Source organism: Pogoniulus pusillus, chromosome 34, assembly GCF_015220805.1.
Source record: "Pogoniulus pusillus isolate bPogPus1 chromosome 34, bPogPus1.pri, whole genome shotgun sequence".
Classification (NCBI taxonomy): domain Eukaryota; kingdom Metazoa; phylum Chordata; class Aves; order Piciformes; family Lybiidae; genus Pogoniulus; species Pogoniulus pusillus.
The window spans coordinates 9781597-9910261 of NC_087297.1; the positions used below are offsets into that span (position 1 = coordinate 9781597).

Below are 128665 nucleotides of genomic sequence, written 5' to 3' on the forward strand. Positions count from 1 at the left end.
AGATTATATGGCTTAGCCTATGCGAAACATGGCCCTGGAGAAGCAGCTCAGCTGAAACCCTTATTCCTACTTACCAAAACCTCACACAGAGAAGCGAGTGGAATCATGAGTAACACCTATCACAAACAACTAAGTGGAACTGCAGGACAGTAAAATATTGTTACTTATCACTAAGAAAGTCTCCTCTAGCCTAACAGCCAGCAAGTTACTTTCTCCATTAGCTATAGCTCTTCCTTTCATGCTTTGCTCTCCCCAGATTTTTCAGGTTTTGCTCCTTCCAGAGCAGAACTGGAGCTTGTAGAGTCCCATGCTCCTCTTATGTTTGTTGCTTTTAAAAACAGAAGAGATGTGCACTCACAAACCCAAACTAGAACTTAGTGGAAAGAGAGGAAACAAACTACTCAGACTAACCCCTTCCTGCAAATGACTTTTTTGTGTGTGTCTGTCCTTGACACATGCAACTTTAAAAAGGCAGGCCCAGAGGGAGCCTGTCTAATGAAAAGACTAATCTCAAGGCAGACAGAAACAGGCGGTGAGAATTATCAGCTTTACATTAAGCACACTCAAAAACATCCTCCAGTCGGAGCTATCCACACAGCAACACTCCAGTGCTGCCTTCATGCTGCACAGCCTGCAGAGAAACATGTTAGAGCACTCAGAGCTCAGGCATATGGCCCTAGTCAGGATCATCTTCTGAAGGATAAAACATGAAGCAAACAAGAGGATTTCACTGCAGCTGTTACCTACTTTTACTGTTCATCAAACACACACATAGCATCTCAAACCTCCAAAACATATTTAACTACCCTGCTAACTGGATGTGCTTCAAGAAGAGAACCCTGAATTTTTTCAACTCTGAGTTTAAAATAAGCAAGGATCTAATCTTTTAAAATAGATTTAAGACAATACTTACACCAAAACAAAAGGTATGAGAATAATAGTTTTAATAGTTTGCTTTTTTCCTTCTCATTGCAGTAACCCACAGATTAACCACCCTGCTAACTGGATGTGCTTCAAGAAGAGAACCCTGAATTTTTTCAACTCTGAGTTTAAAATTAGCAGGGATCTAATCCTATGCCTTTTAAAATAGATTTAAGACAATACTTACATCAAAAAAAAAATAAAGGTGTGAGAATAAGTTTGCCTTTTTCCTTCTCACTGAAGTAACCCACAGATTTTATGCTATAAAAAGACTCCTGCATTCCTGGGACACACTTGAAATAGTAACAGCAAGCCCCATTTTAAGCCTTCAAAAGTTTAATAATAGACCTCCCCTGCACTGGAATTTAACCACTTTATTATTTTGTTAAATTTTATTTTACATCTAGAATGGGTTTCAAATTAAGCACTAAACCAAGTGCTGTGACTTCCATGCCATAACCACAGACTCGTTTAAAAAGGAGTAACTCAGGCATGCCAAAATGGAAGTGCTACAATTGCTCTGTCATTTACCTAATAACTCTGCTCATAGACTTAACAAAAATACTCTCTCTGAAAGAACCCAAAGAAGGTTATGCAAGAGACAGACATGGTCCTGTAGAAACCAGCTATTTTAAGAAGCTAAAAATGTGGAGACTTTCTGGAGATGTACTAAAGATTTCTAAATGCCACAACTGCAAGTGGTGGGGATTCTTTGGGTATTTGTGATTGGGAACAGTTGGAACTGACACAGCAATAAAGTGAAGCTTTGAGGAGGCTCATGAATCTCCAACCTCCTGCAGCATTGCACTTGGGAGCAAAGTGAAAACGCTTCAGGCAGCATTGCAGTTTGTTTCACAGAAGCAAAGCACGTTAGGGCTTGGAAGGGATCCTGAAAGATCAAGCCCAACTCCCTCTGCCAGAGCAGGATCACCTGGAGTAGGTCACACAGGAATGCACTCAGGTGGGTTTTCAAGGTCTCCAGAGGAGGAGACTCCATATCAGCTCTGGGCAGCCTGTTCCAGTGGTCTGCCACCCTTGCAGTGAAAGACTTTTCCATACCTTCTGGCAGAAGCTCCTACGCTCCAGCTTGCCAGCTGAGCTAAAACCAAGAGAAAGATCTGTTATCGTGGACCAGCCCCAAACCCAACCCAACAGTATGTACATGACCATGCTTTACCATCAGCACGGAAACTACAGCATACTGTTCCCGGTGGCCAGAAGCGTATTTAACTGCAGGCATCGCATCTTTGGCAAGTTATTTACGTTCAGAAACGTTCACTTACACACAGGAGCTACAAATAAGAAAACACACTGAGCATTACAAGGCCTAACATGAAAAGCCATGTCCCTCTCAGACTGTTCAAAGGCATCCAGCCTCCCACAAACGTGGGAAAAACAACTCCCTTCTAAATTGCCACATCCTTTCTGTGCAAAGTCTGCAGGGTAACATTTGCTTCCAATCAGCTTTCTCTGCCACTCGTGTTTCTTTTTGCACTACAACCACATAGATGCCTTTGTCTAAAGCCAGACTTACAGAACAGATATTAGCAGTAGCACAAGAGGCTTTTCTAGTAATCCCTAAGTTTCCAGCATGCAGTTGCACAGAGGAATTAAAAGAAATCTCAGATGAGTTTATCCTCCAGCTTCCCTCCCCACCCCGTGAATATGCTCCTCATCCAAATTATATAGCAATGGACAAAGTTTTATTGTGGAGCAGACTGAGGCACATAGGTGGTGCATACCAAGCATAGTTTCAAGCCCTAGTAAGGCTGTGACATACAAAAACTATGTAAACTACATTTTTTTCAATGACTGTTCAGAATCATTACTGAGTATGTTAGGAGTTTGTTTGACAGAACTTCCACTCTGAATACACATAAAGATTATAAAATGAAACACATGACAAATACTCCTAAAAACCAAACCCATTGCTAGTTATTTATACTTCACAAAAATATGATGTCATGTAACAATAACAGATATATCCTGCTGTTCTTTTAAGTGGCAGATATCAGCAAGGAAAAGACTTTTTCTTCCCTCACAGTTTGCATTACAGTACTTCATTTTAATCAGTTTATTTAGGTGCTTCCTAAGTTCACTTTCATATATTGCTCACGTGTTTGAGTTATATCAACGTCAGTCACACCTTTCTCTAGCTTACAAGTCAGGATGACTTTCAGAGCACCGTAAGTCATCAGTGCTACTGTCCACACAGGCTTAAATATATGCATTTTAATTTAGGCAAAATAAACTGAGACTAGAAAGCTCAGGGGTTTTGAATTCTTAGCATAGAATTCTATACTCAGCTCACCTCTGTGCTCAGGACACCATCCCAGAGTCTGCGACAAACTTCTCGGTACATCATCGCCACAGAGTAGCTGGACACACACGGGCCTGGGTGCTCAACGGGCTTGTAAGCCAAAAGCAGTGTTGCTTGTGGGTGCAGAGTCCTGTAGGGTCATCATCACGTCTGCAGTTTTATCCAGCTTGGAAGAAGATGGCAAACATCCTTTTCTCCACAAAGTTACAGGGGACTTTTTACTTCTCTTTGAAACAAACTATTCGTTAACAGAAGGGTGGGGTCTTACATTGTAGTGCACACTGATAAGAGCCATGGCTGCTACTCGAGGAGTGACTGTCCTCCCAGAAATGGAAGAATGCTGCCTCTTTGCAAAGCCTACTGGCTTTTGAGAGATATTTAGTCCCTTAAGGCCAAGTCATACAGCAGAAGGGTGATTATCTGAGGCTGGGCAAGTTTTGTCAGTGAGGTAGAAGGCATCGAGGCTCCTAAAAACTCAGCATTTTAGCAACAGATTGTGCTACCTGTGCACCTTGTTACACCACTTGGGGCTGAAGGACCCAGACTGCACCAAACCACAGACAGAATTGAATTCCCAGTTAGGTGAAGGTCAACAATACAACACCAAAGCAGTACTGCATCATGATGATTGTTTGCTTTACTTGAAACCTATTCTAAAGATCTACATCGCTGACATATTTGACACTGGGCAGTACTCAACTATTGTCACATGGTTCTCAAAGAACAAGCCACATCTCTTTGCTAAGTGACTTAAACAAAGTAAAGGCATCAACCAGCAAATGGAATCATCAGGTAAGAATGCAACTTGACAAAAGGACATTCTGCTTTCCAGAGAGCAACTGTCTTACATTTATTTCATCAAAGGTGTGATACAATTACAAGCCCATGCACGTCATAAAAATCTGAACTTAAAATTGTCATGGAACAAAGGATTAAATAAAGCATATACAGAAGTTTCTGGGCATCCAAGTGGACTGCTTAGCCTGGAGGAATATCACTTGCAACATATGGGCAGAAGCAGGAACAAATGCATGTGATCACTTCTTGACCTCTTTTCCTCCTCCACTCCACACCTTCTGAAGATAAACCACACAGCTGAGCAACTCTATGGATTAAACCTTAGACATAAGCACATAGTTGAGTCCAGAATTGTACTTCATATTGGCTACACAGCTATAGTACATCTTTTTATACCCCTATTAAAAAAATAAATTAGACTACATTTTTAAAATGTAGCCAAATATAACTGCTGTGAAAAATGTCATCTGTCCATTTAATATGCTGACAAATTAATTTCTGTCTTAATTTATTTAGGTTCTTTGTTTTGTGATAAGGTAATTCTTGGAATTCCTGAATGTTGTTGAGTAATAATGCCTCTTGCAGGAAATTTAAGATATTTCTATGTGATGAAACTTCTGGAGGAACCAGACAGAAGCTGCAACAGGTTCAAATGAAATAAATAGTACAGCTGGTATTTCAAAGGCACACAGATACTTCAAACACATACAGTTTCAAATCTTTATTGGTTTAAAATTCTACATGTCTTTTACAATTACAATAATTTGTTACTTAAATGACTCTGGTATGGTTAATGTACAATGAGTTGGTTTTGTTTTGTTTGTTTGTTTTTTTTTTCCTGAAACTCAACCATGAAATACAATTTCATCAATATGATTTTCCTAAATAATAGATTAACACAAGATTTCTGTTTGGTTGGGAAAGAACCAGTGCTTCACCTCGAACAAACGGCACAGCTGCCTTCCCCTCAGAATCTGTGTGATCAATCCATCGAAAGTGCTTTTGAAGATTGCAGATCTAACTGTGACTGATTCTCCAAATCAGCCTATCAAATGGCAAGGGTCTTTTGTTTTAACATTAAAGAGCATTTTCATGTCATGAAACAAGTTGCAGTAGTTATTTCTTTTATTCATCTACTGAGGCAAACTCATGTCGAAGAAAAATTATATGATTATCTGCATGCAATGAACACTCCTCTTTAAATAGTTGATGAATTTTACACATAGAAAGAATCTGTTAAAGAGTGCAAGTACTCTGATAATGATTTCACAAAAGGACATATGCTGGTAATAATGGTAGCTAACATTTAACACCTAAATACGAGCTAACGTATATTTAGCAGGCAATTGACATGGCTAACGAACCATGTTTCATGTGGTTGCCCTTTGAGAAAATGAACTCATTTGGTCCACACTCCTAAAGTTACCTGGGTAAAAAAATTGCAACAGTTAGGGCCAGAGTTTTTTGATGAAGTTCTCATATCTAAAATGTGACCTGTTAAAAAGTAAAAGCAGTACATCAATGACAGATCTTGTCGCACGACCTCGGTATAAAAAGATGGCCTGGTGTCTAGAGCGATGAACGAGCACTGAAGGACAATCAGAAAAGAATGGAGACAGTGAACTGAAGCTTTGCTGTGTTATACCTTCTTGTTCCATGGGACTGCTTTCACTCTGTAGAATTTTGTACCCAAAGGAACTTTAAATCTGTTTTGTGCCTACAAAACAAAAATCAAACCTCAAATTACACTAGAAATACGGGAGCGTTCCTCTGGTTTTGTATTTGTAAGCAGGAACTGATTCATGCTCCTCAGCAACCACAAGATCCTTCAGAGTCTGGCAAGGTTCTGCACATAACTACACAAGTCACCCATCACCTGCTCTTTAGTTCCCTTTCTCTTGCTACTCACTGCCTAGAAGGCAGAGCAGGAATAGCGGAATCCAGGACAATTTCCACTTCATTTATTATGCATTTTTCACAGTTGTTAGAAACATTAAATCTCATTTTCTTTTTTATTAATTTTATCAGATGATTTTTCCATTAGTATTCCCTTACCTTTTTTGCCTGGCAGTATTCCTTTTCCATCACTTTTCCTAGCACCCAAGGTCTCCTAGATGCACCTGAAGCTAAACAGACAAGATAGTTATTATTTTAGCTAATCAGCTACAGGTGACAGGCCATTATATTCAATATGGTTACAGATTTTTTGGTAAGGTGATTTCACTAAAAGCAGAAACTCCTTCAAACCCCCTTTTTTTTAAGTCAAGCAACTCCAGATGTCAAGAGAGGTCGCTGATGCTCTCAGAGAAGAAATCTGATTTTTCCATTTTAGTTTTCTTTTCCAAGTTTACATCAGAGGATGCAAAAAGAAACCAGATCTGAAATTCATTTAATGTTTCAAAATGATTCTTGTCAACCCAGCTTGGCTTATTGGTCTGATTTAAAGTGAGAATCTATTGAAGTATTCCAAAGGACAGAAAGTTGTCTGTAATCAGCTATTATGCTTGTCCTTACTGAAAAAAAGATGATTTTCTCTATTAATGATGGACATTCATCACTTGTAACTTTTAATTTTCATGCCCTAGAGATCTGCTAGCTTAGGCTGCAGCTTCAAAGGGCATCCAAATGCTGTTCAAAAAAGAGAAAAGTGGGAAACCTCAATCATAAACTGACAAGTCACAAGTGCAACAGTGGACTTACAAAGCTGCTCTGAAAGCTCGGTTAGCAAAAGCTACAAAGACAGCTGACAGCTCTCCATTTCTTGCTTCTCCTGTTTGTCACCTACTTACAATATCAATTACCCCCTTAGTAAGTTAGGAGTGTTAGTTGTAGGAGAAGATAATAATTGGAAGTAACTTTGACACTTACCACACTCACCTGGTTTGAGATCCAGTGCAGCAAGAGACTCCGAGTGCAAGAAATACAAGGTTGGACTAACGGTAAACAATACATAGTTGTCATGTCGCTCGTCCAAGATGATGAGAACCAAATCTCCAACCTGGAAACTGGGAAGGGGAGGGAATAAATTAAAAAATCCAAGTAACTTAAGTAAAAAAACCCCACAGAGCTGGATTGCCAAGTACTGCACAGACTGAGACTTCAGCTGAACCACAGCACAGAGGTCTCTACTTGTTAAGCCAGCTAACATATACACACACAGAGATATTTTCTGAAGGCAACAAAGCACTCCCCCTTGGTTTTCGAAATGTTCTTCATCAGCTAAAATTAGCTTTTTCAAAAGAACTCATGGTTTTGCTGCAAAATACTGGGGCTGTTCAGCCTGGAGAAAAGAAGCCTCTGGGAAGACCTTAGAGCAGCCTTTCAGTAGCTGAGGAGGGGGGGATACAAGAGAGCTGAACAGGGACTTTTTACAAGGGCTTGTGGTGATATGACAAGACAGAATGGGTTGAAGCTTAAGGAGTCTGGAGACTAGAAAGAAATTCTTTACAGTGAGGGCAATGAGACACTGGAAACAGGTTGTCCAGGGAGGTTGTGGATATCCCCTCCCTGGAGGTGTTCAAGGCCAGACTGGATGAAGCCTTGAACAAGGTGATCTAGTGGAAGCATTCCCTGGCCACAGCAGAGGGGTTGGAACTGTATGATCTTTAAGGTCTCTTCCAACATAAACCATTCTATGAATCTATAGAAACAGAATTACCTAACAAAATACTCACAACTCAATTTTATACTGTTTTTATCCACCAATACTTATGCTATTGATCACTGTTATCAGTGTGTCCAAAGACTCTATCAATGCTTTGAACTGAAGCAAACTGGAACGTAGTAGAATCCTGCAAAACATTCCTCTATCATAGGATGGTTTAGGTTGGAAGTGACCTCAGATTACAGGATGTTAGGGGTTGGAAGGGACCCAAGGAGATCATCGAGTTTAACTCCTCTGCCAAAGCAGGACAATACTATCTAACACAGGTCACAGAGGAGGGATGGCAGTTGGTAAGTGCTGGAGAAGGACAGTGTGCTGGGTTTCAGAGACTGCCTCACGAATCTTAGAGAGGGACAACTTCAGTGATAGCACTGAGGCCTTTGCTTAACTGTTCACAGAACTTTTCATCCTCAGGTCAGATCAGGAACAGCTCTAGGATCTTGATGTCATCGAAGTTGCTGGCAGTGCTCCATAAATCACTGCACATTTGACCCTTTTCTATGAATGCTCTGGGTCAGCAGGTGGAGGGGTTATGGTCTCCTTGTGTCTGTATGATGACTGATCTGGTGAAGCACTGCTTCATGAAATGCTTTTTGGGCACTTCCACAATCCAGATGACAGAAGGCTGGGTGGGGCACTCAGTGCCATGGTTTAGTTAATTAGAAGGGTTAGGTGATAGGTTGGACTGGACGATCCTAGAGGTCTTTACCAACCTGGTTAATTCTGTGATAGATACTCATTACTGGAGGCATAGCCATCTGTTTATATGCCAGTTCACAAGTACTTACTCTCTAATTGCTATTTTTTCTGAATGTCTTGAGGATACTGATGACATGCTCTGGGACATCTACAAAAAAAACAAAGAAGAAAGCTTTCAAGTACTGGCAAGCTGTGATGAAATGAACACCAAAGATTTTCACACTCTGCTTTTTCCAACTGGAACAAGTGTTAAATTGAAATGCAAACTAGCTTGACTTCTGTATTTAGCATTCATTTTTTGCCTTGGAGAAAACCAGAAACAAAAATGCAATGCTAAGAATATTCCCATTAGAACTTAGTAAAGGTTGTCTCATGAAGGAAGTTCTCTATACAAAGGTTCTCTTTCTCAGTAATTTACATAAATTACAACAAAAATCATCTTGTAATAACATTCTTGCTATTGAAAGGGACTTTTTAGTTTTTATTGCTTGCAGAGAGCAAAACATCACAAATTCTGCTGCAAAAGCAAGTGAGACTTGAGAAGCTTTTTCTTTTATGTAGTGAACTCCTTCTGGGTTGCTTATGTGGAGTAGCTTAATAGAAATAAGTGCTGATGTATGTTTCAGTTTTACAAGTGTATCAGGAAGGAGCTTGTGGTCCCCAAGCTTGGGTAGTCTATGTTTTTTGGGAAGATGTCTCTTATTCTGTATACTTCAAATCTTCCCCATAAGAACATTGCTAAGCTGAGACACCTCTGAAAATTTACCAGGCTACCTATTTGCCACTTGCCTTAACACTTAAAACATCTTAGAAGTTCTCAAACCCCACAGTTTTAGATTTTAATATTTACAAGCTTTTCCATTTTTTTGGGTAAGACTTAAAACATGCAATTCCCAAGTACCTACCAATCTTTGATTTAATCTCTTATTTTCCTCTTCTTTCAGCTGCAAAGTCTGAAAGAAAATCTTATCTGATTAACTAATTAATACACCTTACACAATATAAACAGGTTTAAAAAGCTTTCTGATATGACCAGAGGTGACTACTTATACAATAGATGTATTTAGCACAGCTTTCAATTTTATTTACTGTATCAAAACAACTTTAGAATTAAAGATATGCCCCAAAAATTTCAAGTCTACCAATTAACCACAGTGCTACAAAATCTACTACTAAGCTATGCTTACGTCCATACTCATCCCTCTAAGTAGGAAAAACATTTTACTGCTAAGAAATGCAATATATTATTACTCTACAGCCTCTACTCATGACAAATTCTTTGTAAGTAGATGGACAGAAAAAAGCATTTAAGTGCTTCTAGTCAGAGTCAGGAACTGCCACCATCCAGTGCTACAATCCAAAACCAGAAAACATTCAGGGGCCTTAACTGATTACAGACTTTAGTCTGAGTGATCCTAGAGAGCTGAAAGCTAAAGATGCTCTTTATTTTTCTATTAAGGTCAACTTTGAAAAGGCAATAAAAAGGCAACTGGAAGTGTGTCAGATATGCCTGGATAGTTAAAAATTACTGGAATCTGGAAGATCCCACTGTGACTGCTAAACGTTAATCTAGCCCTTAGTAACAGTAGCAACTTTCATTTCATCAAAAAGGTTCAATTACTCAGGGTACACTCAAAGCCATTCTCAAAATGTAAGTTATAACAGAGGCAGAAATTTAAGGTATGTATTTGGGAGCAGCAGGGAGGTGAGATACTGAAGCTCAGTTCTAAACTGTAGGAGTGTGACAATTACTTCAGAAACTCATCATATAAGTATAGATATAACAAGTGTTATTTTACTGTCTGCACAAGTAATTCTGTCAGGAGGAACCCCAGGTAGAATTAAGATTATCTAAGTAAGAGCAACCTAAGAGAAGAACTTGCTCATACCCAAGAGGAACAGGTAAACCAATCTTAGTTCCTGTCCAGCTACTTTGAATGCTTTGATATGAAAGAGTACATCAAAACTACTTTTTGCTAGATAAAATCCCTTGTCACTTCTAAGATGAAATATTACCTGTGAAGCCTACATAAACCAATGAACTTCAAGCTAGGCCAAGTGCAATATATTAATACCTACTTTTAATTACTTCAAAGAACTATAGTGATCTGAAACAAATGCAATGGAAAACTCATCCTCTGTAAAGATACTTATAAGCTTTGCAGATACTGTGCTGCATTGGAGCAGACAACTAACCACAGCACAACTTCACACAGGCTCATTGAGAGGTGCTTGGGTTGTAATGCATAACCTCACAAGCTATCTACTCACTCTTTCTAACAACATTATCCTCTGTTTTTCTTCAGACATACGGACGTTTTCACTACAAGACAAAAAAGAAAATGAAGAAGTTAAAAATGAAAACTCTTTTCACCACCCTTCTCCCAGTGTCACTCAGTGATGGGTGCCATGTGTCTGCTAGCAGAGAGGGAGCAGCAGAGAAAGTTACCTTAAGAATCAGTATCAACATTTCTGGTGGGTTTGGGGGGATGTTTATTTTATTTCCTTTTTGTTTTAAACCAAGGAGCTTCTTTGCTGCAACAAGCCAGGGAAACCTCAGTCACTGAATAGCCTATAAAAAGTTACATGGGTCCCCCTGTGAGGAGAAGTTGAAGGAGCTGGGGTTGTTTAGCCTGGAGAAGAGGAGGCTCAGGGCAGACCTCACTGCTATCTAGAACTACCTGAAGGGAAGCTGTAGCCAGGTGGGGGTCAGTCTCTGCTCCCAGGCAACCAGCAACAGAACAAAGGGACACGGTCTCAAGTTGTGCCAGGGGAGGTCTAGGCTGGATGTTAGGAGGAGGTTATTGGCATTGGAATGGGCTGCCCAGGGAGGTGGTGGAGTCATCATCCCTGGAGGTATTGAAGAAAAGCCTGGATGAGGCACTTAGTGCCATGGGCTGGTTGACTGGATAGGGCTGGGTGCTAGGTTGGGCTGGATGACCTTGGAGGTCTCTTCCAACCTGCTTGATTCTATGATTCTACCTGCATACTTTCAAAATATCAAGAGGAAAGATACAGCTCCCAGTGCTTTGGCACTTAACCCTTGATACTGCAGATCAGCTCTACAATGCTCTTTGAAGTTTAAAGGCTCTGGGACTCTGCGGTAGACACCGATGAACCCACCAAGTGTCTCCACTTACCATTATCTTGTCATGCTCTAGTATTCTGATAACATCCTAATAAGAAATTTTCTTCTAACTCAGAGAGCAATTCCTAACACAATCAAAAAATATTTTTAAAGGCAGGTCAATAGTGAAGAAAAAAATATTCTGTATTCCAAACTGCTTGGGAAAAGAAAATGGACAACATTTTGGATTCTGCTACAGCAGAAACTCACACTGCAGATGTTTTATTTCTACACTTATCCCTATTTTTTTATGTGGAGTTAAAAAGAAACAATTGGAATGTCTTGGACAAAACTTCTCACTCTTTTCCCCCTGAATTCTTTCCCAGAAATCCATCCTGAATGAATTATTACAATGTACTAAGTGATAATGGCTGAGTATCTTCTAGTAATGAGTTCTATTTTGATGCACATGTATCATCTGCTATTCATGTTGTCTTATTCTAGTCAAAGTCCATGGAGTAGAATGTGCTCATTTTATTACAAATTTTTTAAGCCTAACATTCTACATTTGTTGTGAGAAAATTACAAAGATTGTGAAGAAAATTGGGGGGAAAAAAGAAGAAAATAAAATGAAAAGGTGTTTTTTTTTCAGGTACCACCATAACCCAGTCTCAAGGGGCATCAGACAGTCTTTACCACTTAAATGTCCCTGAAATAATTTTGTAAATATTCAAAATACTAATCAAGGCTTTGAACTTGATGTGCTTTTTCAGGGAAGACAGTATTGAAAGAACAAAATCTATCTGTAGTTGAGTGGATTGCTGACCACAATCAAAAGAACTCCTTTGTACCAGTCACTAGTCAAGTACGAAGATCAGAGATCACAGGCCATTAGCTTAACATGTCCAATCAGCTGTACAAGTATAATCCATCAAGGACACTTAATGAGCCTGAATCCCATTATTATTTAGGAATCTTCAGGCTTCTGTGGATGTGTCCAGGAACATCACAAAGTTTGTTTTCTTGTAAAAGACATGCCAATACCTTGCAGCCGCCCAGCTCATTTATAGTCAGGTCTATTTCTTTGTGTCATAATTGTGAGGACAAGTTTCACCTTTAAGTCATCAGATCCACACGTTTCCCAAGGCAGTGACACCACAATTGTGTGCCTACTTTTAAAAGACTATTTTTAGTAAGAACATCAAAGCCAGAAGCAGTGTTAAACACCCTTGTCTGTACTTTGCAACACCCAATAGCACACGTTGAAAGAAGGAAGACATGCTTTGGGTATTTAGACTACAAAGCCCCATACTTACTGCACAGCCATCATGCTGGTTTCCATTGTGGAGTCCATTCTCTCTTCAGCTGCAATGTCTGAAACCAATCTGTCTGTGTCAGTGGGAGTATCAGCTGCACAGGCTCCACACGGTTCTGAAGCTGCTGCTGCCAAGTAGGTTGAAGGAGAAAAACTACTGCTTCTCAATTTATTAACTTCTTCCTCAAGTTTCTTCTTCTCTTCAAGTAAGCGAGCTCGATCTTCAGAAAGTGTTTCAATCAAATCTATCACACAAGGAAGTGAAAATAACTCTCAAAATCAGAAGCACTAAGGATCAAAACCCATCTGCAAGGAACAGAATTGTCCCACCAAAAAAGATGAGCCCTTCTTCAGAACTTTGCTTACCCTTATCTTTTTCTTGCTGTTGTGTAAGCATTTTTAATTTGTCACTGAGATCATTAATTATGTTTTCTTTTTTCATTTTTTTCTCTTGCCAGAACAGTATTAAAGTTGGTCTGAAAGCAGAAAGATTGTTGAAATAAGAGATGTAATGCAAAAACGTACTGCAATATCCATTACCAGAAGAGAAAAAGTATAGGAGCTGCCACACACATCAGTTTTCTACATGATAATTAAACAAGGAATTAAGCTTGTCTACATATTATTTTGGTGAAGAGATGATATATCTGCACATTTTATTTTGACCTTTCTCTGTAACCATTATTTTCATCCTTCTGCTTCCCCCAAGTCCAATATCCATATGTAGCATAAAGAAATCATTAAAACCAGTAAATTCTAAGGTGGAGCACTTGTAAATGTAATGCTTTCTATCCAGTTAATATATGCCACTTGCACATTTTATATTAAAATCCAGGTACTTTAAGGATTAAAGTGGTTATTAAGACAAAGCTGCAGTGCATCATCTCACAGGCAGTAAGAACAGTATCTTTATTAATAACCTAGAATATGAATTAAAAATACATTTCAAGTCAGTGAACACTAACTGAAGGCAGAAGTCATACAGGAAGCCTGGCTAACAGCTTGAATAACTGAACATAAAAGAAGCTAATAGATCTTCATCATCAGTCTCAAATCTTTCTGCTTCTTCAGTCCTACTACCCATTCTGCCCTCATCCCTTCTACTCTTAAGGTAGAGCTGAAAAGAGGGAGACAAACTATCAACAGCCATCTACTAGAAATATATTTTAGATTTCATTTTTTGGTGAATGTTAAGAGAGTCTTGACCTGTGGGTATTAAGTCAGTCTTAAAATACAAGGCTACACACCTTCCATTGTGCACAGCAACCTCAGGTATGTGTGCAACAGAACTACCACACACCAGAAGCACAAAGAATACCTCTAAGATAACTTTACTGAGAGAAACAAAAATGATAAAAGAGAGGTTAAACACCCAGAATATTCAGTGATCAGCAGAGGCAAGTCCAATAAGGATTCAGCACTGACTGATACACTGGTTTTACAGGTGGAGGGTTTTTGTTTGATTTGTTGTTGCTCTTAATAAATAGCTCCATCATGCCCTGAAAATTTGTTGTTATGCCTCCTCAGAAGCTTCCCTTCTGCTGTAGAGCTGATGAATATTGTTAGATCATGATGAAAGTGACATATTAAGGCTTATTCTGATGCAAAAAAAAGAATCTTCTGATTGCCAGTGTAATGTATGAAATGCTCCCATCAGATGTACTATGTAAGGCTCACTTCAGCATTCATGTTTGCAGTCTGAAAATTTCAGAGATATTCCCTTCTCTAGAACTGTCTGCAATTCTCTCCTCTCTGCATCAAGTGATTCATAGCATTCATTCACCAAGCTGGCTGATCACTACACTGTCTCTTTGTCCTTACTTGATCCTACCACAGCTAAATTAGAGGTGCTTAAAACAGAAAATCCTTTCTTAGTGTTTAAGTGCAAAGCTGTAGATAATAGCTGTTACTAACAGAGATTTAATTTAAGAACTGAGGACTCATCCACAAAATCTGAGAGTCAAGATGTTCTGAAACTAAAGACAAAGTGTGGATAGATATAAAATCATTAACCCAGCACAAAACAATTTTGTATCAAGGGGTGTAGTCGTGTTTCTAAGTTTAAGTAAAACACAACATTTGCTTTGAATCTCAAACTCCACTCGCTCAGGGTAATAAAGTTTAAAAGCCATTAAGCAGCACTCCAAATCAATTGGTATTTCAAATCGATTTTGTGATGTCCAGAAATTTGAGGTTTTTGAACTTAAATGACATTTAAGCAGGATCTTTCTGGAGTTTAAGAGACCTACAGATAAAACCTGACAGCACTGGTTTAACAAAAGATGCCACAAACCAACAAAAAACGGAATCTGTTCACAGATATTTAAGGTGTTGGTGCTTTTTTATCTTTTCTATTCTTTTTGTGTGTGTGTGTTTGTGATTTGCTTTTTTGGCTTATTATTTTAAAGCTTTAGTGTTGGATTTCACTAACACACCATAGCCTGGCTCCAGATGTGACTATTCAGAATGTGTTAAACCTCACATAGCACCAAGACTCTAACAACTCCCTAATATCAAAATAGGGGGGGAAAAAATCAACCACATAACTGTCATGGAAGCAAAAGTAATAGATAAGATACATCTTTACCTGCTGCTCAGCTGTGAGTGATGTTCTGATGTTCTGCATTTCTTCATTCTTTCTTTTCTCTTGCTCTTCAAGTTGTTCTAAAAACTTCATTTTTTCTTCCTGAAGCTTCTCTTGAAGTTCAGCAACCAAAGTGGATTCAGCAGATGATTCAATGGGAGGACTTAAAAGGAAATGGTTAGGTTTTACATTTGCAGCACATACAGTCCCAGAACACATGAAATAAGCAAATACACACACAGTGACAATTTATTTGTGAAACCTTTTTTTTCCCCCTGAAGTCTTTAATAAATGCTGGATTCCAATTAAGTCACTGCTAATCTTCAATTTGACTTTTTTAACCATAAGCATCTTATGAAATTCCTCTCTTGGGCATTCTGGCTTTTAATGTACTGTACTTCCTCTAATTCTGAAGTGTTGATGAGGGGGGGAGGTTTTTGGTTTTTCTTTTCTAACAGAAGATATGAAAAGAAGTAAAAAGAGGAGTAATGATGATCAATTCCCTGAAGATTCTTAGTATGTAAAAATGCCTTCAGCACTATCACCTGGGTCAAACAATTCAGGTAGTAAATGAGACACTAAGGAATCCAGACGTGAAACTCAAAACTTTGGGTGGCAGAACCTTGAGGACAGCAGTAATGAACCTAAAAGAAAATATCAGCAACAGAAGGAAGAAGAGTAACAACCTCGAATGGCTCTTGAAACAAGGAACAGTACAGGGCAAGTTATTTTGCCAGCACTGAAGCAAAAGCATTAAGTACACTCTTCTGTGCTCTGGCTTGAGTTACCAACACTGGGATGGAGGACTCCCTTGGCTGGGCAAAATTTGTGAAAAACTATTGTTTTAAATTTCTACTATTCCTCTAGACCAGAACCTTATTTAATAGAAAATCCCCCAAAGCTAACTCTCCATCTCCATACACATTGTCAATGGTTTTCTCTAAGGTCTCCTGATATTAGCTAGGCTGTGATGAACTTGTGTGCTGACATACTGACACTCACAAGAATGACTCCTAATCCTAAAAATGCTCCAAGAATTTCTCTTGCTTCTCTACTAAGACAAAGATAGAAGAGGCTGGACAATACCAAGGCTAGAAGACAAAGCAGTAATTTAGTTTTCAAAGCAGTCAGGATTCCTATTCTCTTTTAACATCCTTTACAACTTTATAAATCTTTTAACTGATCAGCAAACTACTTAACAACAGAAGTCACTATGCAAATTGTGGTTTTCAGTTAATCTTGGCCAGTACATAGTATGCATAGTGGAAAGATTAAATGGGAGAGCTACAAATAGGATATCAGGGAGTGACAGGACTAGGGAGGAATGAAACAAAGCTGGAGGTGGGGAGATTCAGACTGGATGTGAAAAGGAATTTCTTCAGCATAATGGTGAGAGCCTGGAATGGATTGCCCAGGGAGGTGGTTGAGACCCTATCCCTGCAGGTGTTTAAGGCCAAGTTGGATGAGGCTGTGGGCAGCCTGCTCTAGGGTAGGGTGTCCCTGCCCATGGCAGGGGGGTTGGAACTAGATCATCCTCCTTCCAATCCTGACTGATTCTATGATTCTAAATGCCTTGCAGGTTCATTATCTTACCTAATCATGACTTCAATTTCAGCCACATAGTAACCAAAGCACATTAATTTTCCTATCTGGGTAATGCATGGGTCACAAACATTTCTTTGTCACTTTGAAGTATTTTTGCTAGTTTTCTCTTAAGTTCAAGCTTGTCTTCTTGTTACATATTCTTCTAAGTTCAAAATCTAAAGTCCCAATACCAGTGCAACACTTGGATCAAATTAAACAAATGACCTTCCTGTCTGTGCCTTCTGGATTCTTAACATAACCTAGCTCTTGCACAAAAGCACATTTATCTGACAACCAAATGGGCACACACCAAGTAGAAGCTGGTTTCCACCATTACAAGTTGAGGGTTAAATAATGACTGGGTGAGAATAACAAATCAATTGGAATTGCTGACTTCACTTGAGGGTTTAGGAACTCAACACCCAAACAGCTAGACTGTAACTTAACATACATGTTTTCTGGCATGTCTTTATTCCTAGAGAAAAGAACAAAAAAAACTAAGAGCAGATTAAAGACACCAGGAAGAGGCTTAGGAGGCAATACCTATTTTAAGGTCACAGAGAAATTAATTTGACAGGACTCATAACAAACTACTTCTACCCGTTGAGTCAAGTTTTTAGAATGTCTACAGCACACTCATATATATATAAGAGGAACAGAACATAAACTTCATCTTTTTTAACTCCTCATTTCACCATACATCATTAAAAGAATAATTTGGTTTTATATTAAACGTATCCCAGTCACAACTAAAAATATCATTTTATCTTATGTATTTTTTGGTACACTGACAAAGAAACCACAGAGACTGACACAAACTCATTTAATAATGGATATGTTTGCATATCAGAGTCTTGAGGTAAAGGGACTGAAGCAGATAATTCAAGTGGATATTCAGATTTCCCCTGGAAACACTGAACTGTGCACATGTTGGACTCTGTGTAACCTTCTCTCTCCTTCCTTGTTTTTTTAAATAAATATTACACTGATATTCAAAAGGCAAATGCTAACAAGTCTGTATTCATGCTCTGCAGCACTATGCCACTTTTATTTGCATACTATCCATTTTATTGATCTTTTCCCATTTCACATGCTTGGTGTATCATAAAGTCTGGGAAAAAAATGCTCTCTTTGGGCATTATTCAAACAAGTGGAGGATGTCCATGCTTGCTGCAGACAGGTTGGACTAGAATCATAGAATCAACCAGGTTGGGAGAGACCTCCAAGCTCATCCAGTCCAACCTAGCACCCAGCCCTGTCCAATCAACTAGATCATGGCACTAAGTGCCTCATCCTGTCTTTTTCTGAACACCTCCAGGGATGGCTAGATGACCTTTGGAAGTCTCCCTCAACCCAAACCATTCTGTGATTCTATGTAAGAGGAGAGAGTTTGAGATCATCAAAATGGGAACTTCAAGAGACATGTTCCTGAGGAAGCTCTCCTTCGATGTAACAAATATGAATAAAAAGCACAAAATCTTCATTGCTGCCTGGAAATAAAACAGTTTATAGTATTTACAGTCTTTGAGATTAAGACAGGAAGATCACCACCTATAAAACTGATGCCACTTGAATATAGGAACCAACCCAGATAAACGCTGTTAGAAACATACACAAGTTTTTACCGTGTAGTGCAGCACATATATGCCATATTAATTACTTTACACATGTACCATATTAATTACTGTACAACACTAGGAAAACACAGTAACAATTCTTACAGTACCTCTGATTTACTTGCATCTCAAGTTGCTGTATTTTTTCCAAAAGCCCTTTTTCAGCAGCTTCCCTCTGTAATTCAAACTCTTTACAAGCAGTTTGCACTGCATCCTCTTTTTCAGAATTGAGCTTCTGAATGAGCAACTGCCTGTCCTGTTCTTGGTTAGATACTAGCAGTTCTTTCTCTTCCTTGAGCTTATGGATAATAGCTTCATATTTTTCCTGCTGCTCACAGAGAGAGAGTTTTTCTGTTTTTTCCTTTTCTAGGGCACTCGCTTCCAATTCTAACTTACTTTGCAGTTCAGTTATTTGCTCTGAAAGTCTTTTTTCTGCCTCAGAAGTTTTCTGATGAAGAAGTGTTACTTTGTTTAGTTCAGTTCTAAGCAAATTTGACTCTTCTTCATATCTATCTATTAGCTCAGAAATGCACTGGTCTTTCTCAATCGTCATCAGAGTCCTCAGTTCTGATAAGCCCAGTTCATACTCCTCACTGCTAATCTGTATTTTACTGTTTAATTTATCTATCTCCTTTTTTAAGCTTTCTGTTTCCTTGTCAATCTGAGATTTTAAGGTCTCTTGTTGCTGGTTTTTGCTTTCTTCCAAAAGAAGCTTCATTTCATCAGTTTCTGCCTCTTTCAAGGCAAGTTCAACTTCTAATTTGCACCTCAAATCGGACAGATCCGAAACCTTGAGCTGCAACTCTTCTACTTGCTGTTGTTTCTCTTGCACAACTACTGCATGAGATTCCTGCATTTGTTCAAGTCTGTGCTCATTCTCTGTTTTTATTTTATCTAAACAGTCCTTGTGCTCAGCTAACATCTTCTCAAATTCCTGCAAATGCCTGGCCTGGAGTTCATCTTCCAGCTCCTTCAAATGGCTTTGCTCTAAACTCTCGAGTTCTGCCCTTAGGAGTCGTAGCTTTTCATTGTTTTCAACATGAAGTTTTTTCATGTCTTCAAGAACTATTTCACGTGAATGTCTCAGTTCCTTAATTTCACAATTTTGTGTCTCCATTTGGCATTCCAATTCAAGTAATTTCTGCTCTTTCTCATTCTGAAGGCAAACTACAGCTTCCTTCTCGTTTTTCACCATTGCGAATTCATCGTTCTTATTCTGGAGAACTTCTTCAAGGCCTAATAAGTCACCTTTTAACTTCTGAATCTTGTTTTTGTTCTCTTCACCATCCTGCAATAATTTATTAATTTTAGTTTCATATTCACTTTTCAAGGACTGCAGCTCTTTTTGATGTTTATCTTTTAGTGTTTTCTCAAGGGACAGTTTGACGTTCTCAATAGTATTGACTATTTCTAAGGAAGTGCATTTTAAAGAATTAGAAAAGTCACACTGCTCTCTTTGTACAAGTGTTCTAAAGTGGCAAAGATCTTCTTTTATACCTCTCAAATGCACCTTGGAGTCCTGGGCAATAACCCTGCACTTCTCCATACATACACTGAGAGATGTGTTTTCTACTGTAACGTCCTTTACACAAGAAGTTGTATCTTGCATACGTCTGCTGTCGATTGCATTGATAACCGAAGAATAAAGAGACTCCACCATCATTTCTGGACTCTGTGGATCACTTATTACGTTAGGAGATACTGGATTTTCTTCTATTACAAATTCATTTACTGCTGACATAAAGTCAGACTCTGGACTTTCTGCTAACGAATCCAAGTCTAATGATCCTTGCTTAAGAGCTTGCTCCAAGTTCGGATGGCCAATAGTTTCAAAATCAAACGTGTGAGCATCGATGCTGTCTGGAGACAATTCCTCTAAAGGAGCTGGGGGACACACAGGAGGACACAGGGGACCCTGAAGACTGAGTGATGGAGGAGGAGTTCTTGAAGAGGTAGCAATTGCGGCGCCTGTTGCACTTTCCATCCTTGGTGTGGTAGCAGATTGTGGCGATGCTTGGCTATTGGAGGCCTACGAGTGAGAAAACATAAGACACTTAGCCAAATGATATGCAAAACTGTTAAAACACGTTTTAAACAGATCAAAAATCACAACTCAAGAACTTAAAAAGTCAGCCTTATTACCTGTCACACTCCAAATGGCTTGACTAAAATTTAAGCAAAAGTTACAGAAATTAAGAGAGATCTTCCAGTAAGTTTCAAAAAAACCACCCAACCACTACCTTGCTTTTTCACCCTTCACCCTCAAAGGCCTTGTCTGATCTTATCTACCTAAGAAAATATGACTATACAGAAAACAAAGTCTTCCCAAATAAACTCGTGGCAATATTTGCATAAAAAGCTCCCCTAAGACAACCATTCTCAAAGTGCTGGAGATGTTTCGGAATGGTTCTCTTCTCTAAAAAGCCAACACTGCCTTCAGCTGCTAATCTCACTCGTGCCCCTTTCCCAACAGTCTCCATGTATCTAAGCCATGTGCCTGATGTTCTTTAGTACTGAAGGAACTTTTGCTATTGAACTCAGCTAATTGACTGGAGACAGTGAAGCTGGGCAATAAATGGTCAGCAACAGAACTTCAAAAAAACCCCAGACAACAGTGAAGTGATATTGGTTGAACTGCTGATTATTTCACTAAGTCTACACACATGAAAAAAGGAACACAGGCAAAAGTTTAAAGAGAATTCCTAGATGATCCATGGACCAAAGCAACAGAAAGACCCAATAGGTCAAGAGTACCGTGCTGAGCAGGAAAAAATCTCTCTGCTTCAATTCCAAAAGAGAGTTTCAATGAATCACTGAAATTACACACAGAGATGGGCATTTTCAAGATGACATCATGAACAGCCCAGCTCTGACTGTGCAATGCAATTTACTCTAAGGAAGGAGACAATTATCCAAATCTGTCTAAGCACTTGACATTTCTGAGTCAGCCAAGAATCCAAACTGGTCAAAGCATGGCAAAAGAGAAGAACAGGAAGAGGAGATTCTTCTAATTTGGAAAACATCTTTTTTGTACAACCAGACACTGATAAAACATTCTTAAATAAGCACGCATGAACCAAAAATGGACAATCAGCAAGACTTAAACAAGACACCTTTCCTGTTCATTTTTCTACTGTTATGGATATTTTTATTTCAAGTTTACTCCTCCTCTGATTTATTTCACACATTTCTGACACTGCAAGCTTTAAAGACAATTTTTGTTAGAACACTTGTCACTATCCTAGTTTCTCACCAGGTAAATTTCAGGATGCTCCAAGCTGGAGGTGAACTTCTGCATTTCAGAGCATGGTCTGAGAGAAGAGCATATTTAGAGAACTCTCAAAATGTATAGCACTCCTAGCCATTCCATTGACTAATATTACAGTGCCCAGGCCCTTAATGGTTGTTCAAATCAAAACCAATCTTCAGAGAGTGAAAAGAGGTAAGAAATGATGAATTACAGCACAAAAAGCCCAGAAGTCACATTTTACATGAATTAAAGACTTCCAGCAAACCTCCTGTTCAAGTCCCAGAGGAATAAGATATAGAGGACTTCCTATCACCTAGTTTAAGCAGGAATCTGCCAATTCAAAAGTCAACATGCTCATAGCCTTGGCAGATTCCAGTCGAAGTGCAAACATGTGATAGGTAACATGGAGTCCAACAAAAATGACACTTTTCTCCTGCAGTGAAGCTGAAGAGAACTGAAATTTAAAGCAGCCAACTTCACATTTAAAAAAAAAAAGCATTGCTAAATCCAGCCAGAATTTCTGCTACAGTGAGAAGGTAAAAGGGCTGGGTTTGGTGTATTATGAAAGTTGGAGGCTGAGGGCACAGAAACAATCAAAAGTGACTGGCAGAAACAGTATTTCTAGGAGAAAACGTGCTTGAGGCAGAACAAATCTAGGGGAAGAGATCTTTTTGCCATCTGCTCTTTCTATATTCCAAGTAAGAGGCTGCATGTAATTCTTCCCTTCTCCAAAAAGCAGCAGTGCAACAAGGAGTAGGTGACACATCTATGTTGAAGTTAATGGGGACAGCTGAGCAAGGCCTTGAAATTTCCTTAACTTTTTATGCCAAAAGGACTTAAAGAAGCAATGCAAAAAATCTAGATGTAATGACAACTTCATTAAATGCAAATCAAAGTCCCAAATGCACACATTCAGCACACAGAAAACAGAAACATTAACAGTGTAATTCCACTTCAACAGTTTCTGTGGGAATGCTTCTGTTAATTGTTTAGAAGATACTGAGCATCATTTGACTATCCTCCAGATAGGTTCCCTTTACTCACTGTAGAGCTCAGTTTTCAGAGTATTTACTTGTATGTCATTAGAAAGGGAACTCCTATTCTGCAGTTATGAAACCAACTGATCTTTACATGTGGCAAAACCAGAAAGTTAATTTCTGTGATTGATAGAACAATAGTATACATTTCAATAGAGTGTTTTCTTTTCTTGGTAAATAAAAGCAAACAAATACCTTTTGTTCATTCAGCAGGTCTGTAATGGTTTGTGACATTTCATCCAAACTCTGTGCTGCCTTTACCAGGTTATGTAGACCATGTACGTGCTGGTGAAGAGGTTCAAAGTCACAAAGTATGGGAACCCTTAAAAACAGCAGAGGATTACATTTTTTTTCCCAATATTGTTAAACTAATATTCATCTATTAAATTATTATGTGTATACTCCCAACAAGACTAAGCTTCTCACTGCATAAGGTTTGCACTTGCATTTATTTTACATGGAAATCTACTAAAGCCATCTGGAATTTGTGTTTTAAATGAAGAAGTTGAGAGATTTTAAGGAGTAGCTAATAAACACAACAACAAGGAAGCACTATGTCAGTCTTTCCTTCGGAGGATAAGATTTGCCAGTGGTACCTAGAGTCAAAACAACAGTAACAGAAGAGAATTGACAGTGATTAGATCTGTAATTGAAGCACTCATGCTTGCAAATGACTTTGTTATTCTTTCCGGTTGGATTCTCTCCAATTCAGCTCTTTCTTTGAAGCCACTATTCATTCTCTACTATTTTATTTTAATAGGTAACCTAAATTAAAAGAATAATTAATGCATCATGATCTTAAATGTCTCTTCCAACTAGAGTGATGCATTGTGATGACAGAATCACAGAAAGTGCTGCAAGATAGAACAAGAGGACACAGCCTCAAGTTGTGCCAGGGCAGGTCTAGGCTGGATATTAGGAGGAAGTTCTTCACAGAGAGAGTGATTTGCCATAGGAATGGGCTGCCCAGGGAGGTGGTGGAGGCACCGTCCCTGGAGGTGTTCAAGACAAGCCTGGATGAGGCACTTAGTGCCACGGCCTACTTGACTGGATAGGGCTGGGTGCTAGGTTAGACTGGATGAGCTTGGAGGTCTCTTCCAACCTGGTTGATTCTATGATAAGCTTTTGATGCTAAGTTTTCCAAACCTCCGGAAAAGCAACATTTAATTTTAGCTGATAATCCATACAACTAGAATTTTACATCTGTTCAGGATTTGATCCAATGGAATCATGCAGCAGTAGGTCATTTGGAGTAACAATACAGTAACAGCAGATTATATTTCAATGTACTTTGCATTCTCCATTTTATATGTAAAACAAGTGATACCTAGAATTGTTTTTGTAGAATCAAGATTTAAATAATTGCTCAAACATTTCATTTCAGAAGACTCAAGCACTGTAAATAAACAGATTCATCATTTTAACTATGCAGCTCACAGGTTCAGTGCTGACAGAAAATGACCTCCTGTTGGGTCTCGGTTTGGCTATTTCTTGTTCTTCAGAAGTTAAACAAAAATACCAAAAGTACTGCTCTGAAGTGTCCTCTGAAGCTCAGTATCTACCAAGGTGAGACAGCTTTGCCCACTCAAGTTGCAGATCATCATCATCTATATTTCAACTGACTGTAATCCTGAGCGCAGAAACCGTGAGGAACATGACATAATCCCACCTCTATTGCCATCAAGTGGAAACCTAAGTCACTACAATTTGGACAAACTGAAAGACTTCAGTTAGCAACTGGTTTTCTGACAACAAACAAGGCAAAATTCCTCCTGCACTCTCCAAATTTCTGTGGAAGGTTGTAAAATCCTCACAACCTCAAAAAACAGGCAAACCTCAAAAAAATGACTTTATAGTTTGCACCTTTTTCTGCAGAAGCCTAAAAACCTAACAACAAATTAGAGTGTATCAGTTGAATCATACTATAGGATAAACCCATTGTCAAACAGACTAAACTAAAAGGTACTTACTGTTATTTCCAGGAGCAATACCATCGAGATGGCCAGAAATTCTGAATCAAAAGAAATGCCAGTAGAATATACAAGCAAAACCCAGTGAATTAAAAACAAATAAATTATCCTTGCCTGTTCCTTACAGAAAATGAACTGGAGATGGGAGGCTGAAAGAGGTAGGATGAGGGGTAGGCTATTTCCACAATACACAAAGCTAGAAAAGGTGCTTTACCTGAGTAATGGCTGTACTTCTGAAGGACAGAAAGACTGCAAAAACTGCAAGTCACTTAATGAGATATCTGGAAGCTCACTGTCAAATCGGCGAGGTTTTCGTGTCTGTGGGGAGAAGAAATTCATTTACACATTGTTGTTAAGGTAAATGACATCAAGATAAAGACATTAAAAAGAGATAAATAATAACAGACAAAAATTGAGTTCTCTCTCAAGATTTCAAACTTTTTTTTAAAGGGATCATGCCTGGCCCTAGCTCCCTAAAAATGGTAACTTCTGTTTACAGTCACTACTCACAGTGCCTTGGGCAGCCGTAGAATAGAGATTTCAGCTTACAGTCATCTAAGTTCAACTTCTTCCCTATCACCAAGCTTCAAAAACACTGATTTGTTTAAAGTTAAGAGAAGACACTGAAACTTTACTTAGTGTGCTGCTAAGTATAATTCAGTTCAGTATTTGAAACACTAAACTGAATAGCATTCTGATTTCCCAAGTACCCTTTAAAAACAGGCTGCAAAGGAGAACATGAAAAAGTTAAACGAGGCTAAGTGATGTGGTACATTAGAATTAAGGAGTTATCTTGCTTGAATTAACCAAGCTGTATGAAATCCAACTTAATAGGCAATAGTTGCTTACAGATATACCTTTTCACCCCTTCAGCCATGGATGCTTTCCCATCTACGCATCAATTACCTGCTTTTATCATCTGAATGACTTTATGGCTCCATTATTTAACAGTTAGACTCAATCTTTTCCAATCCAAACAATTTTATGATTCTGTTATGAAGACAGGATCAGGATAAACTTCCTGAATTCTTTTTTTCTGATCATTAAAAGCCCTTTTTTTTGGTGCAATACCACAAACTCCTTGTTCAAAAGGAGCACTGAGTTGGCGTTGTTAATGTAGGTCACTTGAAACAGCAAAGAACGCTAGCTCCCAGCTTTTTCATCTGTGACAGAGCAATGTGATAGGCATGTAGCTTGAAAAAATAAGCTTAGGTTTTTATCTTTTGAAAGTACTGTTCATAAAAACAAAATAACCCCCCAAAAGACACTGAGTACATACACAAAATGATGGAGGCCAGGAGTCAAGTCCTCTAAATAAACGATTCCTTAGAAAAGATTTCCCTGGGCAAAGGAAAAATGGTTATTGAAAAGGAAGAAATGCAACATACCAAAAAATGCCTCAAGAGAGAACAAGGAAGCTACTGCACTCTAACCAGCTGAAGTGAATTGGAAAGCATTACTAACTATGCCATTTCTTGGCAACATAAAAACTCCCAGTAACCCCAGAACTTCAAGCAAACCCCACCAATTCAAGCAGAATTTCTTGCTTCATTGAAGCCTTTTTGCTTAAAATTCACCCCTGCAGAAGCCCCATGTCCTTTTTTCACATTTTCCCTGCTAACTGCCAATTCTTTCTTGCTAATCTCCTTATCAAAACTTTGATAACCTTTTGCTCAATTTTCTTATTTTAGCAGCTGGTTCAGAAGGTGGTTTGCAGAATTTGCAAGGAAAAAAGACTAAATGATCAGACCTCTTTTAGCAGCAACTTGATGTTTAATTTTATCTTTTAACTTCTAGCCAAGCTCTTTAGATATGAATCTTCATTCCTGTTTTTTTCTGAAGTAGTACTCACAGCAAAACCATTCAAAATATTCAGTTTAAAAAATACTATTTAGAAGATGAGCAAAGCTTGCAGAGCATGTTCAAACAGTAACTGCATTCAGATGTCATACTTAGAAATCAAATCCTTTATGTAACTAAATCAAATGAAAGTAATAAAAGTTTCTGCAGCATTTTAGATAATCTAAAATAAAAACTTCACTCATTTAACAGAAAAAAAAAGAACATAAAAATACTGGGACCCTCTAGCACACAGCATGCATTTCCTATTGAAACAAGAGACATTAACACAGGTATTTCAACTACAACATAAAGCAGTCATTTTAACTCCAAAGACAAAAGGTAAGCTTAAGCACAACTCTGATTTCACAGCAGTACTTACTGAACAGTTTACCAAAAGATTCCCTTTTTGCCTTTTCAGCTTCATAAAGGTGTTTCCCGTCTTTTATCAAAGCACCTGCCCACTGTGAAGGGAAATTATGTCATTAGATGTCAATTTATATATTGACACAAAGATTTAGTCTTGAAGTTTTACTTACTTACCTCCCTGTAGTGTTTTATGAACATTTTTCTCCTCACAACCTCAACAACAGCTAGACAGTACATCTGAGGAACAGTACTGAGAGCTTCTACAACCTTGACCCTTTCTAGGAGCTCTGTTACAAGACGAAGCAATGCTTGTAGCTTCTCTCCATCTTGGTCAGCATGAAGCATTACAAAACAACACCACCTACAAGAGTAGGTTAGACTTTAGAAGACAGCAACTTAGTCATCTCTTCTGCATTTCCATTTCACTACAGCTAGTAACGTGTCTAGATGAACTGAACAAGGACATCATTCTACATGGTCACTGCCCCATCTGGATGTAGCAAGCAATTCCAAATTCAGTAGCTGCCTTGCAGTTGCCTTTTAACATCTCACAGAAAGATATTCACAGAGTGCTCAGAAAATGAAAACTTGCTACTTATCACAAGCTACTTAAAAAAGGTTCATCTAAGCTTTTACAAGAACTTGTAATGATAGGACAAGGGACAATAGCTTTAAGCTGGAAAAGAGGAAATTTGGAGTGGACATGAGTAAGAAATGCTTTACAGTGAGGGTGGTGAGACACCGGAACAGGTCCATCCAGGGATGTCACAGATTCCCCCTCGCTGGAGGGTGTTGAATGCCAGGTTGGATGAGGGTTTGAACAACCTGGGCTAGTGGAGAATGTCCCTGTCCATGGCAGGGAAGCTGGAATTGGATGATCAGTAAGGTCCCTTCCAACCCAAACTATTCTAGGATTCTATAGGTCTCATCCTTTGAAAACATCAGCAGAATTGCCAGCCAAATTTTAAACAAGGTACTGGTGGCTGCTGAGGTTGATGAAAGGAGAGGGGATTGTAGGTTCTTGCATATAATTTTATTGATGCAAAGACCATTTAAACTCTAAGAAAAGTTTCTCTTAATATTTTGTTTCACAGTGACAAAACCTCACAAACAAACTGAAGTGATCCAACTGTTATTTTCTTTCCTCCTAAGGAACACTTGATGCATTACCAATGACTTTCTTAAAACAGTTTTGATGCAAGTGAAAGCAATATGTCAACTGAAAACTTACTTCAGTCTGACTTGTAGATTATTTGCAAGCTCCTGTTTGGCAGTGGTACATTTCTGTTTAATATCTAACAGTTTTCTGTGATTAGTTAGCATAATCATCAGCTGATTTGCATGACTCAAACACAAATCAGGCAGCACAGAAGGATCTTTCAAGTTCTCAGCTCTCTTCTGATTAGCCAAAAATCCCTAGAGGAAAAAATAGACACATTTGTTATACAATCAAAAAGCATGAAGTGACCTGATCAATAAAAGTGAATTTGGATGTAACAAAATGTTTTGAAAAGTTAAGCTACTAATAGGGAAATCTAAAAAAAATGTTAAATAATAACCAGAAGAACAGATTCTGCTATTGGGCAGAGTCAGACTGTAAGATCAGAGAGGCTCCAAGTTTTCTACAAGCATACTCTTATTACATAATGCCACCTACTGACCACAATTCCATAGGCTGATGTTACAAATACTAGCTTCCACAGAAAGAAAACCCATTCAATTTAGCAAAGCTGCTTTCCATGTTCAACATCAGAGGCAAGAGATGAACTATTCAGCTACACAACTTAGGATATAATTTTTCACATAAATGCAATGTTCAGTTAATTGAAAAGGCTGACTGGAAGCAAAAAAACTCTTAAGGGAGGTCAAGGGACAAGCAATGATGTCTTCTAGCTGCAGATGACTTTGTTCTATTGAATAAGTTTGGTTTGAATTTCAATAACCCAACTGAGATGGGAGTAGAAAGGTAACTCAGATTCTGCATAGAACATCAGCTTTTTCTGGCCCAGGGAAAATAAGCCTCCAGCTTTTAATATAAATGCTGCCAAACATCCACTGACATGTTCCTTATGCTAGAAAATAGCTCCATTTTATTTCTTTATCTATGAAACAACTCCCTAGTGGGAAGGTGTGATTATCTATATGGTTGTTTTCTTCAGGTAAGACTTAATAGTTATCAAACAAATTGTGCTCGTTACCTTTAAAAATACACAAGACTGGTTGAACTGGGATTGAAATTAGAACCAAATTATAACCAAAAACCAAAAAACTGTGGGGTTGGAACTAAAGCTAAACCATTCTAGGATTCCATGTTTCTGTGAAATCCTCTAGCTGTAAAATATACAGCTTAACCATCCACTTGACAAGCTGCAGTGACCTACAATATATAAATGTCAAATTAATGTATGAACAGAACCTTTTTGAGGGCCCTCAGCATGCTATATTGAAAACTATCTTGCATTAAGACACTTCATTGTTGAATTATAATCCTTAACAACATACCACAACAAAGATCCACCATCTTTAAATGTTGTAAAGACAAATGGGTATTACCTGAGCAAGTTCTTTTTGTTCATTCACCAGTCTGCTGCAGCTTGCTATCATCTGGTCCAATGCATAGAGCCTGTCTTCAAGACCTTTAATAGCCTTCATGTTCTGATTATCTAGTTTGGCAATAGTTTGGCGACATTCTGCCAGAAAGGGATGGATAATCCTTGGATCAAGCTAAATAAAAAAGTGATAAAATAAAGAAGTTAGCTTATTTGCAGTTCACAGGATCACAAAATGTTAGAGGTTGCAAGGGACCTCCTCTGCCAAGGCAGGATCACCTAGGGCAGGTGAACGAACTAAATTAGTATTAATGTAGAAAGAATAACCTTAATACTATTCTAAGATGTGCCTACATCTGTCATCTGTTTCAGAATTCTGAGTTAAGGAGTCCACTAGATTTTATATCACAGCATGAATTGCAGAGAATGAATTATTCAAAGAGGACCATCAAGAGAAATCAGATCCTTACAAGAAGATGGGACATCAGTTAAGGTGACAAGGCAGGGTATGAGGGGAAAGAGGCAGTTTAAATCTATTAGACACAAGTCTAACCTGAAACAAAACACATAGAATCATAGAATCAGTCAGGGTTGAGAAGGGATCACAAGGATCATCTAATTCCAACTCGCCTGCCATGGGCAGGGACACCCTTCCCTAGAGCAGGCCTGCCCACAGCCTCAGCCAGTCTGGCCTTTAAACACCTCCAGCCATGGGGCCTCAACCACCTCCCTGGGCAACCCATTTCCAGCCTCTCACCACTCTCATGCTCAACAACTCTCCTCATGTCCAGTCTGCAACCTGCCCATCTCCAGCTTTGCTCCCATTCCCCCTAGTCCTGGACTCCCTGAAAAGTCCCTCCACCAGCTTTTTTGTAGGCCCCCCTTCAGATAGTTGAAGGCCACAAGAAGGTCACCCTGGGAGCCTTCCTCTTCTGAGACTGCACAGCCCAACTCTTTCAGTCCATTCTCATAGCAGAGGTGCTGTAGTCCTTCTGAGCATCCCAGTGGCCCTTCTCTGAACACGCTCCAGCACATCCACAGCCACAATCAAAACAAGTGATGTATGTGGCTCAGAAGAAAGTGTCGGTAGAATGGTGGTAGGAAAAAAGCCATTAGCCTTTTCCCACTAAATGAACATTTTGAGTGATTCTCTCAGAGAAAGCAGATCAAGCTCTAAGCAACTGGGAAATAAGCTATGAAAAACTAATACATTTGGAATACTTTTTGCTAATATTTTTTTACTAAAAATTACATTTTCTAAATTATTTTCTATTTACCTCACAGAGCCATTATCCAGAAATAAGTCCTCGAAACATTAAGAAGCTACCAATGTCCACAGTACTAAGGGTGTTTCCTTCAAGTTTCACTCGAAAAGCCAGTGAAATAAATTAGTCTTTGCTTCCTTAGTGCTAAAAAGATCATTGGGAATTGCAGTACTCTCTACCCGCTAGGCCAGAGTTTAGTGTAAATTTGGTATATATAACTAAGGAAATATAGTAGATTTAAGTGTTAGCAGGAATACTGAACAAGTTTGCTTCACATTTATCCAAAAATGGTTATGCTATGCCATCTGTGATATGAGAATCTCCTGAAAAGACTCCATACTGTGAGGTCATTGTAGCTGCCACAGTACTACACTTCTTTCATCTGCATCTAGGGTTTATGACACTTACAGACTACACAGATTAACCCTCAAAACCCCAACATTTGACTCAATATTAACATTAACTAAAAGGACCTTCCCTCCCCCAGTCTATTATTTAACTGTATAAAGCTTTTATCCAGCACTTTCCTTAATCTGCAAGCACCTATCAGGGCTATAGAGAGAAAGAATCTGAAAAGGAAAATAACAGACGAAGGAGCAACTACAAAGAATTAGTCTTTCATTCCTCCAAACTAACCAAAAACCTAACAAACAAAAAGACCACAAGGGAATGTACCAAAACCTGTTCACCTAGCCAAGAATTTTTCAGAATACATAATTAATGCTGTCTAGTTATGTGACAAAATATGCCCAAGCTCTCTCTGAAAACAGCAAGGCGAATTTTTCAGTAAGGTTATGAATGGTCTTGAATATTAGTTTCTCTCAAGTGACTTGTTCATGTTTAAGAATCTCAGCATTAAAAATAGTTCTTAGGATTAAACCAGATTGGTTTTAATAAGATCATCTTCATTGCCCATCCTATTCAGAATTACTCCCCATGTGGCCATCCTGAATGACTCCCCTGCAGCATCCAGGACAAGTTCTTAACAGACAAATGCTAAAGAATATCACGGTGTGGGCTTTTTTTTTTTCTTTTACCTTCATCAACTAATTGTGTTTTATCCTCTTTTTACAAAGAATGCCTACTCCTCACATTCCACCCTGCAATTTATCTCTTCCAACCATTCCTTTTCATCCCATCTTCCACGTGATCACTCCACAGCACTCAGATGTATTTTCACCCGGTAGAGAATGTTGCTGTTCTCCATCTTTAGAAGTCTTTTCCCTTTTCTAGCCTTCTATTTAAGTGATTACCAACATCACTTAACAGGAACAATCAGGTTAGCTCCCAACTTACTCATTGCTCTTTAGTGCAGTGGTTTCTGCCACTTAGAAGTGTCATTTTATACGAAACATCTAGAGACTAAAGAACCAGACACTGGCAGCACTGTGCAAAACATCAGTCGTGTCAGACTACCAGGGTCAAAAGTATGAAGCTTCATACTCCTGATGCTTCACATCTTTGTGCCATATCTTACCTGAATTTAGAGTTTTCCATAAGAAATGCAATTGCAAAACGATTTGTATGGTTCATATTTCCAAAAAGGAATGGCATAGAGAAAAAGCAGGGGAAAAAAATTAGTACCCATTTTTTTCTCCCCTTGCTATGTTTATGCTGTCCACTTCAAGTAAATAGTAAGAGACACAAATGTTGTAGCAAGATATTTATCTGGTGTTTTCTTTCCCTTTTCAGCCTCAAGCCAATTCTGCTTTCCAATTAACTGAAAATCAACAGTAGACAAAGACTCAACCTTTATCTGTGCTGCTATCAACCATAAAGCAATTTAATGTTTTCTTAGGGAAACTAGTGAGTATTAAAATCCTTAAAACGCTGTGTGTTTCTTGTGAACCCAAAACAACTCAAAATTGCACTCAAAGTTCTTTCTAGTGGTGGCCTAGGATAGTCTGACTGAAACTCTTTTTCTGACCTGCCAATTCTGCTCATGCAAGAAATAAAAAACCCTCAATTTTCCACAGATGCAATCAGACTTTTTTTCCTACAAAGAACACCTTAAGTTACAAAATAATTACAATATTTAGAACAAGGATTTCTGAGTAGTCTTGGTAATGCAAGGATAGAAAACCCACAATTACAAAACAGTCTCTCTAAATACGGTGATGTATGTCAGGTAAGAATAGAAGCTGATCAAAAATGTACAGTAATTACTTAACTGAAGTGGTTATTTTTTCAGTTTTGTACATCTAGTACCCACTGTAATTTATTTGGTAGCAGCTGTTTATGTCTATCAAATACTAATTTACATTTGTGCCCTGTTAATATCAAGTCAAAAGTGATTTTCTCACAATCCACAGTAAGTTTTGTTACATTTATTTTAAACCCAGTAACAAACACCTTGTGGAATTATTGAACAGGACAGAGAAGTGTCTCAGACTTTCAACCAATTAGGAAGTCTTTCATGCACAGAATTCCTTTTTTTTTTTTTTTGCTATTGTACAGCCCAATTTTTCAGCCTTTTCTGTACTTTGGGAGAGCTCAAAAATCTTAAGCAGCCCTTTATCTCAAGCCAAATTCTCCAAGCATGTAGAACTGATCACATTGATAGGATTCCCTACAAGAGATGTGGTTTAGAACTTAAGACATTCTTCTAGTCCTGCCCTTTAGAAGAAATAGTGTCAAATGCAACAGAAATTGTTTTCTTTGCTCAAGATATACTGAGTTATAAAAACTGCATACAGGGCAAACAAGGCTAGACAGTGCAGGGTTCTACACTTTGGCCTCAACAACCCCGATCAGTGTTACACGGCTGAGGATAGAGTGGCTAAGAAAAGCCAGGAAGAAGGGACCGGGGTAGTGGTAGAGAGTAGCTGAACATGAGCCAGGAGTGTGCCCAGGTGGCCAAGAAAGCCAATGGCATCCTGGGCTGCATCAGGAATAGTTGTGGTCAGTAGGACAAGGGAGGTTATTCTTCCCCTAACTCCACGCCTGGTCAGGCCACACCTTGAGTGCTGTGTCCGTTCTGGGCTAACTCAATTCAAGAGAGAAGTTGAGGTGCTGGAAGGTGTCCAAAGAAGGGTAACAAAGCTGTTGAGGGCCTGGAGCACAGCCCCGTGAGGGAGGAGGCTGAGGGAGCAGGGGGGGTGCAGCCTGCAGAAGAGAGGCTCAGGGCCAGACCTCATTGCTCTCTACAACTACTTGAAGGGAGGTTCTAGCACAGGTGGGGTTTAGTCTCTTCTGCCAGGCAACCAGCAATAGAAAAGGGGACACAGCCCTCAAGTGTGGCCCAGAGAAGATCTAGGCTGAATGTTTAGGGGGAAGTTCATGACCAAAGAGAGTGATTGGCATTGGAATGGGCTGCCCCCAGCGGGAGGTGGTGGAGTCACTGTCCCTGGAAATGTTCAAGAAAAGCCTGGATGAGGCACCTAGTGCCATGTCTGGTTGAACTGGTTAGGGCCTGAGTGCTAGGCTGGAATGGATGATCTTGGAGGTCTCCTTCCAAACTGGTAGATTTTATTTTCTAAGAATAGCTACAATGAAAGCAAAGGAAATCTCTAGGCCCAAAGAATTTAAAAGGCTATAATGCTCACTGAATAAAATAATGATTTGGAAGAGTATAGAAAGTGAGCAATGTTTTATTCTACTAGCAGCAGAAATACCAATGAATGCATCTGTACCAGCTAATAAAGAATGCATGTACTACAGGATATAAATTTATCACTATTAATTACATGATCTATCCATTATTTTAATAAAGAATTCAGCATTTTTAACACAAAGAACATTAACTTCCAGTGCAGAAAAATCCTCCACTTTCTTTATAGGAAGATTTTTTCTATGAAAGAGGGAAAGAAGAAGTCACCTTCCACTTATGGACTCCAAGAAGCTCTTGGCTTTCCAACAAGAACAGCTGATTGGGAGACAAGCAAGATAACAAGCACTCACTGTGGGATTATACATTTTCCTAAAAGTCAAATTCTTAAAACTCAAGAACTCTTAGTACTGCCCCACCCCCCTCAGTCTCAGCTTTGCTCTCCATTCAGAAAGTGATTGGAGAAACAAACTGTTACAAGAAGTTGAGTCACTTCAAAAGCACCACCATCTGGAAATCCCAGAGCAGCATTCAACTGCAATCCAATCTGGTTTGTAAGAAATTGTTAACTTACCCTGCTCATAGAATCAAAACATTTTCTGACCAGTGATTCAACATCATTCGGTCTATCTTGACCATTTATCCCAAGTCTAACAAAGACAAATTGAAGGAGGCTGATCCTCATCTTTCAAATTTTTTACTGATGTCTCATTGTCCTGCACAGCAGCATCTTGACCAGATTCCTTATCATCTTTTACTCCTTCAGCATCTGCGCCTTTCAAAGCTGCATGTTCAACTGACTTGCAAAATGAGGCTAACTTGATTTATTGTTCACTTTAGATGTATCAGGATAAAGCACCAATTCAGCAGATTTGCCATCCTCAGTTTCATCACTTTCTGTCCCTCCCATGCTCAGCTGAAGAATCCATCTCTTCCCAAACACTCCTTGTAACTGTGTCTCGTGAGGCACTCCAGCAGTGGTATCTTGGCCCATGACAGAAAAGCAGACCCAGGCTTTTTCACAAAGGTGAGAAGGAAAAAAATATCAGGGATCAGCAGAAAGCAGTGTAACATAAAAACTAGACACAGGCTATTCATATAATAAAATACTATCTTAGAATTGAGGATTTCAAAATGAATTTGATAACTCCCCTTCCAAGACCCATTCAGTATCAGATGATGTAAGGTCAGTTAAAGGCAGATAATTTTTGCTGTCTTCCACTGCTTAACATGAGCTGTTTTACGTAAGCTTATGTTTATAATGCAATAAACAAGGACAGTTTGATAACATGAGACATGTCTTTGTTTTCTTTGTTTGTTCCTCAATGCACAACTGGGACTTTTAAGGTTCCAATGTGCATGACAACACCAAGGCTTATTGGCAAAGACTGAAAAAGCAGTCAGCCGGAAGACACTCAGAGTTGTTTCCTCCATGAACTAAGAAAAGTCCCAACTTTCTTTTTCTTTAATATAATATATAAATATATATAAATGACCCTAACCATATTTTACTTCTTTAATCAGCCCAACATTCACTTACATTCTACTAGGCCAAAGCATTCATGGAAATACCATAACACTGTAACATCCACAAAGATTTTCCTTAAAGTAACATCTAGAGCTTGCAGGGACATGAGGGCTAGACACAGATACACACAGACACACACCCTTCCAAAGGCATAAACACCAGGTGAGTTTGTGCTATGACCTCATACTTTCAACACAGATCATCCCTCATAATTAATTATAAGTGCAAATATGTATTTAAAGATGTTGAATAACATCTACATTCCATTATCTAGTTATTTCTAGTTCACATTTGGAAGGACTCCAGCTCTTTAAACATCTCTTCACTAACAAGCGCATCTCCAGCATAATTCAGTACAGGTTTTTGTGGGCTGACAGAAAACAGAGGAAAATGCCAGTTAAAAAATGACTGGTAGAGAACAAAATCAAGCTCTCCATGACACAAACACATGCTTCATCACAACTACCACCAGACACCACATCACCTAAAATAAAGGAAGTTTCAAATGTAGATTGAAGCTGAGTTTAATGGCAAACCTACTGTGCTAAGTTTCAACTTGATCTCTCTACGGACTGCAAATAGCTCGACTAATAATTTTCAAAACTTGAAAAGCAGTTTTGGTAAGAGTATGTGCAATCTTCCCAAGTTGGCCATTATGGCAGCCCAGCCTTGATGCTGAAGATGTTCGTCATGTACAAGACCTTCACAAAAGGAGCAAAGTTTCTTGGCAACCTCCATACATTTCCTGCAATTAGACAAGACAAACAAACAATATAAATATTTATAGATCTCCCAACAAAATGCTTCAGGTAATTGTTAAAGTAGTAAGGTGAGACACTTAGAAAATATCAATATTAGACGTGATAGATAGAAGTTATACACCTGAAAGTTCCAAAATAACATAACTTTTCTTCTTAATAAAAAAGCAGACAAAAAACCCAAACTAAAACTAACCAAACCGAAAAAAAACCAAATGCTGCACAGACTTTCTACTGAGAAATGTCTTCCAAATCAAGCAGGGGCAAGTGGCAATTCCAAAACTACTTCATACAATTAAACTGCTGCTAATATATATGCTCAGAGTACACACATACAAAAGTATAATGTTTGTACAATACTGATAGAAAGAGTTGGCAAACAAGGTCCCATCACAGAGTAAATTATTGATGATCCAAGCAGAGTTCAGATGCAACAATGAGTTGCAGGATCAGTCAGCAGAAGTGTAGGCATCCTTTAGGCCACTGGTCCACCACAGTTCACAACCTCTACTACATTTTCCAAGTATTTATTCTCATCAGCTTAACAGAGAATAAGTTTTTTGCAAGTCACAGATTAACCCAACTTTCTTCTTCAGTACTGTTTTTGCTTGCTCTTCCACTCCAACCACTACGAAGCAGCTTGAAGTAGTCAAATGACAGAATCTGCTTGCCCCAAAAAAATGCTGAGAAGCTGAAAAACCACAGAACAAGGTAAGTGATAACTTCTAGCTTGATTCAAAGCCACCCAAGTCTTTTTCTCCTGGTGAATTTTCTGAAAGCTTCATCTAATATTTCTGGTTAAAGGCTAGCCAAAACAAATGCTACATCTTTCAGTATAGCTTAGTATAGATTATTGGCATATAGGATTAAACTGAAAGCTACTCAATTTTAACACTACCCCTGCTCAGTTACTTTAAAAAAAAATATGAAATTGATTGCTAATCCAAGTTTACAAAGAAGTCAGGACCTCTGAAGGAGATAGAAGCTGTGTCTGACTATTACACTAACAATATAGTCAGAAAGAACAAGCAGTATTCATCTAGATACACCAAACATTAAACATCTTAAACAACATTAACATTTTCAAGGATCTATTTTCTAGAAGGCCCCAACCAGCTTTCTAGTAGAAATGGAAGAGTATTTTACTAAGGAGGAGATATGCAGCTTTCAGGAAGCATGAGTATACTTCTTGGCTGAATTATTATGAAGTATTTGGAACTAACCAAAGAAGGATCTAGGTATTATGACTACAGCCAGGGACTTAGGCAACCAAACAAAATGACCACACAGTATCTCAATCTTATTCCCATTTCTCAAAGAAAAGATTACTGCAATTGACAGAATGATGATGGGCAGCAACAGAATCAATGAAATATGAAGCATATCCACTAAACAAAATGCCCAAGTCTCCAATATTCTTCTGGAACAAACAGAATAGAAACTTGAGTGAGATCACTAAAATAAAAGAAAATAATCTTTTTCTAAGGCATAAGTACCAGAAATCACTTTAGCAGCAGTGTTGGAGACCACAAGATTTGAGAAGATTCACAAAAACACAGTTCATTACCGCAAGGCACTGTGGATGAGAACAGTCTGTCTTCTAAGTTGGTGTGTACCCAACTGTTTGCAAACACTCATTGCCCACATAGGCAGCTCAAGGCCAGTACGGCTGAAATGGGAAGTGAGCTGGGAAACCAGGCTAGTTGTAAGAAGGCAACCTTTAACCCTTAGGCACAGACATTTCAAAAGGCAAGCTGGGAAACCAAGATATGATACATAAATGAACAGATTAGAAATGCAATTAAATAGAAAACTAGTAGCCAATCAAATATTGTCCCCTACTTTCAGACAGTTACAAATCATTAGCTTCTTATTGTAAGAAGAACAGGTTAAGACTTACCATTTAAATTGTTTGTGATGAAAACTTCTTCTTAACAAAAAAAATTTTTATGTATCAGTAGAAGTAGTAAAATCAGATAGTTATTTACATTTAATTATATGCCAACATAAAAAACATCTCATCAAGTACTGTCACTTTGCCTCTGTGGTAAAAGCCAACTTACTGTGTCTCTACAATAACAGAGACAAAGCTTTAATCCATATAGAAGGCAAATTTTTCAAGCCCATTTTACAAGAAGTCTCCCACACAGTACTCTCGGATGGCTTTGGACTGCATCAACTCTCACAGAGGCTCCAGAGTCCTTCCTAACTGTCCCGAGATCTTAATCAATTTTGAGAAGGATTAATATCACATGTTCCCTCTTTCCTCCCAGCCAAGAGGCTTATGGTGAAACCCTGAAGAAGATTAATGTTCTAACCCACATTCCAGTCCTCCCTCAGTTTCCTCTGAATTACTGTTCAACATGCTTCATGCATTTCAGCATGTAAAACTGCCTCTAGTAAATTACTGCAGTACTGCTCAATACAGTTTTCACACTTGGTACATCCGAAGCCGTGGCAACCCTACTTTACTAACCTTCACCACACATGGTGCTTTTGCCATTCCCCCTAACCTCCCTAAGTGCACTTTTCACATTCTAACACAGAGCCTCTGGTTTAAAAGATTGAAAACCACAGATTAAACGATCTGTGAGTGTAAAAGTGTAGCCAGATGTAATAATATTTCTACCTATTTAATCTTTAAATTACATTAAGCTTTCACAAAAGATGCTATTTCATTGTAGCACTTGTACAAGCAGGGAAGAAACTGGAACAAATAACGGTCAGAATCTTTCTCAAGTTAAGTCTGCAAGGTCAAAAAAAAAACAATTCCATTTTACTTTCAGCCCATACTGAATTCCTTCTCCCCTACCATGTAGTGCCACCAAGTATGGAAAATTTGATTTTCTTGCAAATGAACTCGGGATCACTCTCTCTGGATAAATTTTTCAGTCTCTACACTAAATATTATATAGCTCCAGCTGGAAAATAAGAGCTATACTCCATGCAGAGACTTGTAAGAGTATTTCTGAAATGTGAGCTTCCTTTACAGAAGGCATGCCACCAGGATGTGCCAGCAAAGGGTCCTAAATTCATTTAAAGCAGCATCTCTGCGATATAAACTTGTTTGCTCTGCATATTAGTCCATTGTTTGAAATCAAAAGGGTAGAGAAGGCAACACTAACAATTCTTTTCAGGTTTAAGCAGGAGTATATTCCTGGAGTATGAAAAAGCTTACTTCAGAGAAATTAAACTGTTCTGTCAGCAACTTCTCCAGACAAAAACCAAAATTAATCATCTTCAAGAGCCCAAAATAAAGGATGGGATGAAGAAAGAAGATAAAACACCAACAATAAGAAATGTAAGAGTTGGCACACACCACCTTTCACTTCCCATACCTAGCAATCACTGTAGCAATTACTATGGCCCTATCTCTATATCAAATCAACATTAGGCATTTAACAGTCTGTCTTGCTGATTTACATCCTCTTAGTACCTCACAGAAAGTGTTTTTCAAGCACTTTCAGCTGCTCTAAAACCAGAATCCTACACAAATGAAGTACAAATTAAAACCTCCACTCCTAGCTGGATTTTCTTTGATATCCACTGTTTGACAGCTGAGAGATCACAGATCCCTAATAACATAAGGGTCCTGTTTCACCAATGTCAGCAGTAACTGTCAACAGGTGGTGAGCAGGAGAAGAGTTATACTGGATACAATCCTTGCCTTAAGCCACACAGCATGTAAAGGTCAGATTATTCAGACTAATTTCCCTTAGTCTCCCTGACTAAGGGAGAAAATAAACCACCTCATGCTACATGGAAGACTTGACACTTCTCCCTGAATTCAGCTGTACAACCCAGACACACTGAGTGGTAAATGCTCTTCTGAATTGCATTGAAGTGGTCACTGAAAATAACCAAACTTTATTACCAAGACAACATGCTAAAAACATAGATACTATCCATTTAATGCTATGTGCTACACATAACCATTCCTCCTCCTAAGTTGTTGGATGTTTTAATAATCTTCAGAGCCATGAGAAATATTTAAGTTTTGAACCAAAAATGAAGCCAAGAAACTTCTAACCTGAAGGAAAGGTAACGAAGGCATCATCTCACTCTATATCATACAGACATTCCTACTTCATGCACACCTGTTACCTTACTGACCATGCCACAGGGAGCCAGTTCTCCCTACCAAGTAATAAAAAGGGAAATCAAATAGATTTCTGACCAGTCTGCTTTTCTATGTAGCTGAAAGTCAGCACTTGATCATAAAAGATGTGAATTTCAGGAAAAGGAACCTTAGTTTTATCAACCTCCTTGCTGGTTGTTTAGATGCAAGTTGAAACAGAAACTTGACATGGTGCTTTCAAAAATTCTACTGCTGATTTCTACTTGGGCTAACAACTTTTCCAAAATAACTTTTTGTTTTCAAGCTGAGGCAGACAAAAGGTACTGAAAGTAAGGCAGAACATTCAGGTATGGGTCCAAAGCAACCAGTTTGCTTTTATTTTGCACATGCCTGTAAACAAGGCATCTATAAAGCTGAATTATAATATGCTTTTAGAAAGAAGTTTTCAACATGCTGAAGCAGCCAAGGACATTTCAGTACCTACCTTGAAACTGTGAGACAAAGGCTCTGAAGACACATCATCACTATCTTACATTCTTTAAGTATCTCTACATTTATACAAGCTTCTCCTCTGACATAGGAAAAAGTTTGTTTTGCTTTGATGTTGCAAGCAGAGCAAGGAATTGACTTACCACAGCAAGTTGTGTTCTCGATGCTACTGTATGAAACACTGCAGGCATCATGAGAGATTCTTCTACTTTCAACTCCATCTCATTCTCTGCTGAAAATGTGGTTTTGGGGATAGCTGGTGGACGTTCACACAAGATCATTTCTTTGTTGAATAAAAAAATTGGGTTGGTATCCTACACTCAAAGAGAAAATGAAATCAAACACTGAGCAAAGGCACATGGTATTCAACTTACCCAATTATTTCATCAATGGGGGTGACATCTTAAGATCATGTTTAATTCTACATGTGAAAAGTGAATACACCAAATACCTGCTTTCTCAAACCAAAGAATTTCAGGAAAGAGTACAACACAGAAAAAATACTTCAAAATCCCCTTAGGAAAGCATACTTTTTCTTCCCCTACATGACAGGCAGCATGTACTTACTGTTCCAGCACTGTAACTACATACTCTTCTGTCCCGTGCCATACACTCTCCTCCATTGACAACCAGTACTGGTGTTGAATGGCAATCTTATATTTTGTTTGAATTGCATGTTTCAGATCAGCCACACTGGAAAAAAAAGGGGAAGAGAGAGTGCTAAGGGACATGGTTTTAGCATCAGCCTTGGTAGTTAGATAACGGTGGGACTAGATCTGAAAGGTCTTTTTCAACTGAAATGATTCTATGATTTCTACATAGCACATAAGAAACTTTTGCCCATCTTGGACACAAGACAAATTTCTGAATGTTAGTTCTTTAGCATCCTATCTAAAAATTCTACAGAAGGCATGTTTTCCTCAGGATGACTACATAGTGATGGGTGAAAAAGCAACCTATAGAATGTCTCCAATGATGCCAGTCAGTTAACAATAACCTTTTAGAGAGGATTCTAACTAAATAATCCAACTAAATAATAAAGCAACCCACAGAATGTCTTCAGTGATGTCAGTCAGTAAAAAAGTAAACCTTTTAGAGAGGATTCCAACTAAATGATTCAACAAAAGGCCATGGAAGATCAGCAGTCAATTTCCAACATGATACCAGACTCTGTCACTGCCCCAAAAAGTAAAATAAGCTCTACATTCTCTCACGGGACCCTCAAACATACACAATCACCTGCAGGGCACCAAAAACACTAATCTAAAAAACAAAACACCACCCAAAAAAAAATCTACTCAAATAGAACACCACAGACATACTGAAACCAACTCGGTCTCACCACTCCACAACCTAAGTACACCAAAAAGTATATTCACAGTTTTTCTAATGTAAAACCCAAACAACTTGCAGTTAATTTACTTTCTTACTTTTGTACAGCAAGTTCTGTATCAAAGGTGAGGGTAGTTCCAGTGTTGACCCAGAAATACATACAGCTTCATGATGATGTCTTTAGGTCTCTGAAATTTGTAACTTCCGCTGCTAAATCATTTAGAAACTGAAAAACAAAACAAAATTCCAAGAATTACCTTCACACAGGAGTTTTGAAAGAGAGAGATACACATTTTTGAAAAAAAAAAAACAAACCTTTAAATATGCAGTGTGTAAATACATGTAGTATGTTCTCATTCAAACAACTCTTCATCCATTATTGAAGAGCGAGATGCTCCTCTCACCAGGAGCATGGGTAAGGTAAACCTCTGCATATGAAGATGGTTAGGGAATTTCAGTCTATATGTTACTATAAGTCATTTTAAAAAAAGAAAGAAAGGATGGCAATGCTCATTTGTGGAATCCACCACCTCAGATCATTACCCTGGCTTTTCTCAGTTATAGATTCATAGAATGCTTTGGGGTAGAAGCAGCCTTAAGGATCATCTAGTTCCAAGCTCTCTGTCATGGGCCAGAGACACTTAACACTAGAGCAGGTTGCTCAGGGCCTCATCCAACCTGGCCTTAAACACCTACAAGGGGAGGTATCTATGACTTCCCCTGGGCAACCTGTTCCTGTCTCTCACCACCCTTACTACAAGAGATTTATTTCTAATATCCAGGCCTAAATCTTCCCTCCTCAAATTTCAATCCTATCACTACAAGCCCTTGCAAAAAACTCCCCTTCCCAGATTTCTGTAGGTCCCTTTAGGGTACTTAAACTATGAAATGCATTTTTAAAGCCCCAGATAGTTATTTGCAGACATACTTTCTGGATTTTAAAAACAGCAGCATGATCTACACTGTACATACTAAAATCCTCAACTTACAGCTGTTAAAAATACAAAAGTAGCAAATATATAGATTATGTAGATCTTCTCTTTGTATTCTCTATAATTAAGTAATAGTTTAGAAGACTATTCTCCTGTTTTCAGCACAAACTAAATCTGTAACTACTTTCTTCACAGGAAACTAATAGCAAATATAGAGTAATCAATAAAGAGCAGTTCAACACTGGGGCATCCTTTCAATCATATTTGTGACTGTGGTCTAAGTAGTATTACAAATAAATGTTAAATAATACAATGCCTTCAAAGCAAGCATCACACAGTACCCAGCAAAACAGAAAAGGCACCTCAGTATAGTAAAAAGCTTGTATTGTAATTAGTGTTCATATAAACCATTGTTTTCCAAGCTGATCTCTAAGAAGATAATATGTCCAGAAATTTCAAGTACACAGAGGTAAAATCCTCAAACATTAACCCCTCTAACATTAAAGCTATTTCAAACCTAGAAATAAAAAAGATGTTATCAAGATCAAAAATACTTCTGACAGCATCTGCCACACATGAAACAGCAAGTCCCCCAACTTTTTAGCTTCAAATAAAGAAAGAATTACCTTCAGGCACTATATAAAGCTACCATCATCTTCAAAATTCAGGGGTAGAATACATGCACACATTCGTTTTACTTGATTTTTGGCAACAGAATAGATGGCTGTTCAAAGCCAGAGGAGATCTGCAGAGAAATGACACAGAATACAATGACAGGTATTATTACGAGGTCAGGGTTTTACAATCATCACTGCATCTAACCAGACATTAGTGTATTTCAACACCAGAAAGAGTAAATCTTGTGGTAGTAGCATTTTCTTTTTTAACTAACAATGCTATCCAGTCAGAAGTCTGACCAAAACTGCTACAGATCTGAATACCTTTTGCCTATAGGTTTGGGTTTAAAATAATAATTTGCTAAATTCTTCAGGATTTACAAGAAGGCAAGTTTGATTCACTAAGAACAATTGTTTGTATTTCCATGGACTGAAAGTATTTTTCAGAGCTAGTGCAGAATGCTGATAGGAGAACGCTAAGAGCAGCAGAGAAAGTCACAACAAAATGCAATTTGTCTAAGTAAAAGCAGTGTAAAAAGACACATATGCTACTGCTGTTGAATGGTCTTATTCTACAGCTGTATCTATCAGATTCCTCCAGGAATCTGCACCACCTTCCTTTCCTGAAACAAGGTAACAGATTTTGTTAAGCCTTTCACCTACTTTCAAAACATCTGTTCCCAGCATCCTTGTCAGGGGCATCCTCCAACTCCCCACCAGAAGTGCTGTTTAAAGTACAATGGAAACTACAACGACCAAAATAAGCCAGTTCAGCAGAGGTGAGTCTTTTTAGGCCACCCTAGTTCATTTTAACTATTGCCAGTTAAGCAGCAGTGCCAAAGGAGTGCCCTTGGCAAAGAAGGCAAGGGTGAGCAGTTGGGCTCAGGGCAGTTGGACAAGTGCACAGCCAAACTCTGAACTGCAAACAAACATTATCTCTACCATGTTAATGCCCAAGCAAGGTTTCTGAGGAGATGATCAGGGACTATAAAGGGTGATAATCCATTACTAAAAATAGGTTTGCTGAAGCCTGAAAAAACATTAGAATGTGCAAATCATTTTACACAACTCCTGCTACAAACCTATAAATCAAAGCCATTTATATCAAGTTTTCAGAAGCTTATCATAAAGATAAAAGCACACTACACAACTGTCACAGGTATTTTATGTGCATAGAACAGATAGCACTTTGTCAGGCTGTTATGGGAGCCATTATCTTCCTCCCTTCTGTCCCCTCCCTCTTTACTCCCATGTGAAACACTCACAGATCACCTTCTCAGAAGCAGAGGTGTAATAAAAGTAGAAAGAAAAAAGGCAAAACCATATCTATGACTGATACTATGTTTTAGTATCACCACTAGTATCACCAGTAACGGAAGTGTTTTCTTTCAGTTTAGCTATCACCACTCTGTAGTTGTACTTGAGCAAAATTTATGAATAGTTGCATTAGAGGAAAGTAATGCACATTACCACAAAGAAGCAGCAGCTACTGAAACACTTCTGTAACAGGAATAGAAACTACTGAAAACAATTCTGCCACAAAGTAGGATCACTAAGACTATAACCTCTACTCTTCTAACTCATTCACAATCATTAGAAACCCAATAACCAAGTGTTGTTTCTTCCACCTAACATCTCAACAGTCCTAGGGAAAGAGAAGTACAGTAACACAGACAGGACAAATTTGTACTTGGTTATCTTTAAAGAATAATAATAATTAAAAAGTAGAATTCACCCATTCCCAAGGTTGCCACACATTCCATTAAGTACTTCCAGGAAGAGGGGAACCGTGTGAAGGAGGTTTCAGAAAATACATGACTTCAACATTCAGCTCCCCTGCAGATTCACTGCTGCCCAATAAAGGCAGCCTGCAGCCCTCCTTCCAGCAGGAACCATGTCAAGTGCCTCTCTCTTGCTGCCTGTTTTCACAACACTGGAAGAAAATGAATTTTGAGAGCTCTCCCTAGTCTTGTATCTCTAGGTAACATCTAGCTTAGTGTGGTCAACAAAATCAAGATAAAGGGGCAGATGTGTGAAAAACCCAGTCACCACTGCCTAAGTCTCTTCTTTCAAAAGCCAGGTTACAGCAAGCTATTGCAAGCAAGATCAGCTACACATCACAAATCAACCTTTAAGTATGTTCCCAAATATATCAAGAATATTATGTCAGCAGTAACACAGTTTTTTTTAACATAAGCTTGGGGTGAAAGTCAGGCACTACCACGCTGCAGTAGCACATGTTCATATCATAAACACATTTTTCCTTTGTCTGTTTGCATTACTCAACTGGCCATTACCAAAACATCAGGCTCTTTTAGCACTGCACTGCTGCACAGCCCTAAGTTTCAAGCCTTTTAAGTATCGACATCATTTTAATAGAAGTTGAACAATTACAACACCTGACAACTACTGAAGACAGGGCTAACTTGTAATCAAACTCCAACAGGATTATTTAATCCACATGGACTATATGTTTGAACTGTGTGACCTGCAGCATTTGATCCCTGCTATCACATAAACTTCAATCTTCCAACTAAGGGATGGAAAGACTGTACGGTTGAAAAAAAAAGCTGAAGATTGGAAAAGGAAATTTTTCTAGCAGCTGCCAGAGCAGACAGAAGATCACAGACATGAGCATAAGATAGATGACAGTAAAGAATAGCACAAAGTAGAAAAAAACTTCAAGATTAATTCAGATGTGTATTTTGTTCCATGAGCTAACAAAACACCCAAAGCAGTCATGAAGATGGTGTGCTGGTTCTAACATTTATTTCACTGCTCTACATTGTGTTTACATTGCAATGTAATTACTGCATCTGGCTCACTTCATGAAAGTACTGCAAGCTTTTACCATCCAACATAAGCTCTTTAACAACCAAGTATTTTTGAAGTCTCTGTTGATCAATACCTTCCACTGCATGCTGTTTAGAAGTTTTGGAGTGCATCTTATTCAGTTCAGAACATGCTCACTGTACCATCCGTAAAGGGCAACGAACGTCTGTTTACAGAGCTTTCGGTTTTGTAATTACAGAACAGGCATCACGGGTTTCACAGCACTCCAGAAATGATCCTATGGCTACATTAACCATCCATTTCTGCCGTTAAGTGCAGAACCCCTGTTCCATTATCCAATTCTAATTGTCCTGTTGTTTCATGGTACAGTTCTTTCCAACCTCATGAACTCAAAACACTGAAATATGGCATTCAGGGCATAACAAAGACAGAATTCAACCTTTATGTTATTTGACTTTGAAGGGGTATTATCAACCTTACTTTAAAATCATTAATTTTTCCTCTATGATATCCCAAGATTTAATCATGCATGTGTTTCTGACATCTCATTTCCCGTGCCTCCTCTATAAACTGGATTACAAACTAAGCTTAAGCAAACAAAGATATTAATACGTTTTGCTTTAAACTCTCTGGAATTTAAACAGAACTATACCCAGGTCAAGGCTTTCCTTTAAATCCAGTGATTTAAAATTCCATCTTCCACTAAATCAACACATCAGCACTAGAAGGTAGTGGGTTTTTTGGCCCCTCGTTAAGTACTGCTTCACATCTGTACAGTAAGTGTCACACTTATCAATGCCTCATTTCCCACATCATAGAGGGCCAAGAAGCTCAAACTCTCTCTCCACTGTGTCTATCTCCAGGCCAGAAGGGGCTCAACTCTGAAAGCAGACCAACTCAGCTAGTTTAACTACCTAAGCAAAGCAAGACTCTCACTTAACTCAGAAGCCTGCAATTCCACACTGCTAATTAAACACTGGCATAGCTCTGAATGAACATCATCTGTATGCTGCTAAAAAGGAAGTTTCTCTTTTACTGCAAACCAGAGGCTATGCTGCAGGGTAACAGCAGTCTCAAACGTTCCCCCCGTTTACAAGGGTCAGGTGTGTCACAGGACACCACCACAGGATTCCTGCCTGTCAGAAGGGTAATTCGTCTGAGAAGACTGCAAGTCTGTCACATGCTTAAAAGTCTCAAGTGCTAGTCCTCATTTACTGAATTTCTTCTCTGGAGAACAATCCTCCCTCAAGGAGACAAGACCTTTATTACCTCTGGAGATAGAGTCAGCTTTGTGGTGCATTAACATCTTACTAAGATGCACTTCATTTCCACACAGCAAATTCCTGTGATTTCCCTTTATTTCTTCTCCTTTCAGAGATGGGTTTCCTGTTTTCCTACAACTTAGCAACTCTGTAACAGACAAAAGTACAAGTGCAGAATGTTCTTTCCCATTCATTTTGTTTTCCTATACAAGCTTTTCTTCTATCTCTTCTTTCTGTTTTTTTTTTTTTTTTTTTTTTCAGGTGCACTGCTCAAAAAAATGCTCTCTTGCTCCAACCTCACCTCAAAAGCAAGATTTTATAGCACAGAAATCCTAGGATCATATTGGAAGGGGAGAACCATCAGTGTCTGAAGCTGGAAAAAACGCCAAAACCCACCTTTCTTCATGTTGGTGTAAGGCACCTTTAAAAGCAGACTTCACGGTGTTTTCTTTAATACTGCAACCAATGCATCTAACCAGAAATACCTTAATTTTTGCCAAAGACTGCTACACCACCAGACCAGGCAGAATGACCTCATTAGGAGGGCATACACTCTTCACTAATGCTTTTAGCAACAAAAGTGGCTTAGTTTCTAAAACACAATGCAAATGCATACCCTTAGCATACCATCTCAAATGCATAACCCAAGTGCTTGAAAGAAACATACTTTAATAGGCACATCAAAGTTTTTAAAATAAAACTTAAAAATATCCTAAACTATGCTGAAGTAATAGCAGGGCTCCTCCTGACCCAGCTGCAGAGAATTTCAACCTTCACTCCTCCAAATTAAATGCAACCAGAAGACCAGACTGAATCACTGAGACAGGATCTCCACCTGGAGTAATGTCTATCTCCACCTACCACCTTATATCAAAGCCTATAAATCTCACGCTCAAGCCACACAAAGAAAGGCTGTCAGTCCCTGACATCTGTAAGGTGCCATCTGGAGCTCTATTTATACCGTGTTGAGATGTGCTTCAGGCTCAGAGGCGGTTACTTAATTACAGCATCTCCAACAGTCTCCGTGTTGTTAACAGCTCTCAAACTCAGCTGCTGGTCAGCAAAGCACTCAAACACAAGAACTAAGCTGCAATTCTGCATAGCAACCAGGAAAACATGCCTAAGCCCCTACTTCACAATTCACTGAAAAGGAATGTCATGAGTCAGTAATTTAGCATACAGTATTTCACAGCAAAAAAAGCCTTTTTTTTCCCACCTCTGTAAGGTAAAATTAGAGTTACATAGGACCACCATACTCGAAGTTGCTCCTACAACTCTGGATTACATGGAAACTTCTCATTCAGCAAAGCAGGTGCAGCAACACCTTCTCAAGTCCTTGACAACATCAGTGATGGAGCAGTAGGACATCAAAAACAACTGCATCTGGTCAGGTAAGAAAACACTGCGCACAGAATAACCGTGTTGATATTTGTGTAGCACAAAGCAATGCAGCTTCTTACAAGTTCAGGCAAAATTTATGTCATGAATTCTGGGAAAGCAATAGTTGCAAACATGTTTGAAGGCAACAAGTACATTAGGCATTGTGTCATGGTTTCATATGTATGTAATTACAAAGCTTTAGATCTTAGGGTTAGCATCTATTTACACTGCCATTTTCACTTATTTGAGGAGCTGCCAAAACACAATCCATGAAATGGATCAGAAATAAAGTTTTTTCTCCTCACACTTCAGCCATTGTTTTAAAACCCCCATCTCTCACGTAACTGAGAGTGAACCTTCAGTGCCACAGTTCACAAGTAAAAGTCAGAAAACAAACAAGGTTTCTGACATTCTTTCTGCCAGTAAACTGCCCACAGCCTTAGCCTTTCTTTTCCTCATTTCATTGATGGAAACAGTCTTCCCCACAGCAGTCTGTGACTTGGTCTTTGACAAAGTAGAACTGAAGGTTTTGACAGCTGGGTGTTTGTTGTTTTGCTTGGGGTTTCTTGAATGTATAATTTTATCATTTCAAAAGCATTTGTAGACTGAAAGTCTCCCTCCAATTACAGAGATTAATATCACTTTGCAAAGAATGATGCTGTCGGGTACACGGAGCTTCAGGTGGTTTTATTCCAATTCGTTGACTGACTCCATACTGGTGGGAGAGGTTCTCCCTGTATTCGGTGTACCTCTTTAAAATAATAATAACATGTGAAATCTTGCACTGTTTACAAACAATTTTACAAGAAAGAGCTAACAAAAACACCTTTATTTCTTACTTTGAAAACAGACAAGTCAGCACCAATGCTTCTCACACTACACTCTCTCTTCAGTCAACCAAGACCACACCACATAGCTTGATTATAGTAAGGGCACCAGACTTAGGAATCCCTTTCTCAGCCAGTGGTTCTGTATCCTTTCCCTGCACCAAGTTTCAGCAGTGCATTTCTATAACTTCTATGGAGTAAACTGAATCACTTTGCCATAACAAGTTAGAAACAGTGCAGGTCCCAGGTTACTGCTAGCTCAAATTAGATCCATGATCCAGTTCACTACACAGCTCTACAAACTGTTACACTGCACTAAGGCTACAGAGGCTAATGAATACAGGAGGTAACAAACATCGGTACTATTCATCCAACAAGACAAGTGAGAATTTTCACAAGGCTTCAATCACATTCTTAGGTGGCCATGCCATCATCACTTATATTAGATAAATTCTTCTAAATAGTAACCTATTTTTAAAAAAATAGAAGCCAGAAACCTTTTAAAGAGATGGCTAAGATAACACAAAAACAAGCAGCATGTATGCAGTTCAGGACAGAATAACTCAAATCACAGACTATGATGGCCCTTCTCCTGCCCTCCACTCTCCAACTACACAGTCATAATGCTACAATATTTTTTTCCTGTGTTAATGGGATGTGGGTTTTTGAAATGTGTAGGTATTTGATCTCTGAGTCCTTCACACAGTGCAAGGAAAGTTTACAAATTACACCCCTTCTTTCTTTCAGACAGAACTGAGAGTTTTGAGTCACATGTTCACTTTCTGTTTTAAAGAACTGTTCTCCTGCAATCAGTAGATAACACAGGTATTTGCAATAAGGATATTTTTAATTACAATACACAAGTCATCTGGAATTCACTAGCAGAGTGCTTGCAATATAGCATAAGCATAACGTATTAGAAGAGAGCTGCTGGTCCAGTTACACAATATATCCTTATATAAGAATCTCTACTTCATCTGATTTTAATAAAAATACACACTCGGGAGGATGGAAGGAAAACTGTATCAATAAAAGCACCATTTTGTCAGAAGGAACTGTCTATCCTAGACACAACTACACTACATAAGGGTCAAATATTCACAGTGGTAACATACCAGCAGAGTTACTTGGCATCAACAAACCCAAAATAAAATTTGAGATAAACTACTGACATTTAGAGTTTCTTGAGTATCAGGAAAACATCACTGTTCAAGTAAGAACAAGCAAGAACTGCTGCAGCCATATCTACAATATAAACAATACACAGGAGAGCGTATTTTACAGACCACAGCATGAACATGTCCAATCATACAAAACAGTAGCAGGCAAGTCAGTTATGAAAAAGAACCTGAACAGTAAATAAAAACAAAATCAGGGAAGTTGGAAGCAGCTCAACCAAATGTTCAGAAACCAGACCTCAGCAAAGTGCCACTCTTAAGAGCATTTGTAGTTCAGCTTCACTCAGAGTGGTCTGATTTTTGAGTCCCTTGATAGAAGCAAAAACTTTCATTTTAATTACTTCTTCAATGCAACTTTCTGCCTCTAAAACACATACTGTTTTTAATCTGTTCAAACTGAAAACAATATGCTGGCCTTTCAAACACATCTTCCAAGAATAATAACCAAGATTGATGTGTTGTGTTTCTATTATAAAGACACTAGTTTGACTGATCCAGCTAAATAAAGAGACATCTGAAATACTAAACACATTATTCTCAGCACCACCACAACTTTCTGACTCTCCCAAAAAAAAAAAAAACACAAAAAATGCTGCTTCAAAAATATTTCTTAGGAAAAAAAAATGAGCTATTTCATAACGAGAAAATAACAGCGTGCTGTAAGGTCACAGAACCATCAGAACATGTCTTAAGCAGAGCTGCTCTCAAGTATGTGCTCATTCTTATAACTACAGCACTGCACAACAAGAGAGGTTCAGGACATTCGGAATCTAATTAGTTGAAGCAGTTTTATATTTTACTTCCAACAACAGGTAATCAATACAGGCGAGAAATTCATGTAACACTGAAGTAATTTCACAGTTAGCAAACCACCTCACTCTACAACAGCTCCTTTTCTACATGTACGAAGTGCTAGAGGATTGTTATATAGTACACTGCAATCCTTTTTACCCTTGATGTGATAAAGACAGCAGGCCCTGCTGCCAAATCTGTTTCTAAAAGAAACCTTCAACATCTTGGATGCTGCTGCTTGAGTTGGCTGTTTGAGCTCAAACTCTATTGGAACTACTCTATTAGACCTACGGACTGCAAGTCTGAGCCACAAAAGGTACATGCAAACCTGGAGACCATAAAAGAGAGAAGCAGCTAACTGCCCTGACCAGCCAACCATAGCCAGCCCCACATGAATCTCTGAATCAATAAATTTGCTTTGATATTTCCATCCACAAATGCCAACAATAAGATTTCCATATTATTTATGTCTCATTAATAATTCTGTTATGCTGAAATCCCATAGAAAACATATCATCAAAGCACCTGCACTTTCAACACTGTCTATAAACAGTGACAAAAAAAATGTTACATGGCAATGATGTCTTCCAACTGAACTCATAACTAAATTAAGAGGATCTGCAAAATTAATTAAACTCATAAATAGACAAGTGACTTTCACATCAACCACAGAATGCTAATAGCTCACAAAAGTCACTACTAGCAATTTATTACCATTAATCATGCTGTAGGCTTTTACAGCACAGAATTCATCTAAGGCTCTTTCAATTTGTAGGCTGAAATCATTACTCTGACAACTCATCTATAAAATGGCTATCTTTGTAATTTAGCAATTCGCTTAGTAATTTCTATGTTACTTACACTATTTGGTATCAGTGCACTGTCAAGTCCTGCAGTGTAGTACAGCATTATGTAAGTTGGCATCTTGTAATCAGTGTTACTGAGTAGCAAACACTCCATTATCAACTTTGCATCAGATTGCTAACAAGCAGTAATGTCCTTCTAGGTAGCAATATATTAAAACTTTCCATTCTTTTATCCTCTTCAGAAACTCCTTATATAATGCCACGAGCTGTGGATCAAAACCAGGAGCACTTTCTTGAGCAATATGCACATGCAGAAGACAACACATGACTGCATGGACACTGTCCAAATGGCTGAGGCAGCTCGAGTGACAGCCGGATACTCACACTATAGTTTTTTCACTTAGACTTACTTCACTTCACCATAAGGTGCAAATGAACCCGACCAGTAAAAGTGTTCCAGACCCTCCTAACTCTCTGACCCAATCTTTCAGAGAAACTAACTGCTAGTTTAAAGCCAAACAAAGACTTCAGAGCACACCGATAACAACCTACCCTACAGGATAACATACAGAGAAATAATTTCAAACAATCCTACTGCAACTGGCACTCTCTTATCAAAAGGAACACATGCTACTCCTATCCCCCCCACATAGACTCATCCCACATTTCATCTGAATAACTGAAATTTTAGAAAGGTACTAGTAGTTTAGGAGATTTTCACCTCAAGGCTACGCTAGCTGTGTTTCAGACAACATGCAGAGAATAACAACGTTTTAAGCAGATGCCACATAAGACCTCAAAATAACCCTTGCCCTCTTCTCCACTCCCAGTGGAGCACATACACTGCTGAACACATTTCTAATTATAAATATAGTAACACGACATGGGAGAGCACCAGCCCCTCAAATATCACCTCAGAGGCTACTAACCCAAATCTGTGCTGAGCACAAGACTGTATCAATGAAATACAGCCTAGGGGTAGGTTGGAGGTGGTTTTAAATCCACAAAACATACAGCACTTGTACAAGCTGTACAACAATAATATACCTCCAAAGCGCAGTTAGGTCTATCTTGCATGAATCCATGATCTCAGAAGATCTTGTTTGTTTTTGCAGCTCCATAATTGGCACAGCTCAAATTCCTTACCTCATTTACTTCAGTAAGTAACATATACTCCTGCACACTTTCACTGACTCTAAACTGATGATGTTTAAACATCTAATTTCTTTCTTGTTAATATTTTCTTCCTGGCAGTGGAAGTTTCTGTTAGAACACTAAGTAACAGTAAAGCCCTTTCTTCATGTGCTTCATCTTCTAAAAGCTTCCTAGGATACTAGAGATAAAACATTCATGAAGTGCACAATGTGAACCACAATAACACATAAGTTCTGTAGTATAATTTATAGTGTCTAGCACTCCTCATGGTACTTCTCAGCTGTATGATCTTCAACTGTTCAAAGCATGTTTTCTTCATCCTATTTCTCCAGTACCTTCGAAGCATCTTTCTCCAGGCAGTCAACCAAACACTTTCGAGAAGTTCTTCTATAATGCCAGTGTGAGCTACTTCCAGTGCACACCCATGTGAGTGGTGGCAGAAAAAAACCAAACCAAAACCTAAATGCCTTCATTCTCTCCCATAAAGAAATCAAGATGAAAGCCTCAAATACAAACCAGAGGGGAATGGCTCATAGCCAGAACATACCCTTCAATTACTTCAGACAAAAAAACCACAAAACATCAATGACACAATAAAAAAACACAAACAAGCTACAGCTACAGTTGGATTAAACAAACATTTCTGGTTCCAAGTATCTCAAGGGCAGACATACTTATACTTTTTTTCACCTCTATTAAGTTAAAGAAGAATCACGAGTGTTACAAAGATCACTTCGTTCAATTTTCACAGCACTGACATCAGCATTTCTACCACTGGGTTCCCTGTCACCCAGGTCTCTGAGGAGCGCTGAGAAAGAAACATCAGCGGGGATCAACAACACAGCCAGGAATCTATCAGAGAGCACAAGGAGAAACCGCCGGGAATGCTCAGCATACGACGTACTTAGGAGCAGAAACAAGTAAACAGCCAAAGGAAAGGCAGAACAACGTTGTAAACACAGCGCTTCTGCACGGCGCTCGTCCGACCGCTGCCGCCGGCAAGTACGGAGGCGCAGCCGGGCTGAGTCATTCCTTGGAGTAACTTCACCCGCGAATCCTTTCGTCCTGGCACCGGAGCCCTGGATAGGGAGGGTGCACCCCGGCCCGCCTGGCGCTTGCCCTGCCACCACTGCTTCCCGCTGCCAGCTGGCAGCCTCCGATTCCCACCCCCACGGCTTCACGGGGTCACCCCGACATCCGGGAACCGAGCCCGCAGCGAGATCCCGGCCCTCATGGACATTCCTCCCCCCTCAACTCCCCGTCTCTCAGTTCTTTGTCACCCGCCCCACGGGTGCAGCCCTGCGTCCAGAGCCTGACACCCGCCGCCTCCCGCCCAGGCCGCCCTCCTGCTAAGTGCCGTCCGCACCCTTCGTGTGGCTGGGAGGCTCCGGCACAAGCAACGGGGGAGGCGAGCTGAACCCTCATCTTCACCCGGCGGCACTCACCCAAGGGTTCCCGCGGCAGCGCCGCACATCCTGCGGCGGCGGCGGCGCGTCCACCTCCCCGCTCCCCTCCTCCGCTGAACCGGGCCCGGCGGCTTAGTGCACCCGCCTCAGCGGTCACGGCAACCGGGAGAGAAGAGGCGGCGGCAGAACGGCCGGCGAAGGTGACGCGGGCCGGCGGGGCGGGCTGGGGAGCGCCTGGCCGGGCAGCCCTGGCGCAGCCGCCGCGTTTGTTATTGTCGTCAGCCGCTTCCGGCGCCAGGGCATGCCGGGAGAGGGCGGCCCGGAGGAGGACCGGGCGGCGGAAGCGGCGCGCGGGCCCGGGGGAGGCGGAAGTCGCGCCCTGGCGCTCACCCGGGAGACCCCGGGGAGGGCTGAAGCGCGGGCAGGGGTAGTCGTGACCCGCAGCCTGTAACCGGTCCCTGGAACGCCGCTTCTGGCGCGCCTTGGCTCGGGGCCGCCGGGAGCGGCAGCACTAACCTCCTCCGCACTTACCAGTTGTTGCATGCAGCCGGCCTCGGCTGGAGAGGGCGGCTCCGAGTTTACTTAGCGCACTGGCCCTGCTGTTCCCCTGCGAGGGGAAAGGTCCCTGGAGGGGGCTCACAGAGCTTTCGGCACAAAGCAGGCTGAAGCTATGGGGTTTGAGGCCGGCCTCATGCTCCTGTCCCGGGAGGGGGGGGGGGGTTGGAGAAAGCCTCGCCCTTCTCAGTGTTTCTTTTATTATGGGTTTGCTGCCGAGGATCATGCGCCGAGCTTTTATTTGTGGGTAAGAATGTAGCCACAGAGAGAAGCGCACACGCGGGTGTGAGTACTGGAGCTACAAGACGTGGGACAGGGACACTTCCAGACACTTCCATCAAGAATCTTGGGAGCACTGTGTCCGACTGGGTTTTACCTTCTCTTAGCTCTCTGTGACCTCTCTCATAACGGACACCGGAGGCCAGCAGGTCCAGGGCATGCAAGAATTCACAAGCACAGAGTGGAGCCAGAGGGTGAAGCAAGCTCAGGAGAAGGCATGCCAGAAAAAAAGCACCAGCACCTAATTTTGAGCACGCAGTTAAAATAGCTATAGACTCATTACACAAAGTACTGTATTCTCACCTCAAGTTTCGTCTTAGACCTGTGTAAAACTCGTTTCACAACCGTTCACCTGTGTGTATTTTTTTGCTTTTCGTTCAGTCACACTGAATTCTGCTTCTTGCAAGATCAGTCAGCAAAAAGCTCCTTCTGCACCCTCACAAACCTCACCAGCTGCCCAGCATGTTGAGCATCATGTGAAACAGCCATAGTCCTCTCAGGGCAGGTTTTGTTCTTGGAAAACACCACTGCCATGGGCTTCTGAAAATAAACACGGCTTCACTGCCCCAAATTGGTGCACTCAATAAATAAGCACCTCTTCCATTTTGCAGGTTGTTGGGAGCTGTGTCCTAATGACCCACATTCTGAAGATACGTTAGGGCACATCCGACTGCAGCAGTGAATGGAGCTCAGACAACATCAGTAGTAGCATAAACAGAGACGGGAAATGTAGAACAAGTTTCTAACAAAGCAATTTGAAATAGCTTTTGTAATAGAATAGTGATTATAATTTTTTTTTTTTTTGTTCTATAGATGCCAGCTTTAGTGCTTTCTGCATCACCTAAGTTGGTAGTTTTCTTCATAAATACTTTCAATGTGTTAAAGGGAAAGACATAAAGTGAGAACTTCATGAAACAAGTGCTATAAACAGGGAGGTAACCCAGAGGTCAAAACCAACTTAAAGGTTTAGTAAGCCCGAAGCACTAGTGAGCCTCATTAAACTTATCTTGAGGAGGTACTACTGTGAGTGACCTCTTGCTGTTTGAGGAGCTGAGAAATGAACAAGAGAAGCAGCAGCAACTCTTGAACACTGAAGCTGCAGCAGTGACAGGGTGTGTATTTTCTGCTAAAGGAGCCCTGCCACTCAAGCTCTCAGCAGTTGCATAAAATGAGGCTCCAGGCACTCGAACACTGTTCCTTTTTTTGCAGCACGTGTGGGACAACTGTTGGTTTGAAAGGCAATTCAGGCAGCACTGAAGCAGGAGTTGGGGAGCAAGCAAAGTGCTTCTAGCAGAGCAGGTTTATCTGGCTTGTTCTGTAATGTCTCATTTTGTTGCTTCCTCTCTAATTCAGAGCCACTTCATGCCAAGCAACTAATTACAGTTTTTTTTCATGAGCCTGCCTGAGCAAAACCATAAAAATTAACGTTATATCTAGCACTTCTATCCAGAAAGCACAGTGGTTTTGTGAAGATTGTTTTGCTCTGGATATGTGAAAAGAAAGGATTAAGTCAGGGGTGCTGCTAGCTCTTCACATTTTCCAAGTGTGGTACCAAATGTGGCTTGTTATTCTTTCAACATGCTCTTTGGTATTTGTCTGTGTATTTTCTTCTCATTCTTCAAAACAGACAAAGAGTTTTCCACCGTGTGTGTTTTAATTTTGGGTGCTAGATTTGGTATCCCAAAGAATGTGTCTTTTTTTTTTTTACACTATACATTTATGCAGCCATAGTCAGGGAGCAAAATACTTGGCTGCTCTGCATGGGAAGGCAAGCTGGGAGGTCAAGGCTGGCAGCAAGGTGGGGGCACTATCATGGGCTAGAGACACGGTCTCATAAAACCAGAGTGAGGTGTGACAAAAACCTAATTCAACCACCAGTTCAGGGACTGATAGCCAAGTCCATGGTGAGAAGGTAGATCTGAACTAGAGCCAGCACAGTGCAATGGATCAGTGGGGCCACAGCTGCAGCCTAGCTCAGGAACAGGTCAAGGGCAAGGGGTGAAATTTGGGTGCAGCTCCTAAGGAAAGGGACGGCAGCCTAACCAAGTCCACAGCCTCACCGTGTTTCAGCTGATCTCAAGCAGGGTCGGAAGGGGATCCCGGAGGCTGTTAGTGCTTCCAGACTTGTGACAGCTGCCATGACTGGAAATAGATTTGAATGCAGAGTTAAAGCACAGTGTAGATCATGGAATCATAGAATGGTTTGGGTTAGAAAAGATCTTAAACATCACTAGTTCCACCTCCTTAGATACAGAACCCAGTATGAAATAAACAGATAAACCTCTTTCTATTACAGATTGCCATCTCCATATAGTCAGTCTCTCAACCCATTTGACCTTTTGACCATTTCCCACATTACCAAATTCTAGCCAACTGAACACCTAAACAAGGTAGTCCTTCTGCCTTAGCTCTTGCATTCATGACTGCTTTTAGCTTACACAATGCCTTGACTTCTTTTTATGTGAATACATCTTAGTATATTTGTGTATTAAACTGGGAACTGTTAATCTGATTTGTAATTACAGATTGCAAGTGTAAAAGTTATACATGGCAAAGAATTGGAAGCATGATTGATTAGCTGTTCAAACCATAGGGGTTTGTGGGTTTCTGGAAATGAAGAATGCTTTTTTGAGAGGTCATTTAGAGAAAAAAACCAAATTAATGACTTCAATTAGGAAAGAATATTTAGGAGATGCAAGTTACTCTCACTACTCCACTTTCTTCCAAAACCACATGAGACAAGACCAAAAACTCCCATTTGAGTGTGTTTTAGGAGAAACAGCAAGTGTGAATCTAAATGTTCAAGGATTACAGTGGCTAATTAGTATCATGTTATTACCTGAGCTGGGCACCTTTCACTGTCAGCTGTTCAAATTATTGGTTTCTCTCTGCACATGTCTGTTTACATATGGTTCCTTAACATCTCTTAATTTTTCTCCGTAGCTCCCAATATACTAAGCCTTCTGCACTTAAAAGTGTATTCCCATAGTTATCTGCAATACTCTTAATACATGAATCACCCTTCTGAAACTGGTAGCAGATCAGAAAAACTATTTCAGTATTGAACAGAGAAGTAGAATATCAATCTTCCTGTACAATTGTAATCTGTCATGCCAGTAGCAAACTAGTGCTACCAGTATTTAGTCCAAATGTACTGAAAAACCACATGTTCCTATTTTTCTTTAGCAATACTTGCTATAAATTCTCCCTGTGTCCTTCTGCTTCCTTACAGTTGCTATCTCAATCAACTTATCTTCATTTTTCCTTCTTTTCTTTTCGTTTAAATTTTCTTTTTAGTACTAGAAACAGCTGCATTCACTTCCTTTCTAAGTCAGGCTGACGTTTAAACCCAAGTTCCCTTCCTTCTCCATTGAGGTTTTGTGGCATCTTGAAAGTAATCTTGAACAAGTACTCATTGTTCACTTCTAGGAAAAATTAAATTGTAAATCACTTTTTAAAAAAAGTAATTTCTTTAAAGCATGAAGTGTGTTTACTGTTTTGAACTGGAGGTGTCAGAAGTAGACACTGGTCTGCAACACCACAAGTTCCTTCACATTAAGTAGAGACACTTCAACAACTTCACATAACAATGGGGGTGTGGAAGACACCTCTGGAGATCACCTGGACCAACTGCTCTGGTAAAGCAATGTCACCCAGGTCAAGTGCCGAGGACTGCAATGCCCAGGCAGGTCCTGACATTCTCCAGAGGATCTCCACAACCTCACTAGGCAGCCAGCTCCAGTGCTCTGGCACTCTCACAGCAAAGAGATTTTCCTTATGTTTGGATGTAACCTGTGTCCTGATTTGTACCCACTGCTTCTTGTCCTGTCACTGAGCACTGCTGAGAAGTGTCTGACAGCATCCTCTTCACACTCACCCTTTCGCTATTGGGCAGCATTGAGAAGATCCCCTCTCAGTCGACTCTTTGCTGGGCTGAACAACCCCCAAATCTCTCAACCTCTCCTCCTCAGGCCATGTGCCAATCCCTTCAACATCTTGGTAACCTCTACTGGATTCCTCAGCTTCCTGTTCTCCTTCAACTGGGGAACCCAGAACTAGACCCCAGTAGCTCTGGATGCAGCCTCACTAGGGCAGAATCCTTTAATGTAGCCCAGCAGTCTACAGCAAACTCCAAGGGCTGTCCATCTCTTGCTTCCTGTCCCAGAGCACTGACTGGTCCACAGCTCCAGTAATTTGTGTTTGAGCAGTCGGTGATTCAGGAGCATCTGGTGCCATTTTCAAAAGCACACCACTGCCCTCTGACCCCGTTATGGATGCATTCCTACCAGTGATTTTAACATCATGTGGCTCCCAGTGCTTCAGCAATTCTGACTACACAGGTTTGAATTCATAAGTGATTTTTCTTGGTTTATTGCCAGAGCTGTTTGAAGGAAGGGGGATAGTTAGTGCAATTTTAACATCTAGGTTATGAGATCAGGGCTGGGCAATAAATATGCAAAGAAGATTTAAACTTCAGATAAAATAGTCTGCATGGACATACCCTTAGAAGTTGTAAAGGACAGAAGCTCTCAAAGGAAACAGCAGCACGAAGAATTCTACCAAAATCCACTGCTGTGCATTTTGTATATGAATTTCATTTATGTAATGTAGCAACTGGACCTCCCCACACCAGCACCTTTCCACAACACACAAGACTGAGTCACAGAATAGCTTAGGTTGGAAGGGACCTTAGAGATCATCTACTCCAACCTCAGTGCCATGAGCAGGATGCCTCTCAACTAGACTTGATTGTTCAAGGCCTCTTCCAGCCTGGCTTTGAATAATTCCTGGGAGGGGCATCAGCCTCTCTGATCAGAGCAAAGCCAAGTAAATGCACTAAAGACTACATGGAGCCAAGAGTAATACTTCATTGATAAAGTTATTGCTGTATTTGCATTACTGAATATTTCATGGCATTGGGAAGAGAAATCCCACTTTTCACTGTGTGCCATCTCTGAGCTTTTATATTAAAACACTTAAGTCCTGTTCACACATACAGTCATAGTTTTAAATGTTAACTTACTCCTGCTAGTATTAATTAGTTACACAAGCAGATATTTCCATTAAAAAGTTACATCAGGAATCAATTTGGCCTCAATTGCCAGAAACCTAGTTTATTTTTCTTCAAGTTGTGGCACAGGAGATACTATCCCCATTTGCACAGCAGCGCTCATCTAATGGTCTTTCTGTTCACAGGTAACATGCTCTGAACCTTTCATGATCTGCAGTAGTCACTTTCCTGCTCAGGTTAACCATAAAGACAGAATTTCATAACCAAAGTGTACAGGTACACCCACGAGGAATCAGCTTCTCCCTTAGCCTCAGCAGTTAACTTTGCCTCTCCCTGCAACCCCTGGAACAGTAGGGCAAGGCAGATACAAATGGCAGCATTGGTCCAGGAAACAGGATTTTGGGGTTCTCCAGATGAAACTTCAGGCCACAAGGCAGCCAACATCATAGCCAGCTGCCTCACCAGGCACTCCAATAAGGGCAGGCTCAGATGCTTCTAGACTATGTCCACCTCTATATTTAGATTTCACTGTACAATGTCCTTTTTTAAAAGGCTAGGAAAGTATGATTATATTTAAGCAGATAACATAGATATCTGGGGGGTTTATACCTTCACTTAATAGAGACTAATTTCCTTTGTAAATAAGCATAGAAAATTCCTTCTCTCCAAGCTTTCTGTCAACACATGCTGGAAAATGAAGATGTAGAAACTCTTAATATATTTTGTTAAGATTATTTAAACAAGTATTAAATCAGACCTTAAACCAAATACATAGAGCCCACTTCTTGCTTACCTGAAGATGAATTGTTAAATGAAAATATCATCTAATAAAATGTGGAATTTTTTCTCCTTGGTTCCAGTTAATTACAGCATTCAGCTCTTTTTTGTTTCATTTTTATTCCCTGAATGGAGCATAAATAAAACCAGAACTCCCAGAGTCTCGATTCAGAGAATTAGTCACTGATCTCAATTAACAGAAGAAACTGAAATGATCATTTCTTTGCAGCTGCAGAAAGACTAGACCTACCATGTATTCCTAAGTTACCTTGTTACATTTGTTTTTAAAAGATACTGTAGGAGTAGGTTAATTTAAACATGATTTAAATCATCTTGCAAAAAAAGAGAAGAAAAGAAATCTGACTGTACCAAGTGCACTTGCATTCATTACTCATTCTTGGGAGCTTTTTTCATATTCATTGATGAGCCTCAGGCGTGGGTGCTGGTAGAATCCTCTTTCAGAGCTTTGCAGCTTTGGAATTCGCTCTGCTCTTGAGCATTCCCTTACAGCAACTCAGCTGGCTGCTGCTTTAGTTACACAGTTTATGTTCCCTGGGCATTTTAAAAGCATATATAGATTGTTCAGTCAGTATAGACAGGGGATTTTTATTTTTAGGGAAATGGAGATTCTGGCAGGCTGCTTGGAAGTTAAGACTACCCAAAGCACTCAAATGAATGCCTTTCTGAAATGCATTTCTCTACTCCATCTAAATACATTCATACTTCAGTATATGGAGTGCATCAAAGTGAAAGCTAACCCATAAAATCTCTGCTAATTAGAAATCACTCTCTTCTACTGAAATAAGGGTAACAGAGATCAATACCTGCATAATTCTTTGGGTGCAGGAAAGAAAGCAAAATGGCAAAATTGTGATGTGTCATCCTCCCCACCCAAACTGAGAAGAGAATTCTTTCTTGATGACTGCTTTTGAGGTGTGATTCCCTTTAAGGCTGTGTATACAAAATAGATTTGTCCATAACATTTTGCAGTATTCTTGACATAACACAGAAAAACTTACCTCAGCATGCTATTGCCTTGAGTATGTTGTTTCCTCAAATACATAATCCCAAGGAAATTCCCTGGCCCTGGATCCCTTTTCACCAGAACATTTCAGAGCAACGTTAGCTGTATAAACCTGAGTTCAGCTGTTGGCATAACAAAGGAAAACAAACAACACACACACATGATGCAGGGCATCACATTGAACTATAGATTCAGCAGTTTTATCTATTTATTCTTTTTACATTGCCCTAACATTAGTACTCTGTCAAACTTATCAAGTTTCCCTGATTTTCACTGTTTTTATTAGTATTAACTTTAGTGGACCCCAATATACAACCTCAAATTATTTGCATTTCCTTCAGCTCTGTTCCTCCAGAACTTTCTTAATCAGCAGCAGACAATTTTCATGGCAATAACCTTTTCAGGCACCTTGTTTTAGGCTCAATGTTGAGTTCTAGACTTCAGGAACAGAAGAGCAAACTAACCCCTGCTTTGTCTAGCTGTGAACTTCAGCTTTTCGGTGTTCCATGCTTCATAGTTTCCCAGTCCACATTTCTCCTATCCATTTCTCCTTTTCTCTGGTGTGTTACATAATACTGATTAGTTTTGTTGTTGCTGCTGCTACACTTCAAACTATGCCTTTTACATAGCTGGTGAATGTGGACAGGCTCTCAGCAATAGCTGTCTCTGGACTGCAGTTGGAGCTTTCTGCCTGCTTAGTAAATCCTTTGAAAGGATACTCAATTTTCATCCACATTTTTCTTTATGTCTTTTCAGACCATTTTTGCTCAGTACCTTTACCCTCTGGAAAACTAAGCTAAAGGAATTGCTGAGTTCACATATAATCTGAACATAACATGCCTGTTCTGAAATTTGAGACAAAGTATTTTTAGGCACTAAATGGTCACTAACTGAGAATTTATGTAGTATTATCTGCAGGAAGACTTGTTTCTTTACTGCTCATCTTTAAGTGTATTTTTTGAAAGATAAAGCTGGGGAAACTGCCATAATTTCATTTAATATTTCTCTAAACACTGACTCAACTTTGGTGTTTGCTTAGGATCAGAAGAAGAGAAAAACCCTATTTTGTCTCAACTGCTTCGCAAAGCTGAGCATCACAGAAACGTCCAGGTTGAAAAGCCCCTACAGGTTCACCAAGTCCAACCTAGAACTCTACAATAGTCACCTTATACCATTCCTAAGCCACCACATCCAAACCATCCTTAAACACATCCAGGATTGGTGACTCCACCACCTCCCTGGGCAACTCATGTCCAGTCACTGACCACTCTTTTCATGAAACAAACTTTGTCCTTATGTCCAACCGTCATGTCCCCAGCCCTTTCAGCTTGAGGCCATTCACCCTTGTGTCTACCTCCAGTTACCTGTGAAAAGAGACCAGCAGCCTCTCCACAATGTCCTTTCAGGTAGTTGTAGACAGCAGCTTAAGCCTATAGTGGGCTTCCTTAAGCCTGGGTTTGCATTATGTTCTCCAGAGCCATACAGAAATCCACACATCTGAAACTACCTTCCAATCAGAAACGCCCCAGACTACTCTCTCAGCAAGCTTTTGTTTTCTACACATCACTAAGATCCTTGTGCTGCTTTGTATTTTGTGAGGCACACACTAGCATGAATCAGGTGTTTTGTGCTGTCTGCAGACAGCTCATCTTAGAATCCACACACAGTGCTGATGCGCTGTATGGGACTGCAGATGATAGAAGCTGAGTGGAACTCGCTTTACCCAGCTCTCTCTCTTACTGGTGACAGCACAGCTGAAACATATGGTTCAGCCAAGGCTGAAGAAGCATCAAAGGGGAAATTTGCAGTCAGCTCACCCAGCCTGAGCTCTGTGCTGCTGCAGCTATGGCACCAGCAGTGCTGTGACCAATTTAGTTCTAGCAGTCAAATCTCTGACGAGAGATTTTTATGACTTTCTCTCTTATTGCAGGATTACTTTTCTGGAAGTCTACTGTCAAAACTACCTCAAATTGCAGCTCAAGGTGGACTAGAGGATTGCACAGGTGTGCTCTGCAACACCCAAACACATTGATAGAGGAAACAGCAATAGACAAGGCATTTTTTTCTTCTTTTAAAAACCTTTTTCTGTGTTGCACCACATGGTCTGATAATACATTCTAGAAATAGCTGGCTGTTGTGTGAGTGCTGTGGTTTGTTCTGCATCAGCAACAGTGTGGCCAGTAGGACAAGGGAGGTTATTCTACCCCTGTACTTGGCACTCATCATGCTACACCTTGAGTACTGTGGCCAGATCTCAAGAGAGATGTTGAAACAGTGGAATGTGTCCAGAGAAGGGCAACAAAGCTGGTGAGGGGCCTGGAGCACAGCCCTGTGAGGAGAGGCTGAGGGAGCTGGGGGTGTGCAGCCTGCGAGAAGAGGAGGCTCAGGGCAGAGCTCATTGCTGGCTACAACTACCTGAAGGGAGGCTGTAGCCAGGTTGGGGGTTGGGCTCTTTCTGCCAGGCAAGCAGCAACAGAAGGAAGGGGACACAGCCTCAAAGTTGTTCTAGGGGAGGTCTAGGCTGGATGTAAGGAGGAAGTTGTTAGCAGAGAGAGTGATTGGCATTGGAATGGCTGCCCAGGGAGGTGGTGGGAGTCGCTGTCCCTGGAGACGTTCAAGAAGAGACTGGCTGGGGCACTTAGTGCCATGGTCTGGTTGATCGACTAGGACTGGGTGCTAGGTTGGACTGGACGATCTTGGAAGTCCCTTCGCAACCTGGCTGATTGTATGATTCCCAGGCAACACTCCGCTGGCATTACTTACACCAGAACACTAAGGGTCAATTGCTCGTCTTCGCATTTTCCAACCTGTCTGAAAGAACTGGTGGAGCTCTCAGCAGTTTAATGCAGAGGAATCACTTTTTTTTTTCCCTCCTCCTGTATTAAAGAGACCCAGTGGTAAAGTCAATCTGGGATCCGCACCAGCTCCTGCTGTAAGGTTTCACATGCCAAAGTGTGAAAAACTTTTGGTTTTTATTATTAAAAGATATTCAGAAATTATACAAGTGGTTTGTCAAGATTACCAAAAAATGTCAGCCTTTACAGCTTTCACAGGTTGTAAGAGGACAGAATTAAGATTGGTTTCTGTTAGTGTATTACCTATTCACCTATGTAAACAGGCATTAGATAATGCTGGTTTGCCTTTTTTATTTCCTGAAGAACTTTATTAGATGTTATTTTCAATCACCCTTTTGTTTGTCTTATGTTTATAGAACTCTCATGTCAGTTGGGGTCATTTAGCTGCACTAGGCTGGTCTTTTACCCTTGGAATAACATTTTACTAAGTAAACAGATAATTACATTTGGCACCAAACTTACACTCAAGAGCAAATATTCAAGCTCTGCATGGAAGAGTCTGGTGACAGTTCCTTGAGGGTAATTTCAGCAAGGCAGGATATATTAACACCATCTCAAGTTATTGATGTTCCATTTTAATCCTATTTCCCTATTTGATAGGTGAGCAGAGCTCCCATTTTTGTTTTCCTCAGACATTTTGAGCAGTATTTGAATGTTATGAAGTGAAAACCAGATTTGGTCATGTGGCTGCAGCAAGCACAAGCAAGTAGAAACAGCTTGCAGTTGTTTCATGTGATCTTTCACTTTGAAAGCTGACAAACATTTCCTTGAAAAGGAGATCAGCTCAGTGCAATATTGCTAATTTGGAAGTTATAACCTGGGTGCTGAATAAAAGCAAGGCTTACAGATAACAGCTGCAAGGATGACTCCTCTGTTCTTCACTGTGCAAGCTGGAACTCTGGTCAATGCAATACCTTACATAGACCTTCCAGAGCATGACTTTGTCATCTTTGCTGTCTTGTCACTTGATGTAGGGAAACAGGCACAATTTGTGGCCAAGCGTGAAATATATTTAATGTATGCTTCTGTTATACTTGATTTTATTTATTACCTGAAGGGGGCTACAAGAAAGCTGCAGAGGGACTATTTACCAAGGCTTGCAGGATGAAAAGCAGTAGTTTGAAATTAGAGAGGATGTAGATTGGTTATCAGGAACAAGTTCTTTACCATGAGGGTGGTAGAACAGTGGAACACTGGAACAGGTTGCCCAGGGAGGTAGCTGAGGCCCCATCCCTAGAGCTATTCAAGGTCAGACTCAACAAGGTTCTGAGCAGCCTCATCTAGTGGAGGATGTCCCTGCTGACTGCAGGGAGTCTAGGCTAGATGACTGTCAGAAGTCCATTCCAACCCAAACCCTTGTATAATGCTATGATTCTTTACTAGATCTACTTAATTTCTTCTTCTGTTCAATTGTGCTGACATATTTTGACTGTGCTTTCCTCTAGCCCACAGTTACCTTAAAGCCCTAAGAAAAATGGGACCTACAGCCCCTGTTCCTTCCACCATCTCCTGTAATGATGCTGGGTTTTAAACCTCTGTATTAACTCTCCATTTCCTGTTTCCTTGCTGGGCACACGTGGGTAGCTGCCCAGACTTTTTCAAGGCTGGATAAATATGTAGACAGACTTTCCATACCCAAACTTAAAGAATAGTTTTCTGATTAAAATAGTTTCTTTAAGTTAGGGGCAAAAAACATTGAATTCTTCTGTGTAATCACCAAACACTTGCAGAATGACTTTTGGACACTAGATGACAGTGGAAGATAGTGATTGCAGACTGGATTCTGAAGAAGAGCATAGCTAGAAGCACAGATTGGGTTAAGGTTGTGTGTTATAATCATTGATACTCCAGGTTATTTCTGCAGTTAGGTGTTTTGTATGCAATGGTGAATATTATTGACCTTGTCTGTTTGAGCAAAATCTTCTGGTTTTAGTATTTATTATGTCAATGCTCCAATTTCCTTTCTCTTCTCAGTATGTTATGTGCAGTTGAACTCCAAGATTGAAGGGAATTCTGAGTTTCTGACACAGATGAAAGTCAAACTTGTGCAATGGAATGGTAACAAGGTCACTGCACTAGAAGGGCAGGATCCATACCCCACTTCCATTTCATATTGGGCTTAAAAAAAGAGATTGGTATAGAATCATAGAATCAACCAGGCTGGAAGATACCTCCAAGATCACCCATTCCAACCTAGCACCCAGCCCTGTCCAGTCAACCAGACCATGGCCCATCCAACCTAAGTGCCCCATCCAGTCTTTTCCTGAACACCTCCAGGGACAGAGAACAACAGATTCAGTAGTGTCAGAATACTGAACCAGTATCACAGCTCAGCTGAGTACTCTCAAAAAGTAGGAAAATGTACAAACACTTGCATTTTTTCTGCTAATCTGTTTCCCATTACATTTCTGACTAAAAGCTTGCACTGTACTGGTCTGTGAATGGCAGCCATAAATGATACAGTGCAGGACAATAGTGCCTGCATCATGCTTTCAGAAATACAGATGATGCACAAACTCCTTCAACTCTGTGACAGGCCAATTGCAAGTGTAGTACATGGATTGCCAGTAGGGCCTGTCTGAAGGGATGATACAGATGCTCAGGGAAGTATCACTGAACAGAACAAGTTGAGCCCTGCAGTTAATCACATTTATCTAATAAATCACCACTACCAACAGGTGTCACTGGACGATGAGTGGCAATGAGTAGTCAGACTGTGGTTGCTCTAATGTTGGGTTAGCTGAAGGCAGTGTTTGATCCATTTTCAACTGTTCTGAGCAGGCATTTATTGCTTCCATTGACCTTATCAGTGACTAATTTATTAGTTCCTGGGGGAAACAATAAAGATCCTCTCTGCTTAACTTGAGCTTAGAATCACAGAATTCAGGTTAGAGGGCACTTCTGGTGTCCATCCCACTCCCACCTTCCCAGCCTAACCTGCAGAACCAACTTTGTTAATTACTATTCCTCCGGGCATTGTCCGGTCAGCTTTTTTTATCTGAAAGTATAAATCACAGCATCTTTGGACAAGATATTTCAGTGCTTAACCACTCTCATTTTGATATTCTACAAATCCATTCCCTCCTGTCTAAGGAGGCTGATTTTCCAAATCAATTCCCTCCCATCATAAGGATCTGTGTCAGCTGCTATTGAAAGCCTGGACAAAGCCAATCATAGAATCAACCTGGTTGGAAGAGACCTCCAAGATCATCCAGTCCAACCTAGCACCCAGCCCTGGCCAATCAACCAGACCACAGCACTAAGTGCCTCATCCAGGCTTTGCTTGAACACCTCCAAGGACAGCAACTCTACCACCTCCCTGGGCAGCCCATTCCAATGCCAATCACTTTCTCTGCCAACAACTTCCTCCTAACATTCAGCCTGGACCTCCTGGCACAACTTGAGACTGTGTCCCATGTCCAACCAGGTTACAGCCTCCCTTTAGGTAGTTGTAGACAGCAATGAGATCACCTGTAGTGATTTGTTTTTTCCCTACCCCCACACACTTTGGCAATCACCCAGACTAGACTCAGCCAGCTCTGGAAATTTGAAGCTTATATTTACAAGCAGAGATTTACAGTATATACAGTTAATGCAGAAATATAACAAGCAAAAGGTAGTTAGAGAAACACAAAAGCCCTCCCAGAAACCTGAGTCCCTAGGAGGGGCTCCCAACCACCCTTCCACCTTCTCCCATCACTCTCAACCTTACCCCAGTCCCAAGGAAAGAATGAAGGTTCAGCCCAGGGAGTTAGAAGCAAAGTGGATTACTCAGAGAGATGGCAGAGAGGCTAGAAAGAAATGCAGCTCAGGCAATGCCCCCAGAAGTTGTGACTCTCCTTATCTATGTTTGGGTTCTTGTTCTTATACCTCTCAGCAAGCTATGAGCAAAGTAGACATCATCCTGTTTCCCTTTCCCAACCTGTGATCTAATCCTTCTTACCATAACATTTCTAGCTATCTTGAAACTAGCTCATCACCCCTGAGCCCACCTCTTCTCCAGGCTAAACAACCCCTGTTCCCTCAGGCTCTCCTCATAGGGCTTGAGTTCCAAGACTCTCAGGGCAAACAGGCTGCCCAGTTCTCCACGTGTTCACGGAACCACTCTTATCCCTCATTCAAATGAAGAGAAGAGAAGAGAGCTGTCAGCTGCCACAGTAAAAGCCCCCCACTGGCTTCTCCTGGTCCATCTTGCTTGGTCTGTGTATGCCCAGAAAACACCTATCAGGCAGAGTTGCTCAAAAATGGTCCTAGAGGAAGAGGCAGGTTGACAGCTTACAGGGGGCCTCCACCTTGCCTTTTGAAGGCTGGCCCAATATTTATGTTTCCACTTCATCACAGCCTGCTTTCTGGTTGACTTTCACAACAAGTGATTAGCCTTATGGCCACATCACTGCTTCTATAGTGTTTACACCCAAAACTGAATTTTCTTTCAGTACTGCATGACCTGCATAACTTTGCTTGGTAACAAGCAGGCCAAATGAATAAAAAGCCTTGATCTCCATCTCTCCAGTCTCCTCAGGGGACAGCTTTAATTGTTGTGTTTCTATCTGGCAGTAACAAGAGTTGGTAGAACTACTGCTTGGAATCAGCTAAAAAAACCCAGGTTACAAAAACGTCTGAGCACATACATGAATTGCATCAAAAAACCCACACTTGAATTGGGAACTGCACATCCACTATTACACAGCAGTCAAGCCAAATATTTGCTTAAACAGCAAGATAATAAAAACATATTGGATTTAAGTCCATCAGCCCTAAGAGTGCTTTGCAAATATTACCTTGTCTTGTACTGACATTTTATCAACTCATTTCCTGGGTGATGGAAGACAAAAGAATCTTGCAAGAACAAATCAAACTTTTCTCCAGTTTTAAATATAAAAAACAGTGTCATTTTAATCTTGGTGTCTTGACAGGCCATGAAAAAAATCAGTGCAAGTGTGGAGCTTAGTTGCAGAACACAGCTCCAGTTCTTGTACTGGGGCATCTAGGTAAGGTGTTTTCTCTCTGCGGTCATTTTCTCCACTAGTATTGCTCACCACTTGGGCATCTGGCTCTACAAGTTGGTTGAATTATTTACCCTCTCAAAATGGACCAAGCAGAAATACAAAGGAGACAGAGACTCAGTTTGTAAGTAACTGGAAAGATGAAATCCTCTTCTACAGAAAATTCCAAGATTCCAATGCCTTGGTTTCGTTCCACATCAAATCCCCCACTGACTGAACAAGAGGCAAGGGCCATGCTGCTCTGAGGAGCTGTGTTAGATTCTTCTCAGGATGAGATAAGTTGACCTCTTGAGATACTGGAAGTGCTAACAACAAACAGTTTTCCTGAACTACAGCAACAGTTGACCTGAATGTCTTGATTAAAAGCTGCAGACTACGTTTTTAGTCAATACAATGCAACATTTCCTGTCATTTCTGCAAACAAATCTGATAGAAATTTCTTTTTCCCATTTTTTTTCCCTCAGTGAAACTCACTCCTCTTTTTTCCTTAATAAGAGTAATAAGAGAGAGAAATTACCATAGGTGTTGTTAGTGAAACACTTTTGTTTGAAGTTTCAGTATAGAGCAATGCTTTAGGGCTTTTTTAATGCCTTTCAAAATGCATGAAGCGTTCACACATCTCCTCTTCCATCTGCTTAGCTAACCAAGGGCATCACTAAGGTGGGGTTTGGGTTTAACTCCTTTGCTTATAATTTCTAGAGAGAAAGAAACAGTGCCTTGTATTCGATCCAGAAATCATTCAGCATCTTTTGGTGTCTGTCAGAGAGCAAAATCCAGATATCATGGGGGACAAACCATGTTCCTCTGCTTTTGGCATCCAACAGTCCTGTCAATGCCAAATGTGCTCCCAGACAGGCAAACGTCTGTTATTACTTGCTTGAGGGTGCCAGAAGATGGTGTTTGGAGAGCAGTGTTTAGAAATGAAAAGATTAATCAGCATGCATTAGTTCCCTTCCTGGCTGCCTCTGTTAGCAGAAAGCTGTGTGGAGTCACACAGCAGAGACACCCACACTAAATTTTTGTTGTGCAAAGTTCTCTCCACGTTTTCTGGTAAGCTCTGAGTTAAGGGCTCAGATCCTCTAACAAGACTGCAGTGGTCAAGGGAAGGACTGAAGCACCTACTCGCACTTCCCCCCTGCATCACGCCACAAATTATCCACTTTTCCATATCCTTTTTGTCTTGCTGGCCTGAGTGCAAGTCCCAGAGCAGAGAGTAAAGGCAGCGAAAGGTGCGTACCTGAGACAACACCCTAAGGTTGCTGCCTCCAAAATTACTCACACAGTGGCTAATATGTATCAATTTACATCAATACATATATCAATTGCTGCCTCATCCTACCCTTGGGCATCAGGTATGAAGTATGACTTGTTTTGCAGAACCAAGCCTTTTGTTCTTTTCAGTACAGAAAGAAAACATACCCAATACTGTTTATTAAATTAGAAAAGGTCCAAAGAAAGCTGTCTTCTCCTTGAAAAGAAGGTAGTGTGATCCTTGATGGTAACTAGCTCTAAGTAATTAAAAAAACATTTCTAAAAACCAATCCAATTAAAACCTGCCCCGCCATGGCTGACATTTGTTGCTTTCTCATGCGGTTACTTATGAGAAGTCAGGAGTCATACATGGAATATTCCTTTGCTTGGCTTAGCAATTCTCTTCAACATCTCCATACTAACTCAGTTTTCCACAACATACCTCTGCTTGAGTGACCTATTCTAGAGTCTGGCAGTTCAATATGCATATATGCACATATGTGAAGAGGACATTGGCATGAGTTGACCATAGCCAGCAGCCAAGCACACCTACAGCTGCTTGCACAATCGTCCCCTTCCCCAGAAGAACAGGGGATAGAATAAGAGACAAAGTGAGAGAACTTAGATTGAGATGAAGACAGCTTAATACATGATGACTAGAGAAACAAGTGATGTAAAGGCAGTCACCTCCTCAAGCAGACAGAAGGCCAGCTGGTATCTAACAATGGTTTGCAAATCACCACTCCCTTTTTCCTGTACCCCAGTTTTTATTGCTGATCACATTAATATGCTGTAGATTACCCCTTCATCAGTTAGGGTTCCTGTGCTATGGGCTCTACCTTTGGCCAGCTCAGGTCAGCTGCCTTGGCTGTGCCCCCTCCAGCATTTTACCCCAGGCTGCTCAGTAGGAGGGTGGAGTGGGAAAGGCAGAAAGCCTTGATGCTGTGCAAGCACTGCTGAGAAGTAGCCAAAATATTACTGTGTTTGCAACACTCTCCTAGCCACAAATCCACAACACTGTACCATATGGGCTGCAAAAAAAGTTAATTTCTTCCCAACCAGATCCAGACTGGGCACTGTAAAGATGACAGCATGTGACAGTTCTCTTTAGCAGTGCTGATAAAGAGAAGATTCAGCTTTTACTGTCAGTTCAGGGCCTCCTAATGAAGAACTTCTGCTTTTGAAACTAAGGACACTGGACCTTGATTCAGCTCCGCTTACACAGTGGGATTTGCTCACATCAGCTCTGCAGCACACAGGTGTGCTGCAAGGGCAGGAATTCCAGCTCCTGTGGCGCTGGAGACATCAGCTACAGGAGCCTTTGTTATCTATTTATTTTTAAGAATTATTTGCCTCCCTGCAGCAACAAGTAGTGTCTGTCTGGATCCAGTTTGGGTTGAGCACCCAAACTAATGGCTTCTGGGCCCTCTATGCTTCCAGTTATGTTGAAATCAACAGACAGGTCAAGGAAAGAGCAAGACCGACAGACAACAAGTCCAAAACTACACTCCTCTGTAGCGAGGCAAGAAGCTGCCTCATTCCAAGCTTTGTCTTAACCTGTGCTCACTTCTTAATTCTCCAAAGCTTAATCATCTGCAGGTTTTACCAAACACTGAGGCTGGAATTTCATTCTGCAGGCTGCATAAAGGCAATATTTTCTTTTTTTTTTTTTTTTCCACCTCCAAGTCCCTTGCTATTCTGTTTGCCTGTTACCAGCACTGTGGGATAAAACTTTTTTAAATGAGTCAATAAAGATTGTGTAATAGCTGGAACAGTGACAATTGCTTATAAACATCTCAGGGGTGAGCTCATTGCGTCTACAACTACCTGAAGGGAGGCTGCAGCCAGGTGAGTTTGGTCTCTTCTCCCAGGAAAGAAGCAACAGAAACAAGGGGACAGAGTCTCAAGCTGTGCCAGGCAGGTCTATGCTGGATGTTAGGAGAAGTCGTTGGCAGAGAGAGTGATTGGCATTGGAATGGGCCTGCCCAGGGAGGTGGTGGAATTTGCCGTCCCTGGAGGTGTTGAAGAAAAGCCTGGATGAGGCGTTTAGTGCATGGTCTGGTTGACTTAATAGGGCTGGGTGCTAGGTTGGACTGGATGATCTTGGAGGTATCTTCCAACCTGGTTGCTTCTATGATTCTAAGAATGGTAATGATGACATTAAGCCACAAGATGTGATCAAATAATTTAACCAGTCTGCATTCATGGGTCGAGTTGACATAATCAGTGCACCCAGAGGTGATCCCCCTGAGACTGGCAAGGGTCTAGCCACTGCAACATTTGATTAAAACATGCCTGCTACTTTAGCTTTGCTGAAGTAGCTCTGTAATATAAAACCAAACCCATTAACTTCAATGGTGGGTGTCTGTGTGTTGGAACAAGGCAACGGGACAAGCCTCGTACCATAATGTTTTAATGGAGTGTACTCAACAACTGAGTGTTTAATTATATGTTACTAACACAAATTTGGGCTGTTGTGGGCTTTGCTTCTCTATTTTTTTTCCCTGTCACTGAAAATTGTGGGGATGAAAATGACTGCCGTCAGCTCTGATTTTTGGTTGGCTCTGAGCAGCCAACAGATTAGCAATTTTGTTACCATTTCTAAGACAGGTAGGTTGAAGTGTAGTGCTCCCTCAAATATACTCTGCAGTTCTAAGAATTATTCATGTTGCATTTCCCTGCATATTTTCATGACAAAATTAATGACCACTTGCTGTTAAATATTGTTCCAGTGCCCAAGTTTTTGGCATATTACCTCTGAATCTGAAAGCTTGAAAACTACCTTCTAATGTGGCCAATAACAAGTTAAGAAGATGGCTAATTTTAAAAATTACAGAGATAAAACACAGCTCTAGGTAAAGAGAATTCTAAAGACAAAAAAAAATGCTTATTGCATACAGCAGCTTAAGCCTGGGTTTGCATTAGGTAGGAGGCTGAGGGAGCTGGAGTATTTAGCCTGGATAAGAAGAGGCTAAAGGAAGTCCTCATTGCTGTCTACAGCTACCTCAAGGGACATTGTGAAGAGGCTGCTGCTGGGCTCTGCTCACAGGGAATTGGAGACATAACAAGGGGAATGGCCTCAAGCTGAGGCTGGGAGGTTTAGATTGGACATTAGGAAAAAGTTATTTCTTGAGAGAGTGGTCAGGGACTGGAATGAGCTGCCCAGGGAGGTGGTGGAGTCACCAATTGTGGATGTGTTTAAGAGTGGTTTGGATGTGGTGCTTAGGCTATGGTTTGAAGTGAATCTTGTAGATTAGGGTTCTAGGTTGAACTTGGTGATCCTGAGGGGCTTTTCAACCTGGATATTTCTGTGACTCTGTGACTGCAGTTCATGTATGACATCCAGCCCAGCACTTAGGATACTCAGGGGACCTTGAAACATGCCAGTGTTCATTCCATGTCAAAGCTAACATTCCCATCTTTTTGTGGGCTAAGGCATCTGATTAACAGCCTGAAACTGTGCCGAAAACTGACTTCTAACCAGAGAAGTGGCTTTGCTAATTAACATAAAACAGAGTATATGACACATGGTTCGTAATTAGAGCAGTCTCAGGAGTACACAATTATTGTCAGTGAACTTTTGCTTGTTGTAAATACTAAAAGTTTCCTTTCCCCACATTGTTAAAAAGGAGATTTAATGACTTTTGCATCCAAAAATACATATTAAATAAATGAGGATGAGAACTCAGTGAAGTCTCTAAACAATTTGAAACAATTGCTTTAAAAACATTTTGTTATAATAATTTAATTATAATCATCTCCACCTTTCAAATTCTACTGTAATGTATTAGATATGTATTGTTCCCAGCTGCAAGCATTCCAGACTTGTATTCTCACAGTGAATGTGTAGCTGTGAAAATGGCACAATCTGTTGGAGCAAGTTCAGAGGAGGGCCACGAGGATGCTCAGAGGGCTGAAGCAGCTCCCCTATGAGAACAGGCTACACGAGTTGGGCTCTGCATCCTGGAGGAAGGAAGGTCTCAAGAAGACTTTATAGTAGCCTTCCAGTATCTGAAGGGGCTACAGGAGGGCTCGGGAGAGACTATTTCTAAGGTCTTGTAATTACAGGATGAGGAGGAATGGGTTTAAACTCAAAGAGGGGAGATTGAAACTAAATGTTAGGAAGAAGTTCTTTAGAGTGAGGGTGATGAGCTGGCACTCATCTGGCAACTGGCACAGGTAGCTCAGGGAGGTTGTGGCTGCTCCCTCCCTGGAGGTGTTTAAGGCCAGGTTGGATGAGGCCTTGAGCAACCTGTTCTAGTGAGAGGTGGTCTCTGCCTAGGGCAGGGGGTTGGACTGGATAGTCTTTGAGGACCCTTCCAACCTAAACCATTCTATGATTCTATTCTATCACCGAAAGGAATATCACAGGTTCAGTAGAGAGAGCTCTCAAATGCCCTCTAAGAAAGGGTTAAGCATCCACACAAGTTCTGTGCTGTGATCACTGTGGAGAATGCTTAACAGAGCTAAAACAGCAAGAAAACATCCAGTAACCAAATATTTAATGAAAATACACTTGAAGACATTTAGTTTCAGAAATCTCTCTGGAGTCCCTCAAGTGAACTGTTTAAGTGGCAAATTTTGCTAAACTCCTTGTTAACTTAGCTAAAAAAAACACAAAACCTCCAAATATCTTCTCCTCTCATTCTCAAGTTCTTACAGAGCCATCTAACAGGGGACAGGCTGATGCAATAAGCTGCAAAGAGCAGGAGCTCCTAAACCACAGCTAAGGTTTTGGTTGTATCAAGCGATGGAGCACGTGCACGTGATGCTGCAAAAGCAGAGAGCACCTGGCTTAGTATAACATCCACACCTGACTCAGGGAATACTGGTGGCCAGCTTCCAATGGGGCAGCCTGCCCACTGGGACAGCAGGTCTTGGGAGCAGGAAAGCTCAAAGGCTATGAAAAGATTGCATGGTGGGGGAGGGATGGAGAGCAAAAGATCCCCACTCATCAGCTGGATGTGCAAGCCTTTATGTGCAAGAGACAGCAGGAGGAAGAGATTAAGTGCTGGTTACCATTTCAGCGGGAGAATGTGGCACTGACAGCTGCTGTGTGCTGCCAGCCACAGGAGCACAGCTTGCCTCTTGCTTCATCAATCCCAGCAAGGGTCAGCAACCCTTCTGCCCATTTCACAGGGAGGTAGATAGAACAAATATCCCCAGTCTTTTCTCTGCAGACACCTAGTCACAGGAATTCTCTGCCCTTAGATGGACATCAGCAGCCAAATCAGTGCATCTCACCTCTAGGGGGGGAAACCAAGGTGTGTTTTCCTGCAGAAGTGCAGACAACATTTAAGAGGTTGTGGTGTAACCTCCCCAGTAGGCCAGCAATTATGGTTAATTTCTTTCTAGTTTTCAGAAATTTAATGTTTCCTGGTGAGGTTTTCAATGCTTTGTTTACATGAATTTCCTTCCTTAGAAAGCCTGCTGTTTTATTCCAATCCTTCTGTACGAACCCACAGCCATAATACATGAATCCAATTAATTTCTTTTCACTAATGATAGCCTTCAATATCACCAGCATACAGCCCTTTTGTTTATGCAGCCTGCTGTGCTCTGAAACATGGTATGTACATGTGAAGGAAAAACCCAACCCCAACAGAGGATGGGAGTTTCCATAAATGCCTGCCCTAATTAGGCTTTCCAGTAAAGCACATGCTACCTAGTGGCACTTGACAAGTGGAGATATGAGGACCCAAAAAATCCAAATGCTAAAATAAAACACTATTGTGCAAGTGTGGCCATTAAAACAGTAACAGGAGCAAAAGCAGATGTTTTCTCAAGATGAGAATTTGAGCATAAGAGAAGCTTGGGATCTGCACCTCTGCCTAAAGAACAGGAGTTTGGCTGTTTGCAGCTATCTGTCCGTAGTAAGATTCTTTGGGCTGTCTACTTCTGCTCCCCTATTTCAGTGCCTTCCAGTGCTAATGAATTTTGTTTACCAGTATCTTGGACTTGTATATTGTCTCAGTGTTTCCAAGTACTCCTACACCTGCTCTTTAATGAGATATATTCACCTCCTGTCCTCTTTAGACTCGCAGCATTTACTCATCCGTCTTCTTTTATTATTGAGGGCATTTGTATTCACGGTGGTGCAGTTTCTTCTTTCTAGGGTTGTATCACCCGATGCATTTATTGATTTCCCCAAGCTATTTTGATTCATATTAACAAATCACTGACTTCCTCACTCAGCTTTCTTTATTTGATGTCTCTCTGCTAAGTGATTCATCAGAGTTAATCTTTACAGTTCCTTCTATATGTTTTTTGGAGACTTTTTTTTTTAATTCCTGGCATGGGCTGTGCCCATCTCTGCAGCTGTCCAGTCATAGAATCAACCAGATTGGAAGAGACCTCCAAGATCATTCCAGTCCAACCTAGCACCCAGCCCTAGCCAATCAACCAGACCATGGCACTAAGTGCCTCAGCCAGGCTTTGCTTGAACACCTCCAGGCACGGAAACTCCACCACCTCCCTGGGCAGCCCATTCCAATGCCAATCACTCTCTCTGCCAGCAACTTCCTCCTAACATCCAGCCTAGACCTGCCCTGGCACAACTTGAGACTCTGTCCCCTTGTTCTGTTGCTGGTTGCCTGGCAGAAGAGCCCAACCCCACCTGGCTACAGCCTCCCTGCAGGCAGCTGCAGGCAGCAATAAGCTCTGCCCTGAGCCTCTTCTTGTCCAGGCTGCACCCCCCCCAGCTCCCTCAGCCTCTCCTCACAGGGCTGTTCTCCAGGCCCCTCAGCAGCTTTGCTGCCCTCCTGTGGACACCTTCCAGTACTGCAACATCTCTCTTGAATTGAGGAGCCCAGAACTGAACACAGTACTCAAAGTGTGGCCTGACCAGTGTTGAGTACAGGGGCAGAAGAACCTCCCTTGTCCTGCTGGCCACACTGCTCCTGATCCATGCCAGAATGCCACTGGGTCTCGTGCCCACCTGGGCACACTGCAGGCTCATGTTCAGCTACTATCTACCAGCACCTGCAGGTCCCTGTCTCCAGCTACTCTGTCCCTAGCCTGTAGCAGGTCCCTGTACAGAGCTCTCCTACCCTCTAACAGATTGACACATGCTCCCAGCTTGGTCTCTTTTGCAAACCACCCCTACAGTGAGAATTTCTTCCCAATATTTAGTATTCATCTTCCCTTCTTTCCAGGTGAAACCTCCTTGTCTCGTCACTACACCTCCCTGATAGGGTCACTCCACATCTTTCCTGTGGCTCTCCCCCTTCTTGCCACCTAACTACACACAACTGTGTGCCTGCTCTTACATAAACCTTGAGTGTGGTATGCTACAAAGGCACTGCTATTGGAGGAGGTTGGGACATTGCTAAGCCTAAATCTTTCCCTGCAGTTCTTCAGATTTGGTCCTTTTCCACAGCATCTACTGCAAAACCTCTGGGAACAGAAGTCAGTCAGGAATTTAAACACAGCTTTTTCTCTTCAGGGAAACTTCCTTGCATGGCCATACATTTAAACAAACATTATTAGCTAAGTGAAGCCATCTATAAGCAGATATAATGTACTCAGCAGCCTCCGGAAAGCAAAATGTTCTTTCTCCCACTAGGAGAGAGAGGCTGAGATCTCAAGGCAAAGACAGGAGATTATACAGCAATCTATTTATAAGCTGTACATCTATGCTACATGCAGAGTGTACAACTGATTATTGTGCTGGTTGTAATCAAGATACACTCAACAGTAATAAAGGACTCTCATGGATTCACTTCCTAATGCTGGCTTGAAGTCTGCTGTGACACACACCTCACTTCCTTCCACAAACCTCTATCTGCTTTGATCCATTTCATTGTCTGTGGTCATAGCAGCAAAGCATTTTATTACCCTGCTGGATCATCAGCTGCTCTAAGAGGGTTCTCTGCCCACTTTCCTCCTCAGATAAGTGAGATTATTTATTCATTCTTGCCTGTTGCTGTCCATTTGCAGGCCCCAAACCTCTAATGTGTTTTTAGAAATCTGCTTTTTTTCCCCTTGGTGCCAAATATAAGTCATTCATAAGCAGTTAGAGAGGGAAAATATTTCTCAGGCTCTTGCTTAGTGAATTAGGCACTGTAAATATTGGTGCTGCCAAGAAAACTTGCCAGCCAGAGATGGGTGAAACAATACATGTGTAAAATAACTGCTAGCAACATCCCCTGAGAACAGGAGAATTTTCTGCTGCTCCAGCTGTCATTCCAAATGGTAATTTAACTTATTACCTGTCTACTCTCCTTCTGTTGTCATGTATCCATTACAAGATGACAAGGGAAAGTGGTGACAAGCAATTGACATTTCCTTTTCTTGATCCCGAGCGTTTGCTCACTGCTTGCCAGTTTAACCAGCATGTAAACTGATGGCCTGGCAAAATTTGGCCTTTGAAAAAAACATATGGTGGAATGAATCACTGTGAGATCCTTAAGGCTTAGCAAATCACTGAAAGGGCACTCAAGCAAGCTGGCTGGCAGCATTAAATCCCTGCACTAGATGTAGGTGCAAGAGATCGAAGTCACGTTGCAGAATTTTATATCACCATTAAGCTGAAAATCATCTGTCACTGATATGTAAAAAACAATTGTGTTCCTCTGACTTCTTGTCAAGTTGTTTGTCATGAAAAATAAATCAGAGCTTATATTTGGAGCTTCTTTATGCATATTTATTCAGAAATTAAGGACGTAGCTATGCAATCTTATATAAAATTACTACTGTGAAATTATTGCTTTCTGAATCCCTCAAGATGTTTTTCTGGCACTTGATTGTCCTACATTTTGAGGGTCCTCCAGAGAATTACCTTTAATAATGACCTTGTACTACAGTAACAGTCAAAATCACAGATTCAGTGTTTCAAATGTCATTTCCAAACAAATTGAGCTGCACACAACTGTTGCTAAACAATTAGTTTATAGAATCAGCCAGGTTGCAAGATACCTCCAAGCTCATCCAGTCCAACCTAGCACCCAGCCCTAGCCAATCAACTAGACCATAGCACTAAGTGCCTCATCCAGGCTTGTCTTGAATAGTGACTCCACCACCTCCCTGGGCAGCCCATTCCAATGCCAATCACTCTCTGGCAAGAGCTTTTTCCTAACATCCATCCTAGACCTCTCCTGGCACAACTTGAGACTGTGTGCCCTTGTTCTGTTGCTGGTTGCCTACCACACCCTGCACATCCACGAGTTCTTCACCTACTCAGTGTGGTGTCATCCACTGACAGGGTCATCAAGCCCTGGAACAGCCTTCTTAGAGGGGTGGTGAATGTGCCAAGTCTGTGAGTATTAAAAGGCATTTGCACTACACTTAACAACATGATGTCATTTAGAATCATAGAATCAACCAAGTTGGAGAGACCTCCAAGATCATCCAGTCCAACCTAGCACCCAGACCCTTATGCAATCATCTAAACCATGGCACTAAGTGCCTCATCCAGGCTTTGCTTGAACACCTCCAGGGACAGCAACTCTACCACCTCCCTGGGACGCCATTCCAATGCCAGTCACTCTCGTCTGCCAACAACTTCCTCCAGTCTTTTCTTGAAGTGGGTCTGGGAGCTGGACTAGATTATAGGTCTCTTCCATTCTTCTAATCTAGTAGTCCCTGACCCCCAGATCTCATTGAAAACATGTAATGGTCAAGGGCTTATGCCTCACTTTGGGATTTTTTTTTGCAAAGCTATGATTATTTTGCCTTCTACGTTGAACTTTGTATTCACATCTACAAATACAGCTGCTGCTACTGTGGCTATATCTGAAACTCCATTCCTTTAAGAAATGCAGCAGATTCCCAACTTGGAGTCCTGAAGCAGATTTAAGCTTTGTATCAGATTCTGCTGCTACTCTGTCAGCCTCAACTGCACAATAGTGGTTGCTATCCCACAGTCAGGTTTTATTACTTTAACACTCACAGCAGCTAGGAACAATATTTTAAGCACTGTAAGCAAAGTTATTTAATTGACAGTCCAAATATTAAAGTCTAAGCAATTGAAGATATAATGCAATTTTAATAAGGCCTCAGATCTGTGCTGTACATCTCTAATTAAATTCTGAGTAGAATGGATAGTGTTTATATCATGTTCTGCAGACTTAGGATATCTTTGTTCTTTGAAGTTGGTATGCCTAACTGAAAGAAAAAAACTACTATAAAATAGGGGGGTTAAAAATGTTCTTTGTTAGAAGAGGCAGCAATAACCACTTAGTTTATTGAAGTACTCATATTAACAGCCATGGTCTGGTTGACTGGCTAGGGCTGGGTGATAGGTTGGACTAGATGATCTTGGAGGTCTCTTCCAACCTGGTTGATTCTGTGATAAGAATCATCAGATGTGACAGGATAATTGATCACTTCCCAAGCAAAATGAAAGATGACTACAAAAAGCTATACTCTATAGATAGAATTAGGAGAGGCTGCACCAGGATTCACCCCACACAAAGGGAAGGCTGAAATTTAGCAACCCTTCTAAACGGCATCACTGAAAGGCAGCAAGATGAATTGTTGTTTTATCCCTCTTTCCTGAGAAAAGCCTCACAGAGTGATAAATCTCCTCCATCTGGGATGATAGTATTTGAATGAGGGAAGCAGTAAGCCCCTGGGCTGAAATTACCTACGAGATGATATCAAGCGTGGTGTTTTCTGCACCACAGAAATGACATTTCCATCTAATAAGGCAGGTATTGAGAAATTCACAAGATCACAACTTCATCATTAGTAACCTTAATGAATGCTGGAGTTTTGTTGTTTTTTTTTTCTCCTGAGCTGTAGGCCAAAGTCAAATTGAATTTCCAGAGAAATCATTTCTAGTGCATCAGTATCTAGGGAACAATTGTGCTACCAAGGCAGCAGGACACACAGGGATAATTACCCTTCACATGCAAGTATTCAAATAACACTTTGCATTATTCAAAGAAGCAAACCATTAGATATGAGTACACTCATCACAGCTTTCCACTTGAAGTGAAAGACACTCCTCTGATCAAGAAATCACCATCCACACCTTGCAGAATACTTCTCCAAGTAATAGAACTCAGGGTGAGTGGTCAGGTGGTAGCTGTGGCCCCAGACATCAATTCCTTATTTATAAAGGTCACTAGCTGTTGTGTAATGGCAGGCAAAATGCCATCCTTGTCTTTCTCCCACTACCTACTCCTCAGACCCTGTCAGTCTTGATCTAAAACACCATAACAACCAAGAGCCTCAGCAGAGGTATTTGGCTTCATTTCACTCTGCAAGCAAGGCAAATTTATATAAGCTTCAGAGTCATGTTTGCAGGTGCCATGCCAATAACCTTGCAAGTTTGTCAGCCCTGCCAGCTTCTACCATCAACACAAAAAAGACAAAGTGTAGACCTTAAAAAAGGAGCTAAAGAACTGTTTACTTCCTTTAAAAAATGAGAGAAGCTGGAGGTGTTAGGACTTGCTAAGAGAGTCACGTTCTAGATGATGCCTTGCAGAAACACTGCATGGAAACCAAAGGAAAACTTCTCTGAGGGTGCTTCAAAACACAGAGCTGCAATTCAGCATCCAAATGAGCAGCCAGTGCGATCGGTGCCACCTTACCTCCTCCCTAATCAGCGTTTGGGATCAAGAACCTTCAGAAGCTTGATGTTTACCAGGTCAACACCAACAGAGCATCACTTTTGTGTGCTACAGCTACAATGGGAAGTTGATAGCTTCACAACAGACTTAGGCAAAAAAATCAAGGACTTGTTAGCCTCTCAGGGAGTGATAGGACTGGGGGGGGATGGAGCAAAGCTGGAGTTGGGGACATTCAGAGTGGACATGAGGAGGAAGTTCTTCACTATGAGAGTGGTGAGAGCCTGGAATGGGTTGCCCAGGGAAGCATTTGAAGCCTCATCCCTGAAGGTGTTTAAGGCCAGGCTGGATGGAGCCCAGGCCAGCCTGCTCTAGGGTAGGGTGTCCCTGCCCATAGCAGGGGGGCTAGAACTAGATGATCCTTGTGGTCCCTTCCAACCCTGACTGATTCTATGAAATCTTCATACTGCAACTGAGTCAGACTGTCAGAAAAGAAGTGGCTTGGAGTTAGCAACTGCAGCTGAACTCAGACAGGTGACTGGATAGGGCTGGCTGCTAGGTTGGGCTGGATGAGCCTGGAAGTCTCTTCCAACCCGCTTGATTCTATGATTCAGAACATGTCTGAGGTTATGAAACAGGTCCAAAGAGTTTTTCTGCTGCAGTCAAAAGGAGCCTGGCACAGACTTCCCTTTTAATTTTTCATCCTATTATGTGCTTATTTTCATGTCTCCTACTACTTTCAGTAGCCAACTTAACTCTGTAGTCTTTAAAGAAACTTCTTAATTCCTCTGAAAATCAATGTCTGTGGAAGTGAATTTGCATTTCAAAGCAGACACATGGAAAAAAAATATTAAATCTTACTTCTGGCACTTTAATATTTGTTGAATAAAGAGCATCACAGCTTTTTTCATGCCTTCTCAACTTTGCTCAGTAAAAGCAAGCTGTGCTAGTCTGTCACGTTACAGATAGCACCCTTGAAAAATGGTTTACAGGAGCAAGCATAAAAATACAATTAGGATAAAATATTTTTAACACATTTATGCATCTAAGAATGACAAATAGCAATGCCTCCCTCCTCTGTCATGTAGACCAGGTTGGAAGGTAAACAACCATGGTAACAGAATCAAGCAGGTTGGAAGAGACCTCCAAGATCATCCAGTCCAACCTAGCACCCAGCCCTGGCCAATCAACCAGACCATGGCACTAAGTGCCCCAGCCAGGCTTTGCTTCAACACCTCCAGGCACAGCAACTCCACCACCTCCCTGGGCAGCCCATTCCAATGCCAATCACACTCTTTGCCAACAACTTCCTAACAGCCAGCCTAGACCTCTATGGCTCTGTCCCCTTGTTCTGTTGCTGGTTGCCTGGCAGCAGAGCCCAACCCCACCTGGCTGCAGCCTCCCTTCAGGTAGTTGTAGACAGCAATGAGCTCTGCCCTGAGCCTCCTCTGCTGCAGGCTGCACACCCCCAGCCTCTCCTCACAGGGCTCTGCTCCAGGCCCCTCAGCAGCTTTGTCGCCCTCCTGTGGACACCTTCCAGCACTGCAACATCTTTCTTTGAGGAGCCCAGAACTGGACACAGCACTCAAGGTGTGGCCTGATGCAGCCCTATCCCATCAACTAGACCATGGCACTAAGTGTCCCATCCAAGGGACACTTTCTCTAGTGCAATAAAGGAGAGACATGTGGAGTGAGGAGCTAATAGATGAGAAAAGACCATTTCAACAACTCAAGAAAACTAAGTTTTGAAGTGTGTTGATTTTCCCTTCAAGAAGGATTGACTGAAAAGGTAGGCAGCCTAAATCCTTCCAGAAAAGTTTGAGAAAGAGCATTTTGGACCTCTAAAAGCCAGTTACAATTCAGGCCATGACTGACAGGATCAAGGTTGTAAGCAAAAAAGAAAGCCAGAAGCAAGTCAAAACTGGATTTTGCTGCTGGCTTTGTTTCTTTATTTATTGCCAGCATGTTTTGTTGTTTGGAAGTTGAGATTTTCAAGGAGAAATGACGTCAAAGATTTCAGCAGGCAGCTAAGAAGTCATTACCTAAGCTCAGTTATAATACAGAACATTACAGCTTGGGATTTTATTGTTGCCCACAGTATTGGGAAATTACATTCCCTGGGACATATTAACTTATTGTGAGTCGCACGAGAAAGGAAAATTGGAGGTACTGCATGGGTTTGGAACAATGATGTTTTATAGCAGCTTGTTGCCTTTGGGAACCATGAAGTTTGTGTCAGACATTCCTTGTGGTATTCAGGGAGGGGTGCAGAACCTTTGAGGCAGGAACTGATCTGTCCTACAATGACACTCTAACAAAAACCTTCCCAGACAGCATCTTTTCCAACACACAATGCAAAAGGATTCTCCCCTGGAGTGTAATTTCTTTTTTAATTACCTACATATAAGAGCACCAATATGCTGTTAGGTGCACTGATTACTGCATTTATTATCTACCTGCTTCGTCCATCCCTACCTGACAATACCTCGGGTTTGAATAGGCAACAGCTATTGTCTTCTAAATTGGAGCTTGATTAAAATGAGCCCAAATGAGACAGTGACTGTTATTAGGTCTCAGAATACCTACTTTGTGACTGGCAATGTGGTGCAAAGAGAGAGAAAAGCTCTTCAGCAGTTTGAAGCTGGGCATCACATTTAGAAACCACACTGAGTCCTTAGTCCCATGTAGAGAAGCAAACAAAAAATCTGAGAAGCATGAAGTAAATGCAGCAACTTTCTCCAAAGCAAATCCTCTCTATTCACAGCACTTAAAAAGAAAAGGCAAGGAAAACTCCAAGGCAGGATTAGATTGTACAGATTTGATTCTTCTGTTTTAGAAGAACAACACCATGTGGAACAATATTTGACACAGACCCAAACTTGGTCATTTTGGACACAGACAAATTCTGGATGCCTAATGTCATCCCAGAGTAGGTGAGATGTGTCTTGGATGTCAAGGAGGATATGAGACAATCCTTTCTCCAGCAGTTACACACTAACCTAGTTTATGTTCTTGGGCTGATTTGCTTCACTGTCTTCATTTCTCCATAATCATCTTAAAATCTCTGCCTGTGACAAATGTTAAGCCTTAACTCAGTCAAAGCCTCAGTCTTTCCTGGTTTCTCTGTAGTGCTTGCAGCCCAAGGTTCCTCCCAGTCTGAAACGCTTCTGTGGGACACCTTATCATGCACTGAAGAGGGGACAAAGTGTCAGTAAAGGGTTACTGGCAGGATTTTGCTGTGAGGACATTTCTCTGCAGCTATAAATAGTTCCAAAGAGACTTGGCTGCAAATTGCTTGTGGATTTCCCTAAGACCATCACTGTTACAGGAGCTGCAGGACATCACCTCAACAGAGAGGCTGGAGAAGAGCAAATAGTGGGGGACCATGGGGCAGAGGAGTCATGTCTCAAAGCCTGCTGAAAAAGAAGCAACTCTCAAACAGTCTGTAAAGCTTTACTAGATTATGCTCAAGGAGAGCCAAGTGTTAGAGATGTATTTACACTCCTAGCTGTAATCTCCTTTAGACTGATCCTACTGAGCATTTGGTCCAACCTTAATCCAAGCCCAGATCCTCCAAGAGAAAGTGCAGCACCCTGTGACTGCCTATTTTAAAGCACACAGTTAGGATTCCTTGAACATTTGTGACAGCAATATCTAGAATTGACAAATTCATTTAAACCTGCTGCAGATTTGTTCATCTCAGCTTCCTGCAGTCATAAAAGGAATTGCTTTCTCCAGAATTTAACAGCTGCAAGTTCCATGCTGTAGTTTCCTTAGGGCTTGATTTGTTCCTGACATGAATGCAGCTAAGGCTCACAGAGATAGTGTAACAAACCTTGCAGACCTCCAGACCTCAGAAATGAGTGATGACCTTACTCAGCAGCTGCTCTGGTGATTTAGTTCCAGGCATTCAGAGTGTAAGAGGAATGTATGTAGTCCTGCTACATGGATTCCCCCCCCACCCCCATCATGAAGAACGAGAAAGCTCAGCAAACAGCAAATTAATAAAGGTGATTGATATTTTGAAAGGGTGGAAAACATTAGAGGGATTTTCATCCAAGCACAGCACAAGGCTTTCATGGAAATGGGTTTCTTAATCCTTATGCCTCACATGGACATTTGAGGAGCATGTGTAAGCAAACCTCCTTCTTATATACAGTAGCAGCAGCATTTCTGAGCAGCCTCCCAATTGCTGAGCAATCTCAAGAGCTTTTGTATTGATGAAAGGATCAGTTCTTTTTCCAGCCTCGTTAGAGACCTCAGCAGTGCCACTGGGGCATGTTCCTTTGGAGGAGGGGATGACTATGGACTTAAGATATTTGAACTATGCTGCAATTATTCTGAAGCTATCTTATTTCCTTGTGTGCCTGGTTGAGGTTAATTGGAATATTTTAATGAGAGAAATTAGATTATAGGCTGTGAAAAGGAAACAGTGCTGATGTCTACTTCACTCTGAGGGTTGCTGAGATGTATAATAACAAGGACATACAAACATAGAGAAGAGTCTCTGTCAGAGTTGCTGTGTTTTTGCTCTGGGCTTCTGCTGTTCTGCTTGGATCTGTGTAACCCAACTAATCATTCTGCTTCTAACCCCCTTGCCAATCCTCCAAACTCACCATGAAGGTAAGGAAGACTCTAGGATAAGGTAGAGGGGTGTAAAGGAGGTGGAAGGGTGGTTGAGAGCCCCTCTGGGGACTCTGGTTTCTGGGAGGGCTGTTGTGTTTCTGTATTATCTTTAACTTGTATATTTTGGTATATAGCTGTAAGTATTGTAAGTATCTGTGTGCATATTGTGCTAAGCTGTAGATGTAAAGCTCCATTTCTTCCAGCCAGCTGAATGTAGTCTGGGTGATTTCCTTGTGTGAAGGGGCAGGTAACTCCCAAACCATCACACCTTGCCACCTGTGTAAGCATCAGATGTGATAGCTGCAACCCAAGACATCTGCCTGCACAGACACAAGCACCAAGGCTGTGAGCAAGGAAAGCAGAGCTGTATTAATTTTGTGTACTCACACTGGGTTGAAACACTGAACAAAGACTCAGCATACCTTTAGGTATGATGGGTCCAGCTTCTCACACCCTTCATTCACACCCAGAGAATAAGAAGTTTCACCCTGAATGAGAGTTTAAGGTCTGTGCCCAAGCAGCTCACTCAATGCCACTTGGCAGCAAACTGCAGACACCAGACAGAGAGCTTCATACAGACTCATTTTGAGGCAACAGAATGACTTTAGAAACTGCTGTCACAGTTATTGATGTGATCATCAGGAAAGCAATGGGGAGCTAAACAATGTCATCAGCTGAAGAAAGAAAGAAATCACTATCGAGCCATATGGAAATTCTTATTCCATCCCTGCCATTTTTGAACATGAGTATTACTCACTTGGAACTCTTGCTAGGATGGCAATAAAATCACAGCCAGGCTCTGAAAGAGTTAATGTCAGCATCCTAACCACTTGACACGAAGCTGTCACTTTCCAAACACATTAGCATTACACCAGCAGTGATGCTTTCCTGGGAGAGCTTTGCTCAGTTCCATCTTTAGGGAGTCAAGCATTGCTTGCACCTTCAGCCTCAGATATTAGCTAATATCACTGCACTAAAACTCCTAAAGTAATCATAGAATCAGCCAGACTTGGAAGGGACCACAAGGATCATCCACTTCCAATCCCCCTGCCATGGACAGGGACACCCTACCCTAGATCAGGCTGCCCACAGCCTCATCCATTCTGGCCTTAAACACCTCCAAGGATGGAGCCTCAACCACCTCCCTGGGCAACCCATTCCAGCCTCCCACCACCCTCGTGCTCAACAACTTCCTCCTAACATCCAGTCTCAATCTACCCATTCCCAGCTTTGTTCTATTCCCCCCAGTCCTACCACCACTTAACATCCTAAAAAAGTCCCTCCTCAGCTTTCTTGTAGGCCCCTTTCAGATACTGAAAGGCCACAATAATTGAGGCTCCTGACAATTTTGTGTCTACTTCTATTTCTTGTTTCAGAATTAGAAACACTTCAGAACTTCCAAAAGCTGTGACAAATGTGCTACATCATCCACAAACACCTCTTTTAAGCTGCCAGCTCAGTTTACACTGATTTATGCCACATTGCCACTTCAGAAGTGTGCAGGTCTCCCTGCAGTGACACCCAAGTCCCAGAAGCTGGGCATTGCATTGAATCGATTTGATCTTAAAGGGTGGAAGGGAGCAGATGACACCAAGTGTAAACTTCTCAACTTGGAGCTGAGTTTCTGCTTCCCAGGAGCACGGAGGTTGGAAAACAATATTAAAGAGTTGCAATAGATTTGGCGGCTTGGGATGACATGACTGAGTCATTGGAGTTGCTGAAGAATGAGAACGTGCCAGATGTCACCTGCAGTAGGTGACTTCACTGCACAGCACAAGCTGGTGCGGCAGCAAGCTGTGCACCATTACAGCAGGCTATGGAAGATGATGGTTTGGTGACTTCACTCTGAGGCCTGAGAGCTTAAGAGCTTCACAGTCACTTCCACATTAAGCCAGTACAATAGATCTCAGCACTGCACTCACCATGCTTTTCACCAGAAGCTTTAATTTCAGCCTCTCAACCACTTCAGCTTCTATTCAGAGGTGATTTTTTAGCACAAACCACATAGTACAACCTGTTCCTGCAAGTGGCGTTGAAAAACCTGTTTATACTAATTGTTCCATAAAGCCAAGGTCTGAGGGAGCCTGTGAAAGCTCCAGGCACACAGAGGTGCTTTATTCACAGAAAATCCCTTTAAACACTATTTTTAATACAAAAGAAAAGGTAAATTATAAGGATAACTGAAAGGTAATTAGAATAGACATTCCAGGCTCTCACCACTCTCATGCTCAACAACTTCCTCTTCACATTCAGCCTGAATCTCCCCACTTCCAGCTTTGCTCCATTCCCCTAGTCCCTCCTCAGCTTTTTTGTAGGCCTCCTTCAGATGCTGGAAGGCCACAAAAAGGTCACCTGGGAGCCTCCTCTTCTCCAGACTGAACAGCCCCAACTCTTTCAGTCTGTCCTCAAAGCAGAGCTGCTGCAGCCCTCTTAACATCCCCAGCATCACACCTTCTCTGTGAAAAGTTATTTGAGAGTTACTGAGAGAAAATGAGAGTATCTACAAAATACTCCACTGTAGAATAAATGGAAAGCTTCAAAGGAGCATTCATTTGCTGAGCAGGTGGAACAAGCAGGGAAGTAAGTTACTTGTAATCAAAACCAGACTGAAGTGCCCGTAACGAAATGCTGAAGAGGGAGTAACTGAAGTGTAGACTGGGAGAGCCTACAATAAAGATCAGTATATGGATTTCTGCAGATTCATGCCCTGCCTAATTATCTTGGGTTTGAAGACCTGAACAGCATTCATTCTATTTGAAAAGCCATTTGAGAGGGCTATATTCACCAATATAGTTTGCTAGTAACTGCTGTCTATGTGTAGTGACAATCTGAGTTCCAATAGCTCCATTCAAAAACAGACCTTGAATCTGCAGTCCCAGGCTGGACAGCACAGATTGAACACTCCTTATTTGCCACAGATGTGCCTTTTGTGCTTAGCAGACTGATTAAATTGAAGTGGTCAGACTGCAAGACTGCACTCAGATGCACACTTCTATTTCTAGGCTCTGCCAAGGGCAGTAGTATTTATTTCTCACATCTTTTGTCCTAGATGAATAAACCAGAGGCATTTTAATTGCTGTTGACAGCTGCTTTCTTCCACTTTGACACCTTCTGAAGTGTTGCAAGGCTAGAATAACCAAAGATATATCTCACATGTTTATTTCTCTGCACCTACTGATACAGCAATGACAAATTCATGGACTGCTATCAACATTGGTCTCTCTTTGGGTCAGCATAACAACAACAAAATATCTTGGATGGAATGACAGTCTCAATGAGGTGGTTAGGGTGTCCCTGCCCATGGCAGGGGGGTTGGAACTAGGTGCTCCTTGTGGCCTCTTCCAACCCTGACTGATTCTATGATGGTGTTTTGCCTGAGATGAGTTTAACTCATATTTTCAGCACCTAAATAATCTCTCAGTAGTGACATTTTGCAGTTTATCATATTGTGTTAACAACAACACCCTAGCTATCAGGAAAAGAGTGAGTCATTATTTTTGCTTTCTTTAAAGTGAGAACTGAGGGGGGGAAAAGGATGGTGAATTGGTGGTCACCATGGTTACCTGCTCCTTTCATTATACAGGTATTTTCATGAGGCTGAGGGAAAAGTGTAAATTATCTGGAAAGATACTGGGGAAAATAAAACCAAACACAACTCTTCATCTCTCCTTTAGCCTCAAGAAAACAGGAATAAATGATTTTTCATCATGTGGTCAACAGCAAAACTCAGGTGTAGGGAGGGGGTGGATAGAATTCAATTTTTCCCAGTAACTTGGCAATTGCCTTTTCTGGTTACCAAAGTGAGTATTACTTTGCAGGTACTTACTAAAAATAAAGATTCTTACAGCAAGTTGCAGAATCTCAACATAAACTAGATAATATTACAGGGGTTTACTAGGAAATTAATCACAGAATTAACCTAATTGGAAAAGACCTCAGAGATTGAGTCCAACCTAACACCTAAGCCTTCTCATTAACAAAACCATGGCACTAAGTGTCTCATCCAGGCTCCTTTTAAACACCTCCAGGAATGGTGACTCCACCTCCCTGGGCAGCCTGTTCCAGTGGCCCAGTAGGGAATCTGATGGAATCCCAGTGACACCTGCCTGTTACAGAAGACACTAAGGCTCCATGCCCTAAGCAGTTGAACCTATTTCAGTCAGGCAGTTTCTGACCTATGCTGATCTCAGATGACAGGTGGAGAACAGGAAATATTACTTATGTTTGTAACCAGAGAGGCTCTACAGTCATAGAATCAACCAGATTGGAAGAGACCTCCAAGCTCATCCAGTCCAAGCTATCACCCGGCCTTAGCCAATCAACCAGACCATGGCACTAAGTGCCTCATCCAGGCTTTGCTTGAAAATGGAAGGCTATAGATTATCTGAAGTACTTTGATGTGGCTGCACTTGGCCACACAAACCAATTCTCCACAGTAGCTTCACATCATCTAAGACTCAGTTTGTGCATCTTGAAATAATGGAATGCTCCAAGACAAACTAACCAGGGGCAAAAAGCAGAAAGGGTTGAGTGCCTGGGACTGTGCAGCTGTGTGGCCAGAGTCTTTCTCCTCCAGATGCCAAAATTTTCCAAAGGGGCATGTTGGCAACATTCAACACATTAGAAAAATCAGAGTGAAATATCCACTTGAGTCACACACGTCCTACATGGTGGTCAAATCTCACAGCTGGATGCCCAAGAAGCTGGTTCTATCCCCTACTCCAGATAAATACAACTTTGGGTTCATGTAGTGCAGTAAAGTTTATCACAGCACTCACTTGGGAGAGCAGATTTCAAAGGCAAGAGCATCAGGAGGACATGCCACAGAGGTAGCAGATCTGTGGCTTCAATTTGGGCTGCCTGGACCCCACTGATCAGACTTTGTCATCATCCTCACCAGTGGAGCTTTCCTCTACTCACAGTGGAAGTTGTGGAAGTAACTGCAACAGTAATTCCACTATTCTATAGATTCCAGAGGTATTGTGGTTGCTTCTCTATAGTCTTGTGAGGTCATCCACAGTTTAACCTAGATTGCATCTGTTCCACCCAGACTACAGCAGGTTGGGATCCCAGGATTTTGAGACTTGACGTACTGGCAGTGCCAGGTATTTCTCTGATAGTTTGCTACTATTTTCTGAAGCTGGGGAAGGTGAGGGGAGATCCAGCTTCTTACAACACAGGCCAAGCCCAGAACTCCACTCTCACAGCAAAATTCAGTACTGAATCAGAAACCGAACACCATTAACCAGGAGGGAAGGTAAGTGCTCAGTAAACATTCTCCTAACTAAGGAGCCTTCCTGAGCCCATTCCTTGGTTTTGGAGAGGTGGAGTAGAATATTTGGACCCCACTGGTTTGAGGTGTGAGGTGAGTGGAAGTGTTGAGGTTTTTTGAGGGGTGATATAGTAATTATCATCCTAAAAATAGGAGGGGAAGTTTAAAACCCCTTTTATTGTGTGTGGTTTTAATGGGAGAGAGCCAGAATTGTTTGCTTCTATCTGCCATTTGTTGTTTGGCAGAGGCTGTTGTGCACAAGAGGAGCTGTACAAATCTGTGCCATTTACACCTGCAAGAATATTTGCAGCTCTCGCACCACACTGAATTGGTCTTCAGCTCCTTTGATACTGAAGTGCCTTTCAGAGCAAATGAGGAGAATGGAGCCAAGTCACTCATCTCTGGAGAAATCACAGCATTAGTAGCTCCATCTCAAAAGACATGTTATTGTATTAAAAGCCAAGATGAATATATCTTTGTGGATTTACTTCTCAAGTACTGTCTCGCTGCATTTAATAGCATCATTCTATCAAAACCATAAGACAGGAGAATGTTTAGCTTTGACCAATAATCCTGCAGGTATTAAAGACCATTTCCTTATTTCCCCTGCCTGAAGATTGTACAAATCCATTTTATTAGGGTTGGGTTTTAAAAGACAAATATAAGAAAGGATTTCTGAGAAAGGGAATAGTCAATTTAGAATAGGCTTGGTAAAGAGCTTTGAATTGATGCAACTCATTAGAACTAAGCTTGAAAAGGCATATAACAACTCATCTTCTGTGGACAGTGCTCATTGTAGAATCAACCAGATTGGAAGAGACCTCCAAGCTCATGCTGTCCAATCAACCAGACCATGGCACTAAGTGTCCCATCCAGGCTTTGCTTCAACATCTCCAAGCACAGCGACTCCACCACCTCCCTGGGCAGCCCATTCCAATGCCAATCACTCTCTCTGCCAACAACTTCCTCCTAACATCCAACCTAGACCTGCCCCAGCACAACTTGAGACTGTGTCCCCTTCTTCTGTTGCTGGTTGCCTGGCAGAAGAGACCAACCTCCCCCCGGCTACAACCTCCCTTCAGGTAGTTGTAGACAGCAATGAGCTCTGTCCTGAGCCTCCTCTTCCGCAGGCTGCACACTCTCAGCCTCTCCTCATAGGGTTTGTGTTCCAGGCTTTTTCAGCTGTTGATGACTTTATGCTTCTCAACTAGATTCTAATTTATTATCAATCAATCCTTTAGAAGAGTCCATGCTGGCCTTAAAATCACCACAAGCTTACTGAGAGATTATTCTTCAGTTGATTGATATAAAAATCAAGTCCTTGCCCAGCTGCTGATGCTCAGGGAGAATATTTTGCCTGCTCATCTCTGCCCCACTGAAGCCACAGATGCTAGTCAGCTTTTTTTCATGAAGGTAAAATAAACCATTGTTGCAATAAACATTGGGAGTGTGTGAAGGGAGACAAAAACCAAAGGATCTATAATTTTCAGATGCAGTGGACACACACACAGACACCAGAATGATTATTCACTGATCGTCTCCCCCTGCAGCTGGCAAAGCTGAAGGCAGCAAATGTGTAGTAGCTGATAATGCTTATGGAGCAGATGTCTTTTTATAGGGAATCTGGCAAAAAGTTTATGAAAAATTGGGATTTTTTTCATCTGCTTCTGTGTGATACATTTGGTGCCCCAGTGGACACATTAAGCAGCAATTCTTTTTGAAGAGCTGTTGAAAACTGGCATCCTGACCGTGGAAAAACAGCACAGCCTTGGAACAAGGGAAACTCTTGGCATTTACCACTTGAGCTTAATTTTCCCCTTCTAAGAACTCATTTATTCTACAACTAACTTTTCGTGTTCAGCCAAAGTAAACTCATTTCTCGTTTTCCCTGCAGACCTCAACCTAAGTCCTTCACTATCTTCCTTCGCACATCTCAAATCCACAAGATGTTATTTAGTCTGGACAGGCACCTGGCAATCAGCAACTGGGCACAGCCACGGGTGTTGTGTGCAATCATCACCTGCATAAATCTCAGAGAATCAATCAGGGTTGGAAGGGGCCACAATGATCATCCACTTCCAACCCCCCTGCCATGAGCAGGGACACCCTATCCTAGATCAGGCTGTCCACAGCCTCATCCAGCCTGGCCTTGAACACCTCCAGAGACAGGGCTTCAAGCAACTCCCTGGGCAACCCATTCCAGGCTCTCACCACTCTCATGGTGAACAACTTCCTCCTCACCTCCAGTCTGAACCTACCCACCTCCAGCTTTGCTCCATTCCCCCAAGTCCTCTCACTCCCTGATAGCCTAAGAAGTCCCTCCCCAGCTTTTTTGTAGGCCACCATCAGATACTGACAGGCCACAAGAAGGTCACCTGGGAGCCTCCTCTTCTGCAGACTGCACAGCCCCAACTCTTTTCAGTCTGTGCTCACAGCAGAGCTGCTGCAGCCCTCTGAGCATCCTCGTGGCCCTTCTCTGCACACACTCCAGCATCTCCACATCCCTCTTGTAATAGGGGCTCCAGAACTGGCTGCAGTACTCCAGATGGGGTCTCACCAAAGTGGAGTAGAAGGAGAGAATCACCTCCCTTCACCTGCTGTCCACATTTCTCCTGATGCAGCCCAGGATCTCATACTCCATCATACCAGAGCACTAATACTGCCTGTGCAGGAGGACATCAGCCAAGACAACATACAAAACACTGCTACGCAGTGTGTTGTTCCCACCTCTCAACAGCTGCAGTCAAGAAGGGCTTCTCTATGAACAATGAAGGTTCCATCAGAATGGAAAGCTCAGCACACCTGGGAAGTGATGGATCATTGGAAACATGGCTAAGATGTGGCAGAAATGAAGTAACAAGTCTTAAATCCCCGTAATACTCTGCCATACCCTTTCATTAGCAGTGAGATAGACCAAGGAGGCATGCCCAGTCTCTAGGATTATGCTCCTGGTAAAGTTACAAAGACCATTTGACTGGTTAAAATTAGCAGGGGTTTGTAGCAATGCTGTAGGAATGGAGTAGGAGATATCCTCCCTACCAAAGTTTCAGAGCTTGACATGAAAACCTGCAACTTGGGAACACAGAACATCTTAACACATGACAAGTGCTATAATGAGAGCTAGGAAAGGAAGATAGACAGACACCCAGCAGTGACAGACTGGAGGAAGCATTTCCAACAAGCCTCAGCTTCACAGGCAGACTCAGCTTTCTGCTCCCACAAGCTTCTGATCTAAGTTTAATACAGAAGGTTAAAGTGAGACCAACATCAGCCATGCACACAGTGGCATGCAGGACCTGCAACAAGTGCTCCTTTCTGCCCTACATTGCTGCCTCCCACTACAAGCCTCTCTGTCAGGGAAAAAACAAAGGTGCAAGTAGACGCTTTTGGCATGAGAAAGCTTCCAGATCACCTCTTCCACAACTCCATTTCCTTCCCACACTGTGAGCAGCCTTGGCAGTGCTCAAACTGCCCTCATTATCTACTCACACTATTTTCATGCACCCTCATCAGGTCATCTCAGCACAAATTTTTGCTGTTTCATGTGTCTAAATGCTCTATTAACCATCAGTATAATAACTGTGCTGAACAAAAGTTAATACTCCTTTGCTTGTAGTATTAAAAGGTGGCAGGGAAATATTCCAGGCATGCAAGTATCCCACTCTCTGTGCCTGAGATCAATGACACAGCAGTATTTGCAAGGAAAAATGAGTAGTTCTTCTGCAAGAGGCTTGCAACTAATTGTGCAACCTGAAACAGCAGAGTAGGTTTAGATCATTAGAGCCTTCTCATAGTCAGCTTGTTGGAGAGGACCTGCCTGTGTGCTCCAGGATAAAAATCAGTCAGCCAGAGCAATACAGAAGCAGAAGTCTGACAACCTGGATATTGCCCTTGATGCTGACAGCTCTTTTCATAGGATGAGGGAAGAGACAGTTCAAGCACTTCCATCTCGAGTCGCAGTAGCACTAACACAGATGGAGCTTCCCAAGAGAGGGTTGTGTTGGGGTTTTTTTGTTGGTTCCCCCCCCCCCCCTTCTCTTTCTCAGAAAAAAAGAAAAAAATAAAGTGAAATTCTTGACATCTTCAACTCAATCTGGATAGCACCAAGCAGCCAGGAATTCTCCTGGAAAGAATCTCTCACCCCTAACAAACAAACAACTGATTTAAATCTGTTGTTGGGACCTGCAATGCTGCCAAGCAGTATAAAAAGGGGGGGGGGGGGGTGGGCGGGAATCAGGCTCCTGGCCAAGATTTAGAAAAATGGGTATGGAATTAACTAATCTGACTTGCAGCAGAACCAAGCACTCAGCCTTTTCTGCCTCACTGTGAATAATCAGGTATGCTGTGGCTTATTTTTTAAGGGTTTTTTTCCACTCCTTGGTATCCTCAGGGTATCTTAACCTCTCAACAAAAACGACCTTCTGTTGCTCTGAAAGGCTGCTCTTCAGTGGACAGTTTCTTCCAGCAGCTTTCAGTCCACCAAAGGAAGGAATCAAACCTCAGAGCTTGTCAAAGAAATAATGCTTGAAACAGTATTTTGGTTTTCTGGTTTTGCCCAAGGGTCTGCACCTTAAGTGCACAACCCACAGAAATGAGAGATTTCTACCCTTTCATAGCTGAAGAGCAGTGCAAGCTGTGCCTGACCTCTGTGGATTGCCATTAGTAAGGAGACTTTAGCACAGCTTTGATTCTCTTCACACGACAAAGCCTGACCCACCAACAGTCATGTTGCTTTAAAGCCAAAATGAAGTAATTTAACAATGGGTTAAGATGTGCAATTTAGCTATGGAAGTGGGAAGTCCTAGCTTCATGAACAGATGATCACACATGCCAAAAGACACTTGTTACCCTTTCCCTGTTGGCATGCCAGGGGACAAACCTTTTAGCTCAGCATCTTGGCTACAGGATGGGCAACAGACACTGCTAAAGATACTATGTCCCTGCTTTCAGGAAGAGAAGTCATGTGCTGTAGTACCATGTAACATCTCCAAGCAGTTGGTCAGTAACCACAAAGGTACATTCCCTGTCTGGCACGTTAGAGGATAAGACTATTCTTTGCTTGTCCTCACTAGAGGGTTTGAGTCAAAACATTTACTGAGGAGTGAAGAAATATTTTGTTTTCTTCTAAGGGGAACAAAAGTGGAGCTGATGAGAGGTTTGGAGTTGCTGCCAGAAGGTTTACATTGGTATTCTGAGTCAAGTTAAGAGATGAGCATTTTAATTCCAAGATTCAGCCATCTAGGCATGAAGCAGTCACTCCTCTTCACTTGCCCCATTTAAATCACAGTTCAGTTATTTAATTATTGCTTCTGCCCACAATCAAATATGAGATAAGAAAGTAGCCAAGTAAAAGCTGAGCACAAGTGTTAAATGGCCAAGATCACAATTGCATTTGTGAGTAAACCTCACCAAATGAGGAAATACTACTTAGAAAGATGCTACAATATAAACTGAGCTCAGGGGGTTTAATGGTTATGAGCAGTGTGCCATTAAAGATCTTTTTATGTTGTGTCTCACTGGAAAGCTCCATTTGCAACTGACCAAGTAGCTGTTTACTCCCGAGCTTTACAAATCGTCTCATTACCATCTCTAATCCTCCTTTATTACTGTTCAGTATCCAAAAAAGACTCTAAAGGAAAAACTTTACAAGACTCTTCACTCTCCACTTCCAGATCACTAAGTATACAGGAGGGACCTTCAGAATAGCATCACTGAAGCCCTTTGGTACACAAAGAAGGAGAGTTAAATACACCTTGTTAAGACACCTGGACATCTCAGCATTGGTAATAAATACACATTTGTAGGGGAGGGAGGCAGGTAACCAGACTTCCAGAAAAACTGTAAGCAGAGCACCAAAGAGTAATAAAAGATTATGATTAAATTCTCCCTTTTCCCCTTGAAGTGGTGAGCTACACAACTGTATTAGAGCTATGCAGCTACCTCCTCTGAAAGTATTCATCTCTAGCAGACTGAGGGCATAAAGCAGGCAAGGCACAGCGAAGGTGCTTCCTCTGCAGCCCACAGGAGGAAGGGTTATAGTCTACAGATGAGACATGGATTAAATGGAATGGAGAATGTACAATGCTTCTAGGGCACTGTGGGGAAATCTCAGTTCTTAGTGGCAATTTTGGAAGTCATTTACTCCTTTTTCACTCATCTAGGTTAAAAGATATCAATACCAAAGATTAACAGAGAAGCAGTTGTGATTCACACTGCTCAAAGCCATCTTCTCTTTCCTTAACATGGACAGCAGGAGCTACTGAAAGCATTCAGAAGAAAACACAGCCAGAGATGTTCTGTATGCACAGATAATGATTACAAATGAGTGTCTTCTCAGGGCATGAGCATATGGTGTTAACATGCTTAATGACAGGCTGGTACAACTGTTTGTCATTAGGCACAGCTCCACCAGTCATAATGGGGTCATACTTCATTGGCCAAGAGCTGAATTTGGCCTACAGGTTTTAATGGCTCCTCGAGGAGGTGCTGTGGTTCCTAATCCAAGACTGCTACACCCTGAAATTCACACTTGACCAGGTTGTTCTTGATACTTCTCATTTCTCTTTGCTTTCAGCTGAAAGGGAGATGCTCTCTGTACCTGCTGAGACATTGACCTGGGCATACCCACGCAAGAGCTGAAGTACAGAACTTCTAAGTTGACAGCAGTCAGCAATGTGGACTCAAAGTTACCTGCACTGGAATGAAAGTCTACACTGTATTTTGTTATCTTCTCATTCTTATCTCAGCCTCACATGGAACAGCAATTAAATCCTCTGTCACAACAGGAGAAGGAAATGAAAACTGCTTTTTTGTTTGGCTTAGAGCTTGAATTTTCTTGGGGGTGAGGAGTTATAAGGATCCTGGCTAACAGTAAACTGCTTTGAAGATCCATATTCCACAGGTGATTCACTGTTGTGACAATTGGAGTGCTGTCCCGGGGCAAATCACTGCATTTCTCTGGGTTTCTCCCCATCTTGAGTATCACACCAACAACCAAAACACCAAACCAAAAACTCACAAAAGCCATAAATCACTTTATGGCTCTCTGAGTCCTGGCATCTTTTGATGCCTCCAAACACTACAGCAATAACTACCATGAAGACCTGATATTAGAGACAAGCAGTTTACTGCTGTGCTGTACAGACAGCTACAGTTCCCTGAGGATTAACAGCAGTCCACTTAGCAGCATCTGAGATTTTTTTAGGCTAAAAATCTGCTTCAACTGCCAGGAGAGAGGAAATTGCCAGATTGCTCCTGCTGGTCAGATTCCCATTATAATTGCATTTTCACCCCTGCACAGTCTAAAATCAAAACATTCCCTGCATGGAATAATTGCTAGAGTTAGGAAATGTTTTCTGGGGAGAAGGTGGTTTTGGTTCCACCAGGCAATGACAGAGCTGAAAAGAAAGGAGTGGGTATAGGCAGCACAGCACAAGCATTACAACAAACCCTTTGCACACATTAAGGTGAAGTCACCACAGTGCAGTATGTAAGCAAGAAAGGCACAGTTATGGAGAATTCCTCAGACCCTTTTTAGGTGCTCAGGACATGGCAGTATCTCTCTCCTGCAAATGCAGACAGTATGAGGAATAAACCCATTGAGTTAGAGAGATGTGTGCAGGTGTAGGCCCACAATCCTGTTGGGATCAGAGAGATGTACGTGGTGAGACAGCACTTGTAACCAGAGCACTGCAGCAGAGGGACACAGGCACTTTAGGAAGGACAGGGTGAGAAGACAAGGAGCAGGAGACAGCCTTAATGTAAAGGAGCAGATGAAGTTTTAAAACAGATCACAGAATTTCTTAGATTGGCAAAGCCCTTCAAGCTCATTGAGTCAAGTCATCACACTGACAAGTCCTTGACTAAACCAAATCCCTCAGCACAACATCTAATCACTGTGAATGGCTATGGTTGGAAAGAACCACCAGCATCACCCAGTCCAACCTTCATCGCTAGACCACAGCCTCAAGCACCACATCCACTCTCCTATTAAACACCTCCAGGGATGATGACTCCACCTGGGCAGCCTGTTCCAGTGCCTGACCTCCTGCTCAGGAAAGAACTTCCTCCCAACATCCATCCTAAACCTCCCCTGATGCAACTTGAGGCCATTTCTTCTTGTTGCATCATTAGTAGTTCAGGAGAAGAGGCCAGCTCCAGCCTTACTACAACCTCCTTTTAGATGGTCGTAGAGAGCAATAAGGTCCCCTCTCAGCCTCCTCTTCTCCAGACCAAACACTCCCAGCTCCCTCAGCCACTCCTCATAGGTCATGTTTGCCAGACCTCTCCCCAGCCTCGTCGCCCTTCCCTGTGCCCACTCCAGCACCTCAGTGTCCCTCCTGTACTGTGGTGATGAAAACTGGACACAGTACTCGAGATGTGGTCTCACAAAGCTGTAAGTTCTTCTTCTGTATGGTTGAGTTTTGCAAATTATCAAACAAGGACTGAGTCACATTCTCTGCACACATGACAACTGGAGAGAACAGGGCTGCTGTATCCAGCAAAACAAGCACCCTCCCTGACCTTACCTTTAAGCACACAGCAGAGGACACAAGAAAATAATGAAGTGGACTCACTGTCCTGAAGGAGATGGACAAAGCAGGCAGCTAACAGCCACTGATTTATTGCAATTAAATCTGCTCTCCTTCCAACACATTGAAATTATAGGTTCAGAGGTCAGTTGGGAAAATACCCTTGCACAGCTAATTAAACTATGAAACTACTTGGACAGATAAGTCAAAACACAGAGAGAACTCAGTCCTAAAAGGAAACTCGCCCATGAATACCTAGGGTTATGTATATACACATACTCACCAAAGTGGGGGTGCAAGTTTTCATAGGTTCCATTCCAAAGAGAAGATGTTCTGAGCTGCAGAGTCAACTTCCACAGAGCAAAAGCAGGAAGGCTTCATTTTCTCCCAGAGCTCCATTTTATACCCCTCTGGGCTTGGCTGTGGGCAATTGCTCAATTAGTTGGTTCTCCAAGCAAACACAAGGACCTGAAACTCGGGGCAGCAGAGAAAAAAGCTGATAAAGGTCAGCTCCTCCCAAGCCTCACCTGGAGATCTTTCCTGCTGGGGTGGGGAGGAGATGGTTGCAGCTGCCACACTTCTCTGAGAAGTGTTTGCCACCTGTGAAATCCACTTGGTACTCCTAGAGAAAAAAAATGCCTGTATCAAGATGTTTACACTTCTGCTCACCACTGGTTCCTTTGTCATCTGAACCTGAGGGAACTACTTCAGTCTGTTCTTTCTCAGTCGTCACACCGTCACCCCTTGTGCTATCAAAGCAGGCCCTGCTAAAAAGCTTGCTTCCATTTTACGTGTGAAAGAGGAACTCCTGAGGTTGAGAGAAGTTCCTACTTTCTAATATGAATCTTCTTTCCTTGAGTTTCTGTGTCTCAGTCACTGGCAGCTCCCATATTGCATACTACACAAAAGAGCATCTTAAGCTAGTGCTGAGATATGCCATCAATGTTCCTGCCACTGAAAGATTTCTGGCACCTATTTTCTGATTCCTAGAAGTGTAAAAGGTGCAGTGCATCACTGGGACACTTTTAACACTGCTTAGATTTGTTGTGCCTTTTTGTCTTTCTGGTGGTTTTTTGATGCCACATAGTAAACATCTCTCATTTGGTTAGACTAAGCAAAGAGGTGACCCAGCATACTGACAAGTTCTGGGGTTGTCCTACAGAATCATAGCAGCATTTTTTGAGGGGTCCAAATCTATAACAAGCATCTCTGGTGAATGCAGAAGTGATCTTGACAGCTTTGAAATGTGGGATACAAATTAATTGGAAACTACACATCCTAGGAAGCAGAAATCTAAGTTTTCATCCCTTGCTTTTCAGCCTCTGTGCTCCATCAGCCCAGTTTAACTCTGCATTTTAACAGGTAATCAATTATTGAGCTTTTCTAGATAAAACTTAATAGGAACTTCTTGGGTTTTCTTTCTTTTTTTCTCTGCCTCACTCTTCCCACAAAATTAACCCCTGAAGCTATTTCCACACACAAAAAGAACCAGTTAAAAGAGAGGAAATTACTGAGAATCAGTGAATCTCCACAAGGATTCTTAGTCAGATTGGAAATTCACAGCATGTTAAGCACAACTGCATTCATAATGATCACATTATGCATGTAATCTGGCTGGAAACATCACCTTTCAGATCTGCTGGATGATTTGTTCAGCCAGGAATTGCTAACCAGATGTTCTCTGCTCTCTCAAAGGACATTCCTCTGCTACAGAGGGTTGCTAGAAAGTATCATTTTCATTTAAGGTTTGACAGCATGCAAATGCATCAAAAACATGCAGCTTCCTCAAAAATAATAATTATAATAACAATATCAAATAATTATTTATAATAAATAATTTACCTATAGTAAATAATGTATACAAATATTAATGATAAACATTATTGTTGTTGTTGCTGTAGTATTATTTCTTGGGACAAGTCTGATTTGAAAGGCTTCAAACAGGAATTGAACATGGCAGAACCACAGCATGGCAGGACCATTTAGACCAGAGGGACTCCTGAACATCACCTAACCCAATTCCCTTCCCAAAGAACTGCCAACTTCATGATTAGATCAAGTTATTCAATAGTGTGTGCAGTCAAACTCTGAGCATCTCCAGGGATGGAGCAATGTTCAGAAGTTTGGTCACTCTCACTGTGAATAATTTTGTTTCATACATCAAGGTTTATCTTGGTGCAATTTGTAGCTGTTGTCCCTCGTCGTATTGCTCTGCAACTGCGAGAAGATTGTGACTCTGTCCTCTCCATAAGCCACAGTCAGACGGCTGGAGGCAGCACTTAGTTTCCTGCAGCCCCCAGGCCTTTTGTTCTCCATGAGGAACAAACCCAGTTCCCTTAGCATCCCTTCACCTGTAATGATCTCCAGCCTCTGAAGATTCTCAATGCTCTTCCACTGCTCTTAACTGCATTTTCTTGATGTCTTTTTTCCTGCTGGACAGCCCAAATTGTGTGATACCACAGTAGCCAAGTAGACAGTAACTTCTTCTGTTGGCCAGCTGACTGCACACTTGCTAACAAAGCACAGGACACGGTTTGCCTTCACTGTTAGAAGGGCTCTCTGCTCACAGACCTTCACCTTATTGTCTGCGAGGTGCTCTGCATTCTTTTCTGCAAAACAGGCTGAGTTTTTGGTCTGCAGTGCCCAGCCTCTGGCAGCCTCTGCTGTCATGTGTGGCTTTTCCATCTCAGATATGGGAAGTGTTTACCTTTTGTGTCTTGCCATGGTTTCTGTCCACCCATTTCTGAACAGATGCCCTGCCCTTCACCTCCCCAGTTTGGAGGGGAACACCTGGGAACATTTTTTCTGGGGGTGGGGAGTGCTCCCCAGGAGTTTTTGGTCACACCCAAAACTTAAAATATGCTTTCAGAGAAAGTTTCCAAAGAGATATTTACATTGAGACAACTGCACTTAATTCCTTGGGTCAGAAAACTTGGCTTGAAATCTAACTTCTAATAAACTTCATAGAAAAAGGTGACACTTTTATTGCTCAGCTTGTGGAATTGTAATGTACACATAAAACAGAGATCAAAACTCACTCTCCTGGGAGCACACAGGTGTGTAAATACCTTTTTGCTTTCAGATCTTTCCAGAAAGGAAGCCAGGAAGGACAGAGCAGGCAACATGCTCTCTTTGGTGAGCTGTCACTTGCTATATTACGTAAGTAGCAATACAGAAGAAATTAAGACAGAGCACTAGAAAGCATCCTGGCCTGGATCAGGAGCAGTGTGGCTAGCAGGATGAGGGAGGTTATTCTGCGCCTGTACTCAGCACTGCTCAGGCCACACCTTGAGTGCTGTGTCCAGTTCTGGGCTCCTCAATTCAAGAGAGATGTTGCAGTACTGGAAGGTGTCCACAGGAGGGCGACAAAGCCGCTGAGGGGCCTGGAACATAAACCCTATGAGGAGAGGCTGAGGGAGCTGGGGGTGTGCAGCCTGGACAAGAAGAGGCTCAGGGCAGAGCTCATTGCTGCCTGCAGCTACCTGAATGGAGGCTGTAGCCAGGTTGGTCTCTTCTGCCAGGCACCCAGCAACAAAACAAGGGGACACAGTCTCAAGTTGTGTCAGGGCAGGTCTAGGCTGGATGTTAGAAGGAAGTTGCTGGCAGAGAGAGTGATTGGCATTGGAATGGTCTGGCCAGGGAGGTGGTGGAGTTTCCGTGCCTGGAGGTGTTGAAGCCAAGCCTGGCTGGGGCACTTAGTGCCATGGTCTGGTTGATTGGACAGGGCTGAGTGCTAGGTTGGACTGGATGATCTTGGAGGTCTCTTCCAACCTGCTTGATTCTATGATTCTATGATTCTACTTGTACTTTTTAAATCTATTTACTCATCATTTGATTGATGATATCTGTGATAAATATCAAGAGATTTCATATATTTCATCTCATGTCTTGCTAATCTAGACAATTATGCATCAGAATACAGGACACTTGGGGCCAGACTATGTTTATGTCTTGCCCTCTGGTGTTAGTTTAAAGATATTCAACGTTTTTGTCAAATTATTTGCCAAGAAATGCATATATTTAAATTATTAGCAATTGATTAGTAATTAATTTTAATGCACATGGTCAGTGCTGCTGCTAACACCACAAAAGAAGATGTATACACTTCTAAGGGATGCAAAAACAATCCTATACACTAAATACCACCGAATTAAATCTCATCTATAGAAATATAACAAAAATGAAGTGAGATCGATTTTACTCCTTGTAAATCTAGGGGGGGAGAATAAAAGAAAGGGGGGGGGGGGGAGAAAAAGAAGAAACAATTAACAAACAAAACACAACCCAAAACCAAACACCCACAAACAAACCCCAAAGCAAGCAAACGAACACACAGGGATGATTTGAAACTCCGAATTATGCTCTATAAAAGATTGGCTCCCCGTTTTATAACCAAGCCCATCGTTATCCCAGGGAGAAGGAGGGGAAGTGGCGGGAGGAGGGGCAGGACCTCCAGAGCATCCGTCCCGCTCTGGTTCGGTATCCACAGCCCTGGCAAATGCCTGGTCGCGACCAGCCGCTCAGCATCAGCTGACTGCCTGGCGTTGCCCTCCCCCTGCACCGGGACAACCCCCGGGACCGGGCGGGCGGTGGGTGGGTGCTGGGCTCCCAGCTCCGGCGTGACAAGTGGATGTCACCCAGAGCTTCGGTTTCTCTCCCTCGTCGCCGTCCTGCGGAGATGTGACCTCAGGTACCTGCAGGTTTCTCTTCGGTCCAGCCCCTGACTTTGAACCATTCTCTCTGCGGGTCCTGCCACCTCCTTGGTGCTCCCTAGATCGAGAGGGGTACGCGCGGAGCTCTCGGGATCAAGCAAAGAAGTGGCAGCAGCATCACTCCCCTGCAGGGGATCCCGGACTCGCATTCCCCCTCGCCCCTGCATCGACCTGGGACTTGCATCCCCAGTCTGCACTCCTCCGGGACCACCCCCAGGGCAGTCGGACAAGCAGAGGTCAGTGCTCCCTCCCCCCCCGGGGAGGCAGGTTTGCTTTGTGGGTGGCTTGCTTTGTGGGTGGCATCCCAAAGACAGCGGCTCCCTCCCGAGGGCGAGTCGCGCAGCCGCTCTGCGGCGCCTCGGGGTGGAGGAACGGCGAGCGGGTGGGAACATGGAGCTCCCAGGTGAGCGCTGCCACCTTGGAGTGATCACTTTGGGTGGTGCAGGGCTAGGTGCTGTCTCTACACAGTGCCCATCGGTGCTGGAGGAGGGAAGGGACAGCTTTTGGGAGGCCGTCCCAGCTTTGGAGGGGATGATGGACCCCTCTGCTGCTTCCTGAGTCCTTGGTGATTTCCCCTTTCTCCTGCCAGGGCAGTGACGTGCAGCATCTGTGAGACCTCAGTGGGCAGACACATCAGAGGAGACAGGCGTGAGAAGAGCAAGGTCTTGTCTCTTTTGCCCCACTTCAAGTCACCCCAGTCACCAGTGGGACTGGCCACCCTGTCTTGTGGCCATGGAGAACTCCTTCCTCCTTGAGACCAATTCCTCCTGTGCAGACTGCACCACGAGGGGGGATGAGGGTCTGAATATATCCAGTCCCCCACTGAGCCCAAGCTTCTATGCCGCAGTGCCTGTCATCTACTCAGTCATCTGTGCCGTGGGGCTGACGGGCAACACCGCTGTCATCTATGTAATCCTCAAAGCCCCCAAGATGAAAACAGTCACCAACATCTTCATCCTCAACCTGGCCATTGCTGATGAGCTCTTTACCTTGGTGCTACCCATCAACATTGCTGACTACTTACTCCTGCAGTGGCCCTTTGGAGAGTTCATGTGCAAACTCATCATCTCCATAGACCAGTACAACACCTTCTCCAGCATCTACTTCCTCACTGTCATGAGCATTGACCGCTATCTGGTTGTGGTGGCCACCACCAAGTCCAGGAAGATGTCATACCGCACCTACCGGGCAGCCAAGATCGTGAGCCTCTGCGTCTGGTCCTTTGTCACTGTCATCATCCTGCCCTTCACTGTCTTTGCCAAGATACACAGGGAGCAGGGGCGCTCCCAGTGTGTCTATGTGTTCCCCCAGCCTGAGAGCATGTGGTGGAAAGGTAGCCGGATCTACACGCTGATCTTGGGCTTTGCCATCCCCGTGTCCACCATCTGCATCCTCTACACCACTATGCTGCTCAGATTGAGGCGTGTGCATCTCGACTGCCATGCAAAAGCCCTGGACAAGGCCAAAAGAAAGGTGACACTGATGGTGGTTGTCATCCTGGCTGTGTGCCTCTTCTGCTGGACACCCTACCACCTTAGCACAGTGGTGGCCCTCACCACAGACATCCCACAAACACCACTTGTCATTGGGATTTCCTACTTCATTACTACCTTGAGTTATGCCAACAGCTGCTTCAACCCTTTCCTGTATGCCTTTCTGGATGACAACTTCCGCAGGAGCTTGCGCAAACTGATGGATTGCAGAACCACCACGTAAAGCCACCCCTCTGTCCCCTCTTGTGTCCCTCTCACAGTCATCTGCTCTTCCTGGGTGACTCCAGCTCAAAGACTGCTTTTTCTTCAGCCTCCCTGTGATAGCCTACAGGGCTTCAGATTGTCTCACTACCCAACACAAACTGAGGACAGGTGGATCTTTCCCAGCTCTCTTGCACTCATTTCCTCAGCGCTGCTCTCCATCCCTCACCCTCTTTTGGGTGAAGGTTTATTGTTTGGTGGGGGTTTTGCTTAATTTCTTCTCTAATCTACTTTCTGTCCTGGTTTTGTAGCTCACATCTGCAGCAGGTGCTTTCCCCCTTTTTTAAAGGCATCACTTTGTGAATTCAAACGATTTCACTACTGCCTCTATTACTGGTGATTTGTAAAGCCCAATAAAGATGTCATATTGAGTGTCTTGCTTAATGATTCCTCAGCCTCTTTCATATCCACAGGACCTGCTTATCCAAAGTCTTGCAAACTTAACAGTATGGAAAATGACAGAGCTCCAAAGGATAAAGAACAAATCAAGGTGTTGAATTCATTTTGTTTCACAGGGGGCTGAGACAGGGCAGTCAAAAGATGTGATGGCAGGCAAGGGAGACTTCATTGTGGCTTTAAAGAAGAAAGAACAATTCCTGACTGGTAAATGAAATAGAATAATGTGGGTTTGGAGCCATTTGCTATGGACAACAGCCTAACAGTGCACTTGGCAGCTTTTGTTTGCATCAAAGTGTTGGCCACTTTTTCCTTTGTCATATGTTTATGGGCAATCTCTTTTTTGCACATACAGATTTATTTGTTTGTTTGGGTTTTTTTTCCAGTTCCAGAAGACAGAATTGGAAGATAGTTTCAGAACAAGTTAGGCTTTCAGGGCTTGAAAAGGACTTGCTGAAATGTGTGTAATATTCTGACTTCTTCCTTACAAATCATAGATAATATATATAGTGGTTAGGATACATCTCAGAGAAGCATAGAAGGGCTTGAGTTGGAAGAGACCTTAAAGATCACCTAGTTCAAACTCCCTTGCCATGAGCAGGGGCACCTCCCACTTGACCAGGTTGCTCAAATCCTCATCCAGCCTGGCCTGAAAGACTTCCAGGGATGAGGCATCCACAGGTTCTCTGTGCAAGTCACCATTCTCATAGCAAAGAACTTCCTACTTTCTACTCTAAATCTACCCTGCTCTAGTTCAAAACCATTGTCCCTCACCCAGGCTTTAACAGCCTCTCATCCACAATCTGTTTGTTGATGAGATTCACTAATAATGAGGGCAAAAGAAGTTTAAGGAATAAGAAATCCAAAAGATCAGGTTAATTTTATCTGGAGGAGAAGGGAGAGTGTCAATTGAAGTTCCTTTGGAATTCACACATCTGAGCACTGCACAAGGAGGTAATATCCTCTTCTTTTTTAGCTAAGGAAAGCTGAAAACATGGTGAAATTTGAGAAAATATTTTCAGTCACTGAATCTTTCCATTTCACTTTGTTATATCACACCACAAAACCTCCAGCCCAGCCTACTCACTGGCAGAAGCTGAAGAGTCCTTGACCACTGCTTAGCAACAACCAAAACATCAGTGTATTATCACCATTATTCTCATCCTATATCCAAAACACAGCATCAGACAAGCTGCTAAGAAGAAAATTAACTCTGTTCTAGCCAAACCCAGGACATTCTCCCATCCCAGTGAAGGGAGTGAGCAAGTGCTGCTTAGTTGCTGGTTAAGTTTTAATCATGACAGATGCTAAATCAGTGTAACAAAAGTTTTGTTATATGTTTCTCCCTCCAATGAACTAAAAAAACCCAGCCAAACAAACCCAAAAACAAACAAACAAAAAAACACCACCAACAAAAAAATGCCAGTGGTAACCTGGCCTGGATCAGGAACAATGTGGCCAGTAGGACAAGAAGGTTATTCTGCCCCTGTGCTCAGCACTGGTCAGTGCCAATTCGAGAGAGATGTTGAGGTGCTGGAAGGTGTCCAGAGAAGGGGAACGAAGCTGGTGAGGGGTCTGGAGCACAGCCCTGTGAGGAGAGGCTGAGGGAGCTGGGGGTGTGCAGCCTGCAGAAGAGGAGGCTCAGGACAGAGCTCATTATTGTCTACAACTACCTGAAGGGAGGCTGTAGCCAGGTGGGGTTGGGCTCTTCTTCCAGGCACCCAGCAACAGAAGAAGGGGACACATCCTCAAGTTGTGCCAGGGCAGGTCTAGTCTGGCTGTGAGGAGGAAGTTGCTGGCAGAGAGAGTGATTGGCATTGGAATGGGCTGCCCAGGGAGGTGGTGGAGTTGCTGTGCCTGGAGGTGTTGAAGCCAAGCCTGGCTGGGGCACTTAGTGCCATGGTCTGGTTGATTGGACAGGGCTGAGTGCTAGGTTGCACTGGATGATCTTGGAGGTCTCTTCCAACCTGGTTGATTCTATGATAACAAAACAAACAACAAACAAACAAAAAACCCCAAACCAAGCAAACAAAAATCTTTACTTGCAGATATCAGCAATTAAACAAATCCTGCTCTGCCACATAACTGGGCTGATGATTAAATAATTTCTCCTTATAAGCCATTAATGCTTCCTGAGGCAATCTGTGTTAATTTCAACACCCAATCAGGCTGTCATGGAAGTCAAAGGAATTGTTTGGGTAGCAGTGGTGTTTAATTCTGTTTTGTTGGAGGATGCATCACTGCCTCACATCAGACAGAAGCTGGTATTTGAAAGATCAAGGCCTAAAATTGTTGAACAGATTTCCACACTACCTGAAAAAAGAAATGCCACAGGGACTGGTGTCTCCCACTTCACCTTTGTGCCTTCCTTTCCAGCCCTGATCATTTTGGGATTCTGTGGGACTATGGTGCAAGCACAGATCCAGGCACTCCATTATTTGGCAGGGGCCTGTAAAATGTAAGATATTCCAAGTATAAATAGACAAATAATTCACAAATAACTCTGTGGGATAACATCCAATCTCTTAGAAACAAAACATACTTAAATTAGCTGCTAACTAAGCATAGAGCAAAAAGGATTTGATAGTCAGTGCAGACAGTGTACGAGGTAGAAGTTTACAGCCTTCAACAGACCAACATTTGTCATGAGCACTGATCATAGAATCAACCAGGTTGGAAGGGACCTCCAAGCTCATCCAGTCCAACCTAGCACCCAGCCCTGGCCAATCAACCAGACCATGGCACTAAGTGCCTCATCCAGGCTTTGCTTCAACACCTCCAGGGATGATGACTCCACCTCCCTGGGCAGCCCATTCCAATGGCAAATCACTCTTTCTGTGACCTTGTTAGCCAACACATATAGCACAACATGCAGCTGGCAACCCCCCTCTATGGTCAGATGTGCACTATAGACAAGTTTTCAGTATAAAAGAAGAAGATTGTGATTCTTTTGCTCATTCTGCTGAGTAACTGTTCATACCAACAGCTCAGTCATGCCAAAGAATCCTTATTAAAGTCCATCTGAGGGTTAATTGCTCACCAAAATAAGTAAGAGTCACTCAGAGCAGCCCATTCCAGTTAGTGGTCCTCAGCATCCTTAGCTTCTCTGGCCTGCTTCTGTTTACAAGTAGTCTCTTTACAGATAGTAGAGAAAGCCAAGTGAGAGAAACTGAACTTCTGCCTTATAAAATGGAAAAAAAAAAACCCCAATCCCTGCTTAAGTTTTGTATTCTACTACCTTCTTTCATAGCCATTTCTAGCAGATGTGAAGAAAAATCACCAACTATCAACATATTGCTAAAACTCTGTCGTTTGAGTGCTCCCAATAGCTTTTTCGACGTTGTACTTTCCAAAACCTTTGTGCCACCAGAGGGAGTTCAAAGACAACTTATTCAGTGACTGTACCGAGTGGAAACTCCAGTTCCCGCTGTCCTGTCCCACATGAAGCACACATTTTCTGTAGACAGTGTCTTTTCCTCAAATTCTACTTGAAAACATGATAAAAAGAAGTAGGATTTCTAAATAGCTTAAAGAAAGGAATAAAACACAAACATATATAAGTGTACACACACATATATATATGCACACACACCCACCCCCCCATAGATTAGGACATGTTCCCTAAAGGTATGGTCCCAAAGCTGTTTGGTGTTTTCCTGTTTCTTTATTAGCATCCTTTTAAACCTCATGGTACTCTTCAATATCAACGTGTCTAGATGCAGCTGAGGACCCACCTTCTTCTCCACATTCCCACTCCTGATGGAGGGACTGGTTTGGAGGAGCACTGGGCAGGTATCACTGATACAGAGCAGAGGCAGCATCTGCAGCCAGAGCTCATCTTCCCTCCCCACGCCATTCCCCAGGCCAGGGCGGTGCTTTCTCTGGGTGTCTCTGTGCTGGGTTTCCTATTTTCAGTAGCTGATTCCCTCCCCACCTTTTCCCTTTTTCTGTCCCTGGCTCCTATTACCCCGAGTGATTTTTAGTATCTTGGGCACCTCCCTTCCTTTCAGCCCTAGATGGCACTGGTTCTTCACTGACAATACATCACTGAGGCTAAAGAAGCGCTCCCAAGAGCTAATTTGGAAGCTATGTTATAGCACATGCCCAAACAAACACAATTTAGCCATAGGAAACAATACTGGGATTTGGATTGTGACTATACCTAAAAACTGGCACTAATCCATCTGCATTTGAGGATTTTGGAGGTGGGTACTTTTTAACAAGTATTGCTTGAACCATTGAGCAGAGTCTGGTGAAATCATAGATGTTTAATTAAAATCTAGATTTAAACTCTTTTTTTTCCCTTGAAGTGCAACTTCTCAGTTCAGACACAAGGCAAGAGGTTCTCCACCAAATCTCTCAAGTCAAGATGGGTGTTCTGTAAAGAAAATGTGTCCCCCTTTTTCTGTTTTAATGTATACATCAAGGGGAAAAAAAATCTATGTTCTTCTAAAAAGGAGCAAGGAATGAAATCATTGAGTGCCTGGCAGAATTCAGGGGAGGTGTAAGTAGCAGAATGGCCTTGGATACAGTTAGTGCAATTTTGATATATCATAGAATCAACCAGGTCGGGAAGAGAGCTCCAAGCTCATCCAGTCCAACCTAGCACCCAGCCCTAGCCAATCAACCAGACCATGGCACTAAGTGCCCCAGCCAGGATTTGCTTCATCACCTCCAGGCACAGCAACTCCACCACCTCCCTGGGCAGCCCATTCCAATGCCAATCACTCTCTCTGCCAACAACTTCCTCCTAACATTCAGCCTAGACCTCCCCTGGCACAGCTTGAGACTGTGTCCCCTTGTTCTGTTGCTGGTTACCTGGCAGAAGAGACCAACCCTACCTGGCTACAGCCTCCCTTCAGGTAGTTGTAGAGAGCAATGAGCTCTGCCCCTGAGCCAATAATTTAATGTCTTTATAAACTATTACAGGCTACCACAGTGGCCTTAAATATATACTGGAATTTATGTCCCTTATTGGATAAAAGTACTACACCATCTCTGTGTGGTACCAGATGCCTTTTCTGCAGGGAGAAGTCTAGACTGCAGTACCTAGCACTTGACGAGTAAGCACTCCTCAGCCCTAGCTTTGAGCTGCATTTTGCCCTTGCCTAAGCCAAATCAATAGAATCAGTGGAGCTGTTGGTGGATTATTGTCATTTACTGTTGATACCATGGTACATTGGGATGCTGACCAGTCTGGCTTGCCGAGGTCGACATCTACCCTACAGAAAATATAAAGCTGCACAAGAGAATCTGCAGTGCAAAGGAAAGAGGCACTGCCAGCTTTCCTGGAGACTGAGCTGAAAGCCTGGGTGTGACTCTGCTCTCCTCCAGGCCTCCAATGCAAGATGTATTTTCCAAGGTCTACATTTTGCTTCTTTGTTAAATTCACCTTAATACCATCTCTGAAAATTTGCACCTGGGCTTTTCTGCCTCGCTCACTGAGTCTGTGTTACAAAACAGATCTTCAGCTAAAGAAATAACAAGGCTAATTTCTGGTTGGCATAGTGACATAGCAGCAATATGCTATATAAAACTTTCATGTGTTTCATAGTAGGTACTCACAGAAGCTGTTGCCTTCATACCTGATGGGCCCTACAGTTTGGCATTCGTTCTCTGTGATGAGCTTGAGCTACCCAAGTGTTAGCAAGAGCTGACATGATAGATCATTTTTGATCTCTGGTGCTGCAGCATGTGATGGGGACATTGGACTTCTTACAAAATAGCTCCAGCAATTGCAGATGCCTCAGAAATTTATGCTCTGTGTAATTAAAAAGTGCTACAAGTTCAATTATAGACCTCTTTAATAAGGGGTCAGCTTTTCATTTTCTGCCCTCTGCTTTTAAATATTGGTTAATCTAAGGAGATTTATTACTCTGTTTTGTAGCAAGTCAGTCAGTACTCCAAAGTGAGGATTCCTCTAGAACTTTGCTGGTTGTTTTGCAAGAGAATAAATTTCCAGGAACTGTTAGGATGCAGTTTTGACATTCAGCAATAAATATATGGAGTGATTTTAAAGGGGGAAAAAAAAAATCTCCATGGTTCAGAACAATCATTTGGGTCATCACCAAAGAGCAACACAAACCATAAAAGCTCCTAGTTGAGAACAGAATAGCTGAGAAACCATAAAGCTTCTTATAGCAATGGTATTTTAAACAAAGTATGTTTTTGTAGACTTTCAAGGTCACCTTGGTCCTACAAAATCAAATCAACCCCATTCAATATATCCTACACAATTAAAGCAACCCCAGTCAGTATATCATACACAATTAAAGCAACCCCAGTCAGTATATCATACACAATTAAAGCAACCCTAGTCAGTATATTACACCCTCTGAAAGTAAATTTATGTTGGAATAAAACCAACAACAACTGAAAAAAACCCAGAGCAAACAAAAACCAACCAACCAACCACACACCAAACAGGACTTTCAAATCACAAGTGCAAACCTTGGCAATGTTTCTCTGGAATCAGGTACTTCTCTTCCAGCAGCAATGTTTCTCTGGAAGCAGATATTTCACTTCCAGCAGCAATGTTTCTCTGGAAGCAGATACTTCACTTTGACTAAAGTAAGGATTGCTCTTTCCAGCGTCAAGCTAAGATCTGAGGAATATAATTAATTCTTCTGAGGAATGGGAAGCCACAGACCAGAAGCAATTTAGGAAGGGTGATGAGCACAGCAAAAAAAAGCAAAGTTAAAACCCAAAATGAGGGCACTTGGGTTTATCTTTTCATGTTTGCTTTGTACCTTTCAGTGAACAAGCAATACTTTGTCCAGAAGTCCAGGTGCATATGGGGTCCTCCTTCCAGTCTTATTGCTTACCTGTTCAGTAGATAAATGCTTGTTGCAGTAGAGATGTGCTTGCCAAAAAACCTGAGTGTCCTTTCCAACAAGGACCAGTCACTAGTGGTGTTGCCCAAGGATCAGTGCTGGCCCCAGTCCTGTTCAGTATCTTTATTGGCCACTGGAATGGGCTGCCCAGGGAAGTGATGGAGTTGCCATCCCTGGAGGTGTTCAATAAAAGCCTGGATGAGGCACTTAGTGCCATGGTCTGATTGGTTGGCTAGGGCTGGGTGCTAGGTTGGACTGAAGGAGCTTGGAGGTCTCTTCCAACCTGGTTGATTCTATGATCAAACTGGTGGAGAGGACCCAGACAAAGGCCACAAATATCATCAGAGGGCTGTAGCACCTCTCCCAGGAAGACAGGCTGAGAGAGTTGGGGTTGTTCAGCCTAGAGAAGGCTCTGGTAGCTTTACTGCAGCCTTTCAATACTTAAAGGGGCCAATAAGAAAGGTGGAGACAATTTTTAGCAGAGTGTGTTGCAACACATTGAGGGATGATGGTTTTGAGCTCCAAGAGGGAAGATTTAGACTGGATAGAAGGAATATATTTTTTAGAGTGAGGATGGTGAGACACTGACCCAGGTTGCTCAGAGAGGTGATAGGTGTCTCATCCCTGGAAATATTCCAGGTCAGGTTGGCTGGGGTTCTGAGCAACCTGCTCTAATTGCAAATGTCTCTGCTCACTGCAGGACAAGATGAGCTTTAAAGGTTCCTTCTCACCCAAACCATTCTATGATTCTGTGAATGTCATTTTGGGGTTTCCTAAAGTACAGTGACACTCAAACATCCCCACACAAATGCTCTCAGGTAGTTAGATCCCAGGCATATGTTTGGCTCTACTTTCATAAGGGGGACACAGCCTTTTGAAAGAGTTTCTAACTGAGAAACTGAGAAGATATCCTTTAAACCAGATGGGCAGCCTGTTCTTTGTCAGGCAACAAATGTCAGCAAAAAAAAGATCAGAGGCACCAAAGGGAGCTTTCAGAGGCTGGCAATAACTGGTGGTGCCTGGAAGTAGAGTTCTATTTGTGGAATCTGGCAAGAGGCTGGGATTTGCACTTCAGAGCAAACACAAAAGCACACTAAGACGTTTTACCCAAGTCCTAGCACCAGGGTGCTGCTGTCCTCTTTGATCACACTAGGGGACATACTCTGTGAGAGGTTCTCTACCAATTTCAGCTCTTCTGTTTCCCACAAGTTTCTGTCAGGCCATAAGAATTACTATCTGACCAACAGCATCTTTTTCTCTGGTTTTGCCATTTCTGTACACATGAAGACCTTCTTATGAATGGAGTGGTGAAGAGAAGGCAGGAAAACATATTCTTGCAGTGCAGAATGTGTGCAGTGTCACTAGGGTGAAAAATAAAATAGCAAGTCACTGTCTTGACAAGTTGCTGGCATTTTCATCACCACCTTGAATGGGCAGAGTTTTCCCTCCCACCCATCTCTAGTTGCACAAACTTGTGCCAAAACAATGGGCAGAGAGCTTCTGAAGGATAGATGAAGAAAGTGATGTCCCTCAAAAAATGCAGAACCCAGAAGTGACAGCCTGGAGAGTTCCTCTAGTTCTACATGGCATTTTGTCTGAAACTCCTCTTCCTGGTGCAGTAAGACTTCTAGAACCACCTTTGGTCATGGACCACGGGCAGAGCTTTCCTGAGGCCAGACCTCTAAGGCAAACACAGGAGAGCAACAGAAATTCCTTCTCCCTTTTCAAACCTTGTCAACTGAGATACCAACAGCCTCCATCCCAGACTGGATTACTGGAGCCTAACCATTTCAGTAATCTGACAATACAGCCAACAGTATCCCCACCAGGTTCAGATTGATTCAAGTGCTTTAATTACCTTGCAGTGTTTAAATTAGCGTCAATTTGTATAAGCTAGGTTGAGTGATACTTCCCTGTAATTAGGAAGCCATCACACTGCTGGGTGTAGCTCAGAGGCAGAAAGCCACCTTAAGCTTTCAGTCAGTAAGTGAAGAGGGAGACTTGGTCCTGTGTTAAATCAGGCATAGAAATGACTGATCTCAGCATTCGCAAGTTGGCCTCCAGGTGAGCTACACCTTCATGGTCCAGATCCTCCTTTGGTTCCTTATTAGTGTAAGGTCATGGCAGTTTCAGGCAACAAAGCTGACTATTGACAGTAAAATAAGGAAAGGAAAAGATGTGTATAACAAACCAAACCAAACCAAACAGCATCTGCAGAGATTGCTGCCATCACTGCGGCCGCACTCGTGCTAACGAGCACCATCACCTTTCTGCCTTCTCCCTCCTGCAGCAGTGCACCTCCTCTCAAACTCCAGGCAGGTTGCTATGGAAACCATCAGCATGGCTACAGAAATGAGGACAAATTATGGATTTCCTCCACATACACATAATTTACTTTCATTTAAAAAAAAAGGGGGGTGGTGGGGAGAGAGCTGACACAAAGTGGCAGGCCCTGTTGCTGAGACCCTTTTACCCTGGGGCAGAACAGAATCCCTCTGCAGAAGGGATTTCATGGTGGGCATAGCACTTAGGGCCATGGTTTAATGGCCACGGTGGTCGTAGGTTGATGGTTGGACTTGATAATCTTAGAGGTCTTTTCCAACAGAAACAATTCTATGATTCTCCCATTCTTCAAGCCAAGCTCTGTCCCTCTTCAGCTGTGAAGGGTTAATGCAAGATGCCCATCAACAGCTTGCATCTGTTTCTGCTTTCCTGAACTTGTGCAATCTGCCAACAGAAGACTCACTTCAGTTTTGCATCTCATTCTGGCAATTTGGCTTTGCCTTTGGAATTGATTCCTGTTTGTAAAGGAGTTTCAACTCTAGTAGCTCCATAAGATGACGCTGAACATAAATGTCTCTGCCTCAGGATATAGATGGCTGAAATGAAGGTGTCAATGCAGGAAAAAAGAAACAAGAGATGAAAAAGAACAACATAACAACATGAGCTTCTTTATAGCAAGCTTGCTGGTCAGCTCTGGCCTTTACATTTTCTCCCAGCCTTTGGGGAGTTAAAAATATGCCTATACTGTTTGCTAAATTTGGAGGAAAAGGTGAAAATAGCACTCTAGGTACAGAGAAATCAAGCTGTAGATGGAGAGAAAGAGGAGGCAGGGGACTACTCATTGTTCCTGGGGTTTATTTTACTTGTTTAAAATTAAAATACACTTACATGTGGAGCAACCACTTCTTCAGAAACCCTCTTGCAACTAGAAGCCTTCTAATAGCTGTGTGTAGAAAGATGGAACAAACTGGAAGATTCAAACCATGTTACTCTGCAATTCTCCACGTTGCATTGAATGAGTCCTATCCAAGGAAGATGGGAATCATGGAATAACAGGATGTCAGGAGTTGTAGGGAAAAGGGATCATCGAGTGCAAACACCCTGCCAGAGCAAGGCCACACAGTCTAGCTCAGGTCACACAGGAATGCATCCAGATGGGTCTTGAAAGTCTCTAGAGAAGGAGACTCCACAACCTCTCTGGGAAGCCTGTTCCAGTGCTCTGAAACCCTTAACAGTCAAGAAATTCCCCCTTCTTGAGCTGGAACCTCCTGTGGTGCAGCTTCCATCCATTGCTCCATGTCCTATCCCAGGGAGCAAGTGAGCAGAGCCTGTCCCTCATCCCCTTATCCCCAGCCCTTGGATATTTACAGACATTGATTAAATTCCCTCTCAATCTTCTCTTCTCCAGACTGAACAGCCCCAGGTCCCTCAGCCTCTCCTCATAAGTCATGCCCTCCAGTCCCCTCATCATCCCCTTAGCCCTCCACTGGACCCTCTCCAGCAGAGAGTCCCTCTTAAACCTGGGAGCCCAAAACTGAACACAGGATTGAATCTGAGGTCTCAGCAAGGCAGAGTAGAGGGGGAGGAGAACCTCCCTTGATCTTCTGGACACGCATGAGTACGTTAAGTGAGCTCTCTCCTTCAAGCCAACAGATAAGTGTTAGATATGTGCCTGGCCCAGCCAGTGCACACAATCTGCTGCTGGATGTGACATTTACATACAGATCTATATTTTTGCATTTTGGGGAGATCAAAAAAGCTGTTTATAAACCAGAACATAAGGCTAAACTCATGATTTAAATCACTCTGAAAGCTTCTCTAGTGCTCTTGTGAAGCACTGTATAATTTTATTTGTCTGCAAAGGGCTTGGGGAAAAAAAAAACCCAAACAGAGCTTGATGCAATTTGCATTTAACTCATATTCAAGTAAATATGGCATGGAGACAAGTTCTGAAGGGTAAAAAACAAGTTCTACCCATAATCAAAACTGCAAGATAGCTAAACTCCCTGGAATGTTTTCAGTGTTACCCATTTCAGTGGCACTGAAAGACAGCAGTGAGTTAAAGCTGCACTTTAATTAGCATTAATGCATTTTCCCAAAAGCCATAGGAGGAGGAAAGCTGCTTGTCTTTTCATTTTTTTTCCCCCCACATTGAAAAGCAAAGTGAGGGGGAAAAAATAGAATTAAAAACCTGTTTGACTCTCCAAGGAAAAGAACTGTTTCAGTTTGACAAGAAAATTGAACTAACTGTGTAGAAGGATGAGTGAGATGAATGTTTCCAGACTCAGGTTTTTGCAGGTTTAGCTGTCAGATAGTAAACTAAAGTTCAGCTTTACGTGACTTAGTTAGCATATTCATAGTTTCCTAAGTATGGTTTATCAAAGCCAGGCAAAATTAGAGCTAAACAGAGACACCTCGACATTACCACAGCATTTAAAGAAGAGGAACCAAATCTGTGTCCTTCTTATATACCAAAATCTGTGTCCTTCTTATATACCAAACAACCTGATCCTGTCTTGCAAGGGGGAAATTAATTAATGTGAGATCATACTTTCCCCAAAATTAAAATTGTTGATTAATTTTGATATTCAGAACTCTCACCACCCCTGACCACTCATCATCATAGAATCAGTCAGGGTCAGAAGGGACCACAAGGATCATCTAGTTCCAAACCCCCTGTCATGGGCAGGGACACCCTAGAGCAGGCTGTCCACACACAACCTCATCCAGCCACAACCACCTCCCTGGGCAACCTATTCTAGGCTCTCACCATTCTCATGCTGAACAACCTTCTCCTCACATCCAGCCTGAATCTCCCCATCTCCAGCTTTGCTCCATTCCCCCTAGTCCGCTCACTCCCTGATATCCTAAAAAGTCCCTCCCCAGCTTTTTTGTAGCCCCCTTCAGATAGTGGAAGGCCACAAGAAGGTCACTTTTAATAACACTTAATAAGGTCATTTTAATAATATTCAGGCTCTTACCCAGTCATGGAAACACTCTCTGGATAATATCTAGATCTAGTAATATCCAGCAAAATACATAAACACTAATTGGTCTGGAAGAGGAGATTCCAACAGTCAAATGCCTCCTGTGGTCAATATGCTGCTTGCCCACCAGATGGACTCAAGGAGTTCTTTCTGCTTGTGGCAGAAGGCAATGGAGGATTACAAAGAGGCTTTTAAGCACTTACAAAATTACTTTCCCCTGACTCGTGGGGGCTGGCACAGACCCAGACAGTGCCCAAATGCTTTCTGGGAGCTCTCTCCCATTGACTGTTGAGACTTGCTTCTTCCCAGGCTTCTGCAGAAAGGAGGCAGACAACCTCTGACCTTGTCTCCTGGCTCCTCTGGGTGACCTGTGTATCTCCAGGACTTCTCGCCTTGGCAGGAGACTTTCAGGTGAGGTGCAGGCAGGATGCCTGTGATGTGCAGTCTCAGCACGATGTCAGGTGGCTGTGCAGGCTGAGTGTGTGCAGGCATTCAGAGCCTGCTCCTGGCAAACTGGCGACAGTGGAGTTCCCAGGCAGACAATGAGGCAGTAAGCAAGGGCAGCAGGCGGCAGCAGGCGGCAGCAGGCGGCGGCAGGCGGCGGCAGGCGGCGGCAGGCGGCGGCAGGCGGCGGCAGGCGGCGGCAGGCGGCAGCAGGCGCGGCAGAGCGCGGCAGAGCGCGGCAGAGCGCGTTGTTTGCCTGTGCATGTCATTTATCAATGTAGGTTGAGATTAATTGCCCTTTGGACACAGAATAGCCAATCAGAATGGCAGTTAGCCAAGCCTTAGCATATTAGGCAAAGCCATAGGTTTGCTGCACCCAATTTTGGGAAAAGCATAGGCCTTGCACACGGCAGACACAAGCTAAGTGTGTGCACCTTGTTTGCCACAGGACTCTGAGCAGGCCACAGTCCTTAGACTCAGTGGCTCCAGGTTCTTTTGCCTTATTTCCCCTGCTTGCCTCTCTCGTGGAGAAGAAAAACATGCCTGGGCAAGCCAGTAAATGTATTAAGCCTATTTTGGGCCTAACAGGCCTGCCATGACATCCTGTGATAAATTTTCCTCAGTGCCTTAATCCAACACACTCTTAGAACTTTCAAGAGCAGCCCCAAAAGCTCCTGCTCTGGAGATTCAATTCCCCATTGAAATCAGCCTAACACCTTGCAGAATAAAATTAGCATCAATCTCCACGAGGGTACCATAATCTCTCCATTCAAAATTCAGCTCCACTTCATCTCCTAGACAGAGAGCTGACAGTGAGGGAAGTAAGCACTCTGAGTTTGTAATGAGCAGTCCTGCACACACAGGATTTACTGGGTCAGTGCTGATGGACTGATAGATTCCCATCTATACAGCAGCTCCTTAGTTCTTGTCTAATTTCATTTCCTCACTTAACTTTTCAAAGCCTGCTTCAGTGCAAAACAGCCTCAGAAACTCATCTTTCTGTCCAATCTTTTACATATTCTGGCCTGTGACTGCAGCATCTGTTGGAACTGTTGGCCAATGGCAAGACACACATTTTCCTTTTATCTCTGCCATGCCTTTATTCCAGCAGTGTATTTTGGCAGGGAAAAAAAAACTATTCCCATTTCTTGGGCAAGAATTTATCTTCTTTTCCAATGCTTAGAAGCTCCTGATACTTGTGAAATCACTGCTTCAAGGCAACAGCTGCCCATGTCATGCGACAGCAGGGATGCAGGGGGGTGACACTGGTGGCTGAAGCAAAGTGCAATGACAGTTTTACCCTTTTGTCCTCTCTCCCCTCTGCTGCATGCTGTTTCCCTTGAATCTTCTTGGTACTCACACATAGGCTTCCGTTGAGCTTTGCAAAGTGCTCCTCATCTTTTCCATGCTGGGAGGTGGGACACAGCTTGAAGCTTTGGGTCGGGATACACCACACTGCACTGTATTCACATGGAGAATGATAGAATGGCTTAGAGTGAAAGGGACCTGAAAGATCATCCAATTCCAAACCGCTGCCATAGACAGGGACATCTCCCACTAGAACAGGTCACTCAAGGCATCATCCAACCTGGCCTTGAACACCTTCAGGGAGGGAACCTCCCTGGGCAACCTGTGCCAGTGTCTCACCACCCTCACTGCAAAGAACTTCTTCCTAATATCTCACTTGAATCTCCCCTCTGCCAGTTTAAACCCATTGCTCCTTACAAGACCTTGTCAATTGTCCCTCCTCAGCCTTCCTGTAGCCCTCTTCCTGGAAGGCCACTATAAGGTTACCTGGAAGCCTTCTCCAGGCTTCAGAGCCCTAACTCAGTATCACAGTATCACAGTATCACCAAGGTTGGAAGAGACCTCACAGATCATCAAGTCCAACCCTTTACCACAGTGCCCAAGGCTAGACCATGGCACCAAGTGCCACATCCAACCTTGCCTTGAACTGCCCCAGGGACGACGACTCCACCACCTCCCCAGGCAGCCCATTCCAGTGCCTAATGACTCTCTCAGTGAAGAACTTTCTCCTCACCTCGAGCCGAAATTTCCCCTGGCACAGCCTGAGGCTGTGTCCTCTTGTTCTGGAGCTGGCCACCTGAGAGAAGAGAGCAACCTCCTCCTGGCCACAACCACCCCTCAGGTAGTTGTAGACAGCAATAAGGTCACCCCTGAGCCTCCTCTTCTCCAGGCTAAACAACCCCAGCTCCCTAAGCCTCTCCTCGTAGGGCTTGTGCTCAAGGCCTCTCACCAGCCTCGTCGCCCTTCTCTGGACACGCTCAAGCATCTCAGTGTCCTTCCTAAACTGGGGGGCCCAGAACTGAACGCAGTACTCGAGGTGTGGTCTGACCAGTGCAGAGTACAGGGGCAGAATGACCTCCCTGCTCCTGCTGACCACACCACTCCTGATACAAGCCAGGATGCCACTGGCTCTCTTGGCCACCTGGGCACACTGCTGGCTCATGTTCAGGCGGGTATCAATCAGTACCCCCAGATCCCTCTCTGTCTGGCTGCTCTCCAGCCACTCCGACCCCAGCCTGTATCTCTGCATGGGGTTGTTGTGGCCAAAGTGCAGCACCCTGCACTTTGAGCTATTGAACCCCATCCCATTGGCCTCTGCCCATCTGTGCAGGCGGTCAAGGTCCCGCTGCAGAGCCCTTCTGCCCTCCAGCTCAGTCACATCTGCCCCCAGCTTAGTGTCATCTGCAAACTTGCTGATGACTGACTCGATGCCCTCATCCAGATCATCTATGAAGATGTTAAAGAGGATGGGGCCCAGCACTGATCCCTGAGGGACACCACTAGTGACTGGCCGCCAGCTGGATGTGGCACCATTCACCACCACTCTCTGGGTCCGGCCCTCCAGCCAGTTCCTAACCCAGCACAGAGTGTTACCATCCAAGCCGCGGGTTGACAGCTTAGCCAGCAGTTTGCTGTGGGGGACAGTGTCAAAGGCCTTGCTGAAGTCCAGATAGACCACATCCACAGGCCTCCCCACATCCACCAAGCGGGTCACCTGATCATAGAAGGAGATCAGGTTAGAAAGGCAGGATCTGCCCTTCCTAAACCCATGCTGGCTGGACCTGAGATCTTTGCCATCCCTCAGGTGCGCAGTTATTGGCCCCAAGAGAACCTGCTCCATCAGTTTCCCTGGCACTGAGGTCAGGCTGACGGGTCTGTAGTTCCCAGGTTCCTCCATCCGACCCTTTTTGTGGATGGGGACCACGTTGGCCATTTTCCAGTCTCCTGGAACCTCTCCGGTGAGCCAGGACTGCTGGAAAATGATGGAGAGTGGCTTGGCCAGCTCAGCTGCCAGCTCTCTCAGCACCCTGGGATGGATCCCATCTGGTCCCATGGACTTGTGGGTGTCCAGATGGCTCAGCAGGTCCTGAACTAATTCCTCATGAATTTCCAGGGGAACACACTGCTCCCCGACCCCATCCCCCAGTTTAAGAGGCCATTTGCCTCCTCCTCCTCTCTCCTTACTGTTGAAAACTGAGGCAAAGAAGGCATTCAGGACCTCTGCCTTTGCTTCATCATCAGTTATAGTGTTCCCCTCCTGGTCCAGTAAGGAGTGGAGGGTCTTCTTGCCCTTCCTTTTAGCATTGATAAATTTATAAAAGTGTTTTTTGTTAAATTTCACGGAAGTGGCCAGCCTAAGTTCTAGCTGAGCCTTAGCCTCTCTAATTTTTCTCCTACATAGTCTGGCTACCTCCTTAAACACATCAGGAGAAGCCTTCCCCTCCTTCCAGAGGCGATACACCCTCTTTTTCTCCCCCACTTCCTTCAGGAGCTCTTTGCTCATCCAGGCTGGTCGCCTCCCCCTGCGGCTCATCTTTCGGCATGTGGGAACTGCCAGTTCCTGTGCCTTCAAGAGCTCCTGTTTAAAGTAAGTCCAACCATCCTGGACCCCTTTGTTCTCAAGAACTGCTGCCCAGGGGACATTGGAAATAAGTTCCTTGAGCAAATTGAAGTTTGCCCTCCTAAAGTCCAAGGTGTAGGTTTTGTTGAGGTGCCTCCCTACCTCCCTGTATATTGAAAACTCCACTAACTCGTGGTCGCTACACCCTAGGCAGCCTCCCACTATCACATCTCCTACCAGCCCTTCTCTGTTGGAGAGCAGCAGGTCAAGCTGAGCTTGACCCCTAGTAGGCTCGTTTAACAGTTGGGTCATGAAGCTGTCCTCCATGCACTCCAGAAATCTCCTGGACTGCCTCCTCTCTGCTGAATTAAGTTCCCAGCAGATATCTGGCAGGTTAAAGTCACCCACAAGGACAAGATCTGAAGATCTTGAGACAGCCTCCAACTGTTTGTAAAATATCTCATCTGTTCCCTCATCCTGGTTGGGTGGTCTGTAACAGACTCCAACCAGGATGTCAGATTTATTAGTCCTACCTCTGATTTTAATCCACAGGGTCTCTACCCCTTCATCCCTCACTTCTAGCTCAATGGCATGGAGTGACTCTCTAATATACAGGGCTACCCCTCCTCCTCTTCTCCCTTGCCTATCTCTCCTGAAAAGGTTATATCCCTCCAGTATAACAGCCCAGTCATGTCTGTCGTCCCACCAAGTTTCTGAAATGGCAACTACATCGTAGTCCCCCTGGTGGACCAGGACTTCCAATTCCTCCTGTTTGTTACCCAAGCTGCGTGCATTGGTGTAAATACACTTCAGCTGGGCTCTCGATTCAATTGTCCTTAGTTTCCTTCCATCTCTCTCCTTTTCAGAGAGAGTAATTTCCTCACCCACCCCCTTCAGACCTAGTTTAAAGCCCGCCTAATGAGCCCTGCCAACTCCAGTGCCAGGACTCTCCTGCCCTTCCTAGATAACTGCACCCCATCACAAGCCAGCAGGTCCGGCGCAGTAAAAGTTCCCCCATGATCAAAAAACCCAAAACGCCGCCGCTCACACCATCCCTTCAGCCATTTGTTCATATCGTAGGTTCTGCTATTCCTCTCTGTGAACTCCCTTGCCACAGAGGGAACTGAGCAGAACACCACCTGTGCTCCCGCCCCATCTATCAATTTCCCCAGGGCTTTAAATTCCTTTTTAATTGCCCTGGTCCCCTTCTTTTCAATTTCATCGCTGCCAGCCTGTATTACCAACAAGGGGTAATAATCAGAGGGCTGGATTAGGTTTGGGAGTCTCCTGGTGATGTCCCTAACCCGGGCACCAGGAAGGGAGCAGACCTCCCTGTGAGACGGGTCGGGACGACAAATGGGTCCCTCTGTCCCCCTCAAGATGGAGTCCCCGACAACTATAGCATGTCCTCATAGCAGAGCTGCTGCAGCCTTCTGATGACCTTCATGGCCTCCTCTGGACTTGCTCTAACAATTTGATGTCCTTCTTGTGATGGGGGCTCCAGAACTGCACCCAGGACTCCAGGTGGGGTCTGATCAGAGCAGAGTAAAGGGAGAGAATCCCCTCCCTTGCCCTGCTGGCCACACAGCTCTTGATGCAGGCCAGCACGCTGGAAGGCACTGAGCTGAATTCACACCTCAGGATAACTCCAGTGCTTTCTTTGGCTCAATCAATCTACCAGGCACAGAGCTGGTTTTAAGGATTATCATCCTCCTTCTCCAGCTGAAAAGATCTCTTTCAAACTAGCTTTGCAGAGTTACTGACTACATTCAAACCCTCAGGTAAAAGAGAGTTTCAATTTTTCTCTTCATGTTCCATATAATAGGTCTTTAAGGGATATAAAAATATAGCTGGGGGTGGGGGAAGATAAATCACTGGCAATGTGTAGTCCCAAGGACTAGAATTCTAGCAATCCATACTGCCTTATACCTTTTCAGCTGCCAAAAAGAGAGTCAAAAATACCTAAAACCCAAATAGTATCAACATTATGAAAAGTTGGGGTATTTTTTTCTCCCTTTAAGACAACCCAGACATTTATAAGTCTTAAAAGAGAGAAATGGCAGTATCAGTCCAGCCAAAAAATATATCCCATTGTTTAGCTTCTATTAGGATGGAGCATTTAACCCACTTATATTTTTTGCTCATTTTCAGCAATGAAATACCATAAAATGTTACTTTTTTTTTTTTTTTTTTTGTTAGGTTGTTTTTTTTTTTTGTAGGGCTACACTCAGAAGCTGCTTGGCTGGGGAAATAAATTTTACCATCCACTAAATCAGGCTGTTAACAATTAAAATGCATTCCCATTTTCTGTCCATTTTCTAAATAAAGTCATGATTGAGGTCGCTTAGAAACTGTAACTCAGCTGAAATGGTCAGAGTTAGAAGTCACAGTTCATTGCAGACTGGATTCAGTTTTGGACAATGTTAATCTTGATTAATACTGCTGACTTTTCCCTACCTTAATGAAGTGCTCACCTCTTGTGCTGTTGCCTTTTCCATTTCATCTGTACTTTGTGCTGACTTGTTTTCCCAGTCCAATGGGTTTAGAAGACAACAGCTTAACAATTATCTTAACCTTTTAAGCCAAGAGCAGCTCTCTAGCAAAATCCCATCTCAGAGGAAGATGCAGCTCTTACCTGGCTGCAAAGTAAAGGGCACCTGGGGCTAGTGGCAAGTCATGGCCACAGGCGCTGCCACTGGAGTCTATTAGCAAAACTGCTGGAGTCATCTGTGGCTATTATCAAATAAAGCACCACTGCAAAACTGAGCCCTTGGGTCATTTCTCTCTTTTAAACTGCACAACAGAGACAGGCAGCTCTGTTCTGGGGTGGGACTTTCTGTTCTCTGGCTTCTGACGTGGTTATTATTCCCTGGCATAAATGCAGCCTGAATAGATTGCTGCTCTGTCTTCTCAGTGCAGTACTTCCACTTCTCATCCAATGCCTGCTTACAGGGAGACTAA

General features: G+C 42.2%; 2 protein-coding genes across 2 annotated transcripts; one reads left to right on the forward strand and one right to left on the reverse strand.

Moving 5' to 3' along the window:
* Window positions 1–4060: 4060 nt before the first annotated feature.
* Window positions 4061–102835, reverse strand: RB1CC1 (RB1 inducible coiled-coil 1). Its single transcript, XM_064170436.1, is given in 35 exon segments — window positions 4061–5756; window positions 6095–6165; window positions 6917–7044; window positions 8492–8550; window positions 9308–9355; window positions 10674–10725; window positions 12786–13029; window positions 13151–13229; window positions 13231–13260; window positions 15372–15531; window positions 18679–20597; window positions 23051–23177; window positions 25040–25143; window positions 26105–26166; window positions 27047–27128; window positions 27208–27394; window positions 28265–28449; window positions 29587–29757; window positions 34969–35040; window positions 35043–35065; window positions 35068–35214; window positions 35217–35316; window positions 35319–35408; window positions 36463–36485; window positions 36488–36563; window positions 36565–36667; window positions 41032–41033; window positions 41394–41561; window positions 41815–41882; window positions 41885–41940; window positions 42678–42727; window positions 42729–42805; window positions 44138–44256; window positions 58622–58703; window positions 102711–102835. Coding segments are annotated over 32 exon segments (4785 nt in total). The 5' UTR covers window positions 42750–42805; window positions 44138–44256; window positions 58622–58703; window positions 102711–102835; the 3' UTR covers window positions 4061–5678.
* A 4152-nt stretch (window positions 102836–106987) lies between these two features.
* Window positions 106988–109277, forward strand: NPBWR1 (neuropeptides B and W receptor 1). The gene is made up of 2 exons (XM_064170479.1): window positions 106988–107375; window positions 107729–109277. The coding sequence occupies exon 2, from the start codon at window positions 107872–107874 to the stop codon at window positions 108853–108855; it is 984 nt and encodes a 327-aa protein (XP_064026549.1). The 5' UTR covers window positions 106988–107375; window positions 107729–107871; the 3' UTR covers window positions 108856–109277.
* Window positions 109278–128665: the final 19388 nt, after the last annotated feature.

Coding starts and splice junctions, on each gene's coding strand:
- NPBWR1 (XM_064170479.1), top strand. CDS start 107,872: ATGGAGAACTCCTTCCTCCTTGAGACCAATTCCTCCTGTGCAGACTGC.